The 141,731-nt window shown below is 53.2% G+C and overlaps 2 protein-coding genes across 5 annotated transcripts in view; both read right to left on the bottom strand.

The window, feature by feature from the left end:
- Positions 1-8,671, bottom strand: part of Parvg (parvin gamma) — a 20,627-nt gene extending 11,956 nt beyond the window's left edge. For 2 of the 4 annotated variants that reach the window (XM_045152806.1, XM_045152807.1), the window contains exons 1-8: positions 8,538-8,671; positions 6,170-6,260; positions 5,509-5,573; positions 5,048-5,164; positions 4,845-4,947; positions 3,623-3,763; positions 1,717-1,832; positions 388-443 (exon numbers count right to left, since the gene is read on the bottom strand). In XM_045152806.1, the coding sequence (XP_045008741.1) occupies positions 388-443; positions 1,717-1,832; positions 3,623-3,763; positions 4,845-4,947; positions 5,048-5,164; positions 5,509-5,573; positions 6,170-6,248 (677 nt within the window). In that variant the 5' untranslated portion in view covers positions 6,249-6,260; positions 8,538-8,671. Of the gene's footprint in view, positions 1-387; positions 444-1,716; positions 1,833-3,622; positions 3,764-4,844; positions 4,951-5,047; positions 5,165-5,508; positions 5,574-6,169; positions 6,261-8,537 lie in introns of all 4 variants that reach the window. The other 2 variants (XM_045152808.1, XM_004650633.2) reach the window with 2 other exon arrangements.
- A 14,114-nt stretch (positions 8,672-22,785) lies between these two features.
- On the bottom strand, positions 22,786-127,898 carry Parvb (parvin beta). The gene is made up of 13 exons (XM_045153372.1): positions 127,766-127,898; positions 74,957-75,046; positions 72,223-72,293; positions 58,801-58,903; positions 50,623-50,763; positions 49,410-49,525; positions 46,486-46,544; positions 43,289-43,308; positions 37,920-37,981; positions 35,239-35,307; positions 28,920-29,021; positions 24,351-24,423; positions 22,786-24,117 (listed from the first exon to the last, which is right to left on the bottom strand). The coding sequence occupies exons 1-13, from the start codon at positions 127,878-127,880 to the stop codon at positions 24,041-24,043; spliced, it is 1,098 nt and encodes a 365-aa protein (XP_045009307.1). The 5' UTR covers positions 127,881-127,898; the 3' UTR covers positions 22,786-24,040.
- Positions 127,899-141,731: the final 13,833 nt, after the last annotated feature.

The raw sequence follows: 141,731 nt of genomic DNA, 5'->3' as shown, positions 1-141,731 counted from the left end.
GTTAGAAATGATAGGAGACACTCCCATAAGGACGTCTTCCCCAGAGGACCCATAAAGCTGGCAAAGCAGAGATGAGAGGCCACTACCAGCAGCTGGGGGCAGCAGACCAGGCAGGAGCTCCCTCCCAGGCCAGCCCCAGGCCCCTTTGTGGCTGGACAACACTCACTAATAGACATTCTACTCAAGCCAGGAGAAGACTGTGATCTCCTGGTCAGAGCCTGTGGTGCCCCAAACCCAAGGCCTAACACCCCAGGGGATATAGTATGGGGGTTGGGAGGGATTACAGGGCTTTATGGCACCTCGCCCCATGCCATGGTGGGGATGAGAGGCGATGGGTGTGGCAAGGGCCCGTATTCCCAGCCCAGCCACCACACATCTCACCCTTACCTGCATTCGGTCAGCTGTTCCACCACCTTCTCTGACCTCAGGCCTGTCCTGGTGCTCTAAGACAGGGAGAAAGGGTTTGATCTCAGAGAGCCCTGGGAACGAGCCAGCGGGGCCAGAGCAGCCTCTGGACATCCAGGTCATCCTGCTTCGTGTCCACCTCAGGAGCCCCCATGGCCTGGCTTAACTGACCACCCTCCCTGTGCACTGTGAGCTCACAAGGATGGGACTGGGGCTGCCTCATTCCTGAGACACCCAGACTGTAGGTGGGAAAGTTAATGGGCATGTGTTGGGGGGAAGGGAAAGGACAGAGGAAGCTGGGGAAGGAAGGAGGGACAGAGGACGGGGTTAAGTAATGAGCAAGTTAATGGTCATCTCTGATGTATGCAAGTACAACAAAAGCCATTAATTTGGCTCTATCATGGTTTCTACTGATTGTCACAACTTGACAGGACCTAGAATCTTCTGTGACTAGGTTAGAAGACCCATCCTAACTCTGGGTCCGATCCTGGACTGGAGAAGAAGGGGAGAGCTGGCTGAGCGGTGCCTTCGCTGGTCCCCCTCTGCCTCCTCACTGCGGACTGAGGGTGAGCAGCTGTCTGTGGCTCCTGCCACCATGCTCTCCCCACGCTGAAGGACTGTGACCTGGAGCTGTGAGCTGAGACAGGCCTTTTCTCCCTCAAACTGGTTGCTTCTTGTTGTTTTGGTCAGGCATTTGACCCCAGCAATAATACAGGCTCAGCGGGGGATTTGGGTCAGTGGACTTGGAGAAGGCAGGCTTGGTCTGTCAGAGCTGGCTGGACACTGCTGGTTCTGTGAGTGACGTGAGTCAAAGGAAGCCTGCTCAGGCCCAGACCCTGGGTGAGGGCTTCAGGCAGCTGGGAGCTGGTGGACCCTGCATGGTGTTCGGAGCTGCCTGCGAGCAGTCTGGAGGTCAGTGGCTCCTGGGCATTCATTCCCAGGGCACAGTGAGCACTGACAGACAGCAAGACTTCCTGGAAGAACCCAGTCATGGGCACTGTTGACAAACGAGAGGCGGTATCTCGGGGTGGCCAGGGGCAGACAGCCACCTGTAACCTATGAGGGATAATGCCACCACGGGGTTTCCCTCACAGCCCCTGCCCCTGCCTCTGCCAGGCAGTGCCAGCTACTGAGACCAGGACGAGCTGGCCAGGGCCCTCCTGCTGCTGCTGCCAGATGTCTGCCAGCGCAGCCCACCCCACTGCCGAACTGGTAGGGTGTGATGTTTCTCACACGCCCCTGGTTCTTCCTACCCCATGCAGCACCCTCCCCAGGAAGGTGTGGCACCATGGAGTAAGATGCTCAGCCTACCTCGATGTGGATGACTTCCACCTGGACACCGGCCGGGAGGGGCACGTCGGGCTGGAAGTGCCTGGCCAGGGCCACGAGGAGGTGCAAGGTAGCCAGCAGGTCCTTGTTGAAGATGGCTGGGAGGGAAGATGGAAATAGGTCAGAGCTGGGGACTCAGAACCCACAGCCGTCATCAAAACTTCCCCATTCAGGGCTGGAGAGATGGCTTAGTGGTTAAGCGCTTGCCTGTGAAGCCTAAGGACTCTGGTTCGAGGCTGAATTCCCCAGGTCCCACGTTAGCCAGATGCACAAGGGGGCGCACGCGTCTGGAGTTCGTTTGCAGAGGCTGGAAGCCCTGGTGCGCCCATTCTCTCTCTCTCCCTCTATCTGTCTTTCTCTCTGTGTCTGTCGCTCTCAAATAAATAAATAAAAAATGAACAAAAAATATTTTTTTAAAAAAACTTCCCCATTCAAACCTCCGAGGTCAGTGTCCAGCCATCGTGAGTGAGCAGGCTGTGTGAGGGACACTGCCCTTTCCTCCCCTGTTCAGACCTTGGAGGTCAGTGTCCAGCCATTGTGAGCAGGCTGTGTGAGGGACACTGCCCTTTCCTGCCCCGTTCAGACCTTGGAGGTCAGTGTCCAGCTACCATGAATAGGCTGCACATTGGACATCACCCCTTCTGAGCTCCCTGCTTCTACTTATTCACTCTTTTGTTCAGGCCTGGCACAAGCACCCCCATTTTGATGCTGACGTTGTTCACACTTCAGGTATGCCGGGAAGCAAACACTGTGTCAGCCATGCAGTGGGGTACAAACAGACCAGCTCACTTTGTATTCCTGAGGTTCAGTCTTTCCTTGCAATGCCATCTTTTGCAGTGTGAACGTTTACTCAGTGCCATTATATGGTTTTGGTTTTACAGGCTCACAGTGAAGAGACGTTGGACTTGGGATATTTGAACAGTGTTGGGATTGGTAAAAATTATGGGGACTAGCCGGGTATGGTGGTGCATGTCATTAATCTCAGAACTTGGGCGGCAGAGGTAGGAGTATCACCATGAGTTCGAAGCCAGCCTGAGACTACATAGTGAATTCCAGGTCAGCCTGGGCTAGAGAGAGACTACCTTGATTATATATATACACACATACATTTCTAAGGTTGGACTGAACGCATTTTTACATCTTGATGGTTGTGAGTTTATGGGGGCCAGGGATGGAACGTGGTGGTTTGAATCAGGGGTTCCCCATCAACTCATGTGTTCTGAATGCTTGGTATCTAGCTAATGTAACTTGGGAGGTGGAGCCTTGCTGGAGAAGGTGTATTGCTGGGGTGGGCTTAGGGCTTTATGGCCAGCTCCCCCTTGCCAGACCTTGGCTCCCCCTCTGGCTTCCCAGCTCAGAGCACTGAGCAACTGAGGGAGAAGGAGTTTTTCCACCCCAGTGCTGGGGATCAATCGTAGGGCCTCACACTCACATGAGGCAAGAGCTCCATCACAGAGCATGCTCTTTACTTAAAGATGGGGCCTCACTAAGTTGCCCATGCTGGCCTCGAACTCTGTAGCGCAGGCCAGCTCGTGGCCCTCCAGCCTCATCCTCCTCATGCACCACTGCCAGACCTCGCTTGAGATATTTACCAATGTGCTGGGCAGGGGCGTGGGTACAGGGCACAGGGTAATATACCCACTGGTTAACAAACAGTGAATTACTAAGTGGGATTGTGGTCTGCATCTGACCTGGCAGAGGGGCACAAGTCTTGGACAAACTGACTGCATCGCTGAGAAGCCCTTATCCTTAGGTTGCCCTAGCAACAGCAATGGCCCTCCCCCCCCTCCCCAGAGAGATGCATGCACCCCTTCTGTGTAAACTGGAAGCAAGACAGAAGGCCCAGCCACCGCCCCCATGCGGGTAGCTCTGGGTGGGCCCCCCATACTTTCCACGCTCCATTTGGCCTGTGGCTCCTCCACCTGCAGACTCCGGTTGGCAGCCTCCAGGACGACCCCCAGCTTGCGCCTCTGGCTGGCAGTAGTCAGGGCAATCTCCTCCACCTCAAGTTTCAGTGCCGCCAGCTTTTCTGAAGGCAGAAGGGGTGGTGGGGTCAGGGAAGGGGCCAGCAGGCATCACAGGGACACTCTTGGGAGGATGAGCCTGGCCGGTACATGGGTCTAGGTGATACGCTCAGTACAGAGCCCTGGGAGACCCCCTACAGCCTCATCCAGACATCCTTATCAGCTCAAGGAGACCCCATCCCCTGTCCACATATGAAATGGCCCAATAGGGCACACGGGTCATGTGCGTAAGCATCTCACGACCCCCTCTGGCCCACTTCACCTTGGCCACCTGTACTCATATCTTGGCCTCCACATGGGTGTGGGTCACCTGATTCCCATAGCACAGTGATGCCTAGTGGTTACGCCTCCGCTTCTAGGCTGGCATCGCAAACCCTGCTTTCTGTGCTGTGAAACCTTGGGCACATTGCTAAGGCACTTCTGTTAGCAGAGGTGGGGGTGGGTTGGGGTGGGGCGAAAGGAACAGTGGCAAGCCTTGGCACCTGTTCCCTAGCAGTGCCCGAAGCCTAGCAGACGCTGAGGGTGACAACAGAGCCTATCTGCCACGCCCAGCAGAAGCGTGGCGCTGGCCGGCGCTGACGGCAGGTCCTCACGTCTCCACACTACTCCATGAACCAGACCCATCTGCAGACCAGTCATAGCCATCAAGGGCAAAGATAGGGTGGCTCTGGGGCTTGTGGGAAGACCTGCCAGGGACCAGAACATGGCCCTCTGTCTGGGACCTCCCTTGGCTTGTGGGCCACCTCACGCAGAATCGTGTCCCCTCGCAGCCCCAGGCAGTCTGAGGACAAGGATAACGGATGTTGCGGGCGTGGTGGGGCTGAAAGAGACCGACCCAGGCCCTGGCCTGGCTGGAACCACAGCTCCGACCCTGGAAGGAGCAGCGCCCCCACCCCAGAAGCTCAGCAGCACAGAAGACCAGCAAGAGGCTATGGTGGGGACTGAGACAGGGAGGCGCTGTGGGGCTTACCGAAGCTTGGTGGGGGACAGACAAGACCTTGCAGCCCTAAGAGCTGCTGCTTGGGGACCCAGTGATGGGGGCTCCACTTACGGAACCGGTGATGGGGCCTTAGAGCCTCCACTTACGGAACAGGTGGTGCAGGATGAGCCCATCGAACATGTCCTCCTCCAGGCTCCGGACCACGATGTGCTCTTGGTGGAGTGTGGCATTGATCCACTCCATCAGCACCTGCTGAACACAAAGGGATGGCTGACAGCGGTGGGGGTCAGCCGGCCAGGCTCCCACTTCAGCCTGGGGTACCCTCCTCCACCTGCCGACTTCTACTCACCCCTTCAAGGTCTGGTCGAGTTGCACCTCTTCCAGGAAGCCCTCCCTGGTCTCCCAGGCCATTTAGGTACCTGTTCTGAGTCCCTAAGACCTCTGGTACTTCTACAGCGCTATGGGGCTGTGGTCACGGGGTGTGAGAAAGTTGGGACTAATGCAACAATACCTAAAACTGGGGGCGTGGGTGGAGACTCGGGTGATGGGGACAGCTGACAATGGGCACTTGGCTCAAAAGCCTAGGTTGCCTCCCAGAGAAGGTTGGAGAAGCATGGATGCTGTGGGTGCTTCTGGGAAGGTCTTCAGAGGAAGGAGGGGTGTGTTGTTGGAACCCAGAGGAAGGCACTATGGGAACAGGGTACAGTCTCTGGTGAGGCGTCTGTAATTCAGGGGCTCCAGGACTGGCTCAGAGAGGTCAGGGCTGGGGACAGCTGCGGTGGACAAACAGGCCGGGTGTGGCCAGTGTACCTTTTGTAGTTGTTCGAATTTGGGGTCCTTCCGTGAGGTGGGTGGCAGGTATTTCCTCTTTCCTCCTAGAAGCCAAGATGGAGACCCTGCAGGCCACCCACAGAGCCCAGGCCCCAGGGGAGCCTGGTCTTGACTCACCCCAAGTACCTTCCCCTCAGGTCCTCACAGGCATCTTCCCAGCCTTCGCTGTTTCGTGTCTGTGGGGCCCTCCTCAACTCAGAAGTCACACGTAACTGCTGCCCTGCGTGTTTTTGCTGCAAGGCCACCCACTCACTCAAAGTGAGCGCACAGCCCAAAGGAACCAGCTATGTCCCCGGCCATGGCGGGCGTCCGCTGTGCTCTGCGGTCCCCGGCGCCCTCTGAGGCCAGCCTTGGGGTCTTGGTCAGCAGTGCCCCCACATTGTAGATTCATAGAACCCGTAGTGCTCTGGTGTCAGAAGCACTGCCAGCCCGGGGCATGAAGGTCGGGGTGCACCGGGCACCTGAGTATGGTTCTGGGAGCAGGCATTGGACTAAGCCCAAGAGAAGACATGGGCAGGAAAAACAGACTGCGGGATCAGATGGCAACTTGGGGCCCATCGGAGCGTCTGGGCACAGCCTGCTATGTCATGATGGAAGACCCCTCCTCCCCTCCACCGCCCTCCTCCCGCCGGGCCGTCACCTCCTGGGAGCGCCTCCTCTGCAGGCAGGGTCACCTCCCTTGGGAGCTGCAGCAGGTTATACAGGGACTCCGGCTCCATCTGCTCCCTCACCTGCTCTGACAAAGGGGGTCACTGTTCAGAGGCCGGGACTCACCCAACACTCACTGTCTCCTCCGCGTGGGGAGGACAGAAGCTCAGCTCGGGGTCACCCAAGGGCGAGGCAACAGTGAGAAGAGTCCTGGAGCCCAACCTTGCAGGATGACGGGTGGAGAAGGCTCGGGGTGGCGGGGAAGCTTTTGTCCTCCAGAGGCCTGCCTCCCGCTGCTGTCCCGGAGCCCCCACCCCGCCCGGCACAGCCAGGACACAGTAGGGGTACAGCTGTCACTCAGAGATCAACAAGGGCATCAAGCAAGCTGGGAAAGCACTGTGGGTTCACCCACGTGAGGACAAGCTCCTGGGCATAGAGCCCACAGTCCCCCTCCCTTCAGACTGGGAATCCATGACAGGCTGTCACGGCGCGGGCACCGCCAGCCCTGGAAAGAGATCACTACTGCTCCCCCGTTCCGCACAAGCTTGGCTCGCAGAGTGGTGGCTGGTCTGCACAGCCACCAGGTCTGAACACAACTCTCCAAAGCTGTGGCATTCCCAGCACCCCACCCCCCCGCCCAGGGAGGAGGGCTCCGAGCCGTTGTCCATCATAACAGCTGGTGGAGGACCACCAGCACTCCCACTTAGCACCCTGGGGGACCGTGCCAAGCACCTCCCACATCTGGAGAGAGTCAGATTCTGAACTAGACCAGCAGACCCCCTTCCTGTTCCCCAGCTTTCTTCCACTTCCCGTCTGTGGACATTTCACTTGCTGCACCCGTGGCCTTGCCCCTCCCCTTCACTTTCTAACACCTAAATCTTCCCATCACGCCCAGCCCACCCACACATTTAGGGCGGGGCGTTCATACTGCCAGGAGTGAAAGCTGGGAGCCCCGGGCTGTGGGGAGGGAGACACACACTCAGAGCCCTGGAGCCAAGCTCCTCAGGCCACGGCTGCTTGGGAGGCTCCAGTTGGCCCTGAAGCAAGAAGTCAGTAGACAGAGCCACTGAGACTGACTCCCAGCTCCAGATGCCCGCGAGGGAGAGGAGAGGAGAGGAGAGGAGAGGAGGGGAGAGGAGAGGAGAGGAGAGGAGAGGAGAGGAGAGGAGGGGAGGGGAAGGGAGGGGAGGGGAGGGGAGGGGCAAGAAGAGAAGAGAGGACAGGAGGGAAGAGGAGAGGAGAGGAAAGAGTAGAAAGAGGAGAGGAGAGGAAAGAGTAGAAAGAGGAGAGAAGAGAGGAGAGGAGAAGAGAGGGGAGGGGAGGGGAGGGGCAAGAAGAGAAGAGAGGACAGGAGGGAAGAGGAGAGGAGAGGAAAGAGTAGAAAGAGGAGAGGAGAGGAAAGAGTAGAAAGAGGAGAGAAGAGAGGAGAGGAGAAGAGAGGGGAGGGGAGGGGAGGGGAAGGGAGGGGAGGGAAGGGGAGGGGAGGGGAGGGGAGGGGAGGGGAGGGGAGGGGAGGGGAGGGGAGGGGAGGGGAGGGGAGGGGAGAGGAGACAGGCTCCTGGCCTGCTCCTCCTCCCGCTCTAGACGGGTGGCTTTGGCCTGACTCCTCCCCTCTTTGGCCTGATGCATCTGTGTGAGGAAGAGCTAATCTCCACGCTCAGACACGTGGACACACTGGAACTGCTTCTGGTGACCTCAGCCCTGGCTAGTCGCAGGCCTCAGTTTCTTTTCCTGTTTTTTTAAATTTATTTGCAAGCAGAGAGAGAGAGAGAGAGAAGAGTGACAGATTACAGAGCGAGAGAGAGAAGAGAGACAGAGAGAAGAGAGAGACAGAGAATGGGCGTGCCAGGGCCTCCAGCCACTGAAAATGAACTCCAGACCCCACGCCCCCCCTGCATCTGGCTTACATGGGTCTTGGGGCATCAAACCTGGGTCCTTTGGCTTTGCAGGCAAACGCCTTAACCACTAAAGCCATCTCTCCAGCCCAGGCCTCAGTTTCTTCACGGGGAGGGGATCACCTCTCTCCCTGTGCAGTGCTGATGCTGGAATGGAAACTTTACCTGACACAAAGAGAGGCAGGCAGATTCTTCTGTGGGGAAGGGGCTTGGCCACTCCTCAACAGAGCATGGCAACAGCCTCAGCCACATGGCAGAACTCGGGGTTCCCCTTGACTGCCCCCTTGCTATGGAGCCAGGCCTTGGGGCTCCCCTTTGACTGATCCCCTCGCTGTGGGGTCTCCGCTGACTCCTGGCTCCCTGAACTCCTCTACGTCTCTGTGAGCTGTAACACCCAAGCATGTGGGCAGTGGAAGGTTCCAGCAGCCCAGGGGTCCATGGATCGAGAGGCCCCCACAGACTCACCTAGCACCTCTTCTACAGCAGGAAACAAGCGAGGCCTGGGAAGCTCAGAGGATGACCAGGGTCCCAGCAGTAGCAGGTTCCGGGTCCCTCGGTCGCCGGGGGCCTGGGGGAGGGAGGTGGCGTCTGCTGCTCACTTCCTCTGAGCTGTGGGCTGAAGGAGGCTTCCTCCTCTCTGAGCACAGGCTGAGGAGAGGACAGGACAGTGCTGAGTGAAGGGCCCCAAACCCACAGGAAGGCTGCAAGAATGCCAGCCCCGCCCTCCCTCCTGGCTCTCCAGGGGCTCATGGGCACCTCAGACCCCGTCTTTCTCACTACCCCTACCCTCAATCCTTCCTCACCATTTTCCAGACAGCAGCTGTCTGGGCCAGAGACTTGGGGTAAGTACCCACCCTCATGAGCAAGCTGAGCATCCTCCACCTTTGCCCGTCAGGACACTACCAGACCTCCAGCTCTGCCAACACCCACCTGCCACCTGACCAGCCACCACTGCCATCTTACAGCCTCTTTGTTTTATTTTAAAATTTTATTTAGTGTGTGCATGCCCGTGTGCAGGCCAAAGATTCTTGCTGCTATAAACGTATAGTAGAGGCTTGCACCACTTTTTTGCATCTGGCTTGCATGAGTGGCTTGGGAATTAAACCCCTGGCCATCAGACTTGACAAGCAAGTATCTTTAACTGCTGAGCCATCTCTCAGCCTCTGGTTTGGTGGGGTTTTTCTTTTTCTTTTTCTTCTTTCTTTCTTTTTTTTGGGGGGTGTGTGTGTGTTACAGTCTCATGTAGGTCACTAACCTCAAATTCACTTTGTAGCTAAAGATGGCTTTGAATTTTCACTCTTCCTGCCTGGGTGTTGGTGATACTACACACAGCTATACCCAGCCAGCAGCTCTTAATTAGAAGCCAGACTATCCAGCCCGGCCCCAAAGACCCTGCATCCATAGCCTAGCTGCCCAGCTCTTCACGTGGCTCAGACCTCATCCGTAACAAGGGCTCCAGTGCCTCTTTCTACAGGAAGCCTTCCCTGACTGCCTCATCTAAAGCAGGTCCTGCTGGTGGCTGTGACCATGAGGGTTCAGCCAGTGTGATGGGCTGGTGTCTGGTTCCGGGCAGGGCAGGCCTGGCCTCTCTTGCTCACTGCTGTGCCCCAGTGCCTACAACAATGCATGAAGGGCTTCAGTGAATCAAGGCTAGTTCTGCCTGGGGGAGGGGAGCTGTACTGGTTACTTTCTGTGACAAAATTCAACGTAAGGAAGAAAGGGTTTCTTTTGTCTCATGGCTTGGGGGGATACTGTCTGTGGTGGTTTGAGTGTTGAGTGTTGAGTGTGTCCCCCATAGACTCAGGTGTTTTATTAAGGTTGTAACTTGGATCTCCAGCCGCCTGGATGGAAGAGGTGTCCCTGGTGGCGGATGAGAATTCTAGCCGGGGGGTATGTAGCGAGCCCGGGGTCTGCGGCCCTGCACGCTGCCAGTTCGCGTTCGCTGCTTTTGGGTTTAGCTGACTGTGGGGCTGTTTCTCTCTACTTGGATGTATGGAAGCAGCTTCCTCCACCATTGAGGGAAACCCCTCCACCCGGATCTGTGAGCTTGAAACAAATCCTCCCATAAACTGTGTCTGCTTGGATGTGCATCCCAGCAACGTGGAACTGACTACAACAGCATCCATCGTGGTGGCAAAGGGGCGGAGGCAGGAGAGTGGGGTGGTGTCCCATCATGCTCACTTCAGGAAGCAGAGAGGGATGAATGCCGGTGCTCAGCTCGCTTTCCCATTCTCCCCTTTCTAATCGAGCTCTGGACCCCAGCCCGTGCCCGCGTTCAGGGTGGGACTCTCCTGCTCAGCCAGACAAAGCCCTCTGCAAAGGCCCTCACAGGCACACTGCGGGCTCACCCTCGGAGGCTCCTGGGCCTTGTTTCCTGGTATAGAAGAAACAAGAGAAGTTTGTGGGGCCTCTTAGCCTAGGGGGAGGGGTGCTGAGCTGCGAGAACCTTCTACCTATCCACATGTTTGTTTGGATGCTGGAAACTCACAGAAAAGGCTCTAAATCCACTAGAGGTGACAATGACAACCAGCCACCACAAGGAAGCAGGCTTTCCACCAGAGCACAGGGCTTGGTGGCTGTGTAGGAGTTTGCCAGTTGAAGGGGGTAGGAACACTGGAGGCAGAGGGACAAGCGCAGGAAAAGGCTAAAAGGGCCTCGGCAGAGACCCCAGAACAGAGGTTGAGTCACAGCCCTTCAGGGCCAAGCTGGTTTTCCTTGGAGCTCGAAGCTTGAGCATCTAATCTGAAATTGAGAGAGGTGACCAGCTGAGTGACCCTCGCTCTGCAACACGTCAGCAGAGAAGTGGCTAGAGCAGGTGAGAAGCAGAGGAGGGGCCCTGAGAAGTCATCAAAGTGACAAAATTAGCACCATCATTCTTGATCATTTCTACCCAGTGGCCAATGGGGACACACACACAGTGTGTCTGGGACTTCCCCTGGGAAGCAGGCGTAATTGTCACCTGCTGCAAGGGTGAACTGAGGCTCCTGCCCCCACCAGTGTCATCCCAGAGCGTCTGTGAAAGGCCCGAGCTCACGAGGACGTGGAAGACAGGCAGCTACACTCAGGACTTCGTTGCTTGTGGGGCAAAGCAGCTCAGCCGGGCTTGGGGTGCTCTCGTTCTGAGCCCTGGATCACGGCCCAGCATAGTCAGCCCAGTGTAGCGTGTTGACATGTTCAAGTTTAAGGGAACCGAGTGTGTTTGACGAAGGGGCTGGGAGGTGGGATGAACCAGGCGGAGATGCCATTACATCCCATTTCAGCATAGTGGGAGCCCAAAGGTCAAAAGGGGAGTGCATTCTGGTGCCTAGAAAGAAAACAGCCAAGACTATATAGAGGATCTGAGCAAAGGACACGGGGGAGAGGGGGGGCATGGCCACCCATGGTGACCTGACAGAGGAATATACAATCTGACCTCCTCCTCCTCTGCCCCAAACTCCCCTGCGACAGCCATCACTGACACCACCCCCACCCCCCGCCGCCCACCAGCAGACAGATCCAAAAGGAAGCCAGAGCCAAGAAAGCCATGCCATGGGGTCCTTGGTGGTCCGGCTAGGAAACAGAGTGGGAAGGTACGAGGAAGGGATGGAGAAGATTCTCTGGGGTCACTGTCACCAGCAGTATCCTGGCCTTGGCGGTTGTTTTCACAGATGGGCTCTGCCATGCATATCATCTGCCTCCACTTGGTCCCTTGAGCCTGTCAAGAAAGACTTGGTCACCGCAGAGGTGCCTGCGTTAGTTAGCCGCCTCTCCTCCAGGGGACTGAATTGGTTCCAGTTCCCTGCAACCAAACCCAGGTCATACATCAATGGCCGCCAGTCTTGTTTGCAGGCGGCGTGTCCTCAGGGATGGGAACCCGGGGTTGGTGGCTCTCAAGGCATGAGGACCCAAGAACCACCAGAGCAGGGAGTTCTGGCAGATTTCAGCATAAGGTCATGATACAGTGCCCAGGATCACTTGGGACCAGGGCGCTGAAGTCCCCAGTGCTGGCAGGCTGAGCGTGGACTCGGCCTGTGACTGCACAAGCCCGGGCTGATCGAGGCTGTAAAAATGTGTGCTCCATTGACAACTGCAGAGTGTAACAAAGAGAAGAACCATCCCAGGGCTGCAAACGCCCAATCAAGGGAGGTGGTCAGAGCTCCAGGATGATTTGTGATGGGCCTAAAAGGATCCCTTTCCTTTTGGGGTGCAGGGAAGGTGCAGCTGGAAGTTAGAGTCTACATCCAATCCTGCGGGGCATGAAACTGTGGCACTGGCCATGCCCACGGCTCACCAGGACCCCTCAATGGAAGGCCGGGCACCATTTAGGGGATGAGGAGCACTCAGAGCTACAAAAGATGCCTGTAGGGAAGTCCAAACCTCACTAGTCCCAAGAGGTAGGCTTGTCCCCAGGCCCTCAAGGAACCTCCTGGTGACCCTGCCAAGTGCCAGTTGTGCAGGAGGTGACGTTCTCCTTCTGTCCTGACCCCATCACCCGCAACCCCAGGCGTGCCCTGGTGCAGATGCCATGTAGCCCGGATGTCGATGTCTAAAGGCTGCATTAGCTGGTGGGCGGTGCTGTCTGGAGGGCGGAGCTCAGCCCTGCCAGGAGCAGCTTCCAGTGCTCACATGGAGCTAGCTGGCCGTGCCCACCCGGAATGATGCTGGGTGACCACAACTGTGGGTATGATGGACTTCTGACACCCGCCCATCTCCCCTGAGAGGACTCAGAGGACACCAGGAGAGTGTGGACAAGCGCGGCAGTGGCCATCCCATGCGGCACAGAAGTGCTATCATGGGATGCTTGCCATCACCATAGGCTCCCTGGCTTCCAAAACGGCAGAGGCCCAGTGCAGCACTTGCTTCCTTAAGGCCAGGTGGGTGCGTCGATTCAAAAATGTCCGCTTAGAACTTAGTGGATCAAACCAACAGCCCTTGTCTTTGCCAAACAGAATGGGCTGGGCAGGCAGGCCTGGTCTGAACAGATGGGTGACATTGGCTGGCTCTCTTACACATCTGTGGCCAGCCTTACTCCCAGACCAGAGGCCGGGAGTCAGCAGCTGCTGGGCAGGACCTCTGGCTGTTGACTGCGTGACTGGTTCCAACTCATGCACAGCTGTCTCGGGTCCAAGTTCTCTCCAAATCCCCGCTGATGTCACTCTTGCTATTTGTTATTCCCTTGTCCAAGGCAAGTCACACAGTCAATGCAGGAATCAGCTTGGAGGCTGGAGAGATGGCTTAGCGGTTAAGTGCTTGCCTGTGAAGCTTAAGGACCCCAGTTCGAGGCTCGATTCCCCAGGACCCATGTTAGCCAGATGCACAAGGGGGCGCACGTGTCTGGAGTTCGTTTGCAGGGGCTAGAGGCCCTGGTGCACCCATTCTCTCTCTCTCTGCCTCGTTCTCTCTGTCTGTCGCTCTCAGATAAATAAGTAAAGAAAGAGAGAAAGAGCTTGGGAAGGAGCATGAGAATGGGAGGGAGGGAATGACTGTGTCTTGACAGGCCCTTGGCCTCAGTCAGCATGGCCGCCATAGCAGGAAGCGGCCCGAGCGAAGGGCTGTCAGACCTTGGATATTGATCCTGGAGTCCCCAGGTGGCTGCGAGCGCTCTCCAGAGGAGCAGAATGAACAAAACAAATCGGTATTATGAAGAGGGTTTATGGGATTTGTTCACAGGACATGGACTGGGCAGCTCAGCCATGTCTGTCTGCAGGCTAGAGACTCAGAACTCCTTAGCTGCTCGGCCTCTGAGGTGACACGCCTCGGCAGTCCCAATCTGCTGCTGAAAGCCTGGAGGTTCCTGGAGAGCTGCAAGTCTTCAGTACAGCTTGGAAAGTCAGAGAAGGTGGGTTCCGAAGTGCACGCAGGGTCCACGTCATACCAGCAAGGAGCGATGGTGGGGAGGCAACAGCTTCCCTCTTTCCTCTGCTTTTCTCAGACCTCTTCAGACCCACGCTGCCCAGGGAGGGGCTGTCCCCTAAGGGGCTCTCTCCCTCCGTTAATCCTTCCTGGAACGCCCTCCCAGACCCTCCCAGAGGGGTATATCGTAATTTCTGATCCACTTAAATTGAAATCAACTATCACAGTCACCCACAAAGAACCTGCTCAGTTGACACCAGGGGAAACTGAGTCCAGTGTAGCAGCCCTGAGCAAAGCCACTTGGACAACCCAGCACAAAGCCACTCCCACAACAGGATCAGCTCCCAGACCTCCAGGTGACAGGAACCCCAAGGTGGCTTGCTCACCTGGGAGTGAAGGACAAGCAGGTATGCCTTGAGGTCTCTGCCCTGTTAAGTTGATAATTAGAAAACAAAACTGCAGGGCTAGAGAGATGGCTTAGTGGTTAAGGGGCCTGGCTGTAAAGCCTGACCACCTGGGTTCAATTTGCCAGTCCCTTCATAAAGCCAAATGCACAAAGTGGCGCATGCATCTGGAGTTCATTTGCAGAGGCTGAAGGCCCTGCTGCCCAGTCTGCCTCTCCCACCCCCTTCGCTCGTAGATAAATGCAGCTGCAAGGGTGATCCCCTCCTGTTCCAGTGTGATCCCCTTGCTAGAACACAGCAATAGAGCCCCTGGCTCTTTGTCCACAGCTCTCAGCCGCAAATGCATCTCTGTTGAATGAGCCCAGGAGGCAAGGAGCTCTCATGTGGCAGGAACAGCAATACACTCTCCTGCCCGCAGATCACTGAGGTGGGCACCGCAACCCCTCAGTCTGCAGAGACCATTACCGTCATCCCACAGGCCATCCTTCCAGTGATGCCATCAAGCCAACAGGGCCCCGTGACCAAGACATAGGAGTGCAAGAAATCACAGTTTCCCACGCATAGCTGTAGCAACCCATACGCTGCTCACGCTGACGCTTACTGTGATCAGAGCTCCTGGGCCCAACATTGCTAGCCATGAGTGACTTTGTCTGTCCATCCACTGTACCCTCAAAATTCTATCATTTTCTCTCTACAGGGCATCAGTGGGAAGCACAGTCCTAGAGGTCTTGAAGTGGGACTGGGGGGACGCACGCCCACCCAGGGCTAGAGACCACACCGCCTACTGAAGCGTCAGCGTCATGCCGTGCCTCTCCTGTAGCTAAGTGAGTGGCCCCACGGGTACCGGGGAGACGGTTGCCTGGTGAAGTGATTGTGTCACCGGCACGAAGACCTCAGTTTGAATTGCTGAGTTTGAGAGGCCAGAGTGGTGGCAAATGCCTGTAATCCGGGCTGAATTGGTGAGCTAATGGGTGAGTTCAATGAGAAGTCCTGTCTCAAAAATTAAAGTAGGGGCTGGAGAAGGTGGCTTAGAGGGTAAGGCGTTTGCCTGCTGTGCCAAAGAACCCTGGTTCGATTCCCCAGGACACACATAAGCCAGATGCACAAGGTGGTGCACGCATCTGGAGTTTGTTTGCAGTGGCTGGAGGCCCTGCTGTGCCCGTTCTCTTTCTCTGTGCCTCTTTCTCTCTCAAATAAATAAGTAAGTCTAAAGTGGAAAGTGATGAAGAAAGGCACCTGGCATTGACCTCTGACCTCCACATGCGTGTGCATGAATGCCAGTCATGTCTGTGCCCACACAGATGCCTACCCACCACGCACATGTATACAAACAAAGAAGGAAGGATGCAGAGATGGAGACTGGGAAGGAGGAGAGGAAGGAAAGGAGGAAGGAATGGAGAAAGGAAGGAAGGAAGGAGAAACAAGACCCAGGGATTGGCGACAGAGGCTTCTTGGATCATGACGGCAACACCTGCGTTGTGTAGGAGGCCTCGGAATTTGCAGATCCGCCCGCTGGAGCAGGACTGCAGTTGGACCCATAAGCAGTGCCCACCCCACAGCTCAGCCTCCGGCCTAGCTGACCAGGGATTCATGGAGGCTCCCCATGTGCAAGATGGACCAGGACGCCTAGGGCAGGCCGTGGAGGAGAGTCGCGGGCCCGTTGTGAAGGGGGGAGAGGCTGCGCCCCCCCCCCCCATCACAACTCACTCTGGTGAGAATTAGCTCCTAGCCTGCAGCCGCGTCCCAGCACAGGCCACGCACTGCGCAGGCTGCGGGTTGAATGGGCCACTCATAGTTCATGTGTCAGAGGCTTGGTCCCCAAATTCATACGCTAATGGTATTTGGAGGTGGGACTTAGGGGAGGTCACTGGGCTTAGATGAGGTCCTGTTTCAGTCAGCTTAGCATCGCTGGTAGAAATCACCCAACCAAGAGCAGCTTCTGGGAAAAGGAGATTTATTTTAGCTTACAGGCTCGATGGGAAGCTCCTCGATGGCAGGGGAAAACGATGGCATGAGCAGAGGGTGGACATCACCACCTGGCCAACATAAGGTGGACTACAGCAACAGGAGGGTGTGCCAAACACTGGCACGGGGAAACTGGCTATAACATCCATATGCCCGCCCCCAACAATACACTGCCTCCAGGAGTCGTTAATTCCCAAATCTCCATCAGCTGGGAACTTAGCATTCAGAACACCTGAGTTTATGGGAGACACCTGAATCAAACCACCACAGGTCATGAGGATGGGAACCCCATGGCTGGCTCTTCAAAAGCAAAGGAGAGCTGAGCTGGCACACTTGAAACCGTCCACAATGCTGCCATGCAGCAGGAAGTCCTGCATCAGTGCTGGCACCGTGCCCGTGGGCTCCACAGCCCCGTGACTGTGACCCAAATGCACCGGTACGTGCTGTAAACACCCTCATCTCTGGTAGTTTGCCACAACAACAGAAAATAGACTAAGAGTCCCAAGTGACCATGGGCTCTGACTTGTCCATCAGGCATGTCACTCGATCTGTCAATCTGTAAAGCCAAGGGTGTCACCGCACAACACTGTCAGCAGGGAAAGTACATATGAGCTCGACTCCAGCAGTCCCTGATGACACAGGGAAGCGACAGGAGCAGGTGGCTGGTACGGCCGCCTCTCGGCCTCTCCCAGCATTTGATCACTGAGGAAGAAAAACAAGGAAAGGGGGCTGGAGGGGTGGCTTAGCGGTTAAGCGCTTGCCTGTGAAGCCTAAGGTCCCTGGTTTGAAGCTCGGTTCCCCAGGACCCACGTTAGCCAGATGCACTAGGGAGCGCACGCGTCTGGAGTTCGTTTGCAGTGGCTGGAGGCCCTGGTGTGCCCATTCTCCCCCTCTCTCTCTCTCCCTTCCTCTTTCTCTCTCTGTCGCTCTCAAATAAATAAAAATAAACAAAAAAATTTAAAAGAAAAACACAAGGAAGGGTGACTGGCAGGTGGTCTTCCCTGTGCTGGGAGGATTGGTGACGCAATGGAGAGCCAGCTCCATTCAGGTTCAGCCTGGGCTGAGGATGGCACCCCACGCTCTGCCAGCTGAGAGCTCCAGACACCCAAGGACGGCAGTGCATGGCCTGCATTGTCTATGTGTATAAAGGACATCCCTGGGACAGTTGGCCAAGTGTAATTAATATCTGTAGTTTAGGGCTGGAGAGATGGCTTAGCGGTTAAGCGCTTGCCTGTGAAGCCTAAGGACTCTGGTTCAAGGCTCAATTCCCCAGGTCCCACGTTAGCCAGATGCACAAGGGGGAGCAAGCGTCTGGAGTTCGTTTGCAGAGGCTGGAAGCCTGGCGCGCCCATTCCCTCTCTCTCCCTCTATCTGTCTTTCTCTCTGTGTCTGTCGCTCTCAAATAAATAAATAAATAATTTTACAAAAAAGATCTGCAGGTTAGATAAAGTCACGGTATCAATGTTATTTCCCAAAGAAGACACATGCCGAAATCATGTCACCAAGTGTCTTTGCTTCCAGGAAGTGTGCTGTGAGGGAAAAGGCATAAAAGTCCTTGGCACTTCCTCTCCAAGATTCAAGAAAGACACATGTACACAGATAAGCATGTCAACATGTGAAGACAGGATAGGTGATTGCCAGATGGATAGATGTATGGATGACGGACAGATGACAGACAGAAGGTAGATAGAAAATGGATAAGTAAATGGATGGTAGAAGATCGATGATAGATTGTGGATTGACAGATAAAGATAGGCACACTCTCTTTTTTAAATTTATTTTTGTTATTTTTACTTATTTATTTAAGAGTGACATACAGAGAAAGAGGCAGATAGAGAGAGAGAGAAAGAGATAGAGAATGGGCGTGCCAGGGCTTCCAGCCACTGCAACCGAACTCCAGACGCGTGCGCCCCCTTGTATTATCTGGCTAATGTCCTGGGTCCTGGGGAACCGAGCCTCGAACCGGGGTCCTTAGGCTTCACAGGCAAGCACTTAACCGCTAAGCCATCTCTCCAGCCCTAGGCACACTCTCTTAAGCATCAAGAGACAGGATGAGTGTGAAAGCTGCAGATATATGGGCAAGGGAGAGGGTTCCGCAGTTAAAGGCCCTTTTCTGCAAAGCCTGATGGCCTGGGTTCATTTCCCCAGTACCCATGTAAAGCCAGATGCACAAGGCGGCGCATGCGTCAGGAGTTTGCGTGCAGTGGCAGGAGGCCCTGGAGCTCCCATGCTCACTTTCTCTGACTGCCTCCACTGTCCCTACTGATGCTCAGCTCAGCCCGAACCAAAGATGCCCTGAGCCAACGTCCCTGGGAGCCGTCCCCGCCGTCCTTGGCAGTACGCCTACTGGCTCACTCTCTGACACAGTGTTTCAGCCTCATCGTGTCGCTGTTTTTAAAAGCTGATAAGGGGGACGATCTATAGCAATTTATATCTGGCAGAACATCAGAGCCCTCTGTAGAGATCTGAAAAGCAAGCTGTGGCAACAAAGGTGACATGTACGTAAATGTGATGACATGTCTTCAAGGAGACATGACAGTGTGTGCCTCGGTGATGGCTGTTTGGGCTCATGAAGCCACAGGGACCGGGGAACCCATGAGCAGGACCTCACTTCCTCATCTCCGTGGCTCTCAGCATGAGTCATCCACTTTCCTTTTCACAACCCCCCTCACCATTTTCCCCTTGTTTGTCTTAGTAAAGAGCTTCCGGTCCCCTACATGCGAAGGGTCTTTGCTTCCTGGTCATAGCATGGGATGTGGCGCCCAGCGGGTGTTCAGTAAATACCAGTGTTTCCAGCTCCTTCTGTGTGGGGCCCTGGTATTCCCCAGCCCCTCCCAAATGACGGCCCTGATAACGACTTCCTGAATCAACACAGATTCGAGGGACTTTCTGCTGCTGACCGGAGCTTCCCAATGGGAAGGTAAGACGCTCTCCTTGCCCAAAGCAGCGGGTCCTGCTTCCTGTGGTGGCCAATGGCCTGGTTCAGCAAGAGTGCCAAGCTGGATCCTGCTTGGGAAGGGATGACTGGGTATAGCAAATGGTCCCTTTAAATTTTGATTCCTTTATTTTACTGGAACTAAAGCAAGTGACTGTCTGTGGTCATATTCCCCAGACTGACCACAAGGGAAGGGGGGAACTCACCCCATCTGGGACAGTGGGACACTTCTTTTTTAATTTGCAAGGGGAGAAAAACAGAGAGACAGAGAGACAAAGGGTGCGCCAAGGCCTCTAGCCACTGCAAATGAACTCCAGATGCATGTGCCACTTTGCACGCCTGGCTTTATGGGGGTACTGGGGAATGGAACTCGGGTTGTTAGGCTTTGCAGGCGAGTGCCTTACGTGCTCTGCTAAGCCATCTCTCCAGCCCCAAAATGGGACACTTTAATGAAAGACAAAAGACTGGGTCAGTCTGAGACACCCTCAGCTCCTGCCCTTCCTCTCCTCTGGCTTCACATCTTGGCTGGCCCTGCCCCATTCTCATACAAAATTAGCTCTCCGCAGTGCCCCCTCCATGAGTTCACCTGGAGTCATCCACAGAGTCTCCACTCCAGGCCCTGCCAGCTCCATCCCTGCCCATTCAGCCCAAGCTCTGCCAAACCAGATCCTAGAAAAAGGCCTGATGAAAAGAACCAAGCACAAGGTTCCTGGAGGACCATGTGACTGGCTAGCATCTAAGGGCATAGCTGTGTGTGTGTGTGTGTGTGTGTGTGTGTGTGTGTGTGTGTGTGTGTGTGTGTTTTGCGTTGCATGCATGTTTGTATGTGTGTAAGCACACCTATGAGTGGAAGCCAGAGGTCAATGTCAGGTATCTTCTTCAATATCTAACATCTTCAATTAATCACCACATTATTATTTTTTTTTTCAGACATCGTCTCTCATTGAACCTGGAGCTCTCCAATTCAGCTAAGCCAGCTAGCCACCAAACCCTGGTGATGGTTTTGCTTCCACCTCGCCAGCGCTGGAATTGTAAGCATGTGCCACCACACCCAAGTCCCAAGGACCCACCCTCAGATCCTCATGCTTGAGTGATAAGCACTTTACCCACCGAGCATCTCCCCAGCCAGGGGCAGCTTTTTATCTTCAGTAGGAACTGATAAATCCTGTCCAGTAATAAAAAAAAGTAGTCAAGACAGACTTCCCCAGAAGCTGAGTGTGGGAGTGGGGATTTACATCAGAACTTCTCGGCCTGAGCATAAGGGACATTTGAGGACAGATGAGTCTTTGTTGTCTGTTCACTGTGGGATGGTGAGCAGCAAGCCCAGCCTCTATCATGACAGGCCAGTAGCTCATCTTGCCCTAGTGTGACAACCCAAAGTGCCTCCAGACATCACCACACATTCTCCAAGGGACAGGATGGTGGAGGGTGGCTGACTTCTGTCCCCTCAGGAAGAGTGACAGAAGGCTTGGGTGAATGAACCCGCCAGTGCTCACACAGAAACAAAGCTGGATTGGAGCCCAAAGCCTGCTCCTTCCCAGACATGCTTTTCCATTTTGAAGTTTTTTGTTGTTTTTTAAAATAGCACCTTTAAGGCTAGCTGTCCTAGCGCCAGTGGTGGGATGAGGGGTGTGTGCTTGAGGTGGGGTCCCACTCTGTAGCCCACACTAGTCTGGAAGTCATGGAGATCCTCTTATCTCAGCTTCCCAATGAGCATCATTGGTGGGAAGATGTCCCATGCACAAGGCTTCCCAGGACTTGGGAGAGGAGGGGCAAGCTTACACGTCCATCATTGGTTGGGCTTTGATTTTCCATCCCTTCCAGAGAGGGAGAGGGAAAGAGAGAGGGGACTTCCTAAGGTGACGCCTTGGTCCGGCCTGTGCCCTGGTCCAGTAGCACGGTCAGTGTCTGTAGAAATTCAGGGCCGGCCAGCAGCAGGGTGGGATCTCACAGCCCCGGCCACTCTGGGTCAGAAGAACCAGCCGACACTAAGTGCGTGAGAAACGAGAGCCAGTGACCAGTCCGGGGCTCCTGAGCTCTTTATTGGAATGGGCAAGGGCACACAGTGACACTCCACTCAGCGTCTGCACGTGTCGGCGGTGCAGGGAGCCCTGGCTTTGTGCTGTGGCGTCGCAAGCCCAGCTCCTGCCATCGGCCAGGCAGCCCTGATCAAAGCCCAGCCTGTGGTTTTGTGGCTTTTATTTAATATCCAGAAATCCAAAAGACACATTGCTTTGAACGATTAAAAAGACAATGAAACGCTGGCATACAAAGAGGGCATTCAGCTGCTTGAAACTGAAGTTGCTTTGTCAACCCAATTAGGACGCAGTGGGACCTTGGGCTTGCACAACACCACATGCAAAAGGGGAAGAGAGCTGCTTGCAAATCCACTGAGGCCGGCGGGGTGGGGGCGGGCGGGACACCCACATAGCACAGGACGGAGGGGAAGCGTCTCTGGGCCTTCACCCAGCAGTTCCTGGGCCTTGCTGACCAGAGTCTTCCTGATGCAGGCTAGATAGGCTCCACCCCATGGGGCACACAAATGATCTCATCTACACCAGTTCCTATGTGTGAGGCCCCTCTTCAAAGAAACAGTAATAGAACCTGCATCCAAGAAGGAAGAAGGTTCCAGAGCCTCCCTGAAGTATATCTCTGGGGCACCAGCTATCCCACGCTGCAAAACATGGAGCATGCCAATGGAATCAGGGGGACATCTCATTCCCAGAGGCTCACCTCGAGGCAAGTATTTTCTCTAAACCAACAGGACTCCACTGTCAGTGAGCACTCTTTCCACAGCCCAGCTGGCCCTGGACTGGCCCTCAGTGCCTCTGCCCAGACCTCAGTGAGAACGATGGATTCAGCCTTCATGGGGAAGAAAGAATGTGAGACGGGAAGTCCAGGGGTGCCCGTCCTCCACCCATGGAAAAACCCCTCCGTGGAAGAATCAAGGCTGCCCCAGTGCTGTTGGGAGCAGGCCCAGCTCCGCAGCTCCGGTCCCACGCATGTAAGGAAGGTGGCACAGAACGTGCCAGCCCAGGTGCTGTGTCGCTGTGGCTCTTTAATGTCACTGCGTCCCGCATGAGACACAGTAATGCGGGTTTAATTATTTTCACCCCCGGCTGGGAATCCACTTCCATCGGAGCGGCTACCCTGAGCCCAGCCCCAGCTTAGCAACGCCAGAACCAACGGAGAATATTTAACTGCTTTCGAGAACTTCAATTTAATATTAACAACTGAACCCACAGCCCTGGCCTGTGGGCAGGAGCGAGGGAGTCTGAGAAAGGCCCACCTTTAGGCTGTGGCTGAGGGCGGGGCGTGCTGTGCACAGGGGTGGGCAGTAGGACGCGTGCCTCAGGAGTGGCACCTCCCAGGCCAGGGGCCAGCCGCAGAGTATGATCAATGGAACCTCCCACTTCTCTCCAGAGCCGAGGAGAGCTCTTAGTGACAGGATTGTTTTTTCTAGGACATGCCAAAAGGAAATGCCATCGGAGTTCTGGGAGGAATGAGATGGACACTTTACTTTTTTTAAGATTTATTTTTATTTACTTATTTACTAGACACAGAGAGAGGGAGAGAAAGAGAGATAGAGAATGGGCACACCAAGGCCTCTCGCCACTGCAAACGAACTCCAGATGCATGCGCCACCCTATGCATCTGGCTTACGTGAGGCTTGGAAAATCAAACCTGGGTCCTCAGGCTTCGCTGGCATGCACCGTTAACGGGTAAGCCGTCTCTCCAGCCCCCGAGATGGACACTTTATATGTCACCCACTACCTTGAAGATGTCATAGAGGACATGAAGTCATGTATGGGGGATGGCAAGGTCTCATGCCAGAATGACTGGGGTCCTTATGAGCCGCAGGCCCACGGGGAGGGAGGGCGGTGTGAAGTTACAGGGAGAGGAGCCTGAGGCCTGGGAGAAGCCCTGCCCACAGCCTCACCTCAGACTTCCCATCCCCAGAGCTGCACAACACGGTCCTGCCTCTGTTCACAGCTTACACCGCCCAGGGCATGGATATCTGCCCACCTAGAAAGGCTGAAAGGTGCATCAAGGCCTCTGAGATGCAACGTTCTGGCAGTGTAGTTAGAGCCATAGACATGCCCTTGGTGACAGCCCTTCCCCAGGCCGCGGGAGCCGGGCCATCCAGGCTCCTGGGAGGGTGAGCAAGAGGTCCAGTCACACCAAGAATGGAAGGAAGGACACTCGCTGCCACACAGCTAACGCTTCAGGGATCTGGTCACGGCGATCACACTGCTAAGTCCTTTTAGTAAAAAGACAGTGATTCCCAAGGCGAGCCCAGTCCTGCGGGATCCCTGGAGCCTGCCCGGCCCTTCATCACTGGCTGCTCTCTCCTGGGCGCCAGCGCAGGTGGGCGGCCCTTCCCCCCAGCGGCTGAGGATGGAGCTGTTTTTGCCTTTTTCATCTCTTGATGAAGGCAAAGAACAGCTGAATCAGCAAAGAAGCAGTGAGGCCTCGAACCCAGCGTGCGGATGTTTAGAATGCTGTGTTTTCAAAGGCTTCACCCGCCTGCTGGGGACTAGCGAGGGGAGGGGAGGTGATTAAGAACAAAAACTAGCACTCGGGAGGCAGAGGTAGGTGGATCACCGTGAGTTCGAGGCCACCCTGAGACTACGTAGTGAATTCCAGGTCAGCCTGGGCTACAGTGAGACCCTACCTCAGAAAACCAAAAAAAACCAAAACAACAAAAAGAACAACCACCAAACCAGGGGAGGGGAAGGGGTGGTCACAAAGCTGGGACAGGAAGCTTGAGGTACAGGCCAACGGGTGGTATAGACAGGTAGATGGACCCGCTGTTTTGTCCGCTGCTCCCGTCACTCCACCTCCTTGTACTTGGTGAACAGGTGGTAAAGGACCCGCAGCGTGGACTTCAGGTCCAAGTTCACCACATCTGCAGAAGGAAACAGACACCTCTGGGAGCAGAGACAACAGGTTCTGGCGGTCCTCGGGGAGTCACCACCCGCTCAGGGGCCACGCTGCAGCTTCTAGCCATGCCTCCAGATACACAGCAGAAAGATGCCCACCTGTTACCATGTCTGGGTTGCTCAGGCAGGACACCTGCAACCACCCACCCTCCCTCCCCCCGGCCCCTGTGCCCAGGTATTTCCCCAAGGTCATGGTTACCTTCAGGGCGAGCCTTCGGTTTCTTAAGCCCGGCATCCAACATCAGCTCAAAGGCAAATGACACATTGTGGACCTGCCGAAGACAAGACAGCACCAAGGTCACTGACTGAGACCAAGGTCAGCACTGAGCCACTGCCCGCTCATTTGTGTGGAAAGAGCCCGCTATTTGCTGCTGGCTGACACCCACCAGAACCCAGGAAGCCCAAGGCAGGGCACAGGGTAGACAGAGAGGGTGAATCTGCTGGGGGAGGGGCATGGCAGACTCATTTGCTGGGCAAGTCCTTTCCCCGACACCAGGGTCCTGGGACTGTGAAGACAGAAGGACGGAGGTGTCCGGCCCACCCTCAACGGCTCACGGCTAAGTGAGTGCCGGCTCTGCCCCAGACCCCAGCACACGGCAAGAAGTGACAGCAGTCCTGTTTCATAGGTGGGAAAACCGGAGCTCAGGGAGGCAGAGGTAGGAGGGTCCCGTCCCCGGACGCTCCCCCAGTACAGAGCTGCCATCCGCTTGTACAGCCGTGATCGCTGAGCGCGTGCGGAGGGCTTCACGGTGTCTCTGCAGGGCATAGTACTCTTGAGGCAGCTCTGAGCAGCACCAAGGACCCTGTCAGAACCGAAGTCAGCCCGAGGGTCAGTCTGCCAAGCTCTGGTCCCAGCCCAGACCTCTGTCCACCCACATGGCTTCTCCCTAAAATTAAAGGCTCGAGTGCCTCTCGGCCCACAGGTGCCCGAGGCTTCCACCCCGCTAATGAAGTCCAGAGAGGCTTCACGTGGGAGCATGTGTGCCAGAGCTGGGACCAACCACATCACACCCAGCACCCCTCTTCCCTGACTAGAGGGCAATGGGTGGCATTGTCCAAGCCATTGGGCACACATGTGCCAGCTAAAAAGGCCTTTAGCACTCTGAGTGACCAACTGTCCCGTCGACTGCAATGATGTCATGACTCCAGTGTGGACGAAGAGAGAGAACCAGTAAATCCACTTGCGGTCCCATGCAGTAATTAACCAGGTAGTGGCACTGACCCGTGCTGAGTCAAGACCCCAGACCTGGGCAGCATCACCAGGAGCAAACAGATGGCATTCTTCAGGTATCCACTGACTCTGCATGGTGTTCTCAGCTAGGCTGAGGGGCACAGCCCAGTGGTAGATCAGCAATGTATAGATCTGGGTCAGAAGGGACTAAAATGACCACAGGCCGTGCCCTGAAAGGGTCCTGGGCATGTTCCAGAGACTGTGAGCGAGCTGACTTTAAGTAAGAGGAGATAAAACTAAAACAGCAACTGAGTATAAGGGTCCAAAGATCAACAGAATTACCGTGCAGATTATAACGGCATACATTTTTTTTCACCATGAAGTAGATCCTGAGATCCACTCCCAGAACTGTTTACCAGACATTCACCTTTTGTGTGTGTATGTGTTTTGTGTTGTTTTTTGAGGCAGGGTTTTGCTCTAGCCCAGGCTGACCTGGAATTCACTCTGTATTCTCAGGGTGGCCTTGAACTCATGGTGATCTTCCTTCCTCTGTCTCCCAAGTGCTGGGATTAAAGGCGCTTTATTTATTTATTTATTTAGTTAGTTAGTTAGTTAGTTAGCTAGTTAGTTAGTTAGTTTAGAGACAGTGTGACAGAGAGAGAGAAAGAACTGGCGCACCAGGGCCTCAGCCACTGAAATAAAACTCCAGATGCTTGTGCCACTTAGTGGACATGCGCAACCTTGTGCTTGCCTCACCTTTGTGTGTCTGGCTGAAATGGGATCTGGAGTGTGAAACATGGGTCCTTAGGCTTTGCAGGCAAGAGCCTTAACTGCTAAGCCATCTCTCCAGTCCCATTTACCTTTTCTGAAACAGGGTCTCTCTTTGGCCTGGAGCTCACCAAGTAGGACTAGACTGGCCTGGCCAACGAGCCAAAGGGTCCTCCTGTCTCTGCCTCCCCAGTGCTGGGATTACAGGTGCATGCCACCGCACTTGGCCATATACACTGGTGGTGGGAATTGAACTCAGGTCCTTGTGCTTGTGAGGCAAGTACTTTACCCATTGAGCCATTTGCTGGCCTCAATCTCATTTTTTGTTGTTGTTTTTGAGACTGGATCTTTTGTATCCCAGACTGGCCTCAAACTCCCTACGTAGCCTAGGATGACCTTGAATCCTGACCCTCCAGCCTCTACCTCTCGAGTGCTGGGATTCTAAGTGTGCACCACCACTCCTGGTTGATGTAGCGCTGTCACTGAACCCAGGCTTTCTGCACGCTAGGCAAGCTCTCTACCAACTGAGCCACATCCCAGCATAACGTCACTGTTGAAAAATCTAGGTCACCACCATGTTTGATGCAGCAGCTCGTGGCGCATCGACTCCTTAGCTGGCCGGAGCTCTGCCCTCCCTTCGGCTACCATCAGGCAAACACAGAGGTGTCCCTCGGCCTCAGGCCGCAGAGCCAGCGACGTCACATGCCAGATGCTCTGGGCTCACAGGCGAGGGAGCCACCCGCAGGGGCTCAGGCCTAGACAGGGAGCGCTGCCCTCCCACCGGCAGCTACGAGAACCAGGAGATAAGTACATGGGTCACACGGAATGTGCGAGATCTACCACAGTGACCCCTCCCACGACACGGAAGCAGGAAGAGAATCAAATATAGATACCAACGTACGAGCCTAGAGAATGACCAGGATCCTGGTGCCTCCGTGAGGAGAGGCCCCCGGCACCCTGCCCTCCCTTCCCTCTGGAGAATGGGGAAGCAGGCTCTGCGTGCCGAGCCTCAAATCTCCCTCCTTCCTCGCTCCCACTTAGAGGCAAAGGCAGATGAGTCAGGCCTGGCGCCTTCCAGGCCAGGGCAGCCTCCCACAAAGACTTTCATCCTCATTTCAAAGGGAAGAACGAGGACTGGGCAGATGAGGCTCCTGCCTTGTTTGGACCAAGACCGAGCTCTAGATCTGGCTAAAGCCATGGTTCTCGCCAGTATTCTCCCTGTTTGAACATAGCACAGAGCTCCCACAGACAATGCTTCTGCAACTGAGCCTCAAGGGGCCTCAGAGGGCATGAGGCAGCTCAGTGTCTGGTCTGACCTCTGATTTCCAAGGACAGCGTGAGCACCGACCGCAAGTCCCAGGGAGCTGGGCGCAGCCCGCTCCTTCCCTCGGCGCCCACTCTCCCCTCCCCACTCAACATGGACTCTGACATGCCAAGACTCCTCTAATCTGTTCTGATTCCATCTCAGCAGGCAACGCAAGAACGACATTTGGCCACAAGCAGACAGACTGCTCGGTGCCAGGAGCCGGCAGATTGATAAACACTGGGCCTGTTTTCTGCTGCTTCTCTGGCTCCCGCCACGGCTTACATTGTCTGCCTGTCTGACTCATGGGTCTAGCACTTTGAGAAAATAAAAACGACAGATGCCCGTGAGTCCCAACCAGCCTGGACAGACCATGGCCAAGCTTTTAAAGGCAAGGCACTACGACTGTCTTGATAGACCTGACTGACGGGAGCCTGGTCGAGAAGGGTGACATGGAACAGCCTGGGTCAGGGACAGAGACACGGGTGGCGTGGGTGACCCAGACTTAAGGATCGCCACAGACGACCCAGTATGAGAAAACTCCCTAGGAAAACAACCACAAGAATGAAACACGCACACGCACGTGCGCACGCACACATGCAGCCCTCCCTATCTGTGGGCTCCACATCTGCAGATTAAACCAGTTGCAGATGGACAATATTGGAGGGAGCTACAGCCACAGTAAACACGTACAGGCTTTTTAAAATTTTTATTCCTTAAGCAGTACAATAACCATCTTACATAGCATTTGCATTACATTAGGCATTAGACCCCAGAGATAATTTAAAGAGAGGAACTGCGTGAATATTATACAAATGCCGCACCCCTTTACCCTAGGGACTAGAGCGCCTGCACTCTGGTGTCCAGGAGCTCCTGGAACTGGTCCCCAGCAGATTTGGAGGGACCACCGTAAATACTTGAGAAGATGCGCTAGTTAAATTTCATTCCAATAGGAATGAATCGATGCCCAAGCGTGGGGAAAGAGGAGACTCCTGCCACATGCCACCTGCCCCAGAGCAGGTCCCCTGGAAATGGCATGCAGGAAACTCCCCAAGCAGGGACGCCTAGGCGGATGTATGTGGTATTTGGTCACAGCAATTAAAAATGACATAAGCCCATAGAAAGACCAGGAAGGGAACATGGCCAGGCAAGTTTTGATGTGTGGCCTGCTGATGGTGGGTTTCTAGCTCTTTCTATGAGGAACTACACTGGATTGAATGCCATTTGTCCTGTGGTCTTCCTGAGGAAAGTGCTGTGGGGACATTCTGGGCTGAGCAGCTCAAGCGGGCATGTCCACTCTACACCCAGGGTCCTGCCCTTTTAAAAAATATTTTATGTATTTATTTGAGAGAGAGAGACAGAGCAAACAAGTACACCAGGACCTCTAGCCACTGCAAACGAATTCCAGATGCACGCACCCCCTTGTGCATCTGGCTTATGTGGGTCCTGGGGAATCGAACCTGGGCCCTTAGCCTTCGCAGGCGAGAGCCTTAACTGCTAATCCGTCTCTGCAGGCCGGGACCTACCTTCTGATCAGAGCTGTCTGGGGTCAGGTAGAAGTTGTGCAAGGGGACAAAGTAGTCCTCAAGGAGGCCCAGGAGCAGAACCAGGTACACACCATCTGCAAACTACAGAGAAAAGTCAGTAATGGTCCTGGGCAGGACATGGAGTGGGCAGTGTCCAGGCTCAGCAGGGAGGAAGGAGTTCTTGCCCTCTACAGCTGCCTGGGCTACCTTCTTATACAGTATCAATCATGTACCCCAGCTGGGCCCCAGAAGGCCAGGCCAACGGTCAGTGTGGGTCAAGGAAAGCCCTCCACCCCCAGGCTGCAGCATCGACCCCTGACCCCTTAGCCTCTGATTTCCCGTCAAGAGGGCTTGTTCCTTAGCCACCCACATGAGGACAAAAACAAGGAATCTCCGTTCTTGGTGGCACCCGCACCTCCCCTGAGCAGGCTAAGCCAGGGGCACCCGCTGGAGCTGTGGATGGAAACACAGCAAGGGCAGGACACCACCCTGACAGCCTTTGGAAGGAAACCCGGGGTCAGCAGGCACAGCCAGCACCCAAGGGGACAGGGCTCAGCACCCCACGGAAACAGCCCCTTTAAGAAACCTGACGGGCCACCGTGTCTCACTGTGGAGGCTGAGGCGCTGTTCATCCATCACAGTCTGTTGGTCTACTGGCAATTTAAATAAAAAACTGTTTTGTCTATACGTGGCCAACTCATTCTTTTTCATTCTGATCCAATATACATAACATGACTTTACCATCTTAACCACAGTTAAGTGCAAGTGACACAAAATCATGGCCGGTATCTCCAGAACATTCCCAATCAGAAATTCCATCCCCAACGAACACGGAGTCCCAGCCCCTCGTGTTCCCTCATGACCCTTCCTTCCTCTTTTTTAAATACATGTGTGTGCATGCACAGGCTTGTTTTGTGTCTGAGCGGGTGCACATGAGTGTGGGCACACACTTGGAAGCCACAGGCCACTCTCTCAGTGCTCTGGAGCCCGCCAATCAGGTTCCCCAGGGCTCCTTCTGGCTCCGCCTCCCCAGGCCTGCTACCATGGCCTTTTAACGTGGGCTCTAGGAATCAAATCCGGGTCTTCATGCTGTGTATCCTAGACTGGCTCAAACTCACAACAATCCTCCTGCCTCAGCCTCCAGAGTGCTGGATTTACAGGTATGTGCTACCATACCTGACCTCCATTTTCCTTTCTGGCCAAGGGTTTGATTCTTTGGGGATCTCACAGATATGGGGCCACACAATACCTGCCCTTTCACACCTAGCTTTTGCTGTCTTTTTAAAAAATATTTTTGGGCTGGAGGGATGGCTTAGCGGTTAAGGTGTTTGCCTATAAAACCAAAGGACCCAGGTTTTACTCCCCATAACCCAGGTTAGCCAGATGCACAAGGGGGCTCACGCATCTGGAGTTTGTTTTCAGTGGCTGGAGGCCCTGGTGTGCCCATTTTCTCTCTCTGTGTGTCTCTCCCTCTTTCTCTGTCAAATAAATAAAAATATTATAAAAATATTTTTATTCATTTACTTGTGTGTGTGTGAGAGAGAGAGAGAGAGGGCACACCAAGGCCTCTTGCTACTGTAAATGAACTTCAGATGCATGTACTTTGTGTACCTGGCTTTACGTGGGTACTGAAGAACTGGACCTGGGCCAGCAGGCTTTGCAAGCACGTTCCTTTAGCTGCTGAGCCATCTCCTCAGCCCCTGACTTTTCTTCTTAAATAATCTTGGTAATTTTGGTCTAAATGTGTATCTTCCCCACTTCTCGGTAGACAATCAGTCACTCACACTGCTGGACAACTAACATTCTTTTCCTGGATTTGACTTAAAAAAACTAATCAAAATATAAATTTTAATTTCCGAGTAGCACCAGTCATTTTAAGGGCTTACCAGCAACATGTGACCAGTGACTACCACGCTAGACAGCACATCTCCATCCATAAAGGAAGGTGTATCCATCAGAACTATTTTAGAATATTCTCCAGAAAGATATTTGGATGGGCAGGAGAGCCTGGGATAGCCAGAGGTCTTCAGCTTCCCTGGACTACAACTCACACAGTGAGCAAATGAGAGGGTAAAGAAGGAAGGGGGTCTCGCTAAACACCCCTGCGCCTCCAGGACTCCCACCCGGAGACAGTGGAAAGGGGAGAAAATCCGGCAGCAAACACTGGATGTTAAACGCAGGGCCCTGGGGGAAAGTTGCTACTAAGAAGCAAAAAACATAAAGCAATTTGTGAGCAACCTCCCCAGAGGCCAGAGAGCGGAGGATTCCAGGGATGCGGGCTGTTAAAGGAGACTGCACCTCACACTGAGTGCCCGCAGGGAAAAGCAGACCAGCCGGAAAACAGGAATCTACGCAAACGCAGGTTTCCGTCTGATCTTCCATGCCTGGCTACAACTTGGACAGAGGGCCAGGCACCCAGGCTTGTGACAGCACCCGCCAGACCTCCCCGGGCCCACGGTGGGTGCCGCTTTGCTCTTACGCCTCCACTCCCAGGAGCTAAACTCGGGGAACTACCCGAGGGCACCAACAGCCCACGCCAGGCACGGCGCACGTGGGCAGGAAGGCGGCCAGCCACAGGGGTGGCTTTCAGAGTCAGCTCATGCTCAAAAGGAGGGTGAGTATTTCTCTATTTTCTTTTAGCCGTTCTTGGGACGGAACCCAGAAGCCTTGAACACGTAGGACACGTGCCTTGCCACTGAGCTGCCTCCCCAGCTGTGGAGCGCTGCACGTTTAAGGCCAGCCTCGGCTGCACAGTGAAACCTCCCTGTCTCGCAGAAACAAGATGAGGGCTAGAGAGACGGCTAAATGGTTAAAGAGGCTCACCTCCGAAGCCTGATGGCCCAGGTTCCACTCCCCAGTACCCACATAAAGCCAGATGCACAAAGTGGCGCATGTGTCTGAAGTTCGGATGCAGTGGCAGGAAGCCCTGGCATGCAAATTACCCCTGTCTCTCTCATTTTTATTCTCTTTTTTTCCTTGCAAATAAATAAATATTAAAATAATTTTTATTTTCATTTTTATTTTTATTTTGGGTTTTTTTTTTTTTTTTGAGGTAGGGTCTCACTCTAGCACAGGCTGACCTGGAATTCACTGTGTTGTCAGGGTGGCTTAGAACTCACGGCGATCCTCCTACCTCTGCCTCCCAAGTGCTGGGATTAAAGGTGTGTGCCACCACGCCTGGCTTAAAAATATTTTAAAATAGACAAGATATTCTATCTGCATCTCTCTCTCTCTCACTCTCTCTCAAATAAAAAATAAATAAATAGACAAGATGGCTTAACCAGCAAAGTACTTGCCTGAGTTTGGCCGTCCAGCACCATATAAAAGCTAGGTGTGGCCGGGCATGGTGAGGCACACCTTTACTCCCAGCACTCAGGAGGCAAACAAACAAAAAACAAAGCAAAACACCACCAGCAACAAAAGCCAGGTGTGGTGGCCTGTGCCTATAATCTAAGCGTTGGGAAAGCAGAGACAGGAGGACCCCTGGGATTCACTTGCTAATAGGTGAGCTCTAGGGTTACTGAGAGACCCTGTTTCAGAAATTAAGATGGAAAGCAACCGAGGAAGACATTTCTGGAATCCACACACAAACACATCTATGCAGGCATACCTGCACATGCGTGTGCTCCGACACGCACACACATGTGCACACCACACACACACACACACACACACACACACACACAAGACGGGGGGAGGCTGACAGACTAAACAACAGAAAAAGCTTCAGAGAGAAACATATGTTTTCAATCTCAGGAAAAGATGCCCATAAAGTATTTACGGAGGGAGGAGGAACCCACCCCAGCACATTATCAGACATCTGTACAGGGTGACTGACGCCATTAAGAAAGAGCGCTCACACGCAGAAGCCCCTCAGGAGAGCCAGGAGGGCCAGGGTGGTCCTGTCTGCAGAGTTTAGTGGGCGAGGCCGGGGAGGGAGGGAGAAGCCCTTGTGCAGCAGTGGCCAACCGGTGAAGATGATAGATGTGGTCAGAAATGACGGGCAGAGAGAAAGGTGCTCACCATCCGCAGGCCCATCAGCTCTGGAAGTGGACAGGTGTTGGAGGCCAGCGGCTCAGGGACAGGAGCTGGGAACCAGCGCCCTCTGGGCCACATGGGATCCCAGTGACTTTTACTTGTTTTCCTTATCTGCGTTTTCAGACATTTCTACAATGAACCTGAATTACTTCTTTAATTAGAAAAGCAAATGAGAGAGTTAAAGAAAGAGAAGGGAGTGCAAGCCATCGCCTGAGGGTTTAAGAAGGATCAGCTGTACGTTAGAGATGTCTGTACCAAGAACTCACTGGCTCCAGACTAGAGCACCCAGCTAATCCGGAGAAAATTGTATTTTGTCTTGAAGGTTTGCTACGTGCTTGAAGACATACTGTCACGTTGCTACACTGGCTTTGGGGTGCGGGGGTGGGGGGACAGTTGATTTTATTTACTTATGGCAAAAGAAGCATTTTGTCCATCTTCACTGAAAAGGGTGTTTATAGTGTTTGCTCAGTGCTGTCACGGTGTGTCTCGGAGGAGATAGAATATTCTAGACCCTTGGACCTGTGCATGTAAATGCCGTGCAGCAGTGTGAGGTGGAGACCCTCGACGGGTGCAGAAGAGTGGGTGTTAGGGGTTGAACTGTGTTTCTCAAAAAGAACTTGGGGCCAAGCGTGGTGGTGCACACTTTTAATCCCAGCACTTGGGAGGCACAGGTAGAATTGCTGTGAGGTCAAGGCCACTCTGAGACCACATAGTGAATTCCAGGTCAGCTTGGGCTAGAGCGAGACTCAACTTCGAAAAACCAAACCAAAAATAATAATAATAATTATTATTATTATTATTATTATTCAAAAAAATAATTTGGGGCTGGAGGGATGGCTTAGTGGTTAAGGCATTTGCCTGCAAAGCCAAAGGACCCAGGTTCGATTCCCCAGTACCCACATTAGCCAGATGCACAAGGGGGCACATGTGTCTGGAGTTTGTTTGCAATGGCTGGAGGCCCTGGCGAGTCCATTCTCTCTCTCTCTCTCTCTCTCTCTCTCTCTCTCTCTCTCCCTCTTTCTCTGTCAAATAAGTAAATAAAAATTTTAAAAAAATAATTTGGAGTCTCAATCCCCAGGACCAGGCACACGACATAAGTTGGAGACAGGGTCTCTGCAGATGTGACGGGGTAAGATGAAGAAAGCAAGACGGACCCTGCTCCAGCGTGTGCCCTGTATCAGTTACCCTTCAATTGCTGGGACAAAACACCCAACCAGAAGCAGAGCTTTCAAATGATTTTGTGGGGAAGCTGCATCATGGTGGGGAGAGTTGGGAGAGCAGACAGCCGGGCATCACATCTCCACAGCAGCAGCCAGGAAGCCACCTGAGTGTGGGGCTGGGAGCTGGGCTACAGTGCCCCAAAGCCACCCAGCAACACACCTCCTCCAGCAAGGCTTCACCTCCCAAAGGCCCCACAACCTTCCCACATTGCCACCAGCTGGGGATCAAGTATTCAAAACATACGAACTGGAGTGGAAAGCTTGCTCAGTGGTTAAAGGTGCTTATTTGCAAAGCCTGAGGGTTTGGGTTCAAGTCCCTAGTACCCACATAAAGCCAGACGCACAAAGTGGCACATGCATCCAGTGTTTAATGGCAGTGGTAAGAGGCCCTGGCACCCTCTCACTCTCTCTCTCTTTCTCCCTTTCCCTCTGTTTGCAAATAAACACATAAATGTTTTCTGTTTTGTTTTGTTTTCTTCAAGGCAGGGTCTCGCTGTAGCCCAGGCTGACCTGGAAGTCACTATGTAGTGTCAGGCTGGCTTTGAACTCACAGTGATCCTCCTACTTCTGTCCCCCAAGTGCTGAGATTAAAGGTGTGTGCTACCATGCCCCACCTTTAAAATACTTTTTAATCAAAAAAAGAAACCCACACATAAGTTTTTGGGGGACATTCCTTCTAAGCCATGACCATCCTCAGAGAGAGAAAACAAGCGGGGGCACACGAGGAGGAGGCTGTACGAAGACAGAGGTAGAAATGCAGTTAATGAATCTACAACTCCAACAGCACCAAAGCCTGAAGGAACTGGGGAGAGAGAGGGTTCAGGAAAGCAGCCCGCCCGCCCCGCCAGGACTCAGCCTCTGCCTCCAGAGCCCGCGGCGTCCAGCCTCCAGGCTGCAGCAGTGTGCAGAGGGTCTGAGCAGCCGGTGTGGGCGGGCCAGGACACCGCTGAGGGCCACACTGCCTCCCTGCGCCCTGCGGGGCCGCCCGTCCCCACGGCCCACCCGGGCTAAGAGCTGCTGGACAAGCAAGACAGAGGGGTCTCAAGCACAGCTCTGGGTACCTGGGTCTCCAAGTCGTTCACCTCCAAATTCAGCTTGTTCAAATGCTTGTTCACGAACGTGATGAGAGACTGCGGAGGGAGGACAGGGGAGCCATCAGCAGCCGTTCGCTCGATTCCATAGCACCCAGCGTGGCTGGCAAAGTACTCTAGACTCTCCTCTGGGGGCTGAAGTTGAAAAAGCCCGTGTCTCAATCTCCATGTTCGTATGACAGACCCTAGTTTCAGCAGGGCAATGCGGCCAGGCACGCCTCTTCCAGCCGGGCTGGTGCACACGCATGCGCCACACTCGGTCATCAGGCGGCCGGGCACAGCTCCCAAGAATACAGCTGTGCGGGGAGGGGCGTTAAATCAGCACCAGCGTCCTGCGGGTGACCGAGAGGCCCAGGGCACGCTCTGAGAGGTGCAGAGTGGCCTGGCCACCCCCACTGCGTCCTCTTCTGAGCTTCCTCTTGGCCACGGGGATTCTGTGAACTGTGACCAAGGACACTGGCTTCCCTATGGCAAAAGCTTATGATGTGTCCCCTGTACCTTCTCAGCCATCAAACCCAGCTATACGGGACACTCAGCACCTCCCCCACCCTGCCTCATGAAAACATTTCATGTCCATCCCATCCAAATCCACAGGGTGTCTACTGGGTGACAGGCACACTGCTTGTGCTAGGGACTGGAGGACAGGTGGGGTCCCTCTGAAGACCTCCTGGCACTCCCCGTGGTGGTCCGAACACACCACGAGCCCATGAGCTGCAGGGAGCGCCCCGTGAGAACCCTGAGGACAAATGTCAAGGTCAAGAACTAGAGCAGTGTCCGGGATGGCCAGGTGGGAGTGGGACATGTGGGTACCCAGGCCACGCACATGTCTGTGAACCTGTCTGGCTGGGGAATGGGGAAAGAACAGGATGGGTGGGGGGGCTGGGGGCAAGTGGGGAGGTAGGTGACGTCCCTCCTTCACCACGGCACAGGAGCCATGGCACTGAACCTGGCTGGGGGAGGCGCAGATTGGAGGTGGGGCCCAGAGATGATACAAGTATTCTCCCCTGCCCATCAATGGTGGCCCTGGTGCCCAAAACGAGTCTTTTCAAAACGTGAATGTGACATCCTGCCTCCTGACAGATGAAGGTTGGCCTTGACCTCACTCTCGCTCAGCAGCAGTGGGCACGTGTCCCAGCGGGGCCCTCACGACATGTGATTCCCGCTGGTCCTGAGAGGTGAGTTCTGTTTCTGTTTCACTTGACACGTGAGAGGACCGAGGCGCGGGGCGGACTGCTCCCACCGCGACCCCCGGGGTCAGATATGATGGGCTGGGGGAGAGGCACTGCTCTGAGGCTGCACTAAGGACCTAAGGGTGCCAATGCAGTTCTTTCCCAAGAGGACCAGGGAGAAACTTCAAACAGTCTTTCGCAAAATGCTTCCAGGAACTAATGACCTCATCGTCTGAGCCAGGACCGACATTTTCCGAATGCAGATTCCACAGGAATCGGGTGGGTTCTGCTCCAGAACGAACAGAGAGAGCCAAGCTCCATTGTCAACAAGTGTGGGAACTGCCTCCTACACATTCCCTAGAGAACTGCAACCCCGGAGAGCACGCCAGAGGCGCTGAGAAGTCCTGCACGCATCAGGACTTCCCCTGGGGAGAAGCTGTCATAGCTGGCCACTGAACTCCCGTCGCAGGTCACAAGCAGGAATAATGCTCCCTTGTGTTACAGAAGGGGAAAACCACCCACAGTCCTCCTCCAGTGGGATATGTGTGCTACTCCCTCACCCACGGCCATCAGGCTGGCCTCAGTCTCTTCAGAAGGAACCAGCCTTCCTGGCAGAGACCCTCCAGCAGCCATTGTTCTCAGGCCAGCCCCAGGACCTTGGGTTTTCCCAGATTTCCCCAGCTGGCCGCAGGGTGGGGAAGGCCAGCCTTGCTGCTTCTGCCTAGCGGGAAAGGGAAGTGGCCGGGTCTAGATTCGCAGCTGTTCTCTGAGCACGTGGTGAATACTGCTTTGTGGCAAGGAGACTAGTGGCAGCTGGCAAGTGACATGCTGGAGAGACAGCTCAGCGGTTAAGGCACTTGTCTGCAAGGCCGAACGACCTGGGCGCCATTCCCTGGAACCCACATAAAACCAGATGCTCAAGGTGGCCCAGCGTCTGGAGTTCATCTGCAGAGCTAGAGGTCCTCATGTGCCATTCTTTCCTCCCTCCTGCTCTCTCTCCCTCTCTCTCTCTCATACGTGAATAAAATATATTAAAAATATTTCTACTTGAGCCAGGCGTGGTGGTACCCGCCTTTAATCCCAGCACTCGGGAGGCAGAGGTAGGAGGATCACTGTGAGTTCGAGGCCACCCTGAGACTACACAGTGAATTCCAGGTCAGCCTGGGCTAGAGAGAGACCCTACCTCAAAAAAAAAACCAAAAAAATAAAAATAAATATTTCTACTTGAACGAAAGTTGGAATAAACTGTCTGGATGATCCCTGTGGAGCTCCCTGGGACACTGGGAGCTGCAAGGCGTTAATTTCAGGCACTGGAATTTATTTCTGATGTGATTACATCTCAATCTTCAAACCACGTGGCAAACCTTGTAGGGATTCCCAATGCCTCCTGCCCCTGGGCCTGCAGACAGCCAGGGTGGACAAAGCCTGGCTCCTAAGAGTGTGATGGACACCGCCCAGCCCCGTCTCCTCCAGACACCTTACCTTCTTCACCAGGTTGAGCTTGTCGGGCGCGTGGTCGAAGAGTGTGTCGAAGGCATCTCGCTCTGCCAAGACATGCAAAACAGCAGGGTTCATGGGTAGCCCCCTGCCAGCCTGATCCCCAGCTGTCCATCCTGGGGACCACCTCTGGGTTCCATCTGCCCAATCCTAATTTCCACCCAAGTGGAGCAAGCCCTGGGCTTCCCAGGGCAGTCAGTCGGTGGGCTTCCCAGCAACATCAAAGTTTGGGTTGGGGATCCCACACATCCTTTTCACTCAGTGCTAAGCTCTGAATATGGGATTGTGCGCGAATGCCTGCCCACTCCCCCTGGGCACCTGCAGCACCCTCAACTCCTTTGTCTTGCACTCCCTGTCTGTACATGGGGCCACTTCTACTCTAGGCCAGGGATGCTCTCCCCACACAAGGCCCACCGCCCCTCGCCTGCAACTGTGTGTCCCTGCTCAATTCATTGTTTCAGGACACAAGAACCTGGGACCCCTCTGGGGGCTCCCTTTGAATCCTGATGCCAGGGAGAAGTGGGGTGAGCATGGAGGGCTGGGCTGTGGGAAACAGACAGCTACAGCCCAGTCAAGCAGAGCCTGGGGTCTCCAAGGCAAATGGAGAGCTACAGAAGGAGAGGGCATGGGAAGAAGCCGTGGCCTCGACTTCTGTCCACGTAGGATCCCGGGTGCAGTGTGTGCTTAAAAGACAAGGTCGGTGGGGAGCTCCAACATGGAGCCCTTGGGGGAAATCTGTCCATCTGCCTGGGGGAACCCTCAGCCTGTACAGAGAGAAGGAGGTACCAGGAGAAGATGGAGGGCGCAAAAAGGCCAGGGCTCTGAGAAGAGAAGCCAGCCTTCTGGAGGAAGCTGCCCACCCAGCTAGTGCAGAGGGTAGCGGCAGGACACTGGAAGCTGCTCCACCCAGCCCAGCCTGGAGCCCCTTCCTCAGCCTTGCAGGAGGCGAAAGGAGGAAAGAGAACCTTGCGCAGGGCGCACACACGCACGCACACACACACACACACGCACGCACGCACGCACGCGCGCGCACGCATTGTGTAACTCCTTATTGTGTGACTACTGGAGGAGGCCAGGCAGCCTGGGGCCGGCAGGGATAAAAGGCATCCCACCAGCTGCCACTTATTTCCATAATCATCTGAACCAAATTACCCCAAAAACAGTCCATTAAGGGGCAGAAAGGAAGTCACTCTTTAACAATCAGGGCACAGACCTACAAAGAGGCTGAGGCAAAGCCCCAGGAGCCGAGACATTGGACGTCACTGGTACACTTGGCTGGGCCACTGCTGGGCTGGCAGAGTGCGGCCATGCAGCCTGCTTACCTGGACCTAGAGGAGAGCCCTATCGCACGGGCCCCGTGGCTAGAAGGGGCTGAGGGCTCTGAACAAGGATGTTGAGGGCAGGCCACAGAGACCAGGCCATCCTTGGTACACCACTGTGGTATCAAAGACAGAGCTGGGTTTGAGTCCCAGCGGTGCGATGTGAAAACCCGACTTTAGGCCACTGGCTTCCAGCAGCAAACCAGCCCTTCCTCAGAGACCAGGTGCACTGCACCCCTTTCCCACAAGGCCAAGACCATGCTGCTGGCATGTCAGGATCCTCATGGGTCTAGGAAGTCACTAGATGAACCAGGTGCAGGTGTTTTGGAGGGAGGGGCACAGGCCTGGGGGCCGAGGCAGCAGCCAGATGGACCAGTGTCTCCAGTGTTCCCAGATCTACCCCAAGCATGTCACTTGGACTCTATCAGGTTGCCTTCACTAAAGGTGAGCTTCTGCTTTAAATATCTTATTTATTTGTTTGTTTGACAGAGAAAGAGGAAGAGAGAGACAGAGAGAGATTGGGCACGCCAGGGCCTCCAGCCACTGCAGACGAATTCTAGACGTGTGCGCCCCCTTGTGCATCTAGCTAACGTGATTCCTGGAGAATCAAACCTGGGTCCTTTGGCTTTGCAGGCAAACACCTTAACTGCTAAGCCATCCTTTGAGCCCTATAGCTGAGCTTTTAGACTAGAAAGTTCTCAGCAGCCTCCTGAGTCTCTGACTCCACTTGAAGGGCAGCGGCTGGGGCCGCTGACACATGCCCACCTGGTGTCAGGGAGCTGCCCCAGTAACAGAGATGGGCTCCCCTGTTCCCTAGACACTTGCATTCCCCGAGGTTCCTCGCACTGAGGCTGGGGGTCAACGGTCTCTCATAATCTAACCACATCCCCCTCATATGCTGTCAGCTGGTCCCTGGTGGCATCTGAGTTTGTGCCCATGAATCATGCCCAGAAGAATGGGGGAGAAGGAGCCTTGAGGTCTGAGCTGGAGGGATTAGAGGGGAGGCGTCCCAGCCAGAAGGAAGAGAATGCATAAGGGGTGGCAGAGCCGGCCAGGGGCCTGTGAGGGGGGCTGAGGGGCTGTGTCCTCAGAAGGGTGCCTTGGGTAGCACAGTGGCCAGGGAGAGGGACATCAGGCCAGAGTTTTATTTTTCCTTGTCCCCTCTTTTTGAGGCAGAGTCTCATATAGCCCAGACTAGCCTTGGTCTTGGTGACGAAGTGGAGGCTGGCCCTGAACTCTTGATACTCCTATTTCTATCTCCCAAGTGCTGAGACTACGGCCATATGCCACCAAATCCAGTCAGGTCAGAGTTCTAGAACAGGCTTTGCTGGCAGAAGCTGGGGAAAGGTGAGGGGGCGGGGCTGGGGTTCTACCAAGGCAAGGAGATGAGGAAGACGCGTCCTCTCTTCTTTCCCCACCATCCTAAGACAGCCTTAGAAAGGACTCCTCTGGGCGGGGGAGCCGAGGAGGAGGGAGGGCTGCCAGCTAGAGAGAAGAGGCAACCAGCAAAGCCGTTGCCATGGAGACCAGGCTATAGCCTCCCAGTTCCCAGGAGATTTGTTTCCAAGGAGAGAAAAGCTGGCTCTCACCTCCGCCAGGACGAGATGCTGATGGAGGGGGCTGGGGAGACACAAGGGAGATGACCAGAGCAGAGGGCCTCTCCCTCCAGAGCACTCCAGGGCAAAAACGGAAGGCTCCAGCCCAGGCCAGCCCAGGCAGCGCCTCGAAGGCCTGACGGCCCCGGCCTGCAGCTCAGGGCTGGCGCTGGGAGCGGGCAGGCTGGGGCTGAGCCGGCTCCAGTCCTCAGGACGCTTCCAGTTCAGAGCTCTGAGCCAAGGGAATGGAACCAGACATGCCTACAAACTGACTGTAACACTGTCCTCCAGACAAGGGGAGGCTTATGGTGCAAGCAACGGGGTAGGGAGCCAGGGTCACATGCTCCGAGGGGGAAAGAGACCCTGTCAAAGCAGTAAATGATTACAGAAGTAAGGGAGGCAACTGGGAAAAGCAGAGCCGGTGGCGCTAGTTTGTAGCAGGGTTTAAAACAGTTAACCGAAGAGTGGAAAGAGGGAGAAAATCTCACATAGAGAGTGCGAGAAGCCTAGAAGCGAGGAGCCGCACGGTTGGTCCTAGACTCTCAGGGATGTGGAGGGACATGGAGGCCAGGGAGGACAGTGCCTGGGAGGTCCTTAGAGGCCACTGCGAGAACTATGGGCAGAAAGAGGACATGACCAAGAGTGCTTTGAGATCCCCGCACCTAGCACTGTGCAAAGAAATCAACTAGAAGGACCCGTTAGAGGCCAGCATCTTGGGGAATCCCCAGTACCTAACAGTGGGAATGTGGTCAGACCCTGGCAGGACAGTGAGCCAGATGCGGCTGGAAGAGCCGGGACAGAACCCCTCCAAGAGGCCGCCAGGAGCAAGGAGCCTGGCTGCATGGAGGCCGCCAGCGGGTAACCAGGAGACCTCGGAGCTTGCGTCAGCAGAAGCGCAAGGCGGGGGTGGAACTAATTGCCTGTCACCAGCTAATAGCCTGTTTCATCTCACAGTAGAGTCTGTGAGGCGTGAGCACAGCCCAAAGTCCTCACATGCAGCCTGGTCCCGTGGCCTCAGATGTCCCCATGCTCAGCAGCATGGTGGCGAAGCCCCGGCACACCTGGCTCCCTCCTCAGACACACACACACACACACACACACACACCCCGACCCAAGACTGTCCCGGCTGCTAGGGACCCAAGGTTGCAGGCTAACCTCTTCTAGCCAAACCGATTCTCTTCAGATCCCCTGAGCCCGAAAGGGGGCCAAACCAAATACAGAAGCGACACCTCCACCAAAAGCCTGCATGGACTTGAGGTCCCCACTCCTGCCATCCTTCTGCCTTTACATCCTCCGGGGAAGAAGGGAAAGGAGATGATGAGGAAGACACTGAGCCCCCAAACAGCCTCCATCCAGACATGGGCAGGGCAAATGATGCCTACTAGACACAACCAGGCATCCCACATGGACCCTGTGGCTGTCCCTATCCTGACTCTCCAGGGACTATACACAGGAGGCTGTCTTTCACCTCTCCTTATTTGCTGTTTAATAATAATGGCATTAAACATGGGGGGAGGAGAGAAAGAGCTGGGATGCTTAAAAAAAATTAGCCTGTGCATGTTCTAGGAGAGCACAGCATACTGCTCACTAGAGAAAGCTCAGGGGCCACAGATCTATGTATTCTCTCAAACTCTGAACCTTCTGCAATAGCAATGGCCTTCCCTGCTCTCTGGAGAACATGGTATGGAGGTGAAGTTACGGCTCTCTGCTCTCTGGAGAACATGGTATGGAGGTGAAGTTACGGCTCTCTGCTCTCTGGAGAACATGGCACAGTGGCCAAGTATGTTCTGGTTTTGAATTTCCCAGCACAGCCTCCTTGCTCTGGCTGCCAGCTGGTCTTCCACCTCTGAGGGTTTAAATGCTCACAATGCTGCCACAGCTGCTGGTCCCTCTGTCTGCCACTACTTGCTGAGATGAGCAGGTCTAGTGTTTTGGCAGGGATGGGGAGACTGGCCCTTCTTTGGCAATGGCCTTGAAAAGTCACAGCGTAATCTAATCACCCACACAAGAAAGGCAGGACGTGGCCAGGCAAAGTTCACAATGTCTCACTCAGGCCTCTCATTAAGCCCCTGTATGGCCCATTCCACGGAGAATAGGGAGGTGAGGGGCAAGCCAGAGGCGACAGCTGGAAACACAGCCTCAATGGAAGGACCCCAGAAGAATCTGCAAAACCAGGTTTTCAGCTGGCAAAAATCAATGCAGGAAATCTCCCACTCGACCGCCTTCCCTCCAGATCAGCCAACGACACTGTCCAGGCCGGCCGCCCCGCATCCTAGCTCCTCCCGCCCAGCACAGCAGCAGGTGCCACGCCCCAGACATCCCCACGTCTCACTGTCCCGTCCTCCTGCTCTGAGAAGGAAGCAGGAAGCCTGCATGACAGCACGAGTGGGCTTCCCGAGACAGGCCCTGTCCGTGTTTCCCACCCCTGCCAGGGACTTACCAAACCGGCCCATCATCATCCTGCAAAGGAAGACAAGGAGAGAAGTTAGATGTTCGCTCAGACCCAGTGCTTAAGCAACCCGAGCCAGGCAAGTGGGGACACCCAACCCCCCCACCACCTCGCCCCATGGGAACAGATTCAATCTGTCCTTCTTTGGTGACAGAGGTAAAGAGCGTGTGTGGATGGCTGACATTCACATAAGACCACCAGGAACTCGCCCTCTTCCCTGGAATGCCACTGGAGGGGATGGGCATGGCGCGTCACAGGAGTGGGAAGGATTTCAACCACAAACAGTGTCCTACAACCATCACCCGGCAGGCTGAGGGTGAGGCTACAGCTAACCCAGGCCATCGCGTCTTCCGGATGCGTTTTCAGAAACTTGTGAAACTGAAGTTTCCAAAAACCCATGAGTCCAGGCCCTAAAGCTCACCATGAATGGGAGACAAGTCTCCTTTGAAGACCCCACCACCTGGTGCCTAGCTGCCACCCACACATTCCCTTCCCAGGAGGCCAGGAGACTTGTTCTTATGCCCAAATGCCTCTAGGGCATGTCCTTGGGCTCCATTTCATTTACTAAGAATTTACTGGAAGACCTTATCATGTGCCAGACAGACACAGCCAAACACCCAAGCCTGGCCTTAGGACTCCAAGGGTGAAATACTCTCCCAGGCATTGTCTCTCCATGGCCCAGCACTGGACAAGGACAGATATGAGATAATATATGGATGAAAAGACAACCATGTGCTCGTGTATGGCATGCCGGCAGTGCTTCCTGGATGGGGTGGCCTTTCAGCGGCCTCTAGGAAACCAGAAGGGTGCAGAGACCAGATGGGATGTGGTGGCAATGAACCAGAGGTGACCTAAGTGATGTGGAGGGGACTCAGGGGAGACAAAGTAATGGGCACACAGTAGGGACACTGACAGCCTCTGGGCTGCTTGGTGGCTCTTAGCTGCCACCTCATGTCTTTAGATGATCTTTCAGATCCACTGAGTGCACCAGAGGGGAGAGGGCAGGGGTATTAAACCCCAGGTCTGGTGGGTGAGGAGGTGAAGCAGGAGGTGGGTGGGGCTGATGAAGACCTGGAAAATCCCAGGTCCCTCCCTGGCAGCTTGAGACAGGCACCCCATGGAAATGGCCTCACTGAAAGTGCATGCACTCTACTGGCTGCCCCTTCCCCAGAACATTCTGGGTGTGTTGGAGCACGTCCCATGGCCTGTGTGTCTGATTTCCCAGTCTGTGGACACACCTTCTCAGCAGCTTGATCCACAGCCCTGGAGAACAGGAGCCATGTCCACCAACTTTCCTACCTCTCCTAGTGCCCAGCTCCAGCCAGGCACACAGCAGGCGCTTGGGAGTCAGGACAACCTCCCACCTTTGTATTCTCCTCCCTAGGGCTTTACTCATACTATCTGCATAGCTCACAGCTGAGGGGAGCTGGGAGGAAAACCTGTTCATGAGAAGTAAAGGTGTTGGCAGAACCAGGCTCAGTCCACTCAGCCCCGTGGAGCTCAGATAACCTGAAACCACCCAGCTGAACACAGCCATATTAATACCCAGACATTGTGAGTAAATAAGATGGTCTGAAATCTCACAGGTCACCAAGGCCACACCCTACACTTCCATGCCTCTTTCCTCCCGGAGCCAAGGGCTCCACTGGGTTGGCATATAGCCACATTCCCACCCACCCCTGGCTCTCCATAGGTTCTTCCCCAGGCTCAGAGCTCCTTGAGAGCTGCATAGTAAACCCCACATGTGCATCCTCTTGTAGCTCAAAGATTGCCTGAGTACCCTGTGTCAGCTAGTTTTTGAAAGACCATACAGGGTTCACGGCCCTGCAATAAACATCCCTGTGAATGGAAGTGTATGTGCACGTGTTCTCAAGGTGCCCATGCGACCACCTGCAGTGAGGTGCATTCCCCTGCAGCAGGGTACGCTTACTGGTGGTGGCTCTATTGCTTGTCTGCCTATTCTTTAAAAAAAAAAAAAATTGTTTATTTGAGAGAAATAGGCAGAGAGAGAGAATGGCCATGCCAGCACCTCTTGCCAGTGCAAATGAATTCCAGGCACATGTGCCACCTTGTATATCCGGCTTTATGCGGCTACAGGAGAACTGAACCTGGGTCCTTTGGCTTTATTGGCAAGCAGTTCAGACACTAAGGTATCTCTCCAGCCCCCTACCTATTCTTTATTTGAGCCAGAGTCTCTTACTGATCCCCAAGGTTTGCCCCTCTTTTGAGAGTTCTGGAGATTACCAGGTCTCTGACCCCCTTCAGGATTGGGGTTACAGCTATGCCTGGCCATGCACAGCTGTTTATATGGGTCCTGGGGATCAAACTCAAGCAATCTCTCAGGCCTCCTCAAACCTCATGCTTGCACAGGAAGCTCTTAACCACTAAGCCATCTCTTCAGCCCTAAGTACCCTGAATTTTTAAGATCTTTAATGGGGTGTCCCATCAGAGGCTCCTGAACATCATACAATCAATATATACTATGAGGGCCCAGGATTGTTAGGCTATTTGTGTGTGGTATGTGAGGGTGTGTGCATGGTTTATGCACACGTGCAGATACTATTGCACCCTCCTTCTATCACTCTTCCACCTGATTTCCTTGAGACAGACTTTCCCACTGAACCTGGCACTCCCTGTGTTGGGCAGTTACACCGGCTGACCAGGCCACCTTGTCGTCTGGGACCCCGCAGCACTGGGGTTATAAGCATGCATGGCCCTAGCCACCAAGCTGACACAACCTGGCCCCCACCTGACATTCTCGAAGCTTGCCCTCTAAAGCGATGAAAAGTCCTGGAGCTTGGAGCGTAGCTCAGCTTTCACATGAGAAACTTCAAAGAAAGTATGTGGAAGGAGGAAGGATGAGGGGAGCCTGCGTGAAAATCACTCGCTAGTGCTGCTAGAATCCTAGCACCTAGGAGGCCAAAGAATTGGGAATTTTAGGTAATCTTTAGCTTTATATCACATTTGAGGCCAACGTGAACTACATGAGACCTTGTCAAAAAGAGAGAAAGAGAAAGGAGGGGAGGGAAGGAAGGAGGGAGAGGGAGGAAGGAAAAAGAGAAAAAGGAAAGAGGGCTTACAGTAAGACTACGGATGCGGCCAGGAAGCCAGGCCCACCTAGACCTCGTGTCCCCTCACAGCAGCAGCTTAGGCCCGGCGTGGGACGCAGGCCCCTCAGGTCCACTTACTCTGTGGTTGTGGTCAGCTCCTCTGAGATGTGGCTGGAATGCAGCAGGCCTTCCCGCTTCTGAAAGCCCCAAAGCAAACAAATCAGTACAAATTGTGTTAGGCAGGGGCGAGTGGAGAAGGGGGCATTGACGGGGGGAAAGCCATATGCAGGTAGCCTGGGACCAGCCCCACCACATGTCTGGACAGATACACTGCGGATGACCGCAGCGGAGACCTTCGCAGTGGCTGGGGTGCGCCCCTACCACCTCTCCATTCTTCATTTCCACGGTGCCCTGGGAGCTCATCTCTAAGGGGAGCTCAGGAGGAGGAACCCCCAAGACTCCTCAAAGGGACCCCATATTCTACAGCTATGACAGGTGAGGAGGGTGGTCAGGAAGCACATGAGTCACATGGGGGAGAAACCATGGAAAGAAAGCATGGGGGACTGGAGAGATGGCTTAGTGGTTAAGCGTTTGCCTGTGAAGCCTAAGGACCCTGGTTTGAGGCTTGATTACCCAGGACCCATGTTAGCCAGATGCAGAGGGTGGCACATGCATCTATAGTTCATTTGCAGTGGCTAGAGGCCATTCTCTCTGCCATTCTCAAATAAATAAATAAATATAAACAAAACAAATTTTTTTTAAAACAGAAAGTATGGGCACTGGGTCAAACAGGGTCCCCCAAAACTCACATCCACCTCAGACCTCACGATGTGACCTTCCTAGGAAACTATTTAGGGAGGCCACATTGGTCGTGATGGGTTCTTAAGCCAGGGTGACAGGTACTCTTGGAAAAGGAAAGAGCAGAAACAGACGAAGGAGGGGCATGGCTACGAGCTTGGGACCTTGAAGGCTGCCAATCCCGGAAGCAAGACAGGGCAAAGATGGGTGCTCCCCTGGAAGCGTGAAGGAGTGTGGCTGGCCAATTGCTACCTCAGAGCTGGGAGAGAGAACCCCTCCTACTGTCTGAAGGCTCCGTTTCTGGCCCTCGGTTTCAGCATCTCTGAAACACTATTGGGAACTCGTGACACACTTCTCAGTGCCAGGCAAGTGCACAGAGTGGAGGAAGCAGGGGTGATGGTGGGCAGGCAGCCCACACAGCCCAGGAGCTCCTGAAGGTCAGAAAGCAGACATGACCCCACCACCGCACTTGAGTCGCCGAGGGACAAAGCTTGGGTCTAGAGGAAGCGCCTCCTCCTTCCTGAGCTGGCCCCCAGGACTGGTTCTTGTTGAAGAGGAACCAACCACGGCCGCTGGCGTCCACTAGCTGCCGTCAGCTCGCCTGAAGTCTCACGCCTGCTGCTCAGGAGAGCTCACCAGGAAGACTGCTTATGTGCCCACGAGGCACACATTGATCACCTGCTGGTTCCTGGGTGCAGCAGAAGTCACTGGCGAAGCTGGGTGGTTGGAAGGTTTGCAGTGTCAGCCCAAGGTTGTGGGGACATCATTGCAGCTCAGAGAAACCCAGTGACCTGCCCAAACCTTCCACCACTGGGGGAAGTGGACAGGTGAGGCCTGGCCTGGATTCCTTCCAGTCATGAAATGTCACATGCCTTGCTTTGGCCCTTCTCAGGTAAGTTAGTGAGTCACCTGAGCAAGGACAGGGGCCAGCCCAGGGGACCTCGAAGGAAGCGCAGGGCAGCTCAGAGCAAGCCTTGGGAGGTCGCTTCTAGGGACAGATGGGCCAATACTGGACCTCATGGCCAACTTCCTTCCATTTTGGGCTTGGCCCAAAGAATCCAGTAACCCCGGTCAAGGCAGAGCATGCCAGGAGGGCTTGCTGGGGTCAGTCAGACTTTCCACAAACCCACGCTTGTCTTGGACCAAAGTGCGAGACTGAAAGGAAACACCACCCGGACACGGGGCCGGCTCAGTGCTCCTGGGGCCGCGTCTGACGTAGGTGGGTTTGGGAACCTGTCCCCATGTGTCCTTGCGAAGCCTTTCCCGGCAGCTTGCCGGAGAGCCAGCGTCCAAGCCCAGGGCCACAGGAATGGTCCCCCGGGGGTCTGCGTCACTCAGGCTGACCACAAACATCCTTTCTGGGAGGGAAATGGGGCGAGATGGCAGGTGACCTTCGCCTGATGCCAGCGAAAGCCTTCCTGTCAGCTCCTGGGATAGCAGACGGGTCAAAAAAGTGTTGGAAAAGAGACTCGCCCAGATAATCCTCCTGGACCACAGTGACCACGGATTGATCAGTCTGCCACAGAATTGAAAACAGAGCTGGGTGTCGCCAGCAACACAAACCCCTGGTTATATCCGGGTCTGAGTCCAATCTCAACTCTCTGGCAGACACACTCCCTCCTTCAGGCCCAAGAGTATCGTCCTCACTCACAGTCCCCACTCAGCAGCCCAGGCGAGTGCTTGGCACCTACAAGGTGCTTAATACATGTTCACTGATGAAAATGCACCTGAACCCAGCTGGGGCAGCATTTGAAGCAATGTGAGAGTGAGGCGGACCCACGCCCACCACCGTGAGCAAGACCCCAGGTCCTGGCTTCCTTTTTCCAAGTGAATCAAGACAAATGAACCTAAAAAAAGAACTAATGGGGAATGATGGCTTATAATACAGAGCAAATGTGGAGAACCTTTAATTTGGGTATCTATTTCCTCTTGCCGGTCTCAGCCTCCTCCAGTGAGTAATAAGCACATTGAAGGGGATTGAATTCCGACTCTCTGGCTTTGGAGAGAAATGAATGTTCTTTTCAAAAATCTGGGAAATTAAACCTCAACACCCGTGTGCCTCTCTTCAAATCAGTGCCATTGTCCCTGCTCCAATCACTCATCACGAAGCGGGGGTAAGACATACATTTTATCAAGAGGGAAAAATAGAAGGTAGCCTCTCAGGAGGAAAAATAATAATAATGAAAACTGGAAAGTGACGGAAGGACAAAGTCAGGCTGTCTTGCCGGTTGATAAAGAGTGACGTGACCACACGGTGTACTCACCCGGACGACCACCACCTGCACGGTGACGTGCTCGGGAAGGCGGATCGGGGCCCTGAAGTGCATGGCTAAGGAGACAAGGAGGTGCAGGATGGCTACCAGGTTCTTCCTGTGGATGGCTTGGGGCAGGAAGGGAAGAAGGGAGACCCTCAGGTCAGATGTTCCATCAACCAGGAGCCCCAACCCAAGGGCACATCTCGGGAAGGACAAAAGGACCATGGAAAAACAAACTTCTTAGGAGATTTATGTATAGTCTCTTGGTTTTTTTGTTTTGTTTTGTTTTCCCTGATGGCCCAAGGTGACTTAGGCAGCCGCTTTAAAAGCACTGTGGTTTCAAAAGCAGGGAATTGGAGGTTATAAGGAGAAGAACGGGTTATAGCCACGTACCCGCTACAATAATGCACGTTATTATCTTTGGCACCAAGCAACTTCTCCCACTGTGTAATCAGCTGTCCCCATGGGGGAGGGTGACAAGGGCAAGAACTGCTCTGAGAATGCCAGACTTTAACTCCTGCCCAGCCCAAGCCGGCCCTTGGCTGCCTGTCCCCACGCTCCTCCAGGTCTCCCCGAGCAGGAAGTCTCGGGCTTGGTTGCCGCCACATCTGCGCACGGATTTGCAGCTCTCCGCCCTCAGCCACAGCCCCAACAACACGGAAGCAGGCTGGCCAGGTCCTCTCCCTTGTCTTCCCAGCTCCAGAACACTGGGCCCTGCGGGTGAGCTCTTACACACGCCTGCCCGGCATGGAGCAGAAGCTTTGGGCGTGGACAGGACAGAGAGAAGTCCAGCGTTCCTCTCCCATTCTGTGCCCATCTGGGGTGCGAACACCGAAACGTCACGTCCTCCTCCTGCCAGCCCACTGGGTGATGCCCGCATGGGCTGTTTACAACCTGCTTCGGTGGACCAGCGGCATAACAGCTCACCTGGTATGTCAGGACTGGGGTTTTGGAACATGAACCCTTGGGGCAGCGCAGGCGGGGCACATCTGTGATCCTAGCACTCAGAAGGTGGAGGCAGGAGGATCAGGAATTCAAGGTCATGCTCAGCTACATATGCCAAGCTCCTTACCCTCACTTCCCAAGACCTCTCCTCCGCCCGGCCACCTCAGGAGGGTGTACCAGTTTTAGCTGAAAGGCCGTATGTGATCATGGGTGACAATGAGGAAAGGTAAGAGGACAGTTCCTTCTAAACACTCTCTTCCCACCAAGGGCCACTCACAGTCCACAGTCCACCGCAGCGGCCAGCCGTGAGGCCGCAGCAGGTCATGCACAGCTTCCAGAACCGTCTGCAGCTTCTGCTTCTGCCCAATCTCGGACTGTGTCACCTCGGCCACATTCAGCTTGCAGTTCGCCAGCTTTTCTGTGAGGAGGGGGACAAGAGAAGTACATTGTCAGAGGGTGCAGGAGGGGCCTGGAGCTGCCGGGTCCCCTGGCCAGAATGGGGTCCCGGGTTACGTCATGTTAGCATGAAACACCAGAGGAGTGGTGACATACCGAGCCGAGGGACTCTGAGCTGTGAGGCCATTCTCTGTGTGTGCGTGTGTGCGTGTGCGTGTGTGTGTGTGTGTGTACACAAATATGAATTGCCACAGCAGACATGTGGAGGTCAGAGGACAACCTCAGGGTGTCAGTCCTTGCCTTCCCTTTGAGACAAGGTCTCGCTGACTGTTTACTACTGCAGGCACCAGAGTAGCTGTCCTGCATCCTCCTGACTCTGCCTCCCGTTACCGTGGATACATCGGGCTCACAGATGTGAGCCACTGCATCCGGCCTTAAGTGGGTTCTAGGATCCAAACTCCTGCCGTCAGGTTTGCACAGCAAGAACTTCTAGCCACGGAGCCTTCTGCCCAGCCCTTGAGGCATTCTTACTGCTGAGTCAGTCCATAAGGCAATGGGGAACAGCTAGTTAGAGATGAAATGGCGATGTCCACGTGGAAATAAGCATCTTACGCAGTCAAATGGAAAAGAATCCTCCAAGCCGGGCATGGCGGTGCACACCTTTAATCCCAGCATTCGGGAGGCAGAGGTAGGAGGATCACTGTGAGTTTGAGGCCAGCCTGAAACTACGGAGTGAATTCCAGGTCAGCCTGGGCTAGAGTGAGACCCTACCTCAGGGGGGGAAAAATGGAAAAGAATCCTTCACGATGCCACATAAAGCTGGGTGAGGTAGGGCCACTTGGTAGGAGGACATGGGAGGGAGAAGGAGAGTTCGAGGCCAGCCTGTACTACATAGCAAAGCCCCGTCCCCTCCCCTTCCCCCAGAAAACAAACAAGCTAAGGAGATGGTCAGTCAGTAAAGTGCTTCTGCAAAAACATGATGACCCTAGTGAGATTCCCAGTAGCCACATGGCAGACATCTGTGCTCGGGAGGCAGAGACAGGAGACTCCTCCAGGCTTGCAAGCTGGATAGATGAGTTGAGTCGCTGAGCTTCACGTCCAATGAGACCCTGTCTCAAAAAAGTCCAGCCAGCACTTGGAGGCAGATGTAAAAGGGTCACCATGAGTTCGAGGACACCGTGAGACTGCATAGTGAATTCCAGGTCAGCCTGGACTACAGCGAGTCTCTACCTCGAAAAACCAAAAAGTCAAGCCAGGCATGGTGGCTCACATCTATAATCCCAGCATTCACTCAGGAGGCTGAGGTAGGAGGTTCACCCTGAGTTCAAGGCGAGCCTGAGGCTACAGAGTTCCAAGTCCGTTTGGGCCAGAGTGAAACCCTAACTCAAAAAAGCCAAAAAATAAAAAATAAAAAATAAGGTAGAGAGCAATTGAGGAAAACACCTTATGTCAACCTCTGACCTCCACATGCATGCACACATATACACATGTGCACTCCCCCCCCACACACATATACCACATATGTACACGTGCAAAACAGTAAGCGCAGCTGGGGACGAGGACGTTACCTGGTCTGCTGGGGAGAGAATGGAGAGGTGAGGTGTCCCAGTGGGGGCCGGAAGGAGAGGAGTCAAGTCTTGAGTCTCCCACCTTCACTCCCCCGCACCCCTATTCTCCTTCCCCTAGCGTTTTCACACTACAAGAATACGTTTGATTAGATATTCTCAGAGCTCGTGACTGTGATTTCCCAGAGCAAGCAGCCAACGCTCTGGAGGAGCCCCGGCAAGAGCTGTCACGTTCGCTCAGGATTCAATTACTAAGACAGACCCGGCCGCGGCCTGCGCGCCTTCGCTCTCCCGGGAGAGTCAGCGAGGCGGCAGGTGAGGGCAGGTGACGACGGCGACAACCTGAGCTCCAGCGGACCTGCTAAAGGCAGCGGGGCCACGCTCTCTCCTGCTCCTTAATTCCAAGACACAGTGTTTCCTGACAGGCTTCCTCTGCTGACTGGCAAAGGCCCTGGCACAGGGCATCAAGAGGCAATTCCCTAGGAGGGCCATTACCGCATCCTCGGCTCAGGCCTGACACACCGCAGCCCTCAATACAGGCCCGCTGTCTGCCCCACAGGCACTGAGCGAGATCGCGAAATGCCACGGGGCCCGAGGACCACAGGAGGCCTGCTTTCTGCATGCGATCCACACAAAGTCTGATGAAAGCTTTCTCTCCCCTCCTGTGGTTAGAACAGGCAGCCATTATAGGGTTCTCCTGGGGGGTGGGGGAAGAAGAGGACAGCAAAATGGCACAGTGTGGCCTGGTGTGCTTGGGACATCCCTTCGATCATTTATTGGTTCATAAAACAGCAGATGACTCCAATGCTACCATAGGTGCTAGATAAACCCAGACAAGACAGGTCCTAAGTGTGGGGACAGGCAGGGTAAATGACAGCCAAACTGGATCCTGGAGAGACCTGAGGACATCAGCCTGGGCAGAGATGAGTTTGATAGCTAAAACAAATCAGTCACATATATGGCTCTCCGCCATCTGTCACGAGTATAACAGGTCCCAGCAGGGTAACCCACATCTGCCTGTGTGAACACCCTTAACACACATGGCAAATGAGGCCCATGGGTGTATAATGACCAGGGTCAGGGCAAAGCAGGGCTTCTCTAGAGGTAGGAGGAGAAGAGGAAGGGTCAGAGAGCCCAGCCCCCAGGAGAAAATGGAACCTGACATGCTTCCTGTCCCTGCCACCAGCCATGTCACGTGGGGTTAGAGGAGGCAACAGAGAAGGGAAGGAAACCGCTCCAATCAGTGTGGGCTGTGGAACAAGGGACCACAGAGCTGTGGCTTAGATCAGACACTCTCCCAGCACGGGGAGCAAGAAGGTAAGGTGTTTGGGTTTGTCCCGAGCTTGCTGCTTAGCATGTAGACGCTGGCTTCTCCCCGTGTCCTCACGGGTCTTCCCTCTGTGTGTCTGCAGCCCGGGTTGCCCTCCTACCAGAGCCTCCTGAGGGCTGTGATGGCAAGTGTGCCACCACACCTGGCTAATCCCTTCACGCAAGGACCTTAGTCATAGCGGAGTAGGGCCAGCCCCAGCCTAATGGCCTCCTTTTGACTTAATTACTTCTTTGAAAAAACCTGTTTCTAGGGCTGGAGAGATGGCTTAGCGGTTAAGCGCCTGCCTCAGAAGCCTAAGGACCCTGGTTCAAGGCTCAATTCCCCAGGACCTATGTTAGCCAGATGCACAAGGTGGAGCAGTATGTGGACTTCGTTTGTAGAGGCTGGAGGCCCTGACGCAGCCACCATCCCCGCCGCTTTCTCTCTCAAGTAAATAAAAACAAAATTTTTTTTAAAAAAGTCTCTCTCAGGCTAGAGAAGTGACCCTGCTGTGGTTAAGTGCACTTCCTGTGAAAGCCTGACAACCCAAAGAGGGCGGAGACCCCGGAGTCCAAATCTCCAGAAGCATCACGAAGAGCTCGGCAACCCCGTCCTGCGGGGAGCAGTGAACTGTCAAACAGCAAGCTCTAGAACGCGTAAGAGGCTCCATTGCAAGGAAGAACAGGCAGGTGAGTGAGGAAGGGGGACAGCTGAGGCTCCGTGGCTGCCGCGGTGAGCAGCGGAGTGCCACTTAACCTCACACACGTGTGCAAGCACCAAACACACCACACCATACGTATGCACGCATGCAACAAACTCCATCTCTAAATGTACTTAGGGGTTAGGACTTCAACATCTGACCTTGGGGGCAAGGACATGACGCAGACCATAATCCATAGATCGAGGAGGCTGGCCACACCCAGCTGTCATGCCCTGGGTCTCCGCGGCACGGTAACTGCGTAAGCCGAAGGAAGGGACTTCCTGTGTTTCATTAGACACTGCTCTGCTGACAGTGGTACTACGTCACGGCCGGGCCTCCCATCTTCCCAAGCATGTAAAGAGACAGAGCAAAGTGGGGTGATCCTCAAGTGTGGCAAGTGGCCAAGGGTGGTGTCCTCTATGGGGCTGTGCATGCACAGGAGAGAGGCCTGACTCTTGCCAATCAGTAGCAGTAGCTGGACAACAGCTGGCTAGAAAGCCCCTCAACACCTGCATGGGCAGCCCGCCCTGCCCACCTACAGTCTACCTTGATAATGGCCCTGCAAACACAGCCTGGCACAGCTGGGCCCACAGAAACCTGGCCTGCAACAGCAGAGCTGGCAGCTGCCTCCAGAATGTCCTCGCTAGAAGAGGTGGAGGCTGTGAAGACGGCCAGGGGTTAAAGGTGCTTGCTTGCAAAGCCTGCCAGCCCAGGTCCAGTTCCCCAACACCCACATAAAGCCAGCAAAAGGTGACTCAGGTATCTAACGTTCGTTTGCAGCAGCAAGACCCCCTTGCGCACACACATACACAATTAATGCATGAATTCATTCATTCGTTCATTCGTTCACAAATGTTTAGGAAAGGAAAGAAGGGCTGCTCTGGGGGGGTGCTCTGGTGGCTCACCTCTGGTGAACTCCGTACATCAAGGCCAGAGGCCGCTTCGCCTCCACCTCACTCCCATCTACCTGAAGCGCCTCCTCCGCAACTCCTCTCACAGTGACGTTCTTCAGAACCCCCTCCCTCATGCTGGTCCCCTGGTCCTGCCCGCTCCTGGCTGGCAGCCCAGGCTCCAGTGCCCAGATCTCCCCTACCACGGGCACACCAGAGCCAGGGGCCTTGGTGCTCAGCCAACACCCTCACTTGGTTTTAGTTTCCTTTGGAAAGACAACAAGCCTGTGCTTGCATCAAGGTCACGCCTGGGATCCCTGGGCTCAAGAGCCACACAGATCAAGAGCCATCAGCTCTCACCAGGAGAACAAGGTTGCTCACAGCCAGGCAAGGCATTCTGATGTTCTGTTGGGATCTGCATTCTTGTCCAGTGTTCTTTTTCTGCCTGCCTGCCGGAGCAGCACACGAGCCACTTGACATGCAGAAGGTTGCAAAACTACTTAAGAGTTTCCTTGAGATATTCAAATGAGAGGGACCGACAGGCACTGTACCAGCGCCTTACACTTTACACTTTACAGATGAGAAGCAACGTAGCAAGACTGGCAACCACAGCGGCTTCCACACGAGAGCCATGTGGCCAGGGCCCACGCAAGAGGACGGGCTCTGAGAGGTCAGCGACCCCTGCCCTGGAAGAGGGCGTAGGGGAGGCGGCAGCCATGTTGACAGCCAGCCATGGTTGAGGCAGACGCACTTAGAGCCCATCTCATAACCGTGAAGGCCAGCATCAACCCAAGAGACTGGGTCACCCACAATCCCCATGGGGTTGACCTGCATCCCCAATGAGGAAGGCCTCTTCAGAAAAGGGTCAGGGAGGAGGGAAAGGATGGTACCAATATGTGACGTTTACATACAGAAAATGTCTATATCTAATTTTTAAAAAAGCATTAGCTGTGTGTGGTGGGCCCCAGCACGGGGGAGGCAGAGGTAGGAGGATTGCCATGAGTTCAAGGCCACCCTGAGACTCCATAGTGAATTCCAATCAGCCTGGGCTAGAGCAAGACCGTATCTTGAAGGAAAAAAAAAAGCAAAGCATCAGCTGGCCTGTCAAACCCACAGGTCCAAAGAAAATTAAGTCTCCCCCAGACTCTTTAAGGAGGAGGAAGGCTGGTTTCCCACGGCAGCAGCCCCCTGCGCTGGAACCTTGGGGTGGTGTCACCCACAGCTCCACGGGCTCCCCTGGCTTTGTCGGCCGTCATCGCAGACTTCCAGTTCAGGGACATGCAAGCAGCCGGTGCCAAGCAGGGCTAAGTATGGCCACTCACTTTAGCACACGGGTGCAGATGCACGGACACTCCAGTGCTAAAACGTCAGAGCTTGATGCGTTTATAGTAAAACCGTGACAGTCATGAGACCACCACGTTTCAGAATTATTCTAGAAGCATGGGAGTTTATTCTGAAATAGGGATTTTTTTTTTTTCTTTTGAGGTAGGGTCTCCGTCTAGCCCAGGCTGACCTGGAATTCACTATGTAGTCTCAGGGTAGGCTCAGAATCTCGGCAATCCTCCTACCTCTGCCTCCCCCGTGCTGGGATTACGAGACAGGGATTCTTGCCTTAGCCACACATTGACCATTTGCTGCTCAAATGAGTAAGGAGCTCAGGAGCCCCTCTCCAGGGGCCATGTGCTAAGCTCCAGCCCGAGTGGCCGAGCTCCCCCGTCCACAGCCAGGCCCCGGACCCAGGATCCAGGTAGGCAGCTTCCCCGACTGCTCACTTGCCAGCCCCCAGGCTACTCTCCGGGTTCGCCCATTTCCTGCTTGTTCAGGCCACACAGGGGGCCACCAGCTTCCAACCCCTGGTAGCGCTAACCTCCAGAACACCCGTGGCTGTGTGCGTTGCGCCCTAGCCAGAGCCGCTGCTGACGCCTGCGCCGCAACACGAGCATCCTGGGCCCAGCTTTGACTCCTGACCCTCCTCCCACCCACTCTGCTCCCCAACACCCCAGTGACGTGTCAAAGCTTCAACTCAGATAGCGCCATGACCCCACTCAAGACCTCTAGCGGCTCCTGTCACGCAGAAGCAAAGCCTTTGTTTGCTAGGTCTAGGCGCGCTCTGGCCCCGTCCATCTTCCCTGCCTCACTCGCTGTACCCTGCATCCGCCCCGGCCCCACACACTGGTCGACATGACCAGCTCCTCCAGGCCTCAGAGCCTCAGCCTCTTAGGTTCTGTGCGGGGTGGGGGGGGGGCTCCGCTAGACCAGAGGCTCTCCTGACCTCCCGGCCTGCAGCCCACCCAGCAGCTAAACACCCCATGACCTACATGATCCCTTAGTCACCAGCACTCTCATAGCAACCGTTTGTTTCAGCTTGAACCATCCCATCCCATAATACTTCCCCACTGTCTTTCTTTGCTCTGTTGCAATGCATGCTGGGGGTGGGGGATAGCTTTCCCCGTCCTTTCCCACGGTCTCGCGAGCCCAGGTCCATACTGGCCCACAAGTCAGTGACTATGTACTCAACAGGTGAGTACACAAATGAGTGAATGGATGACCAAAGCAAGCACAGTTTCCCTCCACATCTCCTTTTCAAAATGTTTGTTTGTTTTCTGCGTGTGTATAGTACGTGTGGTGTGGTGTGAGAATATGTGCACCACATGCATGGGTGTGTAGATGCTCACACCCATATGTGCGTGTGCGAGGCCAGGGTGGGCTCCTCGAGCGCTCATCATTCACATGGTTCCTTGAGACCGTCTCTCACTAAGCTGGGCTGCCACTTTCCAGTCAGCCTGGCTGTTGAGTTGTCTACATGGGTGCCCAGGAATCGGACTCGGGGCAAATCAGGCCCTCTCGGGTCCTCATGTTTGCATAGTAAGTGCCCTTACCTGCTGAGCGATGTCTCCAGCCCCACATCTTTTTGAGAAAATACCAACATGTCCAGCAATCGCTCCAACCTGCACAGTGAGCCGTGACACCTCCCCTCCCGCAGCCCTCCCCAGAGCCCTTCCCCGGAGTGTGTGGGTGCCGCCGAGGCACCAGGCACGCGGCCTGTGTGCTTTAGATAAAGCTCTCCCACCCCAGCCCCAGGGGCACTCTGGCGGGCATCTGCTCCCCTTGCTAGCTTCCCTCAGCCACGCAGCCTTACAGCGGCCTCCCCTGTGGCTCATTCAACTGTCCTCAGCCAGGACATGGGGACAATAAAGCCAAGCCCACGAGGAATCACGAGTCCTGAGGGTGGTGAGCTTCCTCAGAGGGGTCCTCCCACGCTGGGAGGAAGGTGCTCATAGTCAGACTGGGCAGGGGCACCGCAGAGCTGACCTGAGGACCATCTCTCTCTCATCAAGCCCTATCTCCCTCGTCACCAGCATGGACACCCACAGGACTGTTCTAGAAGCCGTGTGTGACCGGCTGCAGTTAAGGGACTCTGAACACTGCCCACCACAGAAACTGCAAAGACAGAAGAGGAAAGCGGGAGATGGCCGGGCAGACACGGCTGGGGCCCAGAGGAGGCCACCAGGAGGCGAGCACCGTGGTGCTGGGTCTACTCTCAGGAGCTGGGGCCCAGGGGACAGCATGGCCAGCCCAGGCCTCTGGCACTCACCCAGAAGCTTCTGCAGCACCTGGCCATCATATAGGTCCTCTTCCAGCTGCTTCACGATGATCCGCTCCTCCGCCAGCACGTCGTTGATCCACTGCTGCAGCACCTGGGGCAGGAGGATGAGAGGCGCGGGTCAGACTCACTCTGACCATGGCACAAGGCCGTGGCCAGAACAGGCACGGGTGGGAACTGACCCAACACTAGAAGGGCAGCATGACACCAGCCTGGTAACTCTCAAGCAATGGCCAGGACAGGAGTGGACACGCAGATCCACGAAAGGGGTTTGAGACTTCCTAGCAGTCCCTAGGGACTCCCGCAGGGATGGTGAGGAAGGACAGATCTCATCGGAAAGGCCTCACCTCTCCCCATGAGCAAGAGACACTATACAAGTACTGGGCGTAGATAGGAGAGGAGCCATGAAGTCTCCCCTTCATCCCCTTCCTGACCTGCCCCACAGCTGTCCCTCACCTGCCCCACAGCTGTCCTGGCCCCTGGAGCCCATGTGGCCTTGCTTCCCAAGACACTTGTGAATAGCCCTGTGAATGTAAAACCTACCTGTACTATTCAGGGGACATGGGGAGAGACCCTCACAGAGCCCACAAAGAATTATACAACCATCACCCCAACCCATTTTAACTTATTTATTCATTTGAGAGAGAAAATAGGCACACCAGGGCCTTCATCTGTTGCAAACGAACTCCAGATGCATGCGCCACCTTGTGCAGCTGGTTTATGTGGGTCCTGGGGAATCAAACCTGGGTCCTTTGACTTTCCAGGCAAGTGCCTTAACAGCTAGGCTATTGCCCCAGCCATTCCCCACCGCCCCCCTCGCCCAACCCATTTTTGTAGACTTCGAAGCCTCTGAACAGAAACCCCACTTCCAGCCACAGGCTTCCCCCAACCCACCCACTTCATCCATAGCTGTGCGGCATACCTGCCTCTCCTGGAGGCCACACAGTGAGACCACACCGTGTGTGGCCTTGCATCACTGGCTGCTGTCACTTAGCACCCTTTGAGCCTGGACCTCACTACAGTATCATCAGCCCTTCCTTCACTTCTTATGGCTGGACAGCATGCCGCTGGGGGACGGGTATATCGGATTTGTCGTCCGTTACTAAGCATTTGAGTTCTCACCACGTCTTGGAACTGTGAAACACACTGCTGTGAAGGCTCATGTATTAGGGATTTTCCCCCCTCAGCATATGTGTATAATATGTGCTCATACGCGTGTGGAGCCAGAGGACAACCCTGGACATCACTCCTCAGGAACGCTGCCCACCTATGGTTGAGGCGGAGTCTCCCATTGGCCTGGAGCTTTCCGATTAGGCTGGTGGCCAGAGAACCCGGGGGACCCTCTAATCTCCACCTCCCCAGCACGGGGATTGCACGCACACACCACATGGCCCGCATGCTCACAGGGCTTCGGGAACTCACTCCGGCCTCCGCGCTTGCAAGGCCAGCACTCTGCCCCCTGAGCCAGCTCCCTGGCCCCACGCCTGGTCTTCATATTCCGCTGGTTCCATTTTCCTAGGTCTGTCTTCTCCATAAGCCTTTTCTCAACCAACTGGCCCCTTGGTTCACCCAGTGACGCTCTCTGGAAGCAGACTTTCTGTGCTATGAACGTGGCTATGAGACGGTCACTCATCCGGCCTGCCCATGACACTGGACACCTCCAAGAGCAGCAGGCTCCTGTGCAGGCTGGAGCCAGGACACAGGCCACGGCCCCCCCGCACTGGCAAAATGAATAAAACTACTGAATTTGCTCCTGCTAACTTCTGGAAGGTGGCAGTTTACGGCCACTCTCAGAAGGAGGTCCAGAACGTACAGTCCTCTGTCACTCTTTGCAGAAGTGGTCCCAGAGTCAGCTGCTGTGAATTCCGTCTTCCCACTGGCAAGAGGTTCAACGAGCCGCACACTAGCCGGAGGGGAGGCAGGAGTGGAAGTGAGCCCACAAAGCCCTGGGGGCTCCCTGAATATGTCAAAGCATCGCCAAGGGGCTAGAAGACAGAGGGCTCCTTCCTGGACCCTCTGGGTGACCCCGGCTCTGGCACAGGCATCTTGGGGGCTCTCGCCACCTCCAACTCATGATGTTCTTCCCTCAGGGCACACTGGACCCTGCCACTCTCTGATACCCTGCCATGTCCTCTGAAGGGACCTCCTAGACCCCAGCCCTCCTGTCTCTTCTCTTTTTTTGGGGGGGGAGGGAGGGTTTCAAGGTAGAGTCTATGTAATCTCAGGGAGGCCTCCAACTCATGGCGATCCTCCTACCTCAGCCTCCGAGTGCTGGGATTAAAAGAGTGTCCCACCACGCCCGGTCAGCCATGCCCTGCTCCAACATGATCCCTAATCCAGAGCGCTCCACAGATGCAGCCGCCTGGGACCATGCCAGGCTTGGTAGTGCACACCTTTAATCCCAGCACTCAGGAGGCAGAGGTAGGAGTATCACCGTGAGTTCAAGGCCACCCTGAGACCACATAGTGAATTCTAGGTCAGCCTGGGCTAGAGCGAGACCCTACCTTGGAAAACCAAAAAAAAAGAAAGAGAGAAAGAAAGGAAAAAGATACGGAAAATGGATTCATTCTCCCTGAGCCTCGGGGCCTCCCCTCGCACTTCACGTCTGTCCCTTTCTGACCGGCCCCACCTGGCACCACGTTCTAGTCCAACCTTCCTCCCCCGAGGCCACCACCACAGCCCTAGTGCCGCCTCTGGGCCTTCGAGCGAGCGTGCCACTCCCTCCACCTGAGCACTCGTCCCCTGCCACACAGCACATCCCTAACCCTAAGCACACGGCTCTGTGAGGTCACTGACCTCATGTACTGAGCATGTCATGGTGCTGGGAACAAACCAGACTGACGGGGTCTCTTCCCTGAGCACATGCCAATCACACCTCACTAGACAAACCAACACCCGGCCAGGGTTGTAATCACGGTTGTGAACTGACATGAAGCTGGGCACGGGCAAGAACGAGGCGCACGCCTCAGCCAGGTGATGAGGTCCACATGTAGCAGCTTGCGTGGATGGATGAACCCCAACATGTGATGACAGTGCCTCAGCTGTGCCCACACCATGAGGTAAACATTGGCAAACCCTGTTCAAGGGGTATCCTTCAAAGTTCCAGGGGACTCTGAGAAAGTCCTAGCCCCCAGGAGAGTTGATGACTAAACGTCGACTGTTATCCCGGGAGACATCTTCAGAGATGAGGGGAATCTGAGGGAGCGGGGACAAAGTGGGGACCACAGTCAGCGACTCCAGCAATAGCGGTTCATTAACCTGCTGATGTGGGCAGAATGGGCACCACTGTGGGAATGTTATGTCAGCATCCCTCCCTCCCATCACAGCATCTCACTGTGTAGCCCAAGAGGGTCTAGAACTTTCCATCCACCTCAGTTGATGCCTCAGCAGTGGTGGGATTACAACCAGCATCCTCCGGCTTCTTACACTTTCCTGATGGCATCTTCAGAAGCAAAAGCCCCCTCCTCCCCCTGCCAGGTCCAGGTTGTCTGTTTCCTTTTCTGGCCTGGTCTTCGCAGTCCTAGCACAGACGTATCTAAATCGGGGTCATGGAAATCCGCCTCCAGGGCTTCCCTGAGGGCTGAGCTTAGGTCTTACCCTGGGGGTGCCGATGATCTAAAGTGCTCCTGCCAGGTGGAAAGGTGCAAGATGCCAATAAGGAAAGGAAAACAAGATGGTGGCCGACCATTGCTCTCCCTGGGAAAGCTAATCTTCTCTGGGAAGTTGTGAAGAAGGAAAGAGAAATGTCTGCTTGGCCTGCAGCTGCAAGAGCCCCGGCCACATTAGAAGGCAAGTGCTTAGCGGAGGTGGCAATCTCGACCCAGGCCCAGGCCCAGCATGCACTGGGGCTTGTGGGGACTCCCGTGAGGAAAAACGGGTAGAGTGCCCATGTCAGCCCTGTGCTGGGGGGCATGGACGCGCAGAACTGCAGAGCAGTGTCTGCCCAGTAGGACAGTGAGTTGTCACAAGGGCCCATGCTGTAAGAGGAATGGGCATGGGGTTGCACAGGGCACATGCAGAGCCAGTCTTGCCCTGGCCCCACCCCATCTGCCCACCAGCTATGACAACAAGCCAAAATGAGAGTTTTCCAAGGCCTACGTGCACACTCACTCTCATCCACCCACAGGCCTCTGCCACTGTGTCAGCGGCCTCTCTCCCCTGAACTCACGCTCTCGCTGGTCATAAAACACACCGGGCATATGCATACCACAGGACCTTTGCACCTGCTACGGGTCACGTGGCTGCGCTATCCCAGAGGGTCTCTGCTCAAACACGGGCCCTGGCCCTGCCCCGCAGAGCAACAGCAGGGGGGCCCCACTGCCACGTGACGACATAGTCACTTGTCCCTTGTCATGTCTGTTTCCCAGCTGCACCGTCAGCTTTGTGAGTGGGGCTTCTGTTTTGCTTGGTGTACGATCCCCAGTGGCTAAGACAAAAACAGACCCATGCTCTCAAACAAATAGCAGGGCTGCCTAGGGACGGTCTAGAAATGTCTCCTGGGCCTGCAGACATCTGGTTCCAGAGGCTGCAGTCCTGTTAGAGAATACACCAGAGACTGTTTCTGCTACATTAAAAAAAAAAAAAAAAAAACCCTAAAACTGCAACAAAGAAAAAAGCCACATCTGGGACTCTGGCCTGGCCCAAGACCACACGCAACACCCACAGCCCGAGGGCTGGCTCGCTGGGTGAAGCGCCTGTTTGCCTCGAAAGCATGAGGAGCTGAGCTCGCTCCCCAGTAAAAAGCCAGACGTGCACTTCTGTAACCCCAGTGCCAGGGAGGCGGAGCCAGGGGGTCTCTAGCAAGATAGTCTCACCAAATCGGTGAGCTCCAAAGGAGGCGGGCAGTGCCTTAAGAACACCACCCGATGTTTCCTCGGGCGCGCATACAAGTGCACACAGATGTTAGGAAAAAATGAGAGAGAAAGAGAGAGAGACAAACAGCTCAAAAAATCAAAACCAGCCGGGCGTGTTGGCGCACGCCTTGAATCCCAGCGCTCAGGAGGCAGAGGTAGGAAGATCGCCAAGAGTTCAAGGGCGGCCTGAGACTACATAGTGAATTCCAGGTCAGCCTGGACTACAGTGAGACCCTACCTCGGAAAAAAAAAAAAAAAAAAGATCAAAACTAAACTCTACTGGGTCACATTCTCAGCTTTGGGAAGCACAAGTTGTCCCTAGCTCGGCCTTATCACCACCACCCCCAGAAGTGCAGCTGACTGGAGGGACAACCCCCGATCATCCATCCTCCTCCTCTGCCATCCGTCTTAATCTTCTGCTCCATAAGAAACATCTTCAGACAGCACAGGCCATTATTTTTAGGGATGCACTCATTTGCAAACCCAGGTCCTGCGGGCGACCAGCGAGGACATCTATTAATTACATCCTTACTCGGAGCTGGCGCACGGGCAGCTCTGCGCGCTTGCTTTAACCAGAATAAAGAATTACTTTGCCTTCAGCTCCTTCTGAATTATAATCGGGATCTGCAGTCTGTCTCCCCCGAGCCGTGACAGCTACGTTTTAATCACTTCCAAAAAGAGTCCGGCTGCTCAGCCCAGGACTTGGCAGCGGGGCCTGAGCAGGGCAGGGTGCCTCCATGCAGCCCGGTGGGCACCAACTTCACCCATGGGACCACGGTCTACGGCTGACTTTCTTCCCAGACACTAAGAGAGGAGAAAATCAGAACTTCAAGCCCAGAAAGATCCTAACACAATGATCTGGGCAATGAGATGTGAAATGTCCTCTCGGGGAGACACGCACACCCCGTGGGATGCTGTTGGCTGCTCCTCTGCATGCTTAACAAGTGCCGTGTTTTTTATGTCCGGCTCCAAATGCATTGCTCCAGCTAAGGTCTGATCTCAGGGATCCTTCCTCTCTGTATGCCTGTGGCAGCCAGGTTAGGAGCTCATTCCCCACAAACCAGCCCTCCTTCAGATGCCAGCTGCAAAAGGGGCCCGCTACAGACTTCAGGTCTGTTCCACAGATGGCAAATCAGGCCTCCCTTCCGGGGGTCCTGTAACTTGCAATAATGGCTCTCAGGGCCTGGAGAGATGGCTTAGTGGTTAAGGCACTTGTCTGCAAAACCAAAGGACCCAGGGTCAAGTCCCCAGGACCCACATAAGCCAGATGCATAAGGTGGCACATGTGTCTGGAGTTCATTTGCAATGGCTGGAGGCCCTTATGCGCCCATTCTCTCCCTCTCTGCCTCTCTCTCTCTCTTTCTCAAATAAATAAAACTTAAAATAAAAAAAAAAAAAGAATGGTTCTCAGACTCCAGGAGTGTGCTGCTCGTACAATAACAGTGATGGCGAACTGTAAAGGAGCAGGGCTGGGGACAGTAAAATGGAAGCAGAAGCTCAAGGTGGGTGAGGCAGGGCACAGATTCGTGTGTCCTCTGAAGGTGCTCCCTCTGGAACCGGAAGTCCTCACCAGCCTTGAGGCTCTCACCTGGCCTCATTCTGTCTCTTAACAGCCACAGTGGATTACGTCACTGGCCATCAGAGATAGATTTCACCGTCCAGACCCCTCCCTTCCGCAGAAGTCAATAGTGCCAGCCCCGTAAACACGAGCTGGTCCCTCTGAGACAGCCTAATTCAAGGCTAAGCAGGGCTCAGCCAGAGTGCCCTGATCAGCAATGACGCAGGTGTGGACAATGGCCACAGCAGCCTCCTCCCCCTCAGGCAACTCTGAGGCGCCCAGGGCTCTACCAGACCCTGGGGACGAGGACTAAATCCATCAGACACCAGCATGCAGCAGGCTCTCTCCTCGGGCAAGCACAGGGTATACCACCTCTCACTGGAGAGCCGTTAATGACACAAAGTGTCTCAGTCATAGGCCTCCATCTGCCAAGGTAGCAGCCATCTCCCCGCAGGAAACTGGTGGCTTCTGGAAGCCACCAGGAAAAATGGCCTCATAAATAAACACCAGCAGGGAGGCCGCCCGAGCAAGTCTTTGGGGCTCATGAACCCACAGAACAAGAGGTCCATTGGTGAGGTGCTGCCAGCCTGGCAGCCGCCTCCTCTCCACCTGCCTAGCTGCACTCAGTGCCCAGCATTCACAGCAACAACATGCACAGGGTATCGCTTCACTGCACTGCACCTCGGGCTGAACTGGGATCAGGCCTCCAGCCCCTCATGGCCCAATCTACATGACAGAGAGTCCAAAGTAGTTTTTGAGGCCAGATCTCATTCCAATGCTGGGATTCCTATCAGTAGGCGGAGGGCCTCTCAAACACAGAAGTACACTCCTGAAGCAATGGAGGCCGGATGGGGACAGCCAAGAGGGGACAGGAGAGGCCACCAAGACCACAGGGGACATCACAGATGTCAGAGAACAGAGGAGCAACAAAGAAGCCAGCCAGGCTTCCTCGGTCACACTGCTCTGATCCCGAGACCAAGAGTGGCCATGAGGGACAGTTGGCCACAATTGCTGTGTCCAGCAGAACAAGTCGTTCAGATCAGCTGTCTTCAGACTGGCTTGGGCTTTGCGTTTAAAACACCTGATTCCGGTGGAAGCTGGAGAGACGGCTCAGTGGGTAAGGAAGGGTGCTTCCTGTGTCATTGTTGAGGACCTGAGATCTGAGTTGGATCCCCAGCACCCATGCAAAAAGCCAGGCATGCCGGGCATGGTGGCACATGCCTTTAATCCCAGCACCCAGGAGACAGAGGGAGGCGGATTGCCATGAGTTCGAGGCCACCCTAAGACTACACAGTGAATTCCAGGTCAGCCTAGGCTAGAGTGAAACCCAACCTCAAAAAGAACAAAAACAAAACAAAAAAACCAGGCATGCATGGCCATACACACCTGCAACCTCGGTCCCTTGGGGGAAGGTGGGGTGGACACAGGAGAATCTCTGGGATTTGCTGGCCAGCCAGTCTTACCAAATGTCAGCAGCTCTGAGTCCCATGAGAGATGTCCTCTCAAGGAAACAGGCAGCAATGCAGAGGAGGTCACCGGACATTCTCCTCTGACCTCTGCATGCATGCACACAGGGCATGCACACACAGATACACGGATGATTATACGCACACCACATATGCACCACAGCACATAGACTGCACACACGCATGTGCACACACAAAATAAAACCTGCTTCTGGGGAGGACAGAGGCAGGGCTCAGTGGGGGAGCCTGTGTCGTGCATGCATAAGATGCTGTGTTCTGTCCCAAGCACTGGGGAGGGGAAGAAAAACACATGCTTTTGGATTGAATGCCCACAAGGGACCACCAGGGATGACTCCTCCTCTAGAAGCTGGGCCACTGGTCTAAGGTACACAGAAGACAGTCACATAGTGACTCGGGGGGAGGTGTTTTATGCGCCTCCCACCAAGACTGGCTGCCTGCACCCTAGTTCTCAAAGTGTGCTAGGTGTGGGGAGATGGCTCAATGGTTAAAGTGTGCTGGGCCCATCTGCACTAGCAAGGTCCTAGCCCCAGCCCCTCCCCCAGAGATCCTTCCCCAAGGTCCCGAGCCCGCATGACTTCATTCTGTGTCCATTGCCAGCCATGACCTTGAAGCCTCCAGAGTCCTGGAGTCCTCCAATAGAATCATCATCCAACCCTAAGGCAGGTCTGACCTTGCGGGTGGCACTGGAAGCGAGGGTCATAGGGGAGGGGAAGGAGGGCTTGCTCAGCACGGCCCAGCACAGGGTGGGGAGGGAGGAGGAGAGAGGCTGACAACGACAATGGTGGAGGCAGAGCAGGTTGTAGGTGCTCCACCCAGCAACAGCTTGGGGACAGGCCAGGGCTGGCTCCCATCCTAGTAACCACTGGTGGGCTGGCCCATCCCCACTCACGGCACGGGTTTGCTACAGGGGCAGCTTCCTGTCAGGCCACAACAATGTGGGTAAGCCCTGCCCGAGGGGCATGCCGTGGTCTCCCCCATGACACCTAACGCCACTTAACCTCGCGTAGCCGTGGCGCCAGCCAGCCGCGCTCGCCTCTGGGGAGCTGCAGCCGCCAGGAAAGCGAATGTCTGATGTGCGTCTCCACTCGGCCGTGACGGCCGCTGCCAACTCCCGGCCGCCCGGCTCCTCCGCTGCTCCCGGCTCTCACACTCGTTTTGGATCAAGCGGCCTGCCCCAAGACAAGACCTGCAGGCTGGGAGCTGTGGGGCTTTCCAGAAGTCTGGGTCTCGACACGCATGCTGTGCGCCAATGGGACAGCTGCAGGTCCAGGCGTCTTAGCCTCTGACAGCCAGCTCGTGACGGCGATGGTCAAGCTCTCTGCCACGACCACAGGAGCAAGGGCCACCGGGCCTGGCCCAGGTGGATGGCCTTAGCTATGGTGGGAGGAGCAGTGGTGTAGGGAGGGGTGGCACCACATGCCCTTCTTGCTTCTTGTAGCTTCCGTAAGGGACTTCCAAAAGCCTGCTGGCTTTTCACGGTAACAGTGCGGTCTGCGCCTGCCGGAGGTCAGAAGTCAAAACCGGCCTCACTAACGAAGGCCAAGTGTCGGGAGAGGAGAGCTGGCTCCTCTGGAGACCCCAGGGAGACCCTGTTTCTCTGCCTTCTCTAGTTTCTACAAGGGCCTGTGATCCGTGGGGAGTGGCCTGCTCCTTCCTCCAGGTCAGCAGTTGGACACCTTTCTTCCATCCTCACCACCTCCATGTACAGCAGGGTCCCCTTGGCCCAGCTCGTAACCCACGTCCCTGGCATGATCTTCACTACATGTGCAGGGTCCCAAGTGCCATTCAAGGTGGTCGCCACGTGGTCATCTCTGGAACCACAGGGGGATGTGATGTAGCCCACCAAATCCAAGCACTGTCAGAACGAGGGCAAACGCTCGTGTGCGCATGTGCACGTGCATGTGCACACACGAGTACATGTGCTTGTGGGGCTCACGTGTGTGTACACACATGAGTACACAAGCTGTGCAATTCACATGTGTGTGCAAGTACAGGTGCTCATATGTGCACATGCACATGGGAGCCAGGACAGTCTCAGGGGTCATTCCTTTCTCGTCGTCCTATGTTGAGACAAGGTCTCTCATTGGCCTGGAACTTGCTAAGTGGACTACACTGGCTAGCCAGCAGGCCCAGGTGGTTTGCCTGTCTCTGCCTCCTCAGTGCTGGGCATGCCACCGTGCCTGGCTTTTTTTTTTAACGTGGGTAAAGAAGTGCTCATGCCTACACAACCACCACTTCACCAGCGGGCCATCGTCCCAGCCCTGAGGACTAATGCTCCTGGAAAGCTGTTGCCATCTCCGTCTAGTGACCAGGCGGCGAGGCAGGCGCACGACCGCAAGGCTTAGGGACAGCCACACCTGCCGTGGGTCTCAGAACTGCACATGGGAAGATGCATTTGTCCCTCGGCTCCTGCCCTTAGTCCTCCATCCCCTGCTCCCTCGGGCATGAGCATCCTGTGCCTCCAGCCCCTCTGGTTGGTACACCCTGCCCTTGGTGAGGCCCTCCATCACAACCTGGAATCTAGACAGTAGAGCCGCTACTATAAACCCCGCAGGTCCCTCTACTTCAGCTCTGGATGCCAGAGACTTTGGTTCCCCTGTAGACACTCAGCTGGCCGGCCCCCAGGGCCCCCTGTGGCCCAAACAGCCTCTGATCATAGGAGGTCAGGCCAAGCAGGGGTGGCCCAGTGAATGGGGGTGCAGTGAGTCAGGGACAAGGGCCTTACTCATCCCTTCTGGCCCCAGCTCTGATGCAGAATCTAACATTCACCAGGCTCCATGAGGGGAGCTTCACGCAGGTCCAGCCTGTCCCCACACCACAGTCCGAGTAACCCCCAGGAGTGACAGCACCTCCCTGCCCAAGGACTGCAGGAAGACTGCATTGGTGGAGGAAGCTTGTGTAGTCCCAAGAATGGTTTGAATGTAACAGAAGAAAACTCAAACAGGTTTGTGGGACAGTTCGTTTTATGAGCCAATGCGCAAGGGCCCCAGGGTGCCTGGTAGATATCCTTGCTGGCCATGTCTGTGAGGGTGTTTGCAGGAGAAATGGATGGGTTATCAAAGAAAGTGTCCTCCCCAAGGAGGGTGGCTGTGGGTCTGAGTACAACATGAGCAGGAAGGCTGATATCTATCTCTCTCTCTCTCTCTCTCTCTCTCTCTCTCTCTTCCCCCAGTACAACATGACCTGGCACACGGACATTCTGTCCCCAGCAATTTTGGTTCCCAGACCTGCAGACTTGGGCTGGAGTTGCCAGCATCCTCCCTCTGCTCTTAGCCTTAGCACAATGCCACAGACCCTCCCAGGGCTCCAGCGTACAGTTCTCAAGACTTCTCGCCTTCCAAAGCCATGCGGAGCAATCCCTTAAGACAACTCATCACATGCATGATACACGAAGGTTGGTTCTATTCCTCTGGCTATCACCAACAATTTCCAGCCACCCCTGGCTCAAACATCACCTCGTGAACAACACTGGTGGCAAAATAATTTACTGTCCTTAAGAACATCCTTTTGCCATAAACCACAAGCTGGTGAATACAGGGGGAATCTTTTAATAAAACAGATAATTAAAGTCATGAAGAATCAGCATCCTGGGCTAGAGAGACAGCTCAGCAGTTAAGTGTGCTTCCTGTGCAAGCATGAGGGCCTGAGGGGTGTGACTCTGCCTGCGTGTGACTCTTCAGAGCCCCGTCACCAGCTGACGCTGGCCACATGCTCCTGCAATCCCAGCCCCGCAAAGGAGAGCAGAGACCAGCGGGACAGACTGCCCAGGCTCCCGGAAAAACAGCCAGCTCCACTACCAGTAAGAGACTCTGGCTCAAATAAGAGAGGGCGGGAGAGCAATGGAATAAGACCCCCAATGTTCTGCTCCAGCAGCCACAGACAAGCACCCCCACCACAGATCCGTGCATGGGGCGCCACAAGGGCACATACACAAGCAAGCGCCACACACACCACATTGCATATCCACATACACAAGCCAAGAAAAAAACACCTCATCATCTTGGGGTTTGTGGTGTAGCTCAGTGTTGGAGCACCTGCTTGAATGTATGAGGCCCTGGGTTCTAACCACAGCACTACAAGAAAAAGGAAAAGGAAAAGAGAAAGAACCACCTCTTTGGGTGACTTGCCCGAACACTGGCGTTTTCCATTTACTTTTCTAAAAGGACTTTCAAGCCACCTTGCGTATCCTGCATTAGCCTTTGTGAAAACACAGTCACACGAGGCAGCGTGTCACAAGGGCAGCGCCCGGTCCTGCCACAGCAGTGAAAGTGGAGAGACTAAAGGAAGAATGTCTATTTCTGGCACACCACTGTCACACGCAGCATTTTAAAAGCCTCACGTCACCTGACCTGGCTCCAGGTGTCCAGGGGCAGAACACTTGTTGGAGCCCTGTCTGCCTCTGTCTGGGGTGGGTGACCTTCAGAACCCCACTGTGATGAGAGCAGTCAAAACTCCAAGACACCCCTGAGCAGGGGTGGACACAACACTGGGAGAGAGCTGTCCTGGCTGTCCCCAGCAGCCACAGAGCCGCAGCCCCCCTCACTCCTGTGACTTTGGGGGGGGGGCAGTTTGTTTGCTTTGTTTTGGTTTTCTGAGGTAGGGTCCAGGCTGACCTGGAATTCACTACGGAATCTCAGTGTGGCCTCGAATTCAGGGCGAACCTCCTACCTCTGCCTCCCGTGTACTGTGAGTAAAGATGTGTGTCACCATGCCTGGCTTCCTGTGCCTTTTGGGGGTAAAGTGACCACCTTTCTCACATGACTGACATTCTGGTTTCTGTGCATGGTGGGTGTGGGTGCCTGCCCCTCTCAGTCCTGCAGGTCCTGGAGCCCCTCTACAGGCAAGGCCATAGATGGGGGAGCATATCCTGCTCCCTAAAACTCTTGAGACAAGACACGTGAGGCTCCAGGACAGCACAGGCCCATCCGAAAGGTCCTGGGACAGTTCTGTCCACCCATGCCAGATCCTGAAAAGCCCCTGGCAAAGCTCTGGCCAGTGCCTTCTCACGGTCATTTTAAGGCCCCTAGCTACCCCAGCACAGGGGAATTCAGTGTCGCAGAGCCATCTCACACTCTTTTTTTTTTTAATTTTTAATTTTTTTATTTAATTGAGAGCGACAGACACAGAGAGAAAGACAGATAGAGAGAGGGAGAGAGAATGGGCGCGCCAGGGCTTCTAGCCACTGCAAACGAACTCCAGACGCGTGCACCCCCTTCTGCATCTGGCTAACATGGGACCTGGGGAACCAAGCCTCGAACCGGGGTCCTTAGGCTTCACAGGCAAGCGCTTAACCGCTAAGCCATCTCCCAGCCCCCTCACACTCTTTTCTTAAAGCCCTGGAGCTACCCCAGCACGCGGGGTGCCAGTGTCGCAGCGCCATGCCCCATTCCATCCCTGCTGAGCCAGAGCTAATGTCCCTTCCAGGAGTCCATGGTCTTGGCTTTCTCCCTGGGCCCACGCAGCCCCCAAAGCCCCAGGACAGCAGGGATGCTCCCACCATGTCAGATGGCCTCACCTTGACCAGCTCCTTGAACTTGGGGTCCTCCCTGGAGGTGGGGTCGATCATGGTTCGCTCCTCATTCTCCTCTGCCGGGGGACAAAAGGGGCTACAGTGAGAGGTCATGGGGGTGGCTGGGATGGTGGGGGTGGCTTACTCCCTTGCTGACAAGGGGCAGGAAGCAGGTGGGGAAGCAGAGACCCATCACGTTCTCGTGAAGACAGGCCACGCGGCCTTGTTAGCCAAAGCAACAGTTCGAGGTGAGACATCTGCATCACACCCACTAAGGCGCAGTGAGCACTGAGGAAGAGGGGCTGGAAAGAACATGTAAGCCAGAGGATGGGGAGGAGTGCTTTGGAACACTGTATTTCGCACCCAAGGCTCTCATTCAGTCATCGCTTTCATGACTGCACAGTGGCTGTCATTCCCAAAACAACACCAAGACAGGATCATGACGATATGGGAAGGCAACAAAAGACAAAGAAAAGAAAGCAAGGGAAAGACACCAAAATGGTGGGGGAGGGGGTGGCTGGAGAGATGGCTTATCAGTTAAGGCGCTTGCCTACAAAGCCAAAGGACCCAGGTTCGACTCCCTAGGACCCACATAAGCCAGATGCACAAGGTAGCGCCTGTGTGTGGAGTTTGTTTGCAACAGCTAGAGGCCATGGAGTGTTCATTCTCTCTATCTGCTCCCCCTCTCTCAAATAAATAAAATTTTTTTTAAAATGTTAAAGCAAAAAAATAGTAGAGGGACTGGTTAGAGGGAGGAAGGGGAGGGGGAGGGGTGATATGAGAGTGATGGGAGAGAAATATAATCAAGATATATTATGTAAATATATAAAAATAATCAATAAATATATTTTTTAAAACCCACAGAGCCAAAGTCCATCACGCTGCCCACAGAGAACCCACGCAGGTTCTGACAGCAGCTTGTTGGAACTACACCCGTGCAGAGAGAGGAAGGAGGAGAGGGCAGAGGCCTGGGACGCGCCCCTTCCCGGACCTGAGTCGTGGGAATGGCTGCTGGGTGCACGGGGTGGGGGGTGAGGGGCTCCTCCAGCCCCTGCTTATGAGCCTCCCCGGCGGGGGGCGGGGACACCGGTAGCACCGAAAATGCTTCAGGCGATACATGGGATTAAACCCAAATGCAACGTCGCACAAAGACCCGTGCACTTGAGGAGATGTTAGAAAGAGAGAGCGGAACACACAGCCGTGAGGGAGGGGTGACATCTCCCAGCAAATCACATGCAGCCCATCTTCCTCGGCTTCCCCCACCCCCCGTTTTCCCTACAGGCCCCAGCCGAGACCCCACGGGTGACAGGGAGCCAGCTGAGCTTTTCAGTGGGAGAGAGGGGGTACCGTCATGGAGATGGGGGTGAAGGGGAGCACAGAGGATCCAGTGCCTCCCAAACTGAGAGGCCGGAAGCACCTGCCACGACAGCAGCCTAAACAGCAGGAAAGAAAGAGAGGTGCACTTCCTGGAGGGGAGACCTGTGGGCCGGAGGGCGTCTGGGGCCCAGGCTGCCTGGAGCAGCGCCTGCTTCCTCCCAGAGACCTTGCTGACCTGATCATGTCACAGAAACTGAGGAAGGACCATGATCTGCCTCTGAACCACGGTGAAGAAAGAAGCAGAACTTTCCACACATTCTAGACTGACCGATCCCAAAGCACACTCACTTCAAGGGCAGCAGGACTGTCATCCTGTGAGCGCCAGGCAGCCAGTCAGGGCCTTCACCACCACCACCACCACCACCCCCGCCCCCCCCGGCCCCTGCAGGTCCCAGCCAGCCAGCTTCAGATGCCAGCATTACGCTGAGGTGCAGGGGTGGAGATGTGTGGACCAGGCACCAAGTTTCTATATTTCCTGGTGCATTGAGATCTTGGGGCCTGCTAACCCTCGGAAGATTGCCCTCCGAGGCTGCCCACCTTCTAGAGAGCAAGAGAGCCCTCCCCAGCCTCCTCCTCTAGGGGGCACTCACAAGACTCCCCACACCCCAAGCCCTTACATACTCTTGCCCCCCTGACCTCACACCCCAAGCCAGTACTCCTGCCCCACCCCGACCTTGCCCCTATAGCCAGCTGCCAGGTAAACCAGGCCAGCCCTTTGTCTCAGAGTCACTGAAGAGCCCAGGCCAGCCAGTCCTCAGCTGCAGGACCCTTAGCTCTTGCTGACCCAACCCTGACTGCCTGCCTTGCCCTGTGTGGCCATCCTCTGGCATCTGCACCCATGGCAAACTGTGCTCAGCATCTTCCTTAGTCTCTTCACTGTCACCACACTTGATCACAGAGTCTCATCTGAACACGGGGTAGAAACCAACAACAGAGGGATTGCTTCCTCCCGGGGACTTGTCTGAAGAAGACTCCACTGAGACCCAAGTTCTCAACCACCTCCCACATGGTGCCCAATCAAAAGGCTTGTCCGGCCGGAGAGATGGCTTAGCTATTAAAGATGCTTGCCTGCAAAGCCAAAGGACCACAGTTCAATTCTCCAGGACCCCCGTGAGCCAGATGCACAAGGTGGTACATGCGCATGTCTGGAGTTTGTTTGCAGTGGCTAGAGGCCTGTTGTGCCCATTCTCTCCCTCTCCCTCACCCTCTCTCTCTCTCCCCCTCTCTCTCCCTCCATCTATCTATATATTTATCTCTATCTGCCTCTCTCTCTTAAATAAATAAACAGACAAGGCCAGCCCATAGAGACAGGTTTCACCCCAAAGACATACATCTCATGAAGAGTACTGAGGGGCCACCGTACCTAGCTGGGTGTCTTCAGGGTGAACATCCACCAAGGCAGGGGACATGGGTGAGTTGATGGCACTTTTGCCTTCTTCCTGTAGGTCACTCACTGTTGGGTGCAAAGAGAAAGAGTCTGGGTGAGAACAGTCCTTGCGCCCCACAGGCTACTATGGAAGACGAACCCCCCCTCTCCCCCACCCCCATTCCCACCACCCAAAATGCTTCCAGCACTTAACAGACATAACCCCCCCACACACACACACCCCATTCTGGGGAAAATATCCCATTCAGAGGGAAGTGCTGCCCAAGTTCTGCAATTGCTCCATGTCCCAGACACTTCCTGATTTCCACCAAGCACAAGGGGCCTGACTGTTCACGCTCCTCAGAATATGTGGCTGAGACATGGAAAGTTCTGGATGTTTCTGTAGGCTTCCAGACCAGCCTGAGGCTGCTGTGGTACACAAAGCTCCAACCCCAGCAGGCACTAAGAAGGCTGAGTGACTTCCCTCATGGTTGGGCCGTGGCCTGTGCTGTGAACTTGAGGCTTGATTAGCACTTGATGGCCACATTCGTGGGACAGAAATCTGACGGCAGGTGCAGTGAGTTCTTATAGTTCGTGTCGCCTCTGTGGCTCTGTTTAACGAGGCTGTACTTTGTCGGGCCAGAAGCCTGGCTCAGTCTAGTCACAAATTGGGTTCTCCATGGCCCTCTCCAGCTGGGTGTGGCCCTTCTGGATCTCCACTCTATAAAGATAGCACCTACCCAGGGATGGCCACCCGTGCCAGCCTGGCAGGCCCTGCTAACCCCACATCATGTGTGAACAGGGTAGAGACACAGAGACCAGCTTTCACGTAGTAGAACTCAGGTCTGCATGTGCCTCAGGAAATCTACTTGACAATGTCCTGGAGCCAGCAAAGGAGTGGCCTCGGGTCCCTCTCTCCCCACCCATGCTGATTTCCATGTGTGCATGTGCGCCTTGGGACTTGTAAAGTAACGAAAATCTTCACTTCCGTCTGTGTCTCTCTTTCCACCCTTAAGATCTTAAATCACTATAGAGGTACCGGCCAAGGGGAGACCAGGACCCAGAACGGGCATCAGAATCTAGGGAAGGAAGTCCAGTCTTCATGCTGCGATAGCGGGACCACTGCCCAGGGAGTACAAGCTGTGGGTATGTGGGGTGCAAGGGGGTTCAGTCATTACAGGGTGCAGAAAGATACACAGTTGCAGCACACTTGGATGCCATGGTCCCAGAGAGACCCTGGTGGCCTCCAGCCCCCAGCCACAACAGAGGGTCAGTGGTCACGCAGCCTGTGAACAGTACACTCCTCCATGGTCCAAACCCCGGAACCCACAACCATGGCTTCCTCATAGGCTGAACCTCAGACCTTAGACTTGAGCCATAAGATCCAGAGTCGCAGGGGTGAGTTCTAGCCACACATGTCCCTTTTTATAGCCCTGGACAAAACCAGCCCTCTCCACCACCGTCTCCAGTGACAAGTGCCTCAGCCACTATGCCCACAGCTACTTTACCTCAGCAGAACATATTCAAAGATAAAATCCTATTCTTAGCCGGGTGTGGTGGCGCACGCCTTTAATCCCAGCACTTGGGAGGCAGAGGTAGGAGGATTGCCGTGAGTGTGAGGCTACCCTGAGACTACAGAGTTAATTCCAGGTCAGCCTGGACCAGAGTGAGACCCTACCTCGAAAAACCAAAAAAAAAAAAAAACAAAAAATCCTATTCTTTCAAATACCCCACTCAAGCCAGGTGGGATGGCGCACGCCTTTAGTCCCAGCACTTGACAGGCACTGGTAGGAGGATCGCTGTAAGTCTGAGGATAGCCTAGGACTGCATGGTGCATTCCAGGTCAGCCTGCTAGTGAGATGCTACCTCAAAACAAACAAACAAACAACAACAACAAAAAAGAATTATCCAGGGCTGGAGAGATGGCTTAGCAGTTAAGACGTTTGCCTGCAAAGCCAAAGGACCCAGGTTCAACTCCCTAGGAACCACGTAAGCACCTAGGGGCGCACACATCTCGAGTTCCTTTACAGTGGTTGGAGGTTCTGGCACACCCATTTTCTCTCTCTGTGTGTGTGTCTCTCTCTCTCTCTCTCTCCCTATTTCTGCATCTCTCTTTCAAATAAATAAATAAAAATAAAACATTTTTTTGAAAACAGAAAGATCAGAAGAGCCTGTCTGTGTCTTCCTGGTTCAGGGAGGCCCTCTCAAAAAGACCCCGGGGGCTGAAGAGATGGCTTAGCAGTTAAGGTATTTGCCTGCGAAACCAGAGGACCCAGGTTTGATTCTCCAGTTCCCACGTAAGTCAGATACACAAAGTGGTGCATGCATCTGGAGTTCATTTTCAATGGCTAGAGGCCCTGGGGTGCCCATTCTCTCTCTCTCTCTCTCTCTCTCTCTCTCTCATAAATAAACAATCTTTAAAACAAAATCAAAAAGACCCAGGGATCACCACTGTGTCAGCTCCCCTCCCCACCCCCACACCCAGACGTGGGAAGAGCAGGAGCCCACAGCCGACTCTGAGACACAGCAGGATGGGGAGGGCATGACATTGTCAAAGCTCAGAAAATGGGTCACATGGAAACAGAGATTTCCACACTGCCCTCAAGCATCAAAACCACTGGTCAGGGCCAGGGTCTGCAACGCTAAGGCATGAGAACTGTCCTCAGTGCACCCTCCAGGCGCCACACCACAAGCTCCTTCCCCACAGGAGGAGGACACAACCACAGAGCCCAAGGCCAGCACTGTGACCGGGCACAGCTCTCACTTTGCCTCAGCACCTGGCTGGGCCTGCTCCCCACTGTGACACCAGAGAAAGTCTCCATTCCAGGACAAGGAGGCTGGCTCAGGGTGCTCACACACACCACAGCCAGAGGGCCATATCTGAGGAGCAGCAAGGAAGCTGGAGATGCTCAGAGGCCTCCTAGAGGTGGCAGCCATTAAAGCCGTTTTGAAAGAAGTCCAACCCAGGAAAGGTCCTTGAGGACTGCTGACCACAGGAGGGCGGGGGGCGCAGAGGTGGTACGTGCATGAGTCCAGCCTGTGGGCCACGGAGGCCGAGACCTAAGAAGAGGGGAGATGGAGGTCAGGGAAGCGGGGAGATGGAGGTCAGGGAAGAGGGCAGATGGAGGTCAGGGAAGAGGGCAGATGGAGGAGAGGGAAGAGGGTGCACAGAGGTCAGGGAAGAGGGGGATGGAGGTCAGGGAAGAGGGGTGATGGAGATCAGGGAAGAATGCAGATGGAAGTCAAGGGAGAAGGCAGATGGTGGTCAGGCAAGAGGGGAGCACAGATAAATGGATATAAGATTAGATAAAGCAATGGGTAAAGGAGAAGGCCACTGGGACAAACGTCTCCTTTCCCCGACTTTGTCACACTGAGAACATGCTCTCCTGGCTCAGCCCAAAGTTTCAGGTGGAAAGTATAGGTTGCCCCCATCAGATGTTTTGAAATTTCAGGGAAGAGTTGGACACATGAGATCTGTGTGGTTCTCCCAATTTATAAATGTGACAGATGATTGTGTCCTTAGGCCAATCCCGGGTCACTTGTCGGCATGCCCAGGCCATCATCCCTAAGCCATGTTCTTGACCTTGTACAGGCTGGGGGCAGGGGTACGCACATTCCTCGGCACCCATTATATGTGGGGAAACTTCCACCCCGTGCCGTCATCTACCCCCTCCAGACAGTCCCACTGGGTGCTCCTCTCCTAGCCTGCCTCCCGTCACTGTCTCTTTTCCTGACACCCACCGCCACCGGCCACAGGGGACTCGGCTTCTGCACACAGTAGGTCTGAGGACAGCAGGAGCAGCAGAATGAAGGGCTGAGAACCCGGAGCCGGCTGCGAGTCTCGGGGCTCGGCTGTGCTGCCCTGAACAAGCTACTGCTCTATCCTGGGCTGCTACCTAGGAAGAGGGGCACGCACAGAGTCTGCAGCTGGTTGCTCACAGAAAGCCCTCACCTACCCACATGCCTGCCTTGGCCATGCCACGCAACCAGCTGGCAAGATTTCAAATACCAAAATGCCCAGTGTGGTGGTGCCATCCTGTAACCTCAGCATTAAGGAAGTGAAGGCAGAAGGATGAGGAGTCCAAGGTCATCCTGTCTACATAGCAAGTTTGAGGCCAACCTGGGCTACATCAGACCCAGTTTCCAAAAATACCAAGCCACCTCTCCCGACTTGAAAGCACAGGGGGGGGGGGAGGAATGAGCTAAACCACCCACGCCAAGTGCCTCTTCAGCGTCAGCTCTTTACGGCTAAGGCCAAGCACAAAGCTCCTCATTTTGAGGGTTTTTTTTAATCTTTTCCTTTGTATGGCTCCATTATTATTTATTTACTTATCTATTTATGTATTCATTTTCTTAGACCTAGGCTCTTTCCAAAAAAAAAAAAAAAAAAAAAGGCGTTCGGCAGCCTTTAGTTTCTTTGCGATGCTATTTAGAAAACACCTTTCAAAGCAGGCTGGGTGGAGAAGCAAATAAGAAATCTGTGAGTGCCAACATAGCCCTTGGCTCCTGGAGAGCCCTTCACAAAGATGAGGTGCCGATGCTCACCGTCAGGGGATCTGTGAGGACACATGGGCCTAACTGGGGGTGAGCTGCAGGTCCTCAAAGGCCTAAGCCACGGTGCCTCCATTTTCTGAAATTTTCCCAACTTTGTCATTTCAACACAGCTCCTGCGTGCCACCTGTGGGGGCTTTTTATGCTATATATATACTTCTGGGTTTTCAGAGAACAAAAGATCACAGGGAGAAATTTCAGCAGGGTCCTGTCTGAACCAGGATCAAAGCAAAATGGCTCACAAAAAGGGCCCCGCCTCACGCGCCTCACATCAAAAGAAGACCCTGAAAATGAAGGGAAAGTGAAGGGAAAACTCAACCTGGGACACTTAACCAGCCCTTTGCACGCAGGCCCACGGACCCTGCCGCCGACACACTCAAAGACACGAGTGTTCTTCAGAGCCTTGGAAGAATGAGGGAACAAAGAAGCCAGTGCCCATCTCCCCCCAGCTCAGCTCCCTGGGTGGAGGGGTTCCAGTGACCATGAGCCACCAGGCCCTACAGCAAGAACCCCAAGATGCCTCTGAGAAATGAGGCTGGGAAGCCAGTACTCTCCGTGAGGGCTCTCCAATGTCCGTCTGTGAGCAGAGCAGAGGTTTTCTCATAGAAGTAATAACCTGCTAGAATAATTAAATTCATCACCCACAAAGATCTTCTTCACAGAGTGGTTCTATAAAATAAATCACATCAGGCTACACATGAGGACCCCCTGGCTCAAAGGAGCTAAAAAGAGTCCCAAATTTGATGGAAATCAGAATGGAAACAGGCCTGGAGAGGTTGCTCAGTGCTTAAAGGTGCTTTCTTGCAAAGCCTGATGGCCTGAGTTCAACTCCCCAGGACCCATGAAAAGCCACAGGCACCAAGTGGCGCCTGCATCTGGTGTTCATTTGCAGTGATAGCAGGCCCTGCTGTGTCCATTTTCTCTCTCTCTTTCTCTTGCAAATAAAGATAATTTAAAAAAAAAAGAATGAGGGGTCTGGAGAGATGGCTCAGTGGTTAAGAAGCTTGCCTGCAAGGCCTAACAACCCAGGTTCAACATCCCAGTACCCATGTAAAGCCAGATACACAAAGTGGGACAGGAATCTGGAGTTCGTTTGCTATGGCTAGAGGCCCTGGTGCATCTACTCATTCTCATTCATTCATATTCTCTCTCTCTCTTTCTCTCTCCTTCTCCCCTTAAAAATAAATAAGTAGGCCAGGTGTGGTGACACACACCTTTAATCCCAGTGCTTGGGAGGCAAAGGTAGGAGGATCACCATGAGTTCAAGGCCACCCTGAGACTACATAGTGAATTCCAGGTCAGCCTAGCCTACAGTGAGATTCTACCTTGCAAAACCATAAATAAATATTCTTTAAAAATGAAAACAGTCCTGTGTCTGGGGCAGACCACTGTCTGGCAATCTTTTCTGGCATCCAAATAAGGTAATGGTAATGGGTGGGCAGTTCCTGATAAATCACATTCCAGAAGGCCTTGACATGTAAGGCTGACTCTTCCGGGAGCTATGAAGACCAAGTTTAAGTCCAAGTTTCCCAGGAGCACCCAGGAGAAGGCACGAGGCACCCACAGTAAAACACGGTGCAGCCAACGGCCCCCGAGGAGCAACTTCTCTTCTTGACCCGGATATGGGGAAGAGCATGGTGTTCAGCCATCCGTGTGGCAAACACTGAAGAAAGGGCCTCGTGGTCTTCGAGCGGCAAATGTGAGCTGCTGTGGGTGAGGGATGGATGCTGGTCTTGTCGCATGGCCATCGCCCCGCGTATGGAGTGCACAATACTCACGTGCATTCGCCTCAATTCTGCACTGGGCTGACGAGGCTGTAAGAAGCCACAGAGACATGAGAACTGATTTACAAGGCTTGTTCTGCCGGGACACGAGGCTGCATCCCATCTCTCAAGACACTGTGGTTCAGGCACTAAAGAAATGCGTGCGCATTTCAATGAGCCGCAGTGGAAAAGAGGCCACAGTGCCAGTGTTGGCTCAGGAGCCTCCACTGAAGACCCATCCTGTCCAGTGAGCTATAGCAGGGCCTGTGTGGTCTGGAGACCCCCCACAAAGGCTGGTCAGAGGATGGAGGCCACCTCCTGCTCACCTGCTGACAGCCACACACCTCCACTCCATGTGTGCACATGTATGTGTGTGCTGGTGTACACGTGTGTGCATGCAGGCAGAGGATGGAGGACAACCTTGGGGATCATGCTCCAGCATGTCCACATTGGTTTTTGGGACAAGGCCTCATTGACCCGAACCTCACCAGTTAGGCTATGTGGGCTGACGAGCAAGCCCCAGAGGTACGCTGGACTCCCATCCCCAGCGCCGGGGTTCCAGGCACGGGCCACCTCCGTGGACACTGGGGTGTACTCATGCCCGTAAGGCAAACTCTTCACCAACGGAGCATCATTATCGCCCAACAAAGACAAAAGCTTACTCTCCTGAAGGCAGTTTAGGGTAACCAAAACACTTGGTTTAACAGGCTCGCCCCCACCCCCCAAAAAAAGGTAAGAGTGAGGAATGTCCTTGAGCCGCCCTTGTATCCACTTGGCTTCTGGTCAGAGAAGGACCTGTCCCTGGAGGCTTACAGGGGTTCCCTGGATCTGCTTTTTCCATAAACCCGAGCCCCTCCCTGGGAAGGAGTTCCCCTTTGCCAGAATTAAGATTCCTGGACTTGGCGCTGTGGCTGGTTAGCTCAGAACCTCTGTGACCCCAATGTGGGCTTGACCCCCTCCTGCCTGCTCATGGGCAGGAACTGTTCATACTCTTGCCTCTTCCTTCTCGTAACTGAATAATCTCTCTCAACTTCCCCTTGGGTCTGTAGATTACAATTCTTTGAATCCATAAGACAAGAATCCAGGGACACCCCAAGATTACTGGTGCATGGCAGAGGAACCCCAAGATCCCTGTTTTACTCTGTTGTACAGCTGCACCGTGCGCTCACCTCCTGTCCCCAGGTGAGGAGCCCACGCCACCAGACCCGCCGGGGTTCATGGGCTGTGAAGATCCATGAGATTAAAACCAACGCACATGACCACTAACGAACGGAGCTGCAGCCAAGCAGAGAACTTCAGCCAGAGAAAGCCACCCAGAGCTGAAATTGGCTGTTCTTGCTCCACAGTTCACCTCCGGCCACTTAACTGGGTGGAAAAGAGGGGCTCCCATTAAGGCTTACATTAGCCCAGCAGTCGCGGGTCACCAAGAACCCAATTACTGCAACACGGCCACGAAGAGGTAGCCGCCTGACTCAACTGGAGGGGACGGATTCTGCTCTGCAATTAGGGGACCGTGGGGACAAGCAGCCCCTGGGCCCCCCCCCGTGCCACCCCCCCCCGGATATGTTTCAGATCAGCCCCCTGTAACAGGTATCTCAGAGACCCACCCCCCCCTCCAGTCTAGGCAAAAACATCATTTGTCTGAGGAAACTAGGTCTGAACGCCACACGCCACTTGGCATGGGTGACATGAATGTGTATAGAGAGCTGAAGCACACAGCCAGGGTTAAACAGATAATTCCCTCGGCCCAGAAACACACTTTTTCTTTTCTTTCTTTTTTTTTTTTTTTTTCTCTTTCTCTCTCTCTCTCCTTTGTCTCCAGGGAGATCAGAAAAAATGTTAGAACCCACAGAAAAATGACTTGAATAGGGAAGAAAGGTTTGCAGGGTCAGGATGAAATGCCAAGTTTACCATGGAGGCCCCCTGGGCAGGCTGAATGCAGGGTGTAGGAGGGGCGCAGGTCTCCCCGTTCCTGGAGAACACCGAGCCCTTGGGGATCAGAGGCAGCACGGCTGGCTTTTCACACACAAAGCCTTGCAGGCCGGCGTCTCCTACTCACCCTCACAACACAGCAGAGAGAATTCTCGGGGCCGGATAGGGTTCAGACATGTGAAGTGGCAGGTGCGAGCCTCCGTCAGTCCCCAGGGCCCTCGTGTCCTCTCCTCTGACCCACAATGGCTCATCAGTCACTCCTCCACCTGCAGCCCTCACCCCTTCTTTGCCACCCCAGAACCAAGCCCATGCCTGGCCACAGCGACTTCTCCCCTCCAGCTGGCTGAGGCCCCCTCTCCAAAGAGCTCAGACCACAGGGCCTTTGCTCAGCCAAGACTGAAGACTCCTGTCCAGAAGCCAGCTCTCCCTTCCAAGCCCCCCCCCCCCCCGGTCCAGCCTGATTCCCTAAGGACCAGGCCGAGTATCGGGAGCAGGGGCTGTGGAGAAGCCTCTCAGAGTAACCATGTGACTACAGTCACACCTCCCGCCACAGGGGTCATCACCTGAGCTGGATAAGGCAGTGACAAATGACTGCATAAGCTGGTGTGTGGCAAAGTGGCCAAGTGTTGGGTCTCCCCGTCCCCTGCTTGTCCCGTCACCAGCCCCAGACAGGATTACAGAACAAATCCAGTCCACCAGAGCTTGCCTGAATGGAACCCACTCTAAACAAGCCCCAACTCTGCCAGCACTGAGGTGTGGAGGAAGTCCTCACCACGCAATGTCCTGGAGGACTCAAGGGCAGGTGCCATGGTCATGATGGTCAACGCAGACACTGAAATGTCCACCTCCCCACAGACAAGCCCTCATCTGCTCAAGACCTCGAACTCTGTGCCCAGGCACCACCACAGAAAGGCAGAGGTGCAGGCTCCCCGGGCAGTCATGAGGCCGAGCTGCGGCTGCTTCGGGGTCAGCAGAATGCAGTTCAGCACGGCCACCTGGCTGGAACAGGCTCAAGAACATGCACAGGGCCTGGAGCCCTGTGAGGAGCTGGGGTCACACACCTTGTCAGTGGTGACAAGGAGAGTCCCAGAGGACCAGCCAGAGGAGCCAGCGTAGTAGAGTCTACGGGAGGTTCAGGGCTGCTGCCGGGCAGAGTGAGATCAAAGCAGCCAGGAGCGGGTGCTGAGACAGGAAAGGGAGCTGCTCTGGGGAGCCATGGGCTCCCCCGAGGACCTTAGCTGCAGGCACCTCCCACGTTTGCTCTCCGTGCTGGGGATGAAGCCTGGGGCCCCACACAAGCCAGGCAAGCACTTCACCACTGAATGACGTCCCCAGCCTGAGTTTGCTTTTGAGAGCCGGTCTTACTCTGCAGCTCAGGCTGGCTGGGAACTTTCAAGCCTCCTGCCTCATCCTCTCAAGTGCTGGGATTACGGGTGTGTGCCACCATGACCACCCACAGTCACCATCATTTAATGCTGCCTGCAGCACGTCGGCCCATGGCCCAGTTTCCAACCTCCGATGAAAAGTCAGAAGCCACCCAAAACGGCTTTCTGTACCTCCCATTTTCTCTCTAGTTTTCGGAGTGCGTTGATGGGAAGTGTGGTGCGTGTGCATGCACGTGAGGGCACGCGCGCATGCGTGCATGTGGCTGCGGAAGGTGGAGGTTGGCACTGGGTGCCTTCATCAATTGCCCTCCACTGTCTTTACTGAGGCGGGGTCTCTCACAGGCACCTAGAGCTCACCCATCCAGCTGGTGTTGCCTGGAATCCTTATCTGCCCTTGGCAACACTGGGATTAGGAGCGGCTGCGGCTGCGGCTGCGGCTGCCAGGCCCACCCAGCAGTGACATGCACGCTGGAGGCCTGACATTTGCATGGTCCCTGAGCCGTCTGCCTAGCCCTGATCTTCCATTTTTCCTGTACCTCTGCACCAGGCTCAAGTGCATCTGGGTCACAGTCCCCAGAACCCTCGGCAGGTCCTGTGGTGAGAGTCACTACGTCCCCATTTCTCTAGAGGATGTGTTTGTCACCCGTCACCGCCTTCGCGGACAGACTGCAGTCACCATCATGAAAAGCCGCTGTGGGAGAAGCAGGTGGGGCAGGGTATCATCATGGAAGTGGGGCCCACACTCTGCCTGCCTGCGCCGGTCACGGAGGGCCCCGGAGCTGCCGGCTACCCTACGAGCAGTGCAAAGTACCCGCCGAGGTGGGCGGGGACCGCGGCCGCAGCAGCAGGACCTCGGGAGGTGACTCGGTAAGGGAAATATGCGCTCCGCACCATTGCAAGAAAACAGAACCGGCCGTGGGGAAAATCAGTCTGCAGAAGTGAGTGCGGCTGGTTCCCAAGCTGCGGAACTCGTATTAATTAATCTGATCGGTAATGTCCCCACATACCTAGGGAGGTCCAAAGCATGGCCTGCTGAGAAAATAAGAAGATTAAATCATTAAGCCATTAAAAAAAAAAAAAAAAGCAAGACTCCGCTGTGCACCTGCCCTGGTGCTCCACTGGGCGGGAAGGGGGAATGCTGGGGGCGCGGCGCCCCCTAGCGGCTGTCTGCGGCTGTGGCGGTGAGATGAATCCAGTTCTTTGGTACTTGGTGGCTTTGAGGAGCAGGTGTGACTGGCCCTGGGGGCTGAGAGCTCTGTTCCACCTGAATACTGAAAGACTGCATGTGGCGTCCATGCAGCCTCACTAAGCGCACCTCCATCCATCCCCAGTGGATGTGCACCCACAGAGACCGTGGCCTTCACGCCCACAGCACTGCCACAGCCAGACCGATGGAGGGACAGCCCCAGAGAGGGGGCGGAAGGTGCGTGGAGAGGCCCCGACAGGCTCACAGCCCTGCACATTCCCATCACAGCCCATATCCGGCTCCTTTCTGCCACGTGCCACCATGTGAGGTTTATTCCCCATCTGTGCCAGAGCTCACAGCCATCCCTTCTGCAAAGGGCAGACGGGTCACCTGCTTGTCCCCCAGTTCACAGCACCATGCATGGAATGCAGGAGGTGCCCAAAGAACACCTGGAAGGTTCCATGGTGAGTACATGAGCAAATGGGTCAGTGTTGCCCAATAATTCCTTTCTTTGTATTCCTCTCCCTGTCTGGGTTTTCTAGAAGAGGGTTTTGATGCATAGCCAGGCTGGCCTCAGACTCACAATTCTCCCAAAGGCTGAGATCACAGGTATAAGCCCCCGTGTCCGACTTTATGTTTCTTTAGAAGGACTCTGGAGCTCACAGGACCTATTTTTCTGGCATCTTTTTTAAAAATGTTAAAAATTATGTATTTACTTATTTGTGGAGGGTGGCGCACATGCCACAGCCCGTGCTCAGAGGACACTTAGAGGTCCTTGGGCTCCACCTTCTTCTCTTTGAGATGTCTTGCTGCTACAAACACCAGACCGCAAGTGAATGTCAGACCAGCTGATCTGTAAGTTTATGAGTCTCCTGGATCCACGTTCCACGCTCAGGGCCTCGCTGGGACCACAGATAAAAAGCACCGCTTTGCATCTGGCTTAACGTGGGTGCTGGGGAATTGAACCCAGGCTAGCAGGCTGTGCGAGCAAGTGCCTTAAGCTGCTGACTCCCCTTCTCCAGCATTTTATATATAATATTTTATATAAATATACTTTATATACAGGGCATCCCCCAAAGGTATCTACATCCTGATCCCAGGTGCCTGTGATGTTCTGCGACAAAAGGGTCTTTGCACATGTAATGAAGTAGGGATCTACCTGTGGGATTGGCTAGATTGGGTATGCAGATGGCCCCCTGGGATTGTGAGGATGGGAGGGGGCAGCGCAGGGACATGAGTGGGGAGCTGGGAGACTAACTTCAAAGATGGAGGAAGACTACAGGTATCTCTTGGAGCTTGAAGAGTCAGGACATAGGGGCTGGAGGGATGGCTTAGCAGTTGAGGCATTTGCCTGCAAAGCCAAAGGGCCCAGGTTCGATTCCCCAGGACCCATGTTAGCTAGATGCAAAAGGGGGGCTCACTCATCTGGACTTCTTTTGCAGTGGCTGAAGGCCCTGGCATGCCCATTCTCTCTCTTTTCCTCCCTCCCTCTTTCTCTGTCAAATAAATAAATTAATTAAATTTTTTTTTTTTTAAGTCAGGAGTCTCACTGGTGCCTCCAGGAGGATCACAGCCCTGGCCTCACCTCACCTTGAGGACTCTGACTTCCAGAACTGTAAGGTAAAGGTAACAGGGGTGTGCTGCGTCAAGCCACTAACATTCTGGTGTCTGGTGACAGTGTCCATAGGCAACTAACAAATGGGAGAGGCAGACTCCTGCAGCATTTCAAACAGCTGGGCACGTTCTCTGACTGCACCTGCTCAGCTGCTGGTATGAGATTGAAACAGACAGCCCAGGCCACACAGCAGAAGGACATTAAACAGAAAGGAGGACGAGTGTGACCTCTGCCGTGGATCACAGCACACTGTCCCCAAGGCTGTTGCAGGTCACCCTCCCAGGAGGCCAGGGGAGGTCGGCTTCTCAGAGAGCAAACGCATTGGCAAGCTTTGCGTGTGCAGAAACCATAGGCTTCCCCTGCCTCAGGATCTGGAGCCATGGCCCCCCGCACAGCCCCTTGGGAAGGTGCCTCACCAAGGCTGACAGGCTGAGCGGCTGCCCGCAGACTCCTGCCTCACCTGGCGGCTTAGCAGCTCACAGGGAGCAGCCAGGGGTGCGCTAACTGTGTGACCTTTTCAGCTGCAGCTGTGCCCCAGAGCCTCCTCCTGGGCTCCTGTCTCCTCTTTGTCCCCAAGAGCACCGCCCTACCCCACAGACTGGGACACATGTGTCCTCGATCCCACCGCTGTCCTCTGGGAACCAGCTGCCAGGTCTCAGGAACCCCATGAGCCTTTTCAAACTCGCACACAGTCCACTCGTTTGGGGAGGCCGGTCCAGCTAGTGATGGCCCAATGACCAGCTCCCCCCTCAGGGACCCCGGTCCCTCCCACCCCTGCTGACAACCTCCGTGACTATGTCTTCCCACCTTCACGTTGCTCCCTGCTGAAATCAACTCAGCCTCCAACTTGAACAGCAGTTGCGCGGAGGTGAGACCTCGTTGGCATCCTCAGGGCTGGGTGACCCAGCACACAGGACGTCACAGGCATCCCTGGCAGCACTGCCCCACGTCCCTCAGGGTGGGAAGTGAAGCCAAGTGTGTGAGGAAACCAGAACTACTGCAGGGTCCGGCTGCATATGCACCAGGCCGCCCCAGAGCCGCCCAGGACAGCCGCAGTGGCCCTCCACGTCCTCTGCTCAGGAAGGATGATCGCTCTGCCCTCAACGTGAATCACACGAGCCACAGCCATAGCCTGCCTCAGCAGCACCGGTGCCCCAACCCCAAAGACACTCTGTGGGCAGCAGCCCTCGAGCTGTCTCCTCTCTCTGCAGCTGGCATCTGAGAGGAGCCCAGAGCTGGGGAGGGCATCTGAGCAAACTCACCCATGTTTGTCTGCCCAGATGCCTTCCAAACACGCCTCACAGGACTAGGTCAGGCCAAGCGGACCTCTCGTTCGCTCCTTCATGCGCCAGCGTCCACAACAGACTGAGCGCAGTCGTGGAGCCAGAGCCACGCAGGCTGCGGGGGAGCCTCGGTGTTCAGAGGTGAGAGGACTGAGGCATGGGGCAGTGCAGGAAGGTGCCCTGGAGGAGGTGACCTTGGAGCTGAGCTTTGACAGTGGGTATCCAAGCCGGGCGTGGTGGCGCACGCCTTTAATCCCAGCACTCTGGAGGCAGAGGTAGGAGGTTCACCATGAGTTCGAGGCCACCCTGAGACTACATAGGGAATTCCAGGTCAGCCTGGGCTAGAGTGAGACCCTACCTTGAAAAATAAAACTAAGGAAAAAGAAAGTGGCATTCTGCCGGGTAGAAGGGGTGCCAGCGCTTCATTCCTCTGTTTCTGGGGAGCCACCATGAAGCGTGTTCTGCTCTGCACCGGCTTGCAGTAGGCAGATGTCTCAGAAGCCAAGTCCAGGGTGGGTCTCTGAAGTCCCATCAGCAAGTTGCCTTTCTCGTCTTTTTCTGTGCCCAGCTTGAAATCTGCCAACTCCAAAGGGCGGAGGGAGAGGCTGGGGACCTTGGCTTCCAGGCCTGCTCCATGGGGCAGGAAGGGGGGGGCTCCTATCCAAGCCTGCCACTCACTTCCTGAGTGACCTCTGGAGGATGCGGGTGGGGCACTGGGCTGGGGAACAGGCCCCACAGGCAGGGGTGGAATCCAGGAAAGGGTTCAAGTGGTGACACCCACATTTCAACTACCTCTGTCAATGAAATGCTCCCAGAGCTCCCACAGCCTCAGGCCTGATGGGAGACAGAACTGGGGAGGGGGAGTGAGGCAGAGCCAGCTAGCATGGGCTCTCCCGAAGGACCGTCCTTCACACCTGAGCCACGCTAGGCATGGCAGTACCCATTGGTAATACCAGCATCAGGAGCCCAGGGCAGGGAGTATGAGACCAGCCTGGGCTACAGAGTGAGACCCTACCTCAAAAAACTAAACCTCAGCTTGAAGGTTGCCTCCTCCTAGAAGCCATCCTAGACTAACATTGCCAAGCATCTCTCTCCGGGCACTTGGGGATGACCAACGGGCTGTCAGGAATACGGGTGGGGGGTGGGGGCCCTCTATGATTACCACTTCTCCAATCAGGAAGAAGGAAGCTTAGGGAAGTCACAGAAGGCTGTGACACCCCCTCAGTTGTAAGAGCTGCTCCAGGGCAGACGCTGGGTTTAAAAGCCAAATGGGGCAGACAGGGCGGGGGTGGGGTCGGGTGGCCTCAGCACACCCAAGCCCGCAGTGCAGGAGGCGGCCCCGAAATGCCTGGGCCTGGGGCCCCCGCCTGGCCAGCGGCTGGACTTGCACAGACAGAAGCCCGTCCAGCCAGGCATCCAGATGAGTTTGTGCGAAGGTGCCAACAGAGGTGGGCAGAACTGAACAGCTGCCCACAGAAGTGTGTCCCCCCCCACACACACACACACTTCCCGGGTGTCCTTCACTGTGGACCAAGCAAGAGTCAGGTCACTGGAGGGAACACTGGTCACACAAAACCACATAGATATTGGCTCTGCCGGACTTCTCGGAGCCTTGACAATTGCAAATGCCCTATGACTTTCCAAAGGGAGAGGCGGAGTGTTTGATAGCCCCCTCCCTGCACCCTGACATGGGTCCTCGGACACTCTCCAGAAACCTGGCGGGCATGAGCTCCCTGGTGACACCCTGCCCGCCCCCCAGGCCAACGCTGAGGTTCTAGATTGTAGCACCATGAGGGAGAACCACTGGCTAGCCCAAGCCTGAAGCCTTGGTGCTGGGAGGATGGCCCAGTGGGTAAGGCATTTGCCACAGGAGCATGTGGCCTGAGTTCAGATCCCCAGGACCCACACAGAAATGCCCAGCAGGGTGACGCCCACTTAGGGTTCCAGCACTGAGGAAGCAGCAGCTAAAAGCGTGAGCTCGAGACCCTACCCCAAAGAATAAGGTGAAAAGCAATCCAACAGGTCACCCATCAGCCCTGTCTCCTCACACTCACGTGCACACACACGTGAGAAATAGACACAAACACACGTATACACATGCACACTAACACACACACATACACACACACAACTGCAAACTCAATCTCACCAGTTAACATCTGTTGATCCCCAACTCAGTGAGATAAGCAGAACCCATCCCTGGGAAGGGAGCAGGCAGGCTCCACCCCCTTCACCCTGGGGCGAGGCTCCCTCTCCTCAGCAGCAGCCTCCACCCCTACCAGCACCACCCAGCTCAACGCCATGTGTGCCCTTCATTGGCAGATCTGGTGTCTAGTGGAGGCCTGTCGCCCTCACAGAGCGCTGAAAATGCCAGACACGGAAGGCTGTGCATCCTGGGGGAAGGGCTGAGTCCCGTTCACCTCACACCCGCACGGTGTTCCTTTCCTCAAGGACCCAGATCCAGAGTGTCCCTAATGCCACCAGGGACGGGTCTGCTCCCCGTCAGAGGCACAGAGCAGACAGGTGGCCTGCGGGGAGGTCAGGCGCTCGTGGTCCTGTCTGACCTGAGGCCAATGCCTTAGCCTCGCTAGGCTGGAATTGCCTCAACTGTGAAAGAAACGGGAGCGAGAGGACACAGGGGCACAGCACCCATCACCGAGCTGGCTCTCCCATGTCCAGGGCTGCTGGGCCGATGCTCACAGTGGGCACCAGTGCTGGGCTCCCCCAGGCCTGCCCAGTGCCAAGTGCCTCCAACCGGCTGCTTCAACGATAAGACTGACCCAAGAACAGTGACACTGGCCAAGAGCAGCCAGCTAGAAAAGACAGAGCAAAGAAAACCCGTCTCATCACACACATGTCCCCAAAAATGTCCCAAGTGCCCCTCTTCTGAGCCCAAATAAGCATGCGGCCCAGCAAAGAGATGAAAGTCATCTCACAACGCCCTGAGCCGCAAGACAACCAAACCAAAGGTCCTTCCTCCCATCATCCTGAGGCCAATGTGCTGTCCCCTTCCAGAGCAAAGGCCAGCCCCGTCCACGCTGCCAGAAACAGCCCCGTCCCTCACACACAGCAAGGACACAGACACGCCAGGGCAGGTCGGAGCCGGGGTGTGCGGGCAAGGAGAAGGGTAACTCACTGCTGGGACGTGTGGCCGACGGAGGGAGACGGCAGCGCTCTGCACACCCACCACCGAGCAGCCTGGGGGCACCAACAGGGCAGGCGGGGACACACATGTCATATAAGGGCTTCAGGGTCACCGCCATGACTTGCAAATGGGGAAACGGCTCTTTGGGAGTCTCTGAGGAAGCCACAGCCGCCAAGTGGCCAGAGGCCGGGCTGCTCTACGTGATAGCGCCCTGTCTTCACCACCGCTGCTTCCCAGAAACCACAGGGGCACCAAGCGGGAGGGGCGTCCACTTCCATGGGGCATCCCGAGACCCATCTGACTCGGTGGATGACCGAGCAAGCAACTCGGGACTGTGAGCCGCGCTGCTGAGGGCTGGCAGGAGGCCGGGGAGGAGCGGGGGTCCATGGCCGCAGAAGGCCAGCTCCATCCCACCGCAGTGGAAGGCGACACGATGCAGGCATGGGTGGCCGGCAGACTGCGTCTCCTGCTTGTCAACTGCTCTGAAGACCCAACGTGAACATGCAAGCAACTTGTCACCCGTTTCCACGACAACAGAAATCAAATTCCAGAAACAGCCTGAGCCAAGCTGTGTGGGGTTGGGTTTGTGGGGATCAGGGTCTCACTACGTACCGCAGACTGGCCTGGAACGCCTGGTCCTCCTGCCACAGCTGCCAAGCGCTGGGACTACAGGCATGCACCAGCAGGCCTGGATTTTTTGTCTTGTTTTTGCAAAAGAAAGTTCTAGAATGGGGAGGGCTGAAGTGGAACTCTGCTGCCTTGGTTCACAACACCTCTTCCCTTAGCCTCAGGGACACTCTGTGTAGGTTCCAAGCCAGCACGGCTGGGCAGTTGTCTGTGGAGCGGGGCTGGTGACCATGACCCTGACCATGATGGCGCTTGCAGTCTGCCCATGATGCAGGACTTCACAGACTCCCGGCACCTGGCCAGCGCTGCTCGTTCGCTGGGACTGCCTTGCTTCCCACCAGAGACATGTCTGAGAACTGACGTCCAGTGTCACCATGGGAGCATCTGACAGCGTGCTTATGCAGATCTAGATAACGCAGGTCTGTCACTCCACACCTCCCCATGCCACAGGGGGACAGACAAGGCCGCAGCCAGAGCAACATGGCAGGTAGCCACAGTCATGTTCTGACGGACAGGTACACACTATGCAACCACCTGCATCTCAGTGAGACACAGAGCCAGTGAGCCGGCTGGTGTGTGAGCATCACAAAGTGTGTGCTGTGTATGGGGGCAGGAACTATGATTTGATCCCACTGGCGGCCTAGAGGCTGTTCAAACAGTGCCACCCAGACACTACAGAATGCACTGCACAATGACGGGGGAGTCTGCAGCCAGAATAGCCAGGAGCGCTGATAGCCACGGGCAGAGCCAGGCACCAGAAGGACTCTCCAAGAGGAAAGCCGTCAGCATCCAGGACAGCCCACAGGACACCAGGGCAGGATAAGGTGTCTGCCATGTCAGCCCAGCAGATACCTGGGCCAAGCTCAGCTCCCTGGGAGGCACAGAGGAAAACCTGTCATCCTTGACTAGAAAAAAAAAAAAAAAAAAAAAAAAAAACAACAACAAAAAAAACACCTTCCTGTGCTTGAACATCTATGGAGCCCTGCAAGAGCTGTGGTCGCACCCCAAAGGGTCAGGCTCAGAGCACGTTAACATATGGTAACCAGTGTGGCATTTGGTTAATGTCTACTCCCTGGCGGGCTCCCACCTGCCAAGCTGGGGGCTCCCTACAGTGGTAGGACAGGTGAAGCCTGACTTCCAGGTGCCATTTGCAGAGTAAATGAAGGAACTGCTGACCAAAAGGTCATCTCTGCGCTCCATAAGGCAAGAGAAGGATTCTGACCATCCCCAGCCAGGGGAGAGAAGACTGCAGCCAAGCCAAACTGTTCGGGGCACCTCAGGCTACCCAGAATGCATAGTGTCCCTGCCAGCTGTCGTGTGCCAGGCCCCTGGGTGTCCAGCCTCCGAGGCTCCTGCCTCCAGGAGCATGGACCAGAGTGGACAGACGTCCAGAAAGACGGAACGGGAGAGGGAAATGGGGAGATGGTTCCATCAGCACAGTGCTTGCCTTGCAAGCATGGAGACCTGTGTTGAATCCCAGAACCCACAGGAAAAGCCAGGCAAGAGGCTGGGAGGATGGCTCAGAGGTTAAAGGCACTTGCTTGCAAAGTTTGTCAGCCCACGTTCAATTCCCAAGTCCTCCTCATAAGTTGGATGCAGAAAGTGTCACAAGATCTGGTACTTTTGTAAGAGCAAGAGACCCTGGTGTGCCAACATACACAAACAATAAAACTGTTTGAAAATGCCAAGTATGGGACTGGAGAGCTAGCTCCGAGGTTAAAAATTCTTGCTTGCAAAACCTGAAGGCCAGGGTTCAATTCCCCTGTACCCACGTAAAATCATATGCACAAAATAGCACATGAATCTGGAGTTCATTTGCAGTGGCAAAAGGTCCTAGTGTGCCCATTTTCTCTCTCTTTCTCTCTCCCCCCAGCTCCTCTCTGTCCCCCTGCACGCAAATAATAAATAAAACTATATTAACAAGCCAACATGATGGCACATGCCTTTAATCCCAGCACTGAGGAGGCAAAGGTAGGAGATTCACCATGAGTTTGAGGTTGCCCTGAAAACATACAGTGAATTCCAGGTCAGCCTAGGCAGTGAGACCCTACCTCAAAGAAAAAAATGGGCTAGAGGAATGGCTTTGCAGTTAAGGAGTTTGCCTGCAAAGCCTAAGGACCCAGGTATGATTCCCCAGGACCCACATAAGCCAGATGCATTTGGAGTTCATTTGCAGTGGCTGGAGGCCCTGGTGCACCCATTCTCTCTCTCCCTCTTTCTCTCTGATTAATTAATTAATTAACAAGCCAGCATGGTGGCACACGATTTTAATCCTAGCACTTGGGAGGCAGAGGTAAGAGGATTCTCTTGAGCTCAAGGCCAGCCCTGGGACTATAGTGTGAATTTCAGGTCAGCCTGAGCTAGAGGGAGACTTTACATCGAAAAACCAAAAACAAAAGGGGGAGGGGTCTAGGATTACAGCTCAGTGGTCAGAGTGCCGGCCTAGCTTACACAGGCTCTGGGTTACAGCCCAGATTATAACTCAGCAGTAAGGGTGCCTGCCAGGCTTACACAGGCTCTGGGTTACAGTCCAGATTATAACTCAGCAGTAAGGGTGCCTGCCAGGCTTACACAGGCTCTGGGTTACAGCCCAGATTATAACTCAGCAGTAAGGGTGCCTGCCAGGCTTACACAGGCTCTGGGTTACAGCCCAGATTATAACTCAGCAGTAAGGGTGCCTGCCAGGCTTACACAGGCTCTGGGTTACAGCCCAGATTATAACTCAGCAGTAAGGGTGCCTGCCAGGCTTACACAGGCTCTGGGTTACAGTCCAGATTATAACTCAGCAGTAAGGGTGCCTGCCAGGCTTACACAGGCTCTGGGTTACAGTCCAGCCCCACTTGTGCTTGCTGCTTCCTCTCTGCTGATGTGAAGGTGTGACACCAGCCATCTGCTCCTGCCACGCTCCCACCACCACCACCATGAAACATCCTCTCAAAAGTTTAAGCTGAAATAAACCCTTTCCTCTCACAAACTGCTCTTGTTGGATATTCTGTCCCTACAGTGAGAAAGTAATACCAGGGCCCTTCTGAGCCAAGTAACCCTGACACCAAGCAGGTCACAGATGAGCGAATGGCACTGAACCAGCAAACTCCTGCATGCTGGAGTCTAACCCAGGGTTTTGCCATGCCCCAGGAAGCCAGCCACCACACCACCATCCATCTGCCACCCTGCGACCCAGGGTGCTGAAGTAAGGACACTTGCAAAGGACTAGGAAATACAAGGTGGCTGTGGCTCCGTGATGGAATGTCGTCTGGCATGCCCAAAGCATGGGTTCCAGCCCCAGCACCACATCTAGGCCCCTGACACTGGCCACAGGCCCAGCGCTCCTAAAGCCTTTCGAGTCTCCTGGGCAGAGAGAGGGCTAGAAGCAGCTTTATTCTAACATCTGAGTTCCTGACCCAGAGCTCCTAAAGCCCATGCGCTTTCCCAGGTAGCAGGAGCGTCTTCTGTTCTAGGGAAGCAACTCTTGGTGGCTCCTGAATGGTGCTGGTCCCCAGAAAGACTGTCACCATCCAAGCCAGGGCTGTGGGTTCCACCCTGTGCACTGGAGACGGGGAGGGGCTGGAGGCAGCCCCTGTCAGTCCTGCCTCGTGCGTCACCTCCGTGAACATATCCTTCCTTCCTAAGTCGGTCATGTGTGGTCGTGTGCTGGAACAATGTCGTGCTTGTGGCATAAGCAGCTTCCTGGGATCTAGTACAAAGCTGAAATTGAGCGCAGAGAATGCTTTAGCAATTTTTAACTCAAAATCTGTCAGTCATTTTAATCATCCTTTTTTTTATAAAAAAGAAAAGGGAAATTAAGGACAGGCAGGAGTCTCTCTTAAAGTTATTCACAAAAACCCATTCACTGCACACTTGCTACTAACTGCCTGCTCTAATGAGTCTTTCCACGGAAACACGAGGAAATATTTCTGTAATTCTGTATATTCATGGACTATAGAGACTTTGATTTACCTCAGCACTGGTTTGTTGAGTATGTATACGCATGTGTGTGTGCACGCATGCTTATGGGTGGGGTGCACGTGTGTCTGCGCTGGTGTACATGTGTGTGGAGGCCAGCAATCAACACCAGATGTCTTCCTCAGTTTCTTATCACCTCATTTTTATTTTACATATTTTATTTATTTCTTTGAGAGAGAAAGAGAGGCAGAGAGAGAGAGAGAAAAAAAATGTGCATGCCAGGGCCTCCAGCCACTGCAAACAAACTCCAGACACATGCACCACCATCGGGCTTACTTGCGTAGTGGGGAATCGAACTTGGGTCCTTGGGCTTTGCAGGCAAGGGCCTTAACCACTGAGCCATCTTTACAGCCCCTCACCTCATTTTTTTGAGACAGGGTCTTATACTGAACCCAGAGCTAATGGGTTCAGCAAGACTTGCTAGTCAGCAAGCGCTAGTGATCTTCCTCTCTCTGTCTCCCCTGAAGTGGCATCACAAGCTCATGCCACTGTGCCCAACTTTTTGTTTCTAGAGAATCCAAACCCAGGTCCTCGGGTTTGCACAGTAAGCACTTTAGTCACTGACCCGCCCCCAGCCCAAAATTTTCAGCACTGTTTTTATTAACACAATATGTATGGTCATGAACAGCAACAAAAAATTTCTTTCCTTTGGCAGATGTCCTCCTGCTGGGACAATGGCTCACCAAACTCCAGGGAAGGGACACTCAGGTGTTTCGCCCATACAGACCTTGTCCACACCCCTCCTCACCCCACAATTCATCAGCCATTATTAATAAACAGAACATGCAAGTGCTTCCCAGGGTTCTGTGAGGCATCCCAGCAAACTAACCAATTTGCAGAGGGGGTGTGGAAATGCTGCTGGGTTCCCAGCAAGTGGGTCACACGTTACCAGCTATGAAGGAACCTGAAGAGAGACCCCACCAGGGACGGAGCCTCACCTACAGTTCCCACATGTCCCTGGGAAGACAGTGCCTGAACTGAACTGAACTGAACTTAACCAAAGGACAGCCCACGGTGTCCACACACAAAGAACTGTCCAGAAGGCACTACATGGCAATGTCAGAAGTACACAGAGTGGTGTGCGACCATTCTATCTTCCTACAGTGCTCAACCCATCGCCAAAGGGACACCAGTCCTCACCTATAGGTTGTCTGCAAACCTTTGCATTAAAATCTGTATCCAGCCCCAAAAATAAAAATAAAAAGAGCCGGGTGTGGTGGCACACGCCTTTAATCTCAGCACTCGGGAGGTAGGAGGATCGCAGTGAGTTCGAGGCCACCGTGAGACTACATAGTGAATTCCCAGTCAGCCTGGGCCAGAATGAAACCTTACCTTGAAAAAAAAAACTGTAACCAGGGCTGGAGGGATGCCTTAATGGTTAATGTGCTTGCCTACAAAGCCAAAAGACCCAGGTTTAATTCCCCAGGACCCACATAAGCCAGATGCACAAGGTGGCACATGTACCTGGAGTTCGTTTGTGGTACTGGAATCCCTGGCATGCCCATTCTTTCTCTTTCTCTCCAGCTTCTTTCTCTCTGTCAAATAAATAAAGATTCCTTAAAATCTGCAACCCCAAGCCAATGCTTTCAGAGTTTATGTGGCCAGTTGGGGACACACACAGAGAAGCAAGAAAAATGAGTCCTGAGGTGCCCGCGCCCCACGGACACTATGCCTCCTGGTTTCAGTTCCTGTCTCATAAGAAAAGATGCTTTTTTTTCAGTCTACTTAATGCCCTGTTTCCACATTTTTGTGCTTTTTGCTGGTGACTCTGTGTTTAAGATGGAGCTGGTACAGTGACATAGTGATAGGCACTGCCAAGCACGGTAGGCTGGAGGCCCAGTGGAGGAGCTCACCACAGAAGCTTCTCCAGGCCAAGTGACCGCTGTGAGCCAGAAAGTCATGTTAATGAATCAATATACACAGGGGCTTTTTGAGGCAGGGTCTTGAGTAGCCCAGGCTGGCCTTGAACTTGCTATGTTGCCAAGGACCATTTTGAACTCCTGATCCTCCTGCCTCCACCTCACAAGTGCTGGGCTTCCAGGAGTGTGCCTCCAGGTCTGACTGTCAGGAGTTCACATGGAGGAGGTTTCTTTAGAGAGTCACACACATGAAACAAGGTTGTGTGTTACTTGGGACCTCACAGGAAGCGAGATCTCTGTTCCACTTGGAGCAGTGGCTGCCGGTTCACGGATGTAGCATTTGTTAATCTGCACAGAGCCATGAGGGACTCGCAGATGGGTTGGTCTTGACGGGATGGAACCCAGCTCACCAACCAGCACATCACGTCACGTCACCAGCAGATCTCCGTGGCCAGTTCCCCAAGAACATGGGTGCATCCAAAGTGTCTCCCAGGTGCCCTGTCAAACAGAGCTGGGTGACCTGATAATGTGCACCCAATCAAGTCCCATCAGATATAACACCTGAAGCTCTGGAATTCTCCCAGCCAGACAGAAACGTCAGGGTCAGAGGACCCCAAAGCTGCCAGGTTCCACCGTCATCACCCCCACAGGCTTCCTCCAGCTCGACCCAAGTTTCTCTTGCCCTGCTGACTCTTCACAGGTCTCCTGTTAGAAGGTTTCTGCCAGGCACAGTGGCACATTCCTGTGGTCCCAGCACTCGGGAGGCGGAGGCAGGATGGTCTTAAGTTCAAGGACAGCATGGGCTTCATAATGAGATAGGAAGAAAGGAGGGAAGAAGGAGGGAGGTTAGTGAGAGAGGAAGGAAGGGAGGGAGGGAGGAAGGGAGGAAGGAAGAAAGGACAGACAAGAGGGAGGGAGGGACTTGCTATCACCCCAATACTGGGACTACTGACACCCCCATGCCCATACTCTACAGAACCTAATACCAGACACCCTCACATTTCTGAGCACCCTTCCTTCCCACCTTCCCAAAGCACCGGGAAGAGCATTTTCTTCCAAGGATGAGCAGAGGAAGCAGCGAGCAGAGGAAAAATGGACCTGAGCGTGTCACATCCACCCCCACCCTGCTCAGCCAACAAAGCCACAAGCAGAATGACAAGTACTATTTAAAACCAAATGACAGCAGGCTTCGCATGTGTTTAATGACACATCTCCTGCACCTGTCAAACAAGCTCAGCGAGACTTAAAGGGGAAGCTGCGCAACTCCCTCCTCAAGCACAGGCAATCAATCCCAAGTGCGTGGGGCTCTGGGCTCACACGCAACACCCGCGTGCCATGGCAGTGGGCATCTCTCCTGCCCTAAGAGCAAGCCTGGGGTGCCAAGCCAGCTCAGTCAGTTCCCCAAGCTGACAGTGAGTAGCTTTTATTTTAAAATGTGTATGTCAAAAAGATTACTATTTACCTTAGGGTTGAAAAATTATGTAGAGCAAAATGACACAGAGAAAGGAAGCTAAAAGGGTTTCTGGGGTGGTGAGCTGTAAGCATTGCACAAACACGGCTCTTTCTGATCACACAAGGGAAAAATCCCACCCCAACCCTCCCCTACTCCACTTCCCTGGGAACCCAGGAACGGTCTTTAAAACGAACCAGTGGGTGCAGGCTCCAGATAAAACACAACCAGCTCTGTCTGGATTATCTATCCCCCACCGTTTCCTTGCCTCTGAAAACTATAGCAAGAACAGTGATAATCCACCGGGCATGGTGGCACACGCCAACCCAGCACTTGTTTGGTGGAGGCAGGAGAGTCCGGAGTTTGAGGCGGGGCTACATGAGACTCTGCCTCAAGAAAAAAAAAAAAAAAGGAACAGTAGTGGTGATGATGATGATGATGATGATGACATGGCACGGGGTTAAAGCACTAAGTGCTAGTTACTGTGGGCTGAATTAGTAGCCCCTCAGAATTGTCACCCTGGAATCTAAGAATGTACTTATTTGAAAGCAGAATCTTTGCACATATGCCCAAGCGGAGGTCATAATGGACCAGGGAGGGCCAACTTGGACCCACACCCGCCGAGGAACGATGCAGAAAAGCGGAGGCGTGCAGGAGGGAAGACGCGTCTGCGGGTCACAGACCCCCTTGGACCGCAGGCAGCCGCCACAGCCAGGAGAGGCAGAAAGGGTCCTCCCCTGGGCAGCTGGCACAAGGTCCTGCCCACACAAGAGACTGTGGCCCATGCTCACTCCAGAAGCGTGACCGAGTAAAGGCCTCTCTTCAAGCCACGCTGCGGGGTGCTTTGTTACTGCGGCCCAGGACACGGATGCACAGTGACATCTTTTCGTTGATTATTATTTTTAATATTGCTGTGGATGTTAATGTTGTGAACTTCTTTTTGACACAGAGCCTCACGATGTAGCCCGGCAGGTCTAGAACCTGCAGCCACCATCCCGCGTCAGCCTCCCCAGTGCCGAGATGGCAGGTGCGCATGCCCCCTGCGCCCAGCTTTCAACTACCCCTGAAAAGCCCAGTTAGGCGGAAGGTTCCCCTTCCTCCCCTGCACGGGAAGGAAGCCAAGGCCCAGGGAGGTCATGGCCCCAGCCCAGGGCACAACAGGTAGATGGCGATCTGGAGGGTGACAGGGTTTCCTGGCAGGTAGCCTAGATGCCTCTCAGAGCCCAGACCTCCAGCACAGCTCCCGCCGCGATAGGATGGGGTACTCTGGCTTCAGACTCTCGTCCTGTCTCATGTCACAGCACGACCCCACGGCAGTCTTCCACAACCTAAGCCTGGCTAGGGGATCTGCACTCACGCCCCAGCTCCTGCCCCTCTGGCCTCCCCTCCCCCGCTACACAGGCAGGGATGCAGATTAAGTACCCACGGGGCTCCAGGGGCCGAGGCAGGCCGCCCACGTGGTCTGGTCTGCACACACACATTAAGGACAAATGCAGGCTCAGGCCTGTGTAGACGACCCCTCCAAGGTCACAAAGCCCCTTCCTTGGCTGTCACCCGGGGCACAAAACGTACCAGCTGTCCCAGGACCCTACTCTCGGCTGAAATCCTTGAGGAGCTTCTCTTTGCATTTTTGGAGATTTTACAAGCACAGAGGTTATTTTTAGCAGCATCACTGCCCTGCGGCCGCTTCATTAATTTTCACAAGCAAATAATCCCATTCCATATGACTCAAACGCCTCATAAAATGATCTTTCCCACTGACAAATATTTATTATGCTGCGTGTGCTGTATCTTGCCTGGTTCATTACTTAAAAAAATAATTTACTTAGCTAATGATCAGAAATCTTCTAATTTAATTTGCTCTTAAATGTGTTTAATTTTCCCATAAATAGAAGCACACATTTCCAAACTATGCACTTCTGCCTGGCTGAGACAGACAGCGAGAGAGACAGGAAGAGAGAGAGGAGATAGTTGTGGAGGCCCAGGTCCTAAACTTGGGAGGTAGAGGCAAGAGGATCAAGAGTTCAAGGCCAGCCTGAATCACATAATGAGATCTTGTCTCAAAAATCGAAAACTGAATGGAAGAAAAGGCTCAGTGGTTAAATGCAATTGTTTAACCTGATGGCTCAGGTTCAATTCCCCAGTATCCATGTAAAGTCAAATGCATAAAGCAGCGCATGCATATGGAATTCTTTTGCAGTATCAAGAGGCCCTGGTGCATTCATTCTCATTCATTCATATTGTCTCTCTCTCCCAACCCCCATTTGCAAATAAATAAATAAAACATTTTTTAAAAGATACATTCTCTAAAAAATTTAAAGATAAAATGTGAGAAGGAGGGCTGAAGACTTTTAAAGTTGGACTGAATGCATTGCATTTTAAATCATGTGTGGCTATCAGTTTATGGGGGCCAGGGGTGGAATGTGGTGGTTTGATTCATGTCTCCCCCATAAACTTAGGTGTTCTGAATGCTAGGTTCCCCAGCTGATGGCAGTTGAAAATGCAAAGCCTCCTGGAGGAGTGTATTGTTGGGGGCGGGCTTATAGGTGTTATAGCCAGTTTCCCCTTGCCAGTGTTTGGCACACTCTCCTGTTCCTGTTGTCCACCTGATGTGGGCCAAGGGGTGATGTCCACCCTCTGCTCATGCCACCATTTTCCCTTGCCATCGTGGAGCTACCCCTCAAGTCTGTAAGCCAAAATAAACATCTTTTTCCCACAAGCTGCTCTTGGTCCGGTGATTTCTACCAGCAGTGTGGACCTGACTGCAACACACCTCCCAGAGGTTCCGCTACCTCTCACTACAGCCACGTACCTTCGCCCAAGAACCTCTCTGGTGGGAGGAGCGTATTCAACTCAAACCCTTGCATTTACTCAATGTGCCAAAGCACCAGGACCAGAGCAGACCTTTCAGCACCCAGCAGAGGCTAGTTCTGTAGCCTCTTCCCGGGCCACTGCCCAGCATCTGTATGGTCAGCACAGCACAGAGCTTCCTGGCCTGAAAGGCTTCACTGAAGGCCAAACATACATCCAGTGATGTGCCACAAGGCAGCCAACAGCTCCCCTCCACTTGGTTATTAATAAGCCTACAAACCCCCGTGGGCTCCCAGAACTCGGGCGGCCCCCCTGCAGCCCGCTCCCTTCACCAGGAGCTATGAGGCCTGCGGCAGGAACATTGCCACCGCAAAGCTCGGGGCTCTCGCTGTTTGGCACCTGGTGGGTGAGGCTGTGCCACTGACTGGCAAAAGGGATTTTTGTTTAGGGATTATTTTTGCGGGGGGGGGGTTGTTTTTGTTTTTTGGGGTTTTGGCTTTTTGGCTTTTTTATTTGTCTCTTTTTAAAAACTTTTTTAAGGAACTTTACTTATTTATTTGAATGAGAGATAGAGAGATAGAAGCAGATAGAGGGAGAGAGAATAGGTGTGCCAGGGCCTTCAGCCACTGAAAACGAACTCCAGACACATGCGCCACCTTGTGTATCTGGCTTACGTAGGTCCTGGGGAATTGAACCTGGGTCCTTTGGCTTTGCAGGCCAGTGCCTTAGCTGTGAAGCCATCTCTCCAGCCCTCTAAGTCTTTTTTATGTAGATTTTATTGACTGATTGGTTTGTGGACAGAGAGATACAGAAAGGGGTGGCCTCCAGCCACTGCAAGTGAGCTCCTGCCGCATGCACAGCTCTGTGCGTCTGGCTCACACAGGAACTGGGAAACTGAGCTCAGGCTGCTGGGCTTAGCAGGCAAGCCCCTTAACCACTGCACCATCTCTCCAGGCCTTTTTTGGCTTTTTGAGGTAGGGTTTTATGGCTATCACAAGACCTCTGTATTCTCCCCCCATGGCTATTGATCTGGACACGTGGTGCTTGGAAGCCAGCGGCAGCAAGAGCAGGTCACCAGCCACCTGGGACTTCATGACACACGACAGACAACAGAGTCCAGATGCCCAGCACTGAAATGGGAAGTGGAGTTACCTCAGCCCAGCCCAGCCTCGGCTCCGCTTTCATGTCCATCCAGTTCCTTCCTCCTCATTGTCCCGGTTGACACACGCATGTGCCCTTACTTGAAGCTTGCACTTTCTCCCACATCACAAACATTTAGGTCTTCAAACACGCCAAGCACACTAATATACACTTGCAATTCCATCACTCAGGAGGCTGAGGCAGAGGGATTTGAGTTCAAGGCCAGCCTCGTCTATATAATGTCCCAAAACAAAGTCGGATATCATGACTCGTATATCTAATCCCAGCATTCAGGAGTGTGAGGTAGGAGGATCATCATGAAATTGGAGGCCAGTGTGGGCTACAGAGTGAGCTATAGGTCAGCCTGGGCTAGAGTAAGACATTGCCTCAAAAAATAAGAAAGAGGGCCAGGCGTGGTGGCGCACACCTTTAATCCAAGCACATGGGAGGCAGAGGTAAGAGGATCACCATGAGTTCAAGGTCACCCTGAGACTACATAGTGAATTCCAGGTCAGCCCAGGCTAGAGCGAGACCCTACCTTGAAAAACCAAAACCAGAAAAAAAGTTGGGGGGCTGGAGAGATGGCTTAGTGGTTAAGGCACTTGCCTATGAAGTCTAAGGACCCAGGTTTGATTCTCCAGGTCCCATGTAAGCCAGATACACATAGTGGCACATGCATCTGGAGTTCGTTTGCAGTGGCAAGAGGTCCTGGCATGCCCATTCTCTCCACCTCCCCCTCTATCTCTAATAAATTATTAAAATACATCTTTAAAAAAAATTTAAAAAGAAGAAGAAAGAGGGCTAGAGAGATGGCTTGGCTGTTAAGGCACTTGCCTGCGAAGCCTAAGGATCCAGGGTCAACTCCCCAGAACCCATGTAAGGTGACACATGTACACAAGGTCATGCATGTGCATGAGGTGGTACACATGTCTGAAGTTCAACTGCAGTGGCTAGAGGCCCTGGGGCACCAGTTCTCTCCCCCACTCTTTCACTCTATCTCATTTAAAAAAAAAAGTTTTTTAAATAAAATCTTAAAATATTTTTTAAAAAGAAGAGAGCTGGAGAGATGGCTCAGCAGTTAAGGTGCAACACTGAACGACCTGGATTCAATTCCCCAGTGCTCTTGTAAAGCCAGACGCACAAAGTGGCACACGTAGAGTTCCTTTGCAGTGACCGAAGGCTCTGGCGCACTCATTCTGTGTCTCTCTCTCTCTCTCTCTCTCTCTCTCTCTCTCTCTCTCTCTCTCTCTCTCTGCTTGCAAATAAGTAAAAAGGAAGGAAGGAAGGAAGTTCTTCAAACAATCCATGACAAGTAACATAGGTGCTACCATCGTCTTTATGGCTGAGAGATGGAATGGGGCTGACCCTGGCTCAAGACTGCTGAGTGACAGGGGACAAGGAACTCTGTCCTTTTTCTTTTGCTTACTTGGGGCCTTGGAGAGAACAGAACATAGCCCAGAGGATCAACTTACCTACGTTTGTTTTTTCGTTTCTTTATTTTGTTTTGTTTTGTTTTTTCCATTTGCAAGGAAAGAAAGAAAGTATGGGTGTACCAGAGCCTCTTTCCACTGCAAATAAACTCCAGACACATGCACCACTTTGTGCATCCGGCTTTACGTGGGTACTCTGGAAGCAAACCTGGACCAACAAGCTTTGCATGCAAGCACCTTTAACGTCTGTGCCATCTCCCCGGCCAGAAATTCTTTTTTTTTTTTAATTTTTTTTTGTTGTTCATTCTTATTTATTTATTTGAGAGTGACAGAGAGAGAGAGAGAATGGGCGCGCCAGGGCCTCCAGCCACTGCATATGAACTCCAGACGCATGCGCCCCCTTGTGCATCTGGCTAACGTGGGTCCTGCGGAACCAAGCCTCAAACTGGGGTCCTTAGGCTTCACAGGCAAGCACTTAACCGCTAAGCCATCTCTCCAGCCCCAGAAATTCTTTTTAAATAACAGTTAAGAAGGAGAGAGTGCTTAAAAACATGCCTTAATCTATAATGAAGAAACTGTGACCCAGATCACACATCAGCAAACTACAGTACACAGCCAGCTGGCCCTCAGCCTGCACTTGTCAATAAAACTTTATTGGAACAGAGCCATGCCAGTTTGTTTCCATATCATCTACAGTTGCTCAATCTTATCACAGCAGAATTCAGAAGTGACAAAGCCAGTGTGTCTCCCACTGGATTGATTATCTGATATTTTACTGTAGGAGCCCACGGATCCCTGCTACAGATAACAAGTGAGAAATACAGAAAGGCACTTGGGTGCAAAAATACAGCCCAGGAGCTAGAAAAGTATGAACTCAAGATGGCAGGCCACAGGACGGCCCTGAGTTACAGGCTCTTCATCAGAACGGAAATTTGCCATTGCAAGGTTCCTCAACACTCCCCTGGGCTCCTGATGTTGCCAGGTGGATTCTCCGTCTGCGAGGAGCCATCATGAGGAAGGTGGCGCAGACAGACGATGACCCAGGCAGGGTTCACGAGCAACATGTGCAGCCTGGGGGTGCAGGCTGGGCATGGGCATAGACTCAACTCCCCTGAGAGTAGCCAGGAACTCTCTGGCAAAACACCCCTACTCCTTACCACCTTCCTGGCTCCTAGGGTGTGTCACCCACGCGGCTGCTGTTCCGCACTGAAGGTGGACCCTCAGCAAGTGTCACCATGGATGCAGAAGAAAATCAAACTACGGACGGGCCCTTCCCCTCCACACCAGACCTCGCTCGGTCCTCGATGCTGCCCTGAGCCTGGCCAGTAAGAACACGTAGCCTTGTCCTGCACTTTAGCCTTGTGGCACGACTTTTCCTGAGGAGACAGGAGGCGACATCTGCTCACCCCAGAAAGGGAGGCCACAAAAGAATGAAGAAAACACTCCGTCCAAGCCCAGCTTGGTGAAGTGGGGAGTGTCCTGGGGTTCCTCACAGGGGCACGGGCACTGCCCAGACAGCTATGCCACTGGGCAGTCCCACCCCTGGTCAATTATTTACTTCTTCTATAACCTCAGGGAGCTGAGGGGCCTTGTGAAGTCCTCATGAAGGTCTCCTGAAGATCTAGAATAATCTTATGAGGGTGTCTCCTGTGGGTCTTGTGAGGAGTTCCTTGGGGCTTTGTGAGAATCTCCTGAGGGTGTCACAAGGTCTTGTGAGGGTCCTCTGAGGGCTTCATAAGGGGACTGTGAGGGTCTCCTGGGGGGAGGGGATCTCATAAGGACCTGTGAGCCTTTCCCCTGACCCTATGAAGGGATGTTAACAGACTCAATCTTTTCAACTATTTCTTTTATTTATTTATTAGAGAGAGAGGGAGAGAATGGGTACACCAGGGCTGCTAGCCACCGCAAATGAACTCCAGACATGTACCACCATGTGCATCTGGCTTACATGGGTTCTGGGGAATCAAACCTGGGTCCTTAGGGTTCGTAGGCAAGTGTTTTAACCCAGCAGACTTCACAGCTGCTCCACTTCAAGATAAAAATGGTTGTTCATGTCCAAACCCAGAAGAAATCTCCACCTCACAACCTCAGCCAGTAGAGGCAAATTGGCTGGTAAGACTCCTCCAAGGGCCGTCCTAGATTTCCTGAAGAAACCGTTACAGTGCCTTATGACTCCAGATAGCACTACCCCACTACTAAAGCCAGACATGAGCCCCAGAGTCACGTTCAGTCATCCAGGGGCTTGTGTTCAGAGACAACATGTAATCAAGATCAGCCCTTTCAGCTCCATGATAGTCAACAGCCCCATCCTCATGCCTGGACCTGGCCTACATCACACAAGCCAGGGACCGCCCCAGAGCAACTGTGCCCCTCTCAGGAGCTATGGCTCCTTCCCCCTCGGCCACCCCCCACCAGCCAAACACAGCACAGGAATGCCCTCACTGGTGCCAGTGACACCCCACAAGAAGGAAGGGGGGGAGAGCCGGCCTCATGCCAGTCTTCCCAGTGCTGAGGGGCAGGTCCGATGGGCTGAGGGGTCGGCCCCAAGGGCAGGCTCCTGTTTCCTTCAGGTAAGGGGGGTTGCCCAGTGGGCAGCCCCAGGCTCTGCAGTGCGGGCCGCAGCCGGAGCCCCGCCCAGCAACACCACACACTTCCCTATGCAACAGCAGGGGAAAGACACTCGCACTCACAGAGCGGAAGTCCTAAGATGGCTAAGGCCACCTTCAGGCGCAGTGTGGTCCCTATCACCATGCCAACGGAGGTGTTCAGAGAGAGAAAGGTCCCACCCTGTAATACTATGTAACCTCCAGGGATTCCCAGAAGTCAAACCATCTCCAGGGATCAGGACACTGGACACTGGCACAAAAACAGATACAGAGGGCTGGAGAGATGGCTTAGCCAAAGGACCCAGGTTCGACTCCCCAGGACCCACATAAGCTAGATGCACAAGGGGGCGCACACATCTGGAGTTCGTTTGCAGGGGCTGGAGGCCCTGGCGTGCCCATTCTCTCTCTCAATAAATAAATTAAAATAAACTATTTTTAAATAATCATGGAAAATGCTATTAAAAATTTAAAAAAAATTTTTTTAATCCAAAAAACAAAATAGACACGGAGCAGTGGAACAGAAGCGAACCCACAGAAATAAATCCTCGGCCACCTGGCTTGCAACAGAAGCGCCAGGGCAGGTCAGTGAGGAGTGAGCAACGGGGACCACACAGCAGGGCCAGTGTCTGCGCAGGGCGCCTTGGTCCTCATTCCTCTGGAAGCCTGTTTCCCCAGGAGCTCAATAAACAACCTCGGCCTGAAGGCTGAGTAACGAACAATAAACTGAGTGAGTAGACCAGAGATGGAAGGCCAGAGGCCAGGCCCAGTGACATCTCTCACGAGCACTGGGGTTCCCAGACATTCAACTTGGTTTTCCCCTGTATCTATCCAAGAAAGCCTTTTTTTTTCTTTTTTCGTTTTTTCTTTTTTTTTTTTTTTTTTTTTTTTTGTTTTTCGAGGTAGGGTCTCACTCTATCCAAGGCTGACCTGGAATTCACTGTGTAGTCTCAGGGTGGCCTCAAACTCACAGCGATCCTCCTACCTCTGCCTCCCCAGTGCTGGGGTTAAAGGTGTGTACCATCACTCCCGGCTTCCAAGAAACATTTTTTATTTATTTTATTTTTCAAGGTCGGGGTCTCACTCTAGTCCAGGCTGACCTGGAATTCACTATGTAGTCTCCGGGTGGCCTCAAACTCATGGCAAACCTCCTACCTCTGCCTCCTGAGTGCTGGGATTAAAGACGTGTGCCACCACGCTGGGCTCTAAGTAACATCATAATGCAGAGGGTCACAAAATCAGTTTAGTGAGCCATAGCCAGCACATTCTTTAATAAAATGGAGTAGAATGGCAAAAAAGAAAAAGGAATGGGAATGAGATGGTGTACACCACTTTGGGGGCTTCCCCATTCATGCTTGTCAGAGAGAAGACCCTGTGTATCCCACAGCCCCGAGCCCAGCCGCTGCCAGCCGACCCCATGTGCGACAGCTGTTCCTCTGCAAGGTCAGTGAACAGGAAGATGAGGAGGAGAAAAAGTATGGACAGCCCCATGCTTGTCCTGGGTCCCCCTTCCTCACCACAGGTTACGGACCCCCACTGAGAAATTGGCCCAGAGCCCTGACCGGCAGCAGGAGGCGGGCCTGACAAGCCCAGGCTCAGGTCTTTGCAGCACTCGGCCTTTTACCAGCTCACCCCAGTCAGACCTCACACCTCATGTTCAAGTGTGCGTCAGTGGCCCTTGGTCTATCCGTGACCATCACCACCATCCATCTACAAACATTTCCGTCACCCCAAAATGAAACCCTGTACCTTCATTCTCTGTTCCCTCGGCCCCTGACAACCACTAATCTATCTCAGTCTGTACAGACTTGCCTAATATTCATGCAGAGGAAATCATGAAATGTGTGCCCTTTGGGCTCTAGCGAGACATGTTCAAGGTCTGTCCATGTAGCGTGTGCCAATATTTCGTTCCTTTTCACTGCTTCAGACTATTCCGTCATATAGATATTCCACATTTGGTTTGTCCATTATCAGTTAATGACCCTGGGGATGTCGCCACTCCAGGCAATTATGAATAGGAACAGACTGCTAATGAGAATCCTATGCTCATATTCCAGCTCTAACCAAGCAAAACTGTCTCCCCTCCCTCCCCCTCAATAGCCCTTCTCAACAAGAACGTTAACAACGGCATAAGGGCTGAAGAGATGGCTCAGCAGTTAAGGTGCTTGCATGTGAAGCCTAATGACTTGGATTCGATTCCCCAGTACCCATGTAAAGCCAGATGCACAAAGTGGCACACGCACCTAGAGTATGTTTGCAGCAGCTAGGGGCCCTGGCATGCCCATTTTCTTCCCTCTCTCTCTCTCTCTCCCCCTCCTCTGTGCAAGTAAATAAATAAAAAATAAAATATAAGAAAAAAAAGAAAAGAAAAATAAAGAGTGCACCAAGCGTGGTGGCTCATGCCTTTAATTCCAGCACTCAGGAAACAGAGGTAGGAGGATCACTGTCAGTTCAAGGCCACCCTGAGATTAAGTAGTGAATTCCAGGTCAGCCTGGGCTAGAGTGAGATCCTACCTCAAAAGAAATTGATTAATTAATTAATTAAACAATGACATAAAAGCATGGCTCTGTGAAAGAAAACCTACGTAATAAGTGTAGAACTGCATCCTTGTGATGAAACCCAAGCAAAAAATAAATAAATAAAATAAAAACACCACCAGCTGTACACAATAAGATTAAAATTCTGTGTGTGCCGCTTCAAGATCTCAAATCATTAAAATCTCATTATGCTAAGTACATGTTTCCTGCGCACATGGAGTACAACACTGTAGTCCTGGCCAAGCACAGATGCCGTCAGGCGGCGGCACAGGAAGCTGGAAGGTGCCTGGACCATCCCCGGGCTGCAGCACCTTCCGACCCCATCTCCACAGATGGCCACACCTGGGCCACATCGCCCATGGCCGAGATGGCGGTTTCTGACGGAGGAGCCGGCATCCGAGCTCCTGCCCCTGCCTTTGTCCTCAGCTCATCGGCCCCGTGGAAAGCAGCGATCCAAATACGTCGTGATGACACGTTCAGTGTTTCCATGCACTGGCTTCCTGCATCTTCTCCATCTCATGGGCAGAACGGGCGGGGGGGGGGGGAGCAAAAGTAACCAAGGGTGAGACGCTAACGGGAACAATGCTGGCACCCTTATGAGGTGATGTGTCCCCAAACTGACAAGCATATAGAAACGTCCAGCCGGATGCACTGCTAACTCTTCCCCGACGAGTTCTATCCTGGAGCCTCCCATTCCCAATCTAGCCAAGCAATCCATCCGCGTTAACTGATTTCCAACTGCTGCCATGACAACTTATCACAAATAAAGACTTCAAACAGCGCAGATGTGTTAGCTGTGGCCTGAACCCTCCGCCGGGCTTGTCCTCGCCCGACATTCCAGCAGACAATCTGTCGTCTGGCTTGCTAACGTCCTCTACACGTCTCCGCGTCCCTGGCCCCAGGTCCCCTGGCCCGGTTTCTGCCAGCACTGCCGTCCTGCCTCTTCCTCGAACGAGAGTCCCGTGGGCTACGGGTGAGCTGTGTAGGAGCGCCTGCCTTGCAAGGAGACACCCTGGCTTCCCTCCTGCCTCCAGAAACTTCTCCCCTGGGAAGACCTGAACACACATCTTCACCCCAGGTAAAGGCTCAGATGGTAGACCAAAGTATGACCGCAACAATACCAGTTTGGTGAACCAGTGAGTTTACTGGGATCGCTTACAGAGCATGGGAAAGGGTTATTTATAGGAATATGGATCCCCCAAAGCAGCTGCTTTGACAGGGCTTCCTGTGTCAAAACTGCCCCTCAGATGCTCCTCCCTCGGCCTGAGGACAAGGGCTTACTTACAGAGAACGGGAACTCCAAAGGAACCGTTTCCATGGAGCTCAATGTCCCTTGACCATCTACATACCCTATCTCACCCTGAGGCCACTAGACCTTGTGCATTGTGTCTAGGCTGGCACAGGGCCCCTGAGACCTCAGGTGGAGGTCTGATGGCCCTTCCGTGCCCGTCTGGTGACTTGTCCCAGCGGCTTTTGATAAAAGCTGGTAACGGGACTGGAGAGATGGCCTAGCAGTTCAGGCATTGGTCTGCAAAGCCTAAGGACCCACGCTGGACTCTTCAGGTCCCATGTAAGCAGGACACACAAAGTGACACAGCGTGCAAGATCACACATGTGCACAAGATGGTGCACGCATCTGCAGTTCAACGGCAGTGGCTGGAGGCCCCGCTGTGCCAATTCTCTCTCACTCACTCTCTCTCATAAAGGTATGTGCCAACACATCAAAGAAAAAAAAGCTGATAATGGTGGTTTTCTGCTTTCAGTATGAGGAATTTTACCATGTACCACCTCCCCACCACTGCAAGCGGGAGGAAAGCTTAGCGTTATGGCTGAACTCCAAAGCACCCATCAGTGACTTGTGTTCACGGCTTCTGGGCAGCGACGGAGTCTGAGGGCTCCAACCTCGTCCACGGACCACTCCCTCCCTCCACGGACCCGTGATGGCGCTATTGGGATACAGACGTACTTGAGGAAGGCAGTGTCCTGGAAACCTGTACTTTGTCCCTGGCCCTCTCCTGTCTCCCTCTGCGTCCCAGCCACTGGGAGGTGGGCAGCTCTGCCCACCTCACCCTCCCCTCATGGTGCTGCATGTCAGATAGGCGCAGAGCAATGCAGGCCCTGCCACAGGCGGTAACCGAGTCAGAGCAAATCCTTCTTCCCCTCGGCTCTTTCTCTCCTGTAACAATGACAGAATACTGACCAATACGATGGTGACCACGCTGAGAGCACCCGGAAAACCAAGCTAACAGCCCATCTCACAATCCTGAATTTAGAGGGAGAGCGTTTTCTTCAGTGGTGTAACCACTGGGAAATTGTCCATGCTCCAGTAGATGACCACCCCCCCCCCCCACGCTCAGGCAAGCAACGCTAACTGAACTTGGTGGACCAAAAAAAAAAAAAATTAAAAAGAAAACGACATGAAAGTGGGAGAGATTCATTGAGAAAAGGGAGTTTAGTGGGAGGGGAAGGAGACAGGGTAATAGGGAGCCAAATATGATCAAAATACATTACTGTGGGCTGAAGAGATGGTTTAGTGGTTAAGGTGCTTGCTTGCATAGCCTAAGGACCCAGGTTCAATTCCCCAATACCCACATAAACCAGATGTACAAGGTGACATATCTGGAGTTTGTACGCAGTGGCCGGAGGCCCTGGCATGCCCATTTTCTCTCTCTCTCTCTCTCTCTCTCTCTCTCTCTCTCTCTCTAATAAATTTTAAAAATACATTATTGTACATGTATGACATTGTCAAAAAAGAGCACTAGCCAGATGGCTTAATGGTTAAAAGCACTTGTTAGGCAAGCCTGATAACCAGAGTTTGGACCCCCAGAACCCATGCAAGCAGCACACACAGGGTCTGTAATCCCAACAACCCCATGGCAATGGGAGATGGTCAGGAGAAACCCACAACTCACAGGCCAGCTAGTCTGGCATTTGCAGTGGCAAGCAAGACAGACCCTGACTCAAACAAGGTGGGAGGCGAGAACCAATGCCCCTAAGATTGCCCTGTGACCACACGCACTAAGGGAGGCACACACCCATCTACAACATCACACACGTACAACCCTCCCCCCCCCCAAAAAAAAAAAGATCCTGAACTTAACGACATCTGCAAAATTCCTCTGACTGTGCACACTCATCTGGGTCCCAGATGCAGAAATCTGCTGGGGTCTCGTAGTACACATCTCATTTCTATATTCATTTCACAGCAAGTTTCAGGCAAGTTTCTCCCAAGCACACCCATCACCAGCTAGAGTTCAGCGTTTATTTTGGGGCCTTTTTCTTGAATGAAAATTGACATACTGTAACATGCATGGTTTTAGGCGCACAGTTGGCGGGTTTTGACTAGCGAGTGCACCTGCATGTCCTAAGCCCCCCGTAGTAGGAAGTGTGTTTAACTACAGGAAGTTGCCCTGCTCCTTCCCAGGCACGCACCTTAGAGTGACTTGTCAGTGACGGAACTTCATAACAACGGAATCACAGCATGCGCTCCTTCGGGACTGGCTGCTTCTGCTCCAAAGAGCAGGGTCAGACTCTCCACCTTTGTGCCTGTAAAACCCACTCCCTGCCTCCCCTGCCGGTGGACTGCAGGGCTGTCCTGGGGTTCAGCTCTTCTGAGGAGAGCTGCTGTGGTCAGCCTAGGGACATGGCTCAAGGAAATACATCTGAGACTGCAGGAGAGAGGCAACAGCGCAGGTTGGGCCTCTGAGCCAAGGAAGGTGGGGGAAGGGCAGGAAGTGAGCGAAGTCCCCGAGGCTGGACAGACACGGGAATGGGCTCCAGGAGTAGAACAAGGCCGACACTCTGCACAGGACGGATCAAGTCTGTCTTGCTCTCCGCAGCATCTTTCTGGCCCTGGAGCTAAGTGTAGAAGGAACAGGAAAGACGACTCCCACTGAGTCACCCCTCGGGCTCAGGTCCAGGGGGGACTCACCTGCGGGCGGAGCCCCACCATTCCTCTCCCATCTTTGCGCAGCTGAAGATCAGGCTCACCACATGGTAGCCACTTCCTAGTCTCTGTGGTATAAACCAGGCGCAATGGGTGAGGTTTGGGCTCAGAGCCTAGAATACATAAAAGACCTAAAAAATCTTCGCCACAGTGTGTCTCCTGTCAACTGCATGAATCCATTCGTGCTTGCTGCTAAGCCAGGCGTGGTGGTGCACGCCTCTGATCCCAAGTCTCCGGAGGCAGAGGTAGGAGGATCAATGTGAGTTCAAGGCCAGCCTGGGACTACACAGTGAGTTCCAAGTCAACCTGAGCTACAGTGAGACCCTACCTCAAAAACAAACAAACAAAAAAAATTTCTTGTCGGGCATGATGATGCACACCTTTAATCCCAGCACTTAGGAAACAGAGGTAGGAGGATCACCTTGAGTTCAAGGATACCGTGAGACTACCCAGTGAATTCCAAGTCAGCCTGGGCTAGAGTGAGACCCTAACTTGAAAAATAAACAAACAAAAAATTTAAGGGTTTCTCTCACTTTTCAGATGGTCTTCTATTAAAGATGCATATACATACATACATACATACACACACATACATACATACATACATAAATATACATATAAATATATGAATAACTGCAAGTCATACTTTGAAAGGCAATGTTACAGATGGCTTAGCAGTTAAGGGGCTTGCCTACAAAACCTAAGGACCCAGGTTTGATTCCCCAGTACCCACATAAGCCAGATGAACAAGGCAGCACACGCATCTGGAGTTCATGGTGTGCCCATTTTCTCTGTCTCTCTCTACCTCTCTTTCTATCTCTCTCAAGTAAATAAGAAACTTCATCTCACACCAAAAAAAAAAAAAAGAGGAATGAAGACACTTCACATTATCCTTTGAGATGTTCCTCAAATTCATTTTTACTAAAAATAAATGGCAAACACCATATGTGCAGGAGGCTGCCTGCTCCAAGGCCACTTCATCCACATATTTACTTTTTGTTGTTTTTGTTTTTTGAGGTAGGGTTTCACTCTAGCCCAGGCTGAACTGGAAATTCACTGTGTAGTCTCAGGGTGGCCTCAAACTCATGGTGGTCCTCCTACCTCTGCCTCCAAGTGCTGGTATTAAAGGTTTACATCACCATGCCCGGCTCATCCACATATTTAAATCTCAGCCTGCCAGGGCTGCAGCTCTCTGCAGTAACCTGAGATGCAGCAACCCAGCAGGCAGTCTTGGCTGGCTCCCTGAACCAGACAGCTGCTTGCAGAAGAACCTCCTAGATTTAAGCATGCGATGTAGGTGAGCCCAGGGAGATATAAAAGTTTTGTCCTCCTTAACTTTGTAATAACTTAATATTAAAATCTAGACTCTTGAGAAATGTCAATGTTCCAATGAAAGGGCATATAAAATTATGTCGCTTTACAAAGGAGCAGGTAACTTTTTAAAAGAACAAACTTCTGAGGCGCCATTACTCTGACAAGCCAACATTAAGAACTGATTCTTGGGCTGGAGGGACGGCTCAGCAGTTAAGGTGCCTGAAAAGCCTAAGGACCCATGTTTGACTCTTCAGAGTCCATGTAAACCAGACGCACAAGGTGACAGAAATGCACAAGGTCTCACATGCACACAAGGTGGCACATGGGTCTGAAATTCAATTACAGTGGCTGGAGGCCCTGATGCACCAATTCTCTTTCTCGCTCTCTCTCTTTGTCTTGCATTAAATAAAAAGGCCAGTCTTTGGGCTGGCTTAAAAATAAAAACAAGAATCAATTCTGGGGGGAGAGTTGTCTCAGCAGTTAAGGTGCTTGCCTGCAATGCCTAAAAACCCAAGTTCGATTCACCGGTACCCACATAAAGCCAGATGCACAAAGTGGCACATGTATCTGCAGTTCATTTGCAGCAGCTAGAGGCCCTGACACAGTCATTCATTTATTCATTCTCTCTCTCTCTCTCTCTCTCTCTCCTTGCAAATAAATAATTTTAAAAAAACAATGTTGGGGCTGGAGAGATGGCTTGGCGGTTAAGCGCTTGCCTGTGAAGCCTAAGGACCCCGGTTCGAGGCTCAATTCCCCAGGACCCACATTAGCCAACTGCAGAAGGGGGCGTACGCACCCGGAGTTCGTTTGCAGTGGCTGGAGGCCCTGGTGCGCCCATTCTCTCTCCTCTCTCTCTCCCTCTCTCTCTCTCTCTCTCTCTCCCCCTCTTTCTCCCTCTGTCTGTCGCTCTCAAATAAATAAATAAAAATAAACAAAAAAAAGTCAATGTTGGTTGACAAGCAAGTACGGGTTCAAAAAACAAAACCTGGGCTGGAGAGATGGCTTAGTGGTTAAGCACTTGCCTGTGAAGCCTAAGGACCCCGGTTCGAGGATCAGTTCCCCAGGTCCCACGTTAGCCAGATGCACAAGGGGGCGCATGCGTCTGGAGTTCGTTTGCAGTGGCTGGAAGCCCTGGTGCGCCCATTCTCTCTCTCTCTCTCTCTGTCACTCTCAAGTAAATAAAAATGAATAAAAAAAATTTTTTAAAAAAGCCTTGAGAGATCTTTGCAACTTTGTTATCAGCAGTCAGACAGCTGCTTCTCAGAACCCTGGGACAGAGGCAGCCGGCTTCCGGAAGATGCCTGTGCTCTGGGGATGTCCCTCACATGGGCGGGCTGGGGGTGCAGGGTGAGTGGGTGGCGGGGGAAGTCCTGGGTTCCCCACCCTAGGCTCAGACACATCCCCAGAACCTTTCTCGCACCAGTTAGTCAGCAGCGCCCGCCACCCTGTTCCCGGCAGCAGCTCTGCAGCCTGGTCTCTGATCCAAAGCTTCGCTTGTCACCCTCTGTCTGTCAGCCACGCTCCAGCAGCCGACAAGGACTGCTGACAAGGCTCCACTCCTTCCTCTTATCTAATCCTCGCATCACCTAAGGACAAGCTGCGGGTATGTCCTGGGGGACGGGCACACGGAGAGGCTGGCAGAGACAAAGTGACGGTCGCTGCCTCCAGGCAGGGCTGGTCTCCATCTGCCCCCACCTGCCCAAGTTTCCAGGGGAGGAATGAGAGGCCCCAAGCCTGGGTGCAGTTGGTCCCCACGGCCCAGACACCCAGTCCCGGCTAGTCAAGGTATTTCTCAGATGTTGGAAGCTCTAGAGGCAGAAACTCTTGTTTGGTGCAGGGTTGTTTTTGCTGTTGTTCTTTTAATTCTTCGAACCAGAAGCGTCTCTTGAATGACGAGCCGCACCACACACCTCGGTGGGTCACTGTGCGCCGGCGCCCCTCTCACCCAGGTCGCCGTGAGCACAGTGACGTTGACCCTGCAGCTCTTCATAAACCGAACGTGTCCCAGCCTCCGCACGGCGTGGGGACAGCAATCACACTCGTTAGGAGATAAACCAGCTCTGCTAAAAAGTAGAGCACACTGCAGTGCATGGGGGGGGAGGTTAAAAAGAAGGTTTTCTTAGACAGCATTTTTAATGTGACGAACCACAGGCCTGCACAGGAGCAAATGGCTAGGTGCAAGGAGCGGCCCTCCGCCAGCACGGCGGGGCGCGGACGCAGGCCGGCAAGCACTTAAGAGCCGCGCGGCAGGCGGCCCACTGACATCCTGTGAACACCCCTTAATCATCCTGACGACTGGACCGGGAGCGCGGGGTAAGCACCTCCAGGGCGCGAGGTAAATGCTAATTCCAATGAGGTAAGCCCGGAATTCAAAGCAGAGTGCTTCTAACGAGTGTGGGCTCGAAAGAAAGGTGACTGGTCTTTCTGGGGGGGGTCTGTCAGCACAGCACTGGCGGAAGCACAAGGTTAGAACAGAAGAGACCCCCAGACTCAGAGAAATTGGCATTGTGAGCGGAATGGGGCCAAGGAGCGCCTCCCCAGTTTCCTACTGGGGCAAGAGTGGCCCATCTGCGTGACAGGCTTTAGGGACCCTGGAGGCTGTAGCGTGGAGTGGACAGGAACCGGGTCACCAGTGGGTTTCCAAGAGGTAACAGTAAGCCTCCAAGAAAAGTGCCCAGTGTGATGCAGGTGGCTCCCCGGGATGGCAGAATGGTCCGGAACACACAGTGGGAACTGCCCAGGTTTAAAGATTCTCATAGAGGAACCCCACAGGAAATCTTACTAAGCCACTGCCAGCACCCTCAGAAGTCCCCGACACCCTCCCAGCCAGAGGAAACTCAGAGTGACCCATGACACCGATGCTGAGAGTCCAGACCACCTAACAGGCCTTTCTTCAGGGACCAAGGGCTGCCCCCTCCCCAGCCAGGCACCCTACCTGCTCAGGACAGAAAGGGGGAGGGGGAGGGGACTGCTCAGAGTCACAGAGGGGCTTAGCACACTGTAGGCCTCACATCCCATCCCAGCACCAAACAGAAAAGGTCTGGATTTGCACAGAAGGGGCATGGAAATGTTTCTCTTCATTAACAGGATCTGTAGAGAACCTGGTGGTTCCTCATTCCTCCTGAACATTCTAGAGCCACAGGGCACATGGCCCCACCCCTCACCTGCTCACATCCCTCCAGTTATCCCCCCCCTGTGGTGGTTTGATTCAGGTGTCCCCCATAAACTTAGGGGTTCTGAATGCTAGGTTCCCAGGTGATGGAGATTTGGGAATTAATGCCTCCTGGAGGCAGTGTATTGTTGGGGGCGGGTTTATGGGTGTTAGAGCCAGTTTCCCCTTGCCAGTGCTTGGCACACTCTCCTGTCGCTGTTATCCACTTGATGTTGGCCAGGGGGTGATGCCCACTCTCTGCTCATGTCGTCATTTTCCCCTCCCATCATGAAGCCTCCCCTGGAGTCTGTAAGCCAAAATAAACCCTTTTTTCCGAAAAGCTGCTCTTGGTCGGGTGATTTCTGCCAGCAACACGAACCTGACGGCAACACCACGCCTCCAATGCTTTTTAGGTAAACTAGCCTCCATCTGAACCCACTTCCACGACAGCCTCCTCACCAGTGACCCAGCCCCCAGAAATTCAAGAACTCAATACCATGTATCTCCTGGTATCCTTATTACACGACAGTGTGTAAGTGACGAGTATCTGGGGCAGCAGTGCCCACAGTGATAGTTCTGGGCGAGAGGCGGCACAATGGGAAAGGAATGACTCTAACGCATCCCTATCAGGTAGGGCTCGGAGCTGTCTCTCCTGTGAATTCCTGACTCCTGGGGGAAATGAAGCCTTACATACCTCTGCCCCACCTCACAGCTCCCTAGGCGGTGTGTAGAATGGAGAATGTTCAGAGGTTTCTGATTGTGACAGTCTGAATGTGATAGTGTAATATTTGGCCCCACAGACTCAATTGTTTTATTAAAATTGAGTTTGTAGACAGATGCACAAGGTAGCGCATGCATTTGGAGTACGTTTGCAGTGGCTAGGGGCCCTGGTTTTCCCATTCTCTCTTTCTCTATCTGCCCCTCCCCCCACCCACCCCCACACACACACCTCTCTCTCTCTCTCTCTCTCTCTCTCTTTCAAATAAATTTAAAAAATAAAATATTTAAAATTGAGTTTGCAACTGCTGATTCCCCCTACAGGGTCGGGGATGTCACTGGGGGGCGGATCTTAGAGTCCGCCCTAAGGTGTATTTGGGGGTGAATATGTGGAGAGTGGTTTGAGCCCTGGCAGTTCCGCTTCTCTTAGTGCTTGCTTGTGCTGGGAGTTGGGGGTGTCTCTCCGCTTGGATCTACGAAAAGGAGCCAGTTTCTTCCACCATTGATGGAACATCCCCTAGATCATCTGTAAACTTGAAGGAAATCCCTCCCTCCCTTAAACTGTGTCTGGTTGGATGTGCACCCCAACAATGTGGAGCTGACTGCAACACTTATTCAGCTAAGTGAATCATATAATCAATCCAGAACTTCTGCTCCCTAGTATTTATTTACTCAGAGGCGTTGCGCGCAGGTGTCCACAGCCCACACGCTTCTACTCACACCGCCAAAACCTGCAGCAGCCAAGACGCCCTTCGGCGGTGGACGCATACACAAACGGGAATTCTCTGGACAGTGGAATTGTCCAGAGCTGGAAAGAAGTCGACCATAGGCTGTGAGAACACGCTGAGTGAAGGGAGCCCATCTGCAAAGGCCACGTGCTGTGAGATTCCAACACACCCACGGAGACAGGGCTTGAAGAAAGCAATCCAGGAGCCACAGAGCCGGTGGGACAGTGTGGAGAGGGTCTTAAACAGTGGCCCTGCGGTGTAGCCCAGAGTGTGGAGCCTGCTGTTATCCTGTCTTGACCCTCAGAATAAGGAACGTTAACAGCAGAGCTTATGCAAGCTACCAGCTTTGGTGATGTTTCACTGTTGGTCTATGGCTGTGACCAATGTACCATACTGTTTGGGGGTGCCACGGTGGTGGAGAGAGACTGGGAAAAAGGACAAGGAATGGGTGGGGATGCAGTAGTCTTTCCACTCAGCTTGGCTGGGAACCCAAAACTGCTATAAATAAATAAATAAAGTGGGCTGGAGAGATGGTGTAGAGGTTAAGGCACTTGCTTGAAAAGCCAAAGAACCCAGGTTCAATTCCCCAAGACCTATGTTAGCCAAATGCACAAGGTGGCACATGCATCTGGAGTTCGTTTGCAGTGGCTGGAGGCCCTGGTGCACCCATTCTCTTTCTCCCTCGCTCTCAAGTAAATAAGAATTAAAAATAAAGTGCAAGCATATATGTGGTGATTTGAATATAAACGTCCCTGTTAGCCTCAAGCATTTGTGATGAAGCATCCTGCTTAGTCTCTCGCTGGTGGACCTTTGGAAGGCGCAGCCTCACTGAAGGAGGCGTGTTACGAGAGGCAGGCCTTGGGGCTGATGCGTCTAGCCCTGCGTGTTCACAGCTAGCCTGCGCTTGCTGCATTCCTCTTTGCCACGGATGCACAATGTCTCCGCCATGACGCAGCTGCCCCTTGAAACTGCAAGCCTCCAAGAAACCCTTTCCTCTCAGAAGCTGTTTGTGGTCAGCTGTTTGTCTCAAGAACGAGAAGCTGCTTACAATATAAACGTCCTTTTTAATATTTTATTTTTATTTATTTATTAGGGAGAATTTATTAGAGAGACAGAGGGGGAGAGAGGACACATCAGGGCCTCTAGCCACTGCAGATGAACTCCAGATGCATGCACTACCATGTGCATCTGGTTTATGTGGGATCTGGAGAATCGAACCTGGGTCTTTAGGCTTCATAGGCAAGTGCCTTAACCACGAAGCCAGCTCTCCAGCCCCAAATGTCATATTTTTTTAACTGTTTTAACATATTACATATATTTGTGTGTGAAGGTAGCTGGAGATTAGGGACTTCTTGTTTTCTCCCAAGCAGGTCAGAGCCCGTAGGCTGGCAGCCCTGGCTCTGCTGGTCTAGACCCTCTGCTCCGAGAAACCCTGACACCGGTCAGCGGCGAGTGGTGCCTGCCATCTGCTGCCTGTCCAGGGAGCAGGGGCGGTAGAGGGGTGCGACTCTCACGGAAGACGGGTGGAGCTGGCGCTGTCTAGCCCCTTCTTACCCAGGGCCTCACTGGGACAAGCTGCTCTTCTGAGACTTGAAGCAGCAGCTGTGACTGTCCCAGGACCCACCCCTGGCTAGCAGGACCATGGGCCTCTCTCCATCAGTCCCAGGGGTCCTGTGTGGGAGGTCTTCCCTACACACCTGACCCCCCGCTTCCAGCCACGCTGACCTCTTGCTCTGGGGAACCCAAGGGTCTGAAGCTCTCCCTTCCCTTATTCTGAATGAGTAGTTAGTTAGTCATGGCAAGTTCCCTTTTCCGACCGCGCCACCACATGACAGGCCTCAGCGGAGAAGGCTGGGCTGAATCACGCCCCGAGTTCAAGCGCGGGCACTTCCTGCGCTGACCCCTCATAGGTCCCGCACACCCCACTTCCCACCCACCCCACCCCCGAGCGTGCGGGGACCTTTGTCCCAGTGGGTCCCTCCCTGCCTGGTCACAGCCCTGGGCAGGGTGGGGCTGAATGGCCACAGCCTCTGAACCTTGAACCCCACCAGCCACCCCCCGCCCCCCGTCCAGAGTCCTCAACTCAGGAAATGTCCAAGTCACATCCTCCCCGCTCCCCTGAGTCCACCCTGGGCTTTCTAACAAAGGAGGAAATGGAGCCCAGTGTGCAGCTGGCAGCCCAGTGCCCTCCCCTGGGCATTCCCCAACAGGCATTTCTGCATAAGCTCCCACCGCCCCAAGTCAGGGCCCAGAGCAGCCTGGGAGGGCGAGTTGCCAAGGCAACGGGCCTGCGGAAACACTGGCAGCTCTCAATTCTCAATTATTCAAGACCTCATTATTCAGTCTTAGCATCAGGCTTTCCATTCCTTCTCCACGCCCCAAAGGACCACACAGAAGCCACCAGGCCCTTCCAAGTCCAACCCTTCCTTCAGTTCCTGCCCGGGAGACCACTTAGGGCTTGTAGCCTTCTCGGTGTCTGGGGAGCCCCACAGGTGCCAGGCCCCCCAACTGTGAGCGCTGAAGCAGGATGGCTAATAGACAACAGCATCTTCTCCACCTGCTGCTTCAGCGCCCATTCTATTCACCGTGGGATGCTTTTGACAGTGGGGATGCAAAAGTGGGGCGTGCTCAGCACTGGGATGTCTCTATCACACCCTCCAAGGCTCAGGGTCCATTGAGGAAGAGGTGGCGGAAAGAATGTAAGAGCCAAAGGAAGGGTAGGACTCCTTACAATGTGCTCCCTCCAGACATAAAATGGCCTGGATATCCATGACCTCACAGTGCCTGACACTACCTACACAAGACCGTCATATTAGGAGGAAAAGATGATCACATCAAAATAAAAAAAGAGAGACTGACTGAGAGGGGGAGGGGATATGATGGACAGTGGATTTGTGAAGGGAAAAATGAGGGGAGGGGAGGGAATTATTATGGTTTATTATCTATAATTATGGAAGTTGTCAATAAAAACATTTAAAAAATAAAATACATAAAGTGAGTCAGACTGGCCCTCCATCTTGTAGGCCCTCGTGACCACCTGAGGGTGTGTCCTTGGTATCCCAAGAGTGTTGTGATGAAGAACAAGAAATAGAAATTAGCTGGGAAGTTTAGCGTAGTAGGGTACCAAAGGGAACAGTTTGTTTTTCTCTCGGCTAAAAGCAGCCAGTGCTCTTGAGCCTCTAAGGGAATGGTGTAAGGTTCAGGAGTGACCAGGTCCAAGGACAGCACTCCAGGGCAAGGATGGAAGCTTTTATTCGGGAAAAACACAAGCTGCCAGGACTGACTCCAAGAGCGGAGTAAGTTCCACATGCGCTAAGTAGGGCTCCTCAGTTGTGGGAAGGTGAGGAAGGGAAAATTAAAAAATAAATACATAAAAACAAAAGGTTTCTTTAGGGGAGATCTAAGATAGCTGGGGGTGACACCAGATCAGAGACCACAAGATAAGGGGGCAGGAAACCTAGAACTGGGGCACCGTTAGGCAAGGAAGGGATACTGGCGGGGTGGTTTCTTAAGGAATGTGGATAACCCACTTCCTTAGGTCTGTGGCCATCCTGCTGTCCTCCTTGACTCTGTTTTGTCCTGACCTAAAAAAATGGGTCGGGCCTTTCCTTATCTCTTTTTCCCTACAGAAGGTCTTCCCTAGAAACCAGGCAAAAGGACGTGACTAAACCTCAAGATGCCTAGGACACCTAGCATGGGAAGTGGACCGACCAGCTCAGCCTTACTCCTAGAAGAAATCCCCATGGGCATTACCCTGCCAGCTCAGAGCTCTCTGCTTTGCTTCCCTTAATGGGATTCCACTTCTGGGGACCCCTCCTACTACTGTACTTCAGCCTTCTTTCCTTCTCTTAAGCTCTACAGAAAAATCTTTCTAAACCTCTGTCTGTGGTCCATGAATTTCACTCATCAAATTCTCGAGACAAGATCCTGGAGCCCACAGACCCTGTGGATGTTTTGTGTGACTGTGGGGTGCACTCAACCCCCTGAGTTCAAAGCCCAACCAAGAACAGGGCTGAGGAGATGGCCCAGCAGTTACAGGTGCTTGCTTGAAAAACCTGTCATCCCTGGTTCAATTCCCCTTACCCACGTGTGGTGCTTTGATACAGGGGTCCCCCACAAACTCAGGTGTTCTGAATGTTAGTGTCCCCAGCTGATGGCAATTGGAAATTAAAGCCTCTTGGAGGCAGTGTGTTGTTGGGGGTGGGCTTATGGGTGTTATAGCCAGTGCCTTACCAATCAGTGTTTGACACACTCTCCTGTTGCTACTGTCCACCTTATGTTGGCCAGGGGGTTATGTCCACCCTCTGGTGAGGCTTGGCTTATGAGGGTGAAAAGGAGCTTTGTCTGGGCTGGGCTAGGAGCAGTTTGTGTGAGCCTTGCTGTTATGCCTGTGTCCTGAGAAGTTGTGCAAAGTTACTTTGCATAGAAACAGACTGGTGTGTGCAGAGGGATATGGCCCAGAAAATATGAAATCTCTGGGTGAACTGCTGCCTGTTCAGCTGTAATTGAGAGATTACAACCTTTGAGATCAGGCTAGCTGACCTGCACTGGGGCAACAGGAAGAATGTAGACTCTTTTGAAGGGGCCTGAGTGCTCAAGGAGTGTCCTATTCTTCAAAGTCTGCTTTATTACCCCGTTGATTAACAAACTGGCACCCTACCTGGTATTGTGGAGTATAAGAAATGCAGGAAAGAGAGGGTCACTGAGTTTGCAACAGTCTTGTGTTTTGGAAACAGCTATGGACGGTATGAAGCAGGTTTGCTGGATGCCTGCATGGAGACCCAATGGAGCCCTGAGGACGAACCATGTATTTCAGTGGAGATGCTGGGACCACAAGATGTCTGCTAAGGAGAGCTGCCAGCCAATGAAGTTTTCCAGGACTGTGAGTAGCCTAACTGGTGGGGCAGAATTAGAACTCCAGAGACTTGTTGCTGGTTAGAATTATGAGACTTGGAGACTTATTACTGACTAGAGTTGTTGGACTTGAAGCTACAGTGTTGAATGTTTGCCCTGGCTGTTTTAAATCGTATATTGGCTGAATATTTCTTTGCTATGCCCAATGTCATCTTTTCAGTGTGAATGTTTAATCTGTGCCATTATTGGGGCTTGGGAAGATTTTGTTGTTGTTGTTTTGGTATTATGGCTCAGTTAAAAGATCTTGGGGGTTGCCGGGCATGGTGGCGCATGCCTTTAATCCCAGCACTCAGGAGGCAGAGGTAGGAAGATCGCCATGAGTTCAAGGACACCCTGAGACTACAGAGTTAGTTCCAGGTCAGCCTGGACCAGAGTGAGACCCTACCTCGAAAAATAAATAAATAAATAAGTTCATTTGCAGTGGCTGGAGGCCCTGGCACCCTCATTCTCTTTCTCTCCCTCTTTCTCTGTCAAATAAATAAAAACAAAATATTTAAAAACAGCCAAGAATAGCTCTGTCACTCTCAAAGACACCCTAAATTCCCGTATCAATATCACCTATGAGTAGCTGTGATAATCTAGAAGCTCAGATATAACAATCGAGAACTGCGTGCTTGCTGTTGGATGAAAGACTTCTTTCTTAGGTCTCAACCCAAACATCACCCCAGCCCCAGAGATCTCCCCTGGCCTCTAACCACTCAGTAGTTAAGGACCATGGCTCTACCCACCTGCTTACACCTTGCACCTCCCACTCCTGAGGCTTGGAAGGCCAGAGCCCTGTCTCTACTTCGCCAGGCCCTAGCAGCATTGAACACAGCAGGTCCCATACGGACTGTGAGCCACAAAGAGTGGCGCGCACTGCACGTCCAGCTACTGGAGAAGCTTAGGTAGGAAGGTTACTTGAGCCCAGGAGTTCAAGTCCAACCTGAGTGACACAGCAAAGCCTGGTTTTGGAAAACAAAAACCAGACAATGGAACGAACCTATCACCATAAGGCATTAAGAGGAAATGAAATGATTTCTGGGCACGTCAGTGGTGACTACATCAGGGGAAGTCTATCCCACAGACAGCCGATGACCAACGGTGACCACAGCCACTAGGGTTTTCAGGAGACCAGTCCTGACAGCACAGGTGCAAACCAGCACTTAAGAGTTCCAGTGCTGGCTCGAAAGAGGAGGGGTCAGTTGGCTTGGAAATCCTCCAGGAACCCCCGGGAGATGACCAGGCCCTGCCCTCAGGGAACTGGTCAATCTAGTTTGGCAAAGGCATGGGGTGGGACACACCTCCCCTGGGGCTGGCAGGAGACAGACATCTCCAAAGGACACCTCAAAGTGGAGAGGGCACACAGCCCCCCCAGCTATCTATGTATCCCAGGTTCCCTACATGTCCTGAGTCAGTCTGTCCCTCCACGTTGTAAGACCTGGGCCTCCTTTGGCCAATACCTTGGCACTTTGAGGCCACAACAAAATAACGCAGGATGGGCTGGAGAGATGGCCTAGCAGTTAAGGCATTTGCCTGTGAAGCCTAAGGACCCAGGTTCGATTCCCCAGAACCCACCTAAACCAGATGCACGTGGTAGTGCCTGCGACTGGAGTTCTTTTGTAGTGGCTAGAGGCCCTGGAGCGCCCATTCTTTCTCTCTCACACTCTCTGTATAATAAATAATTTTAATTTTAAAAAAACAGGGTGTAGCTAGTTGTGGTGGTGTGCACTTTTAATCCCAGCATTTGGGGGGCAGAGTTAGGAAGGAGGATTGCCAAGAGTTCCAGGACAGCCTGAGACTACATAGTGAATTCCAGGTCAGCCTGGGCTAGAGTGAGACCCTACCTTCAAAAGCCAAAAAAAATAAATTAATTAAATTAAATTAAAAAGCAGGATGACTTGGTAGGGCAGCGGGAGCTCCTATTCTAGGGTAAATGTTACGTGGTTGGGGACACACAGCCTGAGTGAACAGAGACACCAGCCTCGAAGGAGTCGCTTGTCCGGCAAGGTCCCCTGTTTGCAGGCGCAGTTTTTGCGCGGGGGGGGGCGCACCTCAGGGAGGGGGTTCCCTCTCCAAGGCTTTGCTTAAACTCTGCCCTTTGGCGTTCTCGGGAGCCCGTCCCATTCCCGCCAGGCCCCACCCACCGCTAGCGTTCGGACTCTCCTAGACTAAGGCCCAGAGGAAGAACCTCCCGGCCAAAACAATGGAAAATTCAGGAATGCCGCTGCGGGGCGCGGCCCCTGGAACGGCAGGGGGCTTTTCCAGCGCACGGCGGGGCTGCAGAAGTTCCGATCCCTGTACGACTTTTAGAAAAGTTTAAAACGTGGGAGGAGTCGTCTTCTGACTTATTTTCAAGGGCCAGGAGGCGTGAACGTGGGGAGTCCTTCGGGCTCCGGCTCCAGGCTTCCCGGGCCTCTGGCACGCATGTCCGGCGTCCCTCTCCTAACGCCTACGCCCCGCGTGCCCGGCACACAAGTGTCCAACCACTGGGGGCCGTGCGGTCACACGGTCACACGGTCACACGCTGACCCGCGCGTCCTGAGCGAGGCAGCGCGCTGGGCAGCCGTGTCCGGCGCGCCCCGGGCTCAAGGCCAGCGCGAGGTCCCGGACGAGCAAGGGCCGGTCCCCAAGGTCCCCCAGGTCACGGGCCGGCGGGGCGCGCAGGCCGGGCTGGGCGTGGGGCGCGCGGACGCCGCTCGGGCCCGCACGGGGCGGGCACCGGTGGGACACCGAGCGGTCACCAGTGCGGGGTGCAGGGGGGGGGCTCACTCACCCTCCCGGGCCTTCTTCTTCCTGGCCAGCGTGCCGCCCAGCTTGCCCAGGAACGACTCGTCCTTCTTCATCCTGGGGGCTCTCGGGGTGGGCGAGCGCGGCGGCGCCGAGGACATGGGCCGAGTGCGCGCCACCCGCCGGCGGCCGGGGAGTGGCCGGGAGGGCGCGGCCCGCCGCCTTCCCCGCCCCCGCCCGGGGCGCGCGGTGCCCGGCCGCCGGCGGCAGCTGCGAGAGGGGGCGGGGGGCGGCCGCCCGGGCCCTGCGCCTGGTGTCGGGCACCGACGCCCCCTTTGTCCATGGATCCCCCCCACAAGTGTGAATTGAGCCGTGGACAGTCCTCCAAGAACCCTGCGGGGAGATGGAGGTGGAAGTCCCTGGGGTTCGGGCCTTGGTCTGACAGAGTGGGGAGCAGTGGCCTAGGGCGCATCGTGTCCTCCCCCCAGGTGATACCACGGAAGAGCTTCTGGGGGGCCGGGAGAGAAACCAGCTCCTGGGAGGCGGAACCATAGACCAGTACGGGGACCCGGGCAACAACATGGGCACCCTGGGGAAGAGGGCAAGTGGCCCTTAGAAATGGAAGGCAAGGAAACCGCCTAAGAGGATGCTAGGCCAATTGCCATGTCCAGGTCTCAATTCCACAAAGCTGACTTTCGCGGGCCTGTGAACAGCGGGTGACTTGACAAGGCCGGAGGCAGGGAGACTTCACCTGGAGGGGAATGAAAGGATTGGAAGAGACTCGGAGCTAGGGTGCTTGGCTCTGAGGAGATAGGGGGTGTCAGATGCCCTGGACTGTGGCTGAGCCCGTTCCACCTAACGGTCCCTGAGTGTAGTGAGGCACAGGCAGTGAACATTCACAGTGGCAGAACCGGCGCCAGGCTGCAGGACAGAAAGGAGAGGGAAGGGAAGGGGAGGGAGGAGCAGCGTGAGGAAGAGGCTTCCTGGAGAAGGGGTTTGCCCCTCCACTCACCAAGGACAAGAGAGAGAAGTCAGCCATCCTTCCTGAGCCTTGGGGGAGCTTTCTGCAACCCCCAGCGATGTCTGCCACCGGGGATATGCAGCCCCGTCCCTTCATCCTGTGTTTATCTTCTGTGTCCCAGAGTCTGTCCCTCCATGCTAACGTCTGGGGCTCCCTTTGTGTCACTGTGGGGCCTTGGGGCCATTGTTGTGTAAAGTGTGGGCCACCTGAACATGAGTGCCACCACAGCCTGGAGGTCAACCTGCTGTGACACTTAGCTGACTGGGGTGAATGGTGTGGTGTGTGCGCACATAATGTAAGCTGCAGTGCGTGCAGATGCGTGTGCCCAGTGCCCAGCGTGTGAGGCCAGAGGGGACATCAGGTGTCCTCTATCACTTACCCACCTGCTTCCTTGAGATGGGATTTCTCACTGAACCCGGAGCAGAGATTCAAAACCAGACAGGACGTATGGGGACAAGGGCCAGATTTTATTCTGTGAGGCAGAACAGCGCACCGAACTCACGCGCACGCATTGCTTCCTCCTGGAACTTTCTGTTTGGAAAAGTGTTTAGACCATAGTTGAGCTAGGTCAGGGAAACCACAAATAAGAGAGTACGCTACCTGTGAGCGTCCCACGGCTGCAGCGACATCATGTCGCAGATAGGCAACTCGGAGCCACGGGTGTCAACGTCCATGCTGGCAGGATGGGCTCCTGGTCATAGGCTCTGAGAGCATGTGGTGCCCATGATCCTACCTGAGCGCCTGTGGTTCCGTGGCAGTCTCGTGTGTGTGTGTGTGTGTGTGTGTGTGTGTGTGTGTGTCCCAGTAGGGGGGACACAGGCAAGACACATACTGTTTCAGAGATCCCAGGCCCCCCCACATCCCTCAGGTAAAGATCTCTGATGGGGAGGGAGCCAGAGGAAGAGGAACTGAGAAGCATGAATTGGGAAGAAAGTGGAAAAGAGCGCTGGAGAAATGGCTCAGTGGTTAAGGCGCTTACCCGCAAAGCCTGACAACCCAGGTTTGATTCCCCAGTACCCACATAAAGCCAGATACACGAAGTGGTGCATGCATCTAGAGTTCGTTTGCAGTGGCTTGAGGCCCTGAAGCACCCGTTCTCTCTGCCTCTCTCTTCTCTCTTTCTCTCTGCTTCCAAATAAATAAATAACAAAAATACTTTTTAAAGAAATGGAAAAGAGCCCTCCTGGATCTCACAGGAGGTGGAGAACGGGAGAACCAAGGGCTGTGGTGGCGGGGCTGGGGGGCTGGGGGGCAGGTCTGGGCTTAGGGAGGTACCCTGGGAATAACGCTTCACTATTTCATCAGAGGTTGTCAGTGAACACACGGAATTTACACTTTCCATCAGTGATCGCTGTTTTTGAACACTGCAGAGACAGGCCAAATCCTACTTTTAAAATGCTATTACAGGACTGGAGGGATGACTTAGTGGTTAAGGCATTTGCCTGCAAAGCTAAAAGACCCAGTTTCGATTCCCCAGGACCCACATTAGCCAGATGCACAAGGGGCGCATGCATTTGGAGATCGTCTGCAGTGGCTTCAGGCCCTGGTGCACCCATTCTCTCTCTCTCTCTCTCTCTCTCTCTCTCTCTCTCTCTTTCTCCCTCCCTCTTTCTCTGTCAAATAAATAAATAATAAAATATTTCAAAAGAAAATTCACTAAAATGAAGGGGTTTCAGAAGTTGTCCAAACCCTGCGGATGGCACCTGTGTTTAAAGCAGGAGACACTGTGATCAAAGGATGTTTGTCAGAGGAACCAGCCTGGGCTATCCAGCAGGGTCCTAGCATTTGGTAATCCTGGGATCATATTTTATTTATTTTTGAATATTTGTATTTATTTATCTATGAGCAGTGTGTGTGTGTGTGTGTGTGTGTGTGTGTGTGTGTGCCAGAGCCTCTTGCTACAGCAAACCCCAGATGCATGAACCACTTTGTGCATCTAGCTTTACGTGAGTGCTGGGGAATTGAACCCCAGGCCAACAAGCTTTACAGGGGGATTACTGGGGAGTCTCACCCCAGCATGGATGACGGCCTCCACACAGCGACATATGTGGAGTCCCCCTTCAGTCAACCTTCCATACACTATATATACACTCATGCATCTCTTGGAGTCCTAAGACCACATGCCCCAGGGGTAGAATTACATAGAGCAGGCAGGGAGGTGCCCGCGGGAGTGGCTGAGGTCGCTGGTGAGGGTCTGAGGACCTCTGTGTCTCTGAGGGAACATCAATGGTCCCCATCCTGAGAGTCCTTTGCAGACAGTCCCAGCTGCTCTGATGAAAGTGGTAAGTTTGTATGCCCAGAGGACAGCGCTCTGCAACACCCCAAACACTTCCTTCTTGCTGCTTTGGTTCTGTCTAGGGTGGCTGAATTCCAATGTCATCTTCGGCTATATAGCATGTTTGAAGACAGTTTGAGCTATGTGAGACCCTGTCTCCCAAGAAATTAAAAAATTTAAAAAAAAAATAGGGCATGGCGGGGCATGCCTTTAATCCCAGCATTTGAAAGGCAGAGGTAGAAGGATCACCATGAGTTCAAGACCAGCCTATGACTACTGAGTGAGTTCCAGGTCAGCCTGAGTCTCCCTCAAAAATATAAAAAAGAAAGAGAAACCAAGGCCAACCCGGTATACATAAGCAGACCTCGACTAAAACTACACAATGCAGAGCAGCAGAAACTGAGCCGAGGGGGAGCGCGCCAGGTTTAAGCACAAAGAGAAGCCCGCAAGCTGCAGCTCCGCTCGTGCCCCCGCCGACGGAGCCGTCACGCCTTAGCATGCGGAGCACGCCGCCCGCCGCCTAGACTTCACATTCGGAGAATAATTGCGAAAATCGGGTTACGTGCAGCTGCGCCGATTCCAGACTCCACTTGACTTGCTTTTGATCTGTGGTTTCCTAAGAGCTTAATGAAGGACAGGAACAAACACTTTATGAGCTCGGGCAGCGGCCCGCATTCCCGGCTGGGCCCCGCGTGGTCTCAGTCAACCTCAGTTAGCCTCAGTCCTGTGAAAGACGCAGGCAAGGACGCTGGACAACGCGGACAGAGGGCCCAGGGGCTGGCGTGGCCTCGCACGCAGGCAGTTGCTCCATGTCACGGCCCAAAGACAGCTGCGTGCTAGGACGGTCCAGCCAGGAAGGCAGTTATAGGACTTCCGCCTGCCTCTTCAAGGCGCTCATTTGCCTGGACAACATCAGCAGAAGAAAGCAAACAGACAGTTCCTAGAGCTAATGAGAAGAAAAATTATGAATACACAGCATAGGATGCAGTCCTGCTGAGCAAGGAACCGTGTGCGTGGTTTCAAAAACATCATGATGGCCGGGCGTGGTGGCGCACGCCTTTAATCCCAGTACTCGGGAGGTGGAGGTAGGAGGATCGCTATGAGTTCAAGGCCAGCCTGAGACTACAGAGTGAATTCTAGGTCAGCCTGGACTACAGCAAGACCCTAAGTCAAAAACCAAAAATAAAAAATAAAAATCAGTGCTGGAGAGATGTCTTAGCTGTTAAGGCACTTGCCTGTGAAGCCTAAGGACCCAAGTTCAATTCTCCAGGCCCCACAAAAGCCAGATGCTCTGGTGGCACATGCATCTGGAGTTTGTGTACAGTGGATTGAGGTCCTGGTACACACACTATCTCTCCTTTCTCCCTCTCTGTCTCTAATAAATAAATAAATGAACTTTTAAAAAAAAATCATGCTGGTCTGGAGAGATGGCTTAGCTTGCACAGCACTGGCCACACAAGAATGAGGACCTGAGTCTGGCCCATAGCACCCAGGCATGGGGCGTGTGCCCCGTGACTGAGGGACTTAGGTTCAGCAGGCTTCCTGGGGCTTGCTAGCTGGCTAGTCTAGATGTGTCGGTGAGCTCTGGCTCCAGTGAGAGACTCTGTCCCCAAGAATAAGGGGAAGAGTGATAGAGGAAGATACCCAGCATCAACCTCGGGCCTGCACATGCACACACATGTGCTCGGGCCTGCACGTGCACACACATGTGCTCACATACACACACCACATACACGTACAGAAAAACTCCATGGTGGGCCAGGCATGGTCAAACGTGCCTGTCACCCCAGCACCAGAGAGGCTGAGACAGCAGGATCAGGAGTTCAAGGCCAAAATTGGGTGCACATCTGAATTTCCAGCATTTGGGAGGTAGAGGCAGGCAGATCCAGATTCAAGGCCATCCTCAGCTACATAGTTTGAGGCCAGTCTGGGCTCCATGAGACCCTGTCTGAGATATATGGGAAGACTTTGCCTAAAAATGCATGCATGCATACATACACACACCATCCATCCATACATGCATCCATACATGTCTGGACTAGAGTGAAACCCTACCTCGAAACCCCCCCCTCCCAAAAAAAAAATCTTCAAACTTTGTCTGACTTTCCTTTCATATGGCTGAGAAGAAGTTGCTATCTTTCAAAAGATATATAAACAGCCTTTAGGTTTGTGGGAAAAGAAAGGTACTTCATGCCAGGAAACCTGAGCCCATGAGATGCTTTTACACGTTGTCCAAACCTCCTTTCAAACCTCTGATAATTCTGGAAGCGTTAGCCGTGTGTGGAGGGAGGATGGGAACAGTGAACTGACTCGCCAATGGAGAAAGTGCCTGATTTCCCCGGTTCCGCCTCGCAGGCTGCCGCACAGCACGCTGGGGCGGCGTTCTGGCGCCTTCTGTAATCAAAGCCTCGAAGCTAGCATTTAGAGCAGCACTCCTTCGTCAGTTTGCTCTTCTCGTGATTTGGCAAGAGACTGATCTGCGATTGTCACTGTGAAGGCTAAGAGTGTGAGAAGATGGCCAGACTGGCCTGGAATCCTAAAGTGTGTGGGGACACTCCCCCACCCGCTGCACGTGGGAGCTGTGAAACAGTTACTCACCAATGTTGAGACCAGCAGCCTTTCTTGAAGACAATTCCAGAGGCGTCAGCACATGGGGGGGGGGGTTGCATTTTCATTTACTAGCAAGCCCTCTAAGTTTTCTTTTTGCATACTAGGCAAATTAAGCCATGTGCGCCCTTAAGTATTTTAAAGATGAGGAATGAATAACTCATTGGTCCTAGTCTTCCGTGGGGTAGAAGTGGTAAAACCCCAAGAAGATGACTGGCCCCTGGCAGTGGAACAGGGCACAGCAAGCTCCTAACGGCCAGCTAGCGAGGGGAACGCAATGGTGAGCAAGGACCCTGCCAACCTCACAAACAAAGCAGGAAGTCTAGACGCCCAAGATGTGACCTCCACTCCAGCCCTGTGACACGCACGCTCACACTCACACACATATGAACATGTGCACACTCACACACCAAAAACCAGTAATCAGCTGGGCATGGTGGTGCACACCTTTAATTGCAGCACTCGGGAGGCAGAAGTAGGAGGATCACTGTGAGTTCGAGACCACCCTGAGACTACAGAGTGAATTACAGGTCAGCCTGTGCTAGATAGAGCAAGACCCTACCACGAAAAAAACAAAATAACAATAAAAAATAAATAAGAACTAAAAAATTACTCTTCCAGCACCACCTCTACCAGCAGCAAAACAATGTGTTTTATCTTAGATAAATAGGGGCCTATTACACACTCACACCTTAGTCTGCATTATTATCATTATCTTTTTTTTTTTAAGGTAAGGTCTCACTGTAGTCCAGACTGACCTGGAACTCGCTCTGTAGTTCTAGGCTGACCTTGAACTCATGGCAGTCTTCCTACCTCTGCCCCCCCACCCCATGCTGGGATTAAAGACGTGCGCCACCATGCCCAGCTCTTCGTCTAAATTATTTTGCCTGAAAAACAGGCAGCTGTGCTTTCCTTTCCCCTGAGTTGAGGGCACTGTTTTGGGGGACAGAGGGCATGCTGAGGGGCTCAGGAGAGAACGGAAAGACGGGGAGCTTTCAGGAGTGAACTGGTTCCGGGCTACTCAAGACTTGGCTGTCAAAGTGCTTCATGAAGTAGTCACTGGGGCCTGCAGGGGACCATGGTCTGGGGCAAGGGTCTGCTGAAAGCCAGCCCACCATAGCACTCATTCTCACGATGGCACCGCAGGACAGACAGCACTTAAACAGCTGATCGCGGGCTGAAGGGATGGCTTAGTGGTTAAGGCATTTGCCTGCAAAGCCAAAGGACCTTGGTTCAATTCCCCAGGACCCACATTAGACAGATGCACATGGGAGCGCCCGAGCCTGGAGTTCGTTTGCAGTGGCTGGAGGCCCTGATGTGTCCATTCTCTCTCTGTCTCCCTCTTTCTCTGTCAAATAAATAAATATAAATAAAATAATAACAGCTGAGCTGGAACAGCTGGGTGCCATGAAACTTCCCAAGAAACCAGAAAGGCGGGTTCCTTTCAGTTTCCTGAGCCACAAAAACCTTCAATGTCTTTGCCCCGAACACTAAACATAAGACATGTTTTTTTCCACTTAAGGGTCACACAAACAGGTCCTGGATGGGTTTGATGCAAAAGAGCCTTCATTTTCCTCAAAGGCCTCATAGAGATGATGGGGAGATACCCCAAAGACCCAGAGCCCATGGCTGGGGGTGTGGCTTAATGGGCAAGCTCTTGCCTGGCATGCATGAGGACCTACGTTCCATGCCAACACCACAGGGGGGAAGAGAGGGGGAGAGGAAGGACTCGTAGTTTGAAAGGCCCTGGTGACTCAGCTTCTACCCCTCTGCACCCCGAGAGAACACGCCCTCTCTCCGTGCCTTCTCTCATGCTGCTAGCAGAGCACGGTTCCCACCGTTTTGAAAGTGGGCGCTGGCAAGCCCTCCTTATACTTACCATGCAAAAAATTCCTGCAGTTGGACAAAGGTGGGTGTTGCAGTCAGGTTCGCATAGCTGGCAGAAATCAGCTGACAAACAGCAGCTTGTGGGGGTGGATTTAACTTACAGACTCGAGGGGAAGCTCCATGATGGCAGGGGAAAACAATGGCATGAGCAGAGGGTGGACATCACCCCCTGGCCAACATCAGATGAACAACAGCAACAGAAGAGTGAGCCAAACACTGGCAAGGAAAAGCTGGCTATAATGCCCATAAGCCCACACCCAACAATACACTGCCTCCAGGACGCTCCAATTCCCCAATTGCCACCAGCTGAGGACCTAGAATTCAGAACGTGTAACCTGAACCAAACCACCACAGTGGGAGTCTAGGCCACACTGCTGGTCCCTAGGAAGCAGAAGCCCCAAATGTGTACATTTGGTTACACGAATGAGAGTTCGTGCCATGGCTACAGGACAGCCAGCAAGTGGCCAGAGCAGAGCTGCCTCCTTGGGTGGAGCCGCCCTCAGTCGAGCTACGCTTGCCGCCTGATTTCTGCTTCATCTGTACGCATCCCTCCATCCCCAGATGCTCGGTGAGAGTTCCTGGGTCTCTAGGTGCGATCATTCGGCCTTTGGGGTCCACCCAGAAAAAGAATCAACTGGGGCCGGGATATTCATGACCCCACGGCAGGGTGGGTGAGGGACAGATCAGGTGGCTGTATCTACCTGGACTTACATCTGGGTCCTCTATTCTGTTCCATTGATGTACATGTCTGTTTTTGTGCCAGTACCATGCTGTTTTTGTTACTATGGCTCTGTGGTATAGGTTAAAATCAGGTATGGTGATACCACCAGCCTTATTTTTGGTGCTCAAAATTGTTTTAGATATTTGAGGATTTTTGTGCTTCCAAATGAATTTTTGGATTTTTTTTTTCTATTTCTGTGAAGAATGCCTTTCGAATTTTGATGGGGATTGCATTAAATGTGTAGATTGCTTTTGGTAAGATTGCCATTTTAACAATATTGATTATTCCAATCGAACAACAAGGGATGTTTTTCCATTTCCTAGAGCCTTCTGCAATTTTTCTCTTGAGTGTTTTAAAGTTTTCATTGTAGAGATCCTTCTCTTCCTTGTTAGGTTTATTTCAAGGTACTTTTTTTTTTTTTTTTGATGCAATTGTGAATGGGAATGACTCTCTGATTTCATCCTCTGTGTGTTTGTTGTTAGCATATATGAATGCTACTGATTTCTATGTGTTTATTTTGTATCCTGCTACATGGCTACAGGTATTTATCAGCTCTAACAGTTTGCTGTTAGAGTCTTTAGGGTCCTTTATATATAGAATCATGTCATCTGCAAATAATGAAAACTTGATCTCTTCCTTTCCAATTTCCATCCCTTTTATGTGTGTCTCTTGCCTTATTGCTATGGCTAAGACTTCCAGTACTATATTAAATAAAAGTGGGGACAGTGGACACCCTTGTCTTGTTCCTGATTTTAGTGGAAAAGCTTCAAGTTTTTCTCCATTTAGCATTATGTTGGCTGTAGATTTGTCATAAATAGCCTTTATTATGTTGAGATAGGTTCCTTCTATTCCCAGTCTCTGTAGGACTTTTATCATGAAGGGATGTTGGATTTTATCAAATGCTTTTTCTGCATCTGTTGAGATGATCATGTGATTTTTGTCCTTTAGTCCATTTATATGGTGTATTATATTTATCGATTTGCATATGTTGAACCTTCCCTGCATCTCTGGGATAAAGCCTACTTGGTCAGGGTAAAGGCCTTTCTGGTATATTCTTGTATTCTGTTTGCCAATATTTTGTTGAGAATTTTTGCATCTATGTTCATGAGGGAGATTGGTCTGTAATTTTCTTTTTTTGTTCTGTCTTTGCCTCGTTTTGGTATGAGGGTGAAGCATTAAGCTGTTTACTTGTGACCTTTCTACTTTCTTCGTATAGGCACTTAAAGCTATAAATTTCCCTCTTAGGACTGCCTTCCTGTGTCCCAGAGGTTTTGGTATGTTGTGTTCTCATTATCATTTGATTCTATAAATTTTTTGATTTCTTCATTGATCCATTCATCATTTTGTAGTGTATTGTTTAGTTTCCCTGGTTTTGTGTATGCTCTATAGCTTTTCTTACTATTGATTTATAGTTTAACCCCATTGTGGTCAGATAGAGTGCAAGGAATTATTTCGATTTTCCTGTGTTTGTTAAGATTTGCTTCGTGTCCTAATATATGGTCTATTTTAGAGAATGTTCCATGTGCTGCTGAAAAGAATGTGTATTCTGCAGCATTTGGGTGAAATGTTCTGTATATACCTGTTCAATCTATTTGTTCTATGACCTCATTTAATCCAGATATCTGTTTATTTTTTGCTGGGATGACCTGTCAACTGATGAGAGTGGAGTGTTGAAGTCACCCACTACAACTGTGTTTGGTGTTATCTGTGACCTTAGTTCTAATAGTGTTTGTTTGATGAAATTGGGAGCCCCCATGTTAGGTGCATATATGTTTAGGATTATAATGTCCTCCTGTTGGAATGTGCCTTTAATCAATATAAAGTGACCTTCCATGTCTTTCCAAACTAATGTTGGTCTGAAGTCTACCCTGTCTGTGATATTTGGATAGCAACACCTTCTTATTTTCTAGGCCCATTTGCTTGAAACACCATTTTCCAACCTTTCACCCTAATATGGTGTACATCTTTTGTGGAAATGTGAGTTTCTTGGAGGCAACAAATTGAAGGATCCTACTTTTTAACTCAGTCTGCAAAACCATGTCTTTTGGTTGGGCCATTAAGGCTGTTGATATTAAGAGTTATTATTGAAAGATGTGTATTTATTTTTGCCATTGTTCTTGTATTATAGCTCCTCCAGTTTACCTTTGCCCTCTCTCTCCCTCCCCCCTCCTCTTGTATTAACTAGTATTTGAGTATGGTTTGTTTTTTCCAGGTTCCTTATATGTGTGCTTTTCCTTCTCTTCAGCATGGAGGATCCTTTCAAGCATTTTCTGTTGAGCTGGTTTTGTCTTCAAATACTCCTTTAGCCTGCTTTTGTCATGGAATGTCCTTATTTCTCCAGCTATGTGAATGGATAGCTTTGCAGGATACAGTAACCTTGGTTGACAGTTGTTATCTTTCAGAACTTGGAGTACATCATTCCAAGCCCCTCTCGCTTTGAAAGTTTGTGTTGAGTAATCTGCTGTGATCTTGATGGGCTTGCCTTTGTATGTAACTTGGTTTTTCTAACTGTTTTCAATATATTTTCTTTTGTTTGTGTGTTTTGTAGTTTAATATAATATGGCAAGGAGAGGTTCTTTCCAGGTTTTGTCTGTTTGGTGTTCTAAAGGCTTCCTGTATCTGTACTGGCATTTCTTTCCCAACTTGGGGGAAGTTTTCTTCTGTAATTTTGTTGAAAACGCCTACTATGCCTATTGGAGTGAAATTCTTCTCCTTCTACTATACCCTGAATCCTTATGTTTGATCTCTTCATAGTGTCCCGGATGTCTTAAAATTCCCATTCATGCCTTCCTATTAATTTGTATTTCTCTTTGTTGGACTGTATTAGATCTGCCACATGGTTTTCTAGTTTAGATATTCTGTCCTATCCTTCATCCATTCTACTGGTGAGACTTTCTACAGTTTCCTATTTGATTTACTCTGTTTTTCAGTTCTAGAATTTCTGATTGGTATTTTTTCATTATTTCTATTTCCTTACTCATGTTTTGTATTGACCTCCTTATTTCATTAAGTTGGTTTCCTGTGTTCTCTTGGGATTCCTTCAAGAGTTGGTTTTCTTCTTTGATTCCTTTGATTTCTTCGAGTATAGATATAATGATGTTTTTGAAATCTTTGTCAGGCATTTCATGTAAAGCAATCTCACTGGAGGCTATTTCTGGTGGGTTTGTAATTTGTGGTGGGACTGTATTGTCTTCATTTTTTGTGTTTCTTGTATTATAATGTAGAGATTTTTGCATCTTTTTTTTCTGAATTTTTTTAATTAATTTATTTATTTATTTGAGAGCGACAGACACAGAGAGAAAGACAGATAGAGGGAGAGAGAGAATGGGCGCGCCAGGGCTTCCAGCCTCTGTAAACGAACTCCAGACACGTGCGCCCCCTTGTGCATCTGGCTAACGTGGGACCTGGGGAACCGAGCCTCGAACCGGGGTCCTTAGGCTTCACAGGCAAGTGCTTAACCACTAAGCCATCTCTCCAGCCCAGATTTTTGCATCTTGAGTTAATATGAGGCTTGGGTTTTCTAATTATCTACAGTATTCTTAGCCGTATAAATCCAACTCAATATATCTTCGTTGTAGGAGTTTAAGGTGTCGGGGTAGCTTTTCTACTCCAAGAGAAACAGCAGAAATGACCCTAAGTGTTGAGTTTGCCTGTTATTCAAGTGTTGTTAGTAGACTGGGTAAAGCAAATTTTTGGCAAATGTTAAAATTCAACTAAGCAATATAGACATTCAATCAAAACCAGCACAGAGTGGGCTGGAGGGATGGCTTAACAGTTAAGGTGTTTGCCTGCAAAGCCAAAGGACCCAAGTTCAATTCCCCAAGACCCACGTTAGCCAGATGCACAAGGGGGCACATGTGTCTGGAGTTTGTCTACAATGGCTGAAGGCCCTAGAGCACCCATTCTCTCCCCCCGCCCTCTCTCTCTCTCCCCATCCCTATTTCTCTGTCAAATTAATTAATTAGTTAGTTAATTAATTAATTTTTAAAAACCAGCACAGAGTATTTGTAGAAGCGTGGGGAGTAAACTAAACAGATAACCTAGTAAAGTGCCTCAGCAGGATTTTGGCTGGTTTCCTAGTGTCTGGAAGATCTTGGCTTCTCCTGCTTCTCTTCTGTCGTTAATAATAACTTATATACCTTTACTTTTCAGTAGAAGAGTGTATTTTGATGTGCTTTTATTTATTTCCCTCCCTAAACCACTTTGGTGTGGCTAGTATGCCGCCATCTCACCCGGAAGTCAATCTCTCTCTTAAATAAATAAGTAAAGCCGGGTGTGGTGGCACACACCTTTAATCCCAGCCTCGGGAGACAGAGGTGGGAGGATTGCCATGAGTTCGAGGCCACCCTGAGACTACATAGTGAGTTCCAGGTCAGTTTGGACTAGAGCGAGACCCTACCTTGAAAAACCAAAACATAAATAAATAAATAAATAAATAAATAAATAAATAAATAAATATTTTTTTAAAGAAAAGAGAGAGAATGAGGGGACAGGAAGCCAATAGGAGGAGGGATCCCCTCCCCCATGCCAGCCTAGCCAGCCTTGGACAAGGGAAGGCCCCTCCAGAGCAGGAACCTGGAGGGTTAGGTGTCAGATGTGAACAGCCAAGAAGAGCCCATTTTGGTAAATTTCTCTTATCGAAATTTTATGCTGAAATGTATAAAGCTTTTGTAGCAGTTTAATAATAAAATATTTGAAACTATTTAAATTGCTAGGGATGCATCACTTGGATCATGCGTGACTTACATTTTCCTTTTTGTTTGCATTGTTAATCTGCAGAATTGCTGTGATGACATTTGCTATTATTTCATCATTTCTTGGAGGTTCTGTAAAGACTGTTCTAATGAAAACATTGAAATGTACAATCTGACATACAAAAAAACCTAACAGCAACAAAATTAAATTTGTAAGCGTTGCTACACACCACACCTGTAATCCCAGCACTCAGGAGGCTGAGGTAGGAGGATCATCGTGAACTTGAACCAGCCTGGACTACAGAGTGAGTTCTACATCAGCCTTGGCTAGAGTAAGACCCCACTTCAAAAACAAAAGCAAAGAAACAACAACAAAAAATTATTCAAAGGGGAAAGTGGGGGGCGGGAAGGGACGGAATTACCATGGGATATTTTTTTATAATCATGGAAAATGCTAATAAAAATTAAAAGAAAAAAAAAAGAATTAATCAGGGCTGAAGAGGTAGAGGTGACTCAGTGGCCAGCAGTTGCAGGCGCTTACTTACAAAGTCTGGCAGCCCAGGGTGGATCCACAGTACACAGGTAGAGCCGGAAACACAAAGTGCTACGTGTATCTGGAGTCCATTTGTAGTGGCAGGAGGCCCTGAAGAAGCTATCCTCTCTCTCTCTTACAAAGAGATAACTATTTTAACTATGTATTTGGGCGGGAGAGATGGCTCAGCAGTTAAGATGCTTTCCTGAAAAGCCTTACCACCCAGGTTCAATTCCCCAGGCCCCACATAAAGCCACATGCACAAAGTGGCACGT

The sequence above is a fragment of the Jaculus jaculus genome, chromosome 6 (assembly GCF_020740685.1).
Source record: "Jaculus jaculus isolate mJacJac1 chromosome 6, mJacJac1.mat.Y.cur, whole genome shotgun sequence".
NCBI classification, from domain to species: Eukaryota; Metazoa; Chordata; class Mammalia; order Rodentia; family Dipodidae; genus Jaculus; species Jaculus jaculus.
Note: the sequence above shows the minus strand (reverse complement) of the source record. Positions and strands in the feature narration are given on the sequence as shown.

What these genes read in the sequence shown, in the direction of transcription:
- Parvb (XM_045153372.1), bottom strand. Translation starts at nt 127,880, where the DNA reads ATGTCCTCGGCGCCGCCGCGCTCGCCCACCCCGAGAGCCCCCAGGATG. An exon ending in TGCAGGTGGTGGTCGTCCGG is followed by an intron (nt 46,545 to 49,409) that starts GTGAGTACACCG and finishes TGGGGCTTTCAG; the next exon opens with AAGCGGGAAGGCCTGCTGCA. An exon ending in GAGCTGACCACAACCACAGA is followed by an intron (nt 43,309 to 46,485) that starts GTAAGTGGACCT and finishes CTTCCTTTGCAG; the next exon opens with GATGATGATGGGCCGGTTTG.